The following is a 138,783-nucleotide window of genomic DNA, read 5'->3' as shown; positions in this document are numbered from 1 at the left end:
AGCGAGAAGAACGACTGCAGGAAGAACACAGATGCTTTTGTGCATCACATGACTGTGTGTACTGGGATCCGAAGTGATGTAGTTCTTGAAAGAGTCATTAAAATTAAATAAATAAAATACTAAAAGAAAATATTCCAAAACAAAATCACTTCCCTAACAAAAGAACATCAATACAACATAAATTTTATTTTTAATGCAAAAACAAAAAAAAAAAAAAAAAAAATTGTATTTTAAAGGGGTCATAGGATGCAAAATTCACTTTTACATGCTGTTTGAACTGAAACGTGCACTATCAGTGTGTGTATACCCTATAATGATAAAAATGTTTTTCTTTTTTTAAATCCCTATAAATCATAACCCCTTTCTCAGATTAAGACGTTCTCAGATTCTTGGCTCCGTGACGTCACACAGACCCAGGCCCCTCCCACAACTGTTGATTGACACTGTTGTTTTACCTTAGACCCGCCCTGAGTGAGCTGTCATCAGTCCTCCATTGTTTCGATGTGCTAGTTAGCAAGTTTCACAATGAATGCGGCTAAATTAAACAGTCTCTCAGAGAACTAGTGTCACCTCATGGAAGAGAGGGGCGGGGTGAGTGGAGCTCATTAGCATTTAAAGAGACATGCAATGAAACGGCTTGCTGTGAACAGAGCTGTTTTTGACCGGGTAAAAGGGTGTTGTTTAACCCTACCACTGAGAAATTTTAACCAAAGTATGTTGTAGACTTTTCATTAAGACCCTAAAGAAACATATCAACTTTTGGGCAAAAATGAGCATCCGATGACCCCTTTAAATACATTTTACACTTTAAAGTTTAAAATGATGAACACTTACATAAGATTCCAATCTTACATGGAATCTGTTTCTGCCATGGAAAAAAAAAAAGTTAATATCGCACACTTCTGTTTTTTTTTTACAATAATAATATATGAACTCAGAATTGCAAAATAGAAACACAAATAACATTTCACAATATTACTGTATTTTTGATCAAGTAAATGCAGCACTTTCTTCAAAAACATTCCCAAAAATCTCACCAATTCTACACTTTTCAAAAGCAACGTATACTTTTTGTATGATTGTATTAGTATAGCCTGTATAAAACTTGCCACCACAATGCTAAGATGCTCTTGGTGGTTGTTTGCACATCGCTAAGCAGTTGCTAGAGTGGTTTCTAGCATGTTCCTTAGTCGGTATGATACCCATAAGCAATATTAACCGCCTAAACAAGCCCCACTAATTAGTAAGTGCACCTGCAAGTTTGCATTTCAAAGCACAGTGGCGAGATGATACGATTAGACTCTGCCTTTAGCATTTAGCGCATTCATGCTAACCTGGAGAATGAGACACAATGACACAAAAGAGTATAAATATATTGAGCAAGAGCACGAAAAGTTATTGCAAAAGTGTGTCATCTGCTTTTCCCGCCACCAGAAAGTCCCAGCTGCCTACCAGATGGCAGAATTTGCCTGGAAAACATTTACCCTTCCTCTCATCATACTAGAACATTTGCCAAATGCCACGTGCCTGTGAACATGTTTAACAAGTGGAGCGCGGAGACAGAGACAGACAGACAGAGACCCGGAGTTCTGCTTCAGTGTGATATTGATCTGTAGCTCTGACACTTCAGTGTGAAGAATGACCCTTGGAGGGCATCCTGAAAGAGTGTGTGAGTGTGTGTTTGTTAAAGTGCTACGATCCCTTTTATGGATGGGAAACAGCTTTTAGAATCAGTCAGGCTTTATACAGTTGTGCTCGGGTCACCTCTAAGGCCAGAAAATATACTGTGCTTATTTACATAATTTATTGTTTGCGTGGGTTTTGTATTTAGACATTAAAGATTTATATAAGATCTTACTCAGCAAGGTTCCTATGCTCTGCCATAGTTGACCTGAAAGAGAAAACTGACTGTAGAAGCAGACAATTTATGTTAATGCCCACTAATACACCCCTTGCAGCCATGCAACACATACAAGCATTGTTTAATGTATTGCACTCTGCTACATTTCAGAATGCAAAGATGTTAAATCGAGCTTGCGTAGCTAGAAGCGTCTGTGTATTTGCATACAGTATGTTTCAGGCCTAACAGGTGCTGGTTTAAGGCATTGGTTCGCTAATCTAGAGCTAGTTTGGTAGGGAACACCAAAAAACTGAACAGCAACTAAATAAAACAATGAATGTCTGAGGTCTGCCATGTAACCCAAGGTTCTGCTCATCACTTTAGCAAGTTTTTTTATTAAAAGCTTCTTAGCTTGAAGTCAGTTTGTTTTCTTAATAATTTTCCCTGGTATATAACTGTGCATGATTCATCAGTGCCTGTTTTTCTAAAGGAATAACAGTGTTGTTTTTATACTCGTCCATCAAAATGAAATAACTTCCTCTGCCTCAAAGATGTTTTTTCCTTTTTTAATGACAATTCTGAATGACCGCAAGCATGATGTTTTTATGCAAGTTTAATAATCAAGAAGTCAAAATTGAGTGCCTTAGGCTACATACATTTAGAAACAAATTTGAGTGTGATTTGAGTAAAGACACTTATAAAGACAGTTACTTGTTGTAATCCTAAATGAATAGAAAACCATAAACCCTATAATACAATAAATGAAAGTGTGTTAGAACAAATGGGGTGAGTGAACAGTTTAATGATTCACTCATAACTTTCTTCATGAATGAATCAGTATTAATGAATGAACCAGTTCAGTGAATGATTCAAATGAGTCATGTCTTTGTGTTATGTATCTGTTACTTGTAGAAAGAGTCAGTAAAAATCCACAAGAGTAATCAGGGCTATTATTATTATTATTAACCAAAAAGTAATACCATATAAAAAAATAAAATAAAAAAAAAATATATAAAACACACACTTTCCTTACTTGAAATAAAATAAACTGAAAAAAAAACAAAAAAAAATTATATAAACTTATTTTATCAAGTTGCCAAGTTTTTAATTTAATTCAATTTCTTTTTAATTTAGTTTAATTTGATGTCCTAAAATAAGTAAAACTGAAACATAAGATTAAAAAAATTATAAAACTATAATATACTATTTTTAATTTTGTTAATTTGAGTCAAAATAACTAAACTGAAACATAAGATAAAAAAAAAATCATAAAACTACGTAGACATAAAATACAAAAACTAAATAATAAAACAAAGTAAAACATCTTAGTTACACTTAGGAATAGGGAACACTTATTCACTATTAACTACGACATTTCCCTCAATAGATTCCTAATTTGTTCCTTATTAATAGTAAGTAAGGTAGTTGTTAAGTTTTGGTATAAGGGATGTAAAATAAGGGTCATGTAGAATAAGGCCTTAATTTGTGCTTATTAATACTACTAAATGGCTAAAATAATAATAATGATAATATTCTAGTAATATGCCAATAATAAACAAGTAGTTAAGAAACCCTAAAATAAAGTATTAGAAAATTTGAAAATATAAACTGATTTATAAAATTAATAAAAAACAGTATCTCCATGAAATTTAAATTCTATATATATATATAATTTCGGCTAATTGCAACCTTTTTTTATTTGATGTACTAAAATAACTAAAACTGAAGTAAATAGAAAAAAATGACAAAAATGACAAACACAACAAAATTACAAAAGCTTTAACTAAATTAAATTACGATATTTATAAAATAAATATGAATAAAAATGTAAATATTAATAAAAATAAAAATTATAATATTAAAAAAGCACTGCCACTAATGCACAGACAAACAAAACAAACAACACACGTCACTCGGCCAATCAAATCTGAGGACTAGCACTAATATTATACAATGTAATATACAATGTTGCATGGTCTAATCAAATGCTGATGGACAAAATCAAGTCCCGCCCATCTGAATATTCAGCTTCACTCAGCATATGCCACATAACAGAAATTAAAAAACATTGTTGACGGCGTTTCACAACGCTTTTAAAGCTCTCAGGGCGCGATGAGACATGACTCTCAAGGAGTCACTCGCCGAGGAATCAGCTCCTCTCGAAAGCACGGCATTCACTTAAGAACAACATCAAGAGCAACTCAGAGGACACTGGGTGCAGAACATCTGCCAGTTCATTTATCTAGGGCTCAGTAAGCTCTGTTAGTGCTGAGCTGTTTGTTCATTCCTCCAGGGCTGTGCGAGTGTTTGTGTTGACCCCTGCGAGATAAATTTCTCCCCTAATTAATCTGTTTTAATTGTCGGTTCCTCATTGTCTGCGTCAGTGTTAATCCTTGAGTCTAATCCATGGACACACACGCTCATTTCCCATCTCTCCGTGGCTCGGGAACTTTTGGGGGAATGAGATAAGTGTTAGTTTCATCTCTAATGAAGCCAAAAACACTCTCCACTGTTAGCTTTACTGAGAGCCATTAAAACAAACGCAGCAGAGAGGAATGAAGTGGCCAGGACAAACCTTCCCCCCCTTGAGAAACGTGCTGCTGTATAATCACATTTCCAGGCTGTTAATTGAAAAGCAGAGTGCTAATCTTCCTTTTCTGAAGCGCTCATAATTACCGTAGCTCAGCGGCGTCTCCAAGATTAAAGTCATCTGAAAATCTCCCTCACCTTCATGAAAGGGCAGAAACAGATGTTCACTTTCTCGTAGCCTGTGTGTGGTAGTCTAGCAAAGCCAGACTGCTTATTCTGGCCAAGAACGCCCACTTAGACAGAACACAGCCAACTGACGGACACGTAAAGTGGCCAAACATAGTTTACTTTTATTTAAAAAGGCATTCCTCTTGTCATTTTATAGTTTAAAATGTCTCTCGAAAGCCCACATCAATGATACAGTCCATGCAACAAAGCAACTATCATCTTGACCTAGATGTATGTTTCGGATGGAGAAAAAATCTCAGTAATTGTTTCTTGTTTTGTTGTAATAAAACTGGTTCAAAGAAATCTATTTTTTCCTTAATCCAGTCTGCTAGGAATGGCAATTACTCATAATGAGTATTTACTGAATACTCTATGCTCATTGAAGTAAATTCCTTAAATTAAATCTTTTGTTTATTTAATTTTATTCAAAGAGAATTTTAGACTTGTTGTGGGCTTCTAAAATATTTAGAAAGGAGAGAATTATATATAGAGAATTATATATATATTTTCATATAAAGATTTTGATTTGTTTTGTTATGTGCGTACTTTGTTTTTCAGGGGTTCTTGTTAAACTGATATGGCAGCTTGATTCTGTCACACGATTAAAATAAATATAAAGGTAGTTGTGATTATTTAATCTCAATTATTATTATTTAATGATTTTTATGATATAATATCAGAATTCCAAGAAAAAAATTTAATTATGAGATATAAACTTGCAATTGCAAGAAAAAAAGTCAAAATTGTGTGATAAGTCAAAATGACATTAATTTTGTATTTTAATGGTGGAAAAAGACTATGGGCCCTATCTTAACGATCTGAGTGCATGGTCTAAAAAGCGCATGGAGCAGGTGCACTTAGGGCATTTCCAAATCCACTTTTGCTAGTATAACGGCGGGAAAAACGGTCGGTGCTCCCAGCGCGTGGTCTAAAAGGGTTGTCCCTATTCTCTTGGTGTGTTTTAGGGCATTACATGCAATAAACCAATCAGAGTCTCATCTCCCATTGCCTTTAAAGGGATACTCCATCCCAAAATGAAAATTTTGTCATTAATCACTTACCTCCATGTCGGTCCAAATCCCTAAAAGCTTCGTTCGTCTTCGGAACACAATTTAAGATTTTTTGGATGAAAACCTGGAGGCTTGAGACTGTCCCATAGACTGCCAAGTAAATAACAGTGTCAAGGTCCATAAAAGGTATGAAAGTCATCGTCAGAATAGTCCATTTTCCATAAATTATAAATGTGGCACTTGGAATTATGCAATAAAAATACCCATGTACTAGTTTTATGTTATGTTCCTTTGCTTTGTCAATAACATAACATTTGCTTGTGATAATTTAATGATATATAAAAGGGAATTTACAGAATTTGCAAATACAGCTTTTTAAAAATATTCTAGTAAATGCTGAAATTAGCATTAATTACGATTGATAAATATGCCTACTGTGGTATATTAGTGCAATTCATTGACTGTATAAAAACATGGATGTAGTGTCTGTGACGTCACCCGTAGATTCCTGAAGAGTGTTTTTGAAGTGCAAAGTGGGCGGCGGCTGTCGCCATTTTGGCAGCGCATCACCGTACGTCACTCCATGATAATCGAAAATGGACAAAAAGGTGGGAGCTGGTCGGCATTGACGCTTGATGGAGGGCGTTTCTGAAGCTTGGTGCTGACGCGACCGTCATAGTGACAATAGCCAATCATATTAGTTTTCTGTTGTTGTATGAAAGTGATTGGTTAGCGTCTGCACCAGGGTATTTGCATAAGGTGATATGACTGGCTGACGCCTGCGTTGGCGCTTGAAAAGTTGAAAAGTTTTCAACTTCTGCCATGAGCAACGGACCCTACACGATGGACCCACAATTCATTTCGGCAACGCTTGACGTCACTCCATTCAAAGTTAACGAGAGGCGTTGACGCCGACGCCCCATGTGAATGGGGCGTAAAGACGGCATACCTTAAAGTTCCGTGTCTCTCTGTCTTTTCTCCCATAAAATACTACACCTACTGTAGCTAGTATTGTTCATTGGTAGTTCATGTTATCAAATGTAGGCTATAACTAATGAATAGGGGGTAATAATCTTATTGTAAAGTGTTTCCAATATTTTTTCTTGCACTAGGTTGAGCTTTGAAAATGAAGACATCTCTTCATAAAACATTTATTAGACTTCGGCTAATTTTTTTTGTAATACTGTAATAAATGAGATGCTAATTTATGCATGCTGGGGCAACAGGGCGGTGAGTCATTGGAGAATCATGTAAACAGTAGTGTCTCCTGCCGCGCGGAGCTGCTGTCAGTCACACACCACCGAGCTGCGGATCAATATATCGCCCCGACAGAACTCCAGGGAGTTTACTGACAGAAATTATGCCTGAAACTCAACTCAAACGGAGTTCCACAACTCTCTGCATCTCATTCAACAACTCGACAGGGTTAGCCAATTCTCTCTGAAGTGGCAGGGCGGTTGGCAGGGCACTGATATGTTTTTAACTTGTTGGTTTACAAAACTCACCGGTAGGGTGTTCTGGGCGGTTGCCTACCAATAATCTACATTTTTAATATTGAAAATTATAAGTCAAAAGAGCCTACCAATAATCTACATTTTTAATATTGAAAAAATATTTCATATATAATTTCTATAAAATTAATATGAATAGAAAATACACAGCCTACCTCTTGATTTGGTGATGTCAGCATGAATGTGTTACAGGAGCATGCTGGGATTAAAGGTCTTGTTCATTGGTGATGGCTTCAAACCAGCAGTCTTTCTGTTACCAGCTTTACTCATCACACAAACCAGATGTTCTCAGTCTGAGCTGCGTTGTTTGTTTTCAGAGCAAGAACCCATGCAGAACACAGGTTTGTCCCATCTGACCTCTACACACGCTAATTTCATGTGTTAAATTACCACTCTTGCGCTTGAGTGTTTATGCTAATTAGAAAAAGAGCAAGAGATGACTTAGCATAATAATAATTACATTTAAGAGTTTTATATAAATAGGGTATGTCTATTTTTAGTGCATCAATGAAAAGAGTTCCAAAACAAAGCAGAAACAGAATTAAGGTATTTGCACACTCAATTCTCATCTGAAATTTTCGCATGTTAAAAAATATATATGACCTAACGTTGTGTCAATCATGTTTACACGGTCCTTCGAAAGTTTAGGTCGTCATAAAAAATTCGGATCAGGTTCAATTTTCTGAATTTTCGCACCCATGCATTTTGATAGGAAAGGATGAGAAATCTGAAAGAAAAAAAAAAAACGCATACGAAAATGTCAGACTCAGTGTGCAAGGACCCTTAACCGAAGCGAGCAACAGTTGTAACATTGTTAAATTAATCAATTTTGAATGAATCGTTTGAGTGAATGATTCAAATGACTCAATAATAATGACAAATACAGTCACTTAGCACCACCTATTGGTGTAATAATATAACCTGTAGAAAAATCCCCACCACTAATACGGTAACACGAACAGTAAAAAAAAAAAAAAATCAAAATGTTCATAAGAATTTCTTCAATAAACATTAAATTTATTTTAATAATAAAATATTTAATTATTGAGATTATTTAATGTAAGCCTCTCCCTTTATAGTGCTGATTAAAATAGGAACTGTATATCATCAAATAATTGCAATTAGTCTGTTATTTTTAATTAATTTATTAATTTATTTTTTAAAAATTAGCCAAGTAGGGAATTTTTCAATAACTGTGGCTTATTGATTATAGTTTTTCATCAGAAAGCCATAGGTAACATATTGATTTAGCTATTTTAAGCATATGTGTGATAGAATTACAGTATGCTGCTTGATAGTGTTATGTTGCTTGATAGTGTTATGTCTAAAAGATTGAATATCAGACAAGGTGCTGAGCTCGATTAACAGAACGGTAACAGAACATGCATGTTTTGATGAGAATCACGGCCAAAAGGCTGCCCAGCAAATTGGTGGAAATGTTTGGAGCATCTGGGATCATCTGAAGTGGAGGAACGTTTGGAGCTCTTGATTGCTGATTAGGGAGCGCGCGAGAGAGATCAGAGAGTGTGTGCCGCAGCCATGTGTCACACACTGCCGTAATTAGCAGCTGTGTCACAGAGCTCAGGTGCAGCGGAGAGGTGCCAGAACCCCCTCAACCGCACCGGCCAGAGGTCCAGCTCTGCGCTCTCACTCAGAGAGAGATACTGATCACTCCAGTAAATTATGAGCTCTAGAGCCCATCGTTAACAAATCTGACAGAACTGGATTATACACGGTAAAATATGATTTTTCAAATGTAAATGAACACAGCCCTGTGCTTTGCTCTGAAATCGCAGCCTTTGTAACTTAATTATTGTTATATAAATATTTCAGTTTTATTCTGATTTAAGAAAACTATAGGTCACAAACACACTCACATATGTCTGTCTATAATACATCAGGATGTTTTTAGCAGGCCTAAGTATGTAAGGCCACTGACTCTTACCGATCTAGTGAAGATATATGTATATTTTTTTGTGTTTCGATTTTGTCTGAGATAACAGGAAGTTCAGAGTTTTGCCGTAGGACATTAAAGGAACCTCTCCACCCCCAGACTGGCTCATGGCCCTTTTGGAGGTTACGGCAGTCATTGATTTAATAAAAAAAGGAGATGCTGCTCTCTGGAGAAACACTTGAAGCTTTTAAGCAGGAGAGAATCGGATTCTGCATTTTTTAGCTTGAGAGTTAATCGATATCTGCATTTAGATTCATCACTCAAGAGTCCAGAACTAACAGAAGACATTTGGGTCAAACAGAGAGAAAGTTTTTATTAGGGATGCATCAGATGATAATTCAAAGTCCTCTATTTCTTAGAGGGGTGTTTACACAATACAGAAAAAATGTAAAACTTTTTATGTGTTTTGGCCATTCATCTGCCTAAACATGCAAACTTTTGACAACAGGTTTCAAAGTGCAAGTTTTTAAAAACAATGATCTTATTGTCTCTATAAAAATTTGATTTTTTGAAAACGGTGACATTGTATGGATGCATATTATGTGTTCAGTCTGTAGCCATATGCACAGGCATGTAGTGTTTCTTTACAAACTTCTTGACATCACCAGCTACTGGCCTGGCATGCTTAAAACAGTGTTTTTAGTCATGTTCACAGCTGACAATGTTGTCATCTGTATGCAAAAAGGAAACACTTTTCCATTTCAAGTACACCATTGTTGTGTAAACATTTTAGCTTTTTTATAATAGGTTTATAGGTATAATAGGTTTTTTAAAATTTAAAGTTAAAAGTTAAATTAAAGTTTCCAACAACTCTTTCATGCTTCACACTCTTTCACACTTGCTTAAAAAACATTTAGGTTCTAAGTAAAAGCTTTAAAAACATCACAAGGGGGTTTTACTGATGTGTTTTATGTTGTAGAATAAAACTTGAAAATATCTTGAGCTTCTGCTAACCACAGATCTTATTTCAAAAAACTCATTGACTTCAGGGCTGTAGAACTGGAAATGCTAAAATTGTTTTTGTGTTTTGGCCTACCTGTCATACCTGCAGCACTCTATTACATGGCTTTCTGAACAGATAGGTGAGCGTTATCACATTGATGGTAAAATCATTGTGATAAAGTGGATAGAAGAAGCAGGTATTATCATGTTGACAGGGTAATCAGCCAATCATGGTGATGTGAATGCAATTTTCATCTGCTGGATGCGAAAACTCCCTCACAAGATACGCAGCCTCCCTAAGAAACTTCATATGCTACAGAATAAGAAATATTAGTGATTATATATTATTTAATGTCGTATACGAACACACCTGGAGAAAGAGCAACGCAAGTCAAGAAATCTTAAAGGGATAGTTCATCTAAAAATTAAAATTGTCCTCATTTACTCACCCTAAAGTTGTTCCAAACCTGTACAAGTTTCTTTTCTGTTGTACACAAAAGGAAATATTTTGAAGAATATGGGTATACCAAACAGTTTTTGCTAGCCACTGAATTCCGTAGTATTTTTTTATAATATGGAAGTCAAGGAAGGGCTACCAGCAACTGCTTGGTTACCAACATTCTTCAAAAAAAAAAAATTATATGTGTATATATATATGAAATGTAATATATAAATTCCATTAATGAAATGTTTTCTACAAATTAACACATTGCTATTAATCTAAACAATGACTTCTTATTTACTGCTTATGCTCTTAAATCAAGCTATTTCTACATAGCAAAGACAAAAGTACCATGAAATACAAATTTTATGTGTTTAGAAGAATATAGAGACATTATTTAGCCCTTTATGGCTCATATTGCTTGCTTTCCAGGTGGGTTCTTATAGCCTTGGATATTGAAAAAATATACATAAATCACTTATTTCTTTAAAGTAACACTGTAACAGTGACACCAGCCCATAAAGAACATTATTCAATGTCATATTATAGTATTTTATTTATTTTTGTACTCTTTTATTATTTTGTTTTTGTGGAGGCACTGCCTCTTTTTCTCCTTTGAAAAAGCCCCTGGGCTGCATATTATCAATGTTTAAGGGCACAAAATATAACATATAGTTTCATATTCTAGTCTAGAAGTCTGAATTATATCGACTTTTTCCTATAAAGCATCTTGCAGATGGTCATTGTAAATCTGGACACTAATCATGCCACTCTGCGTTCAGATTATTTAAGGTGTCTGTGTTTATTGATTAACATTCACGATGATATTGCATTTAAAGTGTGTCCAATAACAGTATTTACAGTGTTGAAGGAATAAATCTGATTGGATCGTGACCACTGACCGTAAAGAGCTCTCAGGACACAAGCTTATTGTGTGTGTGACCGTCGAGATCATTCTGGTCACGGCTGATGCTGCAGTCTTGCATGATCCGCTTGTAAATCACATGGACACTGAAAGATTAAACATGACGGTGTGTGTGCGTGCCGTTGCAATAAATGTCAAAGTGTGAGTCAGAGCCGTCGCTGTTTTAGTCTAATGGTAAAGGACGTGGAGGCTGATGGAACGGTTGCAGGTTTATTTCCAGGTGTGGATGACCCTGATCTGTTCCAGGAGTCTGGGATCGAATAGTTTAAGCACTGATTGCTCCTGCATACAGCAGTAAATGTAAGAGTGAGAGTAATATGGGAGTCACTGCAAAGGTTGTATGTTCAATTCCAGGATTTAGTGACCTGGAAACGAAATTTAGACGCTGAAGGGGCAATTCACTCAGAATGAATTGCCGCTGCTGATAGCGTAGTTTATTTGCACGGCTGTCTGTGATGTCTCAGCATCCGATTCACTAAAGGAATTATGCAAATCAAAAAACTGTTGAACTCCATTTACAAAGCGCAATTTCTCAAGCTTTGAAGCCGCACCTCTGCAAAGAACAATTTTTTTTTATCAAGAAAATGACTGGGAAAATAGAGATGAACTGATATAGCTTTTTCACAAAAGGTTCAGTACTGATTATTTTTAGGTTTAAATATCCAATAACCTATTTGGAACTGATTTTAAATGATTGTTTTATTTCTGCTTTAATAACAATAATAATAATAATTTTAAAATAATGCAACCTTTATAAGCATAATAAGTCTCACTCTAATAAGTCAAAACAAAAATACAGTAAAAAATAATACAGTTTAAAATAAATCTTTTCTATTTGGATATATTTTGAAAATATAATTTCTTCCTGTGATGCGAAGCTGAATTTTTACTCCAGTCTTCATTGCCACAGGATCCTTCAGAAATCATTCTAATATGCTGATTTGCTGCTCAAGAATCAGTTTTTATTCATTACACTTTTGAACGCTTCATATATTTGCACAAAGACCCAGAGAATAATAGTTCTTTGTGGAACTACAAAAGAACTAAAAAACCTTTTTGGGGTTAATAAGAGCCTCTATTTTTAGTAGGAAAGGTAATGTGATAATATGACAAACTTCAGAGTTTCAAGCTGTTTTTGATGAAAATTAGACTCCCCCTCTCTTCTTGTGACTGTGATAATTAAGAACTCTTTGAAGCCTGGGGATTTATACAGTATGTCATTCTGATGTAAAAGTAGCTGACAACTCTTTTATAAATGGAGACCTGAACAGAAACCTTCTTAGATCTTCAGCTACACTGTATAAAAAGGGAATTACATTTTATCCAGCGTATGGGGAGTCATGGATACTAAGAAATGTGATTTACTTTGAAGCCACATAAAACACATGTTAGACAGTTTCCCCCTGAATGTTGTCCCAACCAGCCAAACAGAGTCTGAACAAGCATTCCCATATAGCAGGATATTACTGATTTGTTATAGGAATAGTTCACACAAAAATGAAAATTTGCTGAAAATGTACTCACCCTCAGGCCATCCAAGATGTAGATGAGTTTGTTTCTTCATCAGATTTGGAGAAATCTAGCTTTACATCATTAGCTCACCAATAGATCCTCTGCAGCGAATGGGTGCCGTCAGAATGAGAGTCAAACATCTGATAAAAACATCACAATAATTCACACCACTCCAATCCATCAATTAGCATCTTGTGAAGCGAGAAGCTGCTTGTTTGTAAGAAACAAATGCATCTTTAAGGCATTTTAACTTTTACAGGATAAATTGTTACCTGATTTAAACCACAAAAATTAGTTTTGTCACCATTTACTTTTTTTTTCAGGTTTTTGAGAGCATCTGGTTCCCACAAACCTGACACACACACATACAGAGGTTTTTCTTTTTAAACAGATGTCTTTTCTGCCTTCACACACACACACTCTCACATTCCAGTGTGATATATGAGGAACAGAGCTATCATTCTGACAGGCTACGCACCCACAATTTAATTGGAAAACATGGCTCATCATTTAAACGAGACATTCGTATGGTTTCGTCCGAATGACAATAAATCACCATAACTGTCCCATTTCCAGCTCTATCCATTTTTAAAATGTGTCACGTCTGCACAGGTCTCGGCGGTCTCGGCCCCTTCAGCAATATGAAGATCCCATCACACAAAATCCATTAACCCTGAACATGCTCAGCTTTGAGCCTGACAGAATAATATCAGGAGTGATTGTGGGGGACGAGAGAGCAGAGAAGGTGTAAAGAACAGTTGAAGGGTACAGGGTTCTTAAATGATTCAACTGAATTGATTCGCAAAAATTTATACTAGAATTTTAAATAGTCAAAGGAATAGTTCACACCCCTATATATATATAGGCAAGGGAGGCAGTGTCTCCTCAAAAAACTGGTTGAGAAAATATATTACTAAAATAAAACAAGGCACATATTACTAAATATGACATTAAAAGTATAAAAGTCACTAGTTTTTATAAAGTAACACTGTCCAACAGTGTCACCTGCAGGTAGAATACTTGCAGTCTTGCCTCCCTTCAGTCCATAGACTTACAACAGAGACCCCTTGGCGTGCAGTGGGTTTAGTGGGGAGTAATTGAGAATGAATGGGGGAAAATAACGTGAGAGGAGGCAACTGGTGTGTTCGACTTAACGCAGCGCTGCGCAGATCGATAAAATTCTGAATTGAAGCAGTGCATGGCGAAAATTTTGAAATTTTTCCGGCTTGAGATGGCGCGATGTCACTTGTGGCATCAAAGTACCGTGAGAGCGATTCGAGAGCAGACGGTTGACTCAGCCGCTGCAGTTTCTCCAGAGCGACTGCAGCATAGTTTTTAATCATTGAGGGGGCATCAAACCCCCAACCCCCCTGAAATTTCTGCCTATGTCTGTGAGCGATTCGAGTAGCAGACGGTCAGTAGCGAGCTCAGCCAAATCCGCTGCAGTTTCTTGACTGCCGTAGAGTGCTTCAAGTCAAACGACTGCCTCCAGCATAGTTTTTCAAATCAAACTATTTCCATTGAGGGGGTTCCAACTCAAATAACAAAAACAGAAGGTCTAAAAGTAACAAGGAGTAAACAAGCTCAAAAACCCAGACCATTAAAAAAATTAGTTTTGTAGATGTCAGGAATTTCAATATATCTCCTCCTCTCAGGTTTACACAGGGTGGTGAAATAATCCTTTGACATGGTTAAAATAATGAATGTTTCCTGTCGCTGATTAGTTCTCATAGTAATATGACACATTGCACTCAACTTTTGTGTCCTCAAATGCTCGTTTTTTTGGGTTGACGGGTTATAAAAACATAGTTTGGGGTTTTTTAAGCTCTTTTACACATTGTTCTGTTTTTTTTCTGCTTTTAGACATTGTTCTGTTTTTTTTTTTGTTATAGGTCAGAAACTGGTTATGATAAGGAGGCAGCTTCCCGCAATACAAAGTCAATGGAGAGCATTGGATTGTCCCCCCATAAAAAAGTTACAAATGTCTTTTTTTTTTAGGTTCTGAAAAGGATCAGGTGACAGGAGAGATCAGTGTGAGGGCTACTTGTTTAAGATCTATGAGAAAGACAGAGAAGCCACATAGTTTGAGAGTAGGGAGACAAAACTGAAGAAATAAAGGATGGATTTATTGTTTATATTTCAAAATAATGTTCATAAATATTCTAAACTTTTTTTGTTTAATTTCTATTTATTTCGACAGTAAGTTTAGAAATGCAGTCAAAAGTCTTTTCAGTAAATAAGTTTAGCACTTTAAGAGAAAGATATTAATTTTGAAAGATAGTTTATATATATATATATATATATATATATATATATATATATATATATATATATATATATATATATATATATATATATATAATTTCATTTGGGGCCATCCATTTATTATGTGATTGTTAAATTATCTTTATAGATTGCATTAAAAAACTCCAAACCTGTCATACTGCCCCACTGTAGCTGTTCCTGTGAAACCAATTGTACAATTGTTTTACTACTGTAACAGACTGCACATGCTTTCATCTTTCTCTGCTGAAGTCCATACTGCCAAATCTTCATATTTCCACAACAAGATCAACAGCGCTCCAGACATAATCTCTTCAAAACATTTAATTCTCTCCTCTGTCCTCCTCCAACACTTCCCACCACTTCTATAACAGCTGTTGATTTTGCCACATTCTTCACAGACAAAACAGACTAAAAATCAGTAGTCAATTCTCAGCCCCACACACACATGACCTCAAACCAACCACACCCACCCACGCTAAAACTCCCATCTTCTCCTTCTGTTCCCTCACTGAGGCAGAAGTATCAAAACTTCTCCTCGCCAGCCATTCTACAATATGCCCTCTAGACCCAATCCCCTCACAGCTTCACCAAGCAATCTCTCCTACACTTTTACCAGCACTCATCAACACATCTCTCCTCACAGACACTTTTCCCACAGCATTCAAGCAGGCTCGGGTAACCCCACTGCTCAAAAAACCTACATTAAACACTTCTCTTATAGACAGTTACAAACCTGTCTCTCTCCTTCTATTCATAGTGAAAACCCTTGAATGAGTTGTTTTCAACCAGGTATCATTGTTTCTTTCTGGACGCTAACCAGTCAGGTTTCAGGAGTGGCCATTCAACTAAGACTGCGCTATTGTCAGTCATGGAAACCTTGTGGATTGCAAAAGCTGATTCCAAATCATGAGTTCTTATTCTGCTAGATTTATCTGCTGCTTTTGACACTGTCAATCATCAGATCCTCCTGTCCACCCTCTCATCACTCGGCATCACAGGGTAGGTAGGTCTTTCAGAGTGGCCTGGGGAGGGGAGGTATCCAAAGCACATCAACTGGTCACCGGGGTTCCTCAGGGATCAGTTCTTGGACCCCTCCTCTTCTCCATATACACTACATCACTGGGTCCCATCATACAGCCAAATGGCTTCTCCTACCATTGCTATGCTGATGACACAGCTCTATCTCTCATTTCAACCAGATGATCCAACAGTAGCTGCACGGATCTCAGGCTGCCTGGCAGACATCTCGGCATGGATGAAAGGACATCACCTGCAGCTCAACCTGGCAAAGACTGAGCTTATTGTCTTCCCTGCCACTCCAACTCTACAGCATGATTTCACCATCCAGCTAGGTTCTTCTACAATTACCCATCAACTTCGGTCAGAAATCGTGGTGTAATCTTTGATGAACAGCTGACCTTTAAAGACCACTCGATCTTGCAGGTTTGCATTGTACAACATCAGAAAGATCAGACCCTTTCTAACAGAGCATGCTGCTCAACTTCTTGTCCAGGCCCTTGTCATTTCTGGACTGGACTACTGCAATGCTCTTCTGGCTGGACTTCCATCAAGCACAATCTCTACAAGTGATTCAGAATGCAGCAGCATGACCGGTCTTCAACGAGCCCAAAAAGCCCATGTTACACCTCTCTTTATCTCCTTGCACTGGCTACTGGTTGTGGCTCGCATCAAGTTCAAGACATAGAGGCTTGCATTTAGAACAGCCACAGGCTCAGCACCCGCCTACTTCTACTCACTACTACGAATCTACATCCCCTCCAGAATTCTGAGATCCACTAGTGAGCAACACCTCGTGGTACCATCACAGAGAGGCACAAAATCACTTTCCAGAACATTCTCGTTCACCATTCCTGGCTGGTGGAATGATCTTCCCACCCCTATCCGGAATGTTGAATCCCTGACAATTTTCAAGTGACAGATGAAAACTCATCTCTTTCGACGCTACCTGACTTTATCCTAAAAAAAAAAACCAAACAAAAACTTTGTCTTTCTATTTATTTATTCCTTCCCTTTCTGGCTTGTACTTATTAGAACAAATGCCTGAAACTTGGTATTACGAGCACTTCCTGTGTCTGTTTGGTTCTTTAAGAAGAATCACTTTATGTATTTCCCAATTTTAAGTCACTTTGGATAAAAGCGTCTGCAAAATGACTAAACGTAAATGTGTGTATGTGTGTGTGTGTGTGTGTGTGTGTGTGTGTGAGTGTGTGTGTATATATATATATATATATATATATATATATATATATATTATATATACACACACCACTCTATATATATATAGATATCATATATATATACACACTACCACACACTATGTGTATATCTATATATACTATATAAAGATCTAGATTTTATATATATATATATATAAACTTACCCCCAGGCCATCCAAGATGTAGATGAGTTTGTTTCTTTATGAGAACAGATTTATAGAAATGTATTTATCAATGGATCCTCTGCAGTGAATTATTGTTGGATTGTAAATTATTGTGATGTTTTTATCAGCTGTTTGGACTCATTCTGACGGCACCCATTCACTGCAGAGGATCCATTGGTGGGCAAGTGATGTAATGCTAAATTTTTCCAAATCTGTTTTAATCAAGAAACAAACTCATCTACAGCTGTAAAAAGCATGAAAGCTGAAAAAACGTGTTGGAATTGATCAAAATTATGATCATCAAGGTGCATAAAAATTCCTATATACTTAAAGGTGTAAAAAACAGGATTCCTGTTAGGATTGAACCTATAATATCTCTTTCTATATGCCCCATATGTAAAAAAACAACAGAAAAAAAAAACTCTTATTTCCCTCTGTTGTATTTTCATCACACCCACATCTCCCAAAAAATCACCTCTTTAAATACTGAAGCAAAAATAAAATAATCAGCAGCGTGTTTACTACAGGAGAGGAGATTTAAAACCGGAGCACTGAAAATAATATCCACACACACGCTGCGTGGTAAACAATATTCAGCCGAAAATGTAAATATCAGAAGACGGCTGCTCTGATGATTGATAGTGGGGCCAAAAAATCTGAGCATACTAGAGAAAATGCCTCTGTTTTATCTCATATATATATATATATATATATATATATATATATATATAGATATATATATATCTATATATATATCCTATATATATATTATATAGAATCATGAATAAGATATGATTAAATCAATAGATAGATCATTATTAGTGCTGTCTAATTGATTAATCACGATTAATCCCATCCAATATATACATATATGATTTATGTATAACACACACACATATTATTTAAATAATGTATATTATGTAAACACAAACTTTTATTTTGGATGTGATTAATTGCAATCAATCTATTTGACAGCACTAAATTGTTAATAAAATACAGTTAAAAATAAAATTTATATATGAAGTTCAGAAATGTCATTTATATGGTCTTGTATTGTACATTTTTAGTTTTTAATGGCAGAAGAAGCTGCAAAAACATTTAATTACACATCATATTTAAAAAAAAAATTTTTTTAAATAGTTTTTAAATATCCAGTTTGTTTATTTTCAGGTCTAAATTTTAGTTTTTCAGTTTGGAACCAACTTAAATATAATAAACGCAATACAAAAATATATCATGATATCTTGATGATAATATAAAATATTTTTTCACTATCATCATGACAATATGAGTGAAAAATTGCGCTGAAAAAAGTACATGAAGCCTATTATATGTTATATTGTATTATATTGTATATAACTTTCTGCAAAATATTTAATTATACATAATATTCCTTTTTTTCTATTTATTTACAGGTTTAAATTTGATTTACTGTTTAGTCTCAGACTTTTGGACCCCAAATACAATAAAACACAATATAGTTAATTTGGAGAAATAAGGAAAGAAATGACTAATATTCCTATAAACCAGCTGTATTAGGCTATGTATCAGCTAAGAAATTTAAGAGATGACAGAACCTATTTTATAAAATCAATGTCTGTATATGCATTAGTTTGATGTTGATGCAATAAAAAATGAAGGTTTGGTGCAGCTTTAAGGACACGAGAGACACTAAACACAGCATATGTAAATGAAACTGTTTGCGCCTGACTGTTTTATTCAGATAGAAACGTTTCAGTCTGACATGCCTGACGCATGTTCTTGTTTCTTTCTCCTGGGACGGAGGTATTGAGCACATTAGCTTCTGCAAGCACGCTGAATGCGTTGTGCTTTAAACACTGCTTGTTGCTATGACTACAGGTTGCCTTCCAGCTTTTCAGACGTGCACCTTTCAACTTACTAAAACCCACTGCATAATATCAGAGATAAACTCTGTATCTATCATCGCTGAACTGATCAGCTTCTTTTAGGCCAAATGTTCTCTGACTGTAATCTCGAGAGGCTTGTTTTTCTGTCCCGCGGGTTGCGGCTCAGGACTGCTGCCCTCTACGGGCCAAAACAATACTCACTGGGTTTGTGCTGCTTCCGTGAGAGTATCTAAGGACATCATGAGGAACAGCTGAGCTCAGGTTTCTTAAAAAAAGAACGTGAGCCTTAAATAAAGCAGCTGAATTTTACAGAAGCCACTCAGATGTGTTTCTGCTGAGATGCAATGAATGACCAACTGGCCCTAAAGTAACCACAACACTTTACTCCTTTTACTTGGGTTTGTGGCAGACTGGATAAAGGACAATTTTAAGATCAATACAAGTTACACTCAATGTTGTTTACTAAAGAAATAATTTTGGTCATTCTTTGTTTTATTTACATTAACAAAATTGCGGAGTTCACTTTCAATGAATTTTTGGCATTATGTTCATATCAGAATGACTTCTGCATTTGCATTTAATACAAAACATATTTATAACATACTTATACTAACATATATCATATACTGCATTTTTTGATCATTTAAATGCAGAAATATGAAGCTCATTATTAAATAAAAGCATTTAAATTTTCTTTCTCTTTTTTTTGCGTATTATTTGAGCTACATATTCATTTTTTTTATTTGCTTTTTTTATTTTTGAAGTGAATAGGGCCAATTTTTGGAACATTTCAATGCAGAAATATGAAGTTCATTTTTTTATACAAATATTTATATAAATTCTTCTGTTAAAATGTTTGCATTATTTGAGCTTTGAAGTAAATATTTTTTTTAAATATATCTAAATATAATGTATTTTCTGGAAAACAAATTGAATTGGGCCCATTTTCAGAGCATTTAAATTAAGAAACATGAAGTTAATTATTTAAAAAAAAATTTTTTTAATTATTCTTTTAAAATGTTTGGATTATTTGAGCTTTGAAGTACATATTTATTTTTCATTCCATTTGGTATCAAATATATGTAAATATACTGTTTTTAAGTGAATGAGGCCAATTTTTGTAACATTTCAATGCAGAAATATTAAGTTTGTTGTTTTATACAAATATTTACATTAATTATTCTGTTAATTTTTTAAAAAAAAATGTCTAAATACAGTATACTGTATTTTCTGGAAAAAAGTGAACAAGGCCAATTTTAGGAGTATTTAAATGCAGAAATATGTAAGTCCAATATGTAAGTTCAGAAATATGCAAGCTAATAATTTTATAAAATTATTTACAATATTTATTCCTATTAAAATTAGTGTATTATTTGAGCTTCGAATTACATATTTTGATTCATTGTTTCATTGTGTTTCATTCAAAATATCTAAATACTGCATTTTCCAGAGAAATTTAACATTTAAATACAGAAACATGAAATTTATTATTCTTCTGTTAAAATGTGTATATTATTTGAGCTTTGAAATTGTTCTCATCAATTTCACATTTGTTACATTCATTTTTTTTCATCGCAATATCATGGTAACAAAGTTGGCATTGGATAAAGTTACACAGAAAATGAAAAAGTGTATTTTCATTCTAAAATCATGTAAACATGGATATTATTCACATCTTGTGACTATACTATTAAAACTGAGTATTTTAATGTGTAGTCATTGGCTTCATTTACTTCAATTATACGTAACCCAGATTTCTGCTTTTCTTAAACATAACGAGGAACAAGTGGAAATTATTTTTTGTGGTAACCAACATTATGATTTTTAACTTAAACCCAGAATAAGATGTGAGCTGAAGGTTGTAGGTTGAAAAGCCTCAAGGGGCAATGAACTTCACCAATTGGTAGGCAATTACTATTGCGGATTGCGACAGATAATAAACCCCGGGGTACTTGTACGATAAGTTGGTTCAGAGACACAAATGTCCGCTAATGGAGTAATAACTAAGCCAAACATATCCTCCAGCATCAAGGCTCCCCATGACAGTTTTCTTGCTAGCGCTTGCATGTAACAGCAGTGCTCTGTCTGAGTGAACAAATACTCATCTAATGTAACGAGCATCTGAAGAACAGTCTGAAACACACCCCAGAGAGCAGAAAACACATCTGAGCACTAGTATTACTCATACGCTCAGAGACACTACAGCACTTTAAAAAAAGAACAGGACAATCTAAATTTGAATCAGGCTAATAAAGCAGAGCAGTTATTGATGTTCGCCTTCTGAAGCCCAAACACAATTTGCAAATACTCACAAATCCTTCTCCGTGAAGGGATTCGAGACAGACAATGAGACTGAACAGCAGGACTGAGCAAAATTTGGAATTTAATAACTGGCTGTATTTTAATTAATGCATTTGATGTGAAAAAGCCACGCCCCACAGGAAGCTGAATTAGACCTTGAATGAAAGGATAAAGGAAATCAAATAAGACTTTTATTAAATCCAAAAAAAAAATCACATCATTAATTCATGTGATTTTGTGTGAACAATTATTCCCTAATAAGTGAAATAAATGTTGTTTTTGCAATACAGCATTGCAAAATAATATAATATAATAAAATATAATATAATATAATATAATATAATCTGTCAGAGAAGTTATAGATAAAATATATTTATATGCAAAATATATCTATAAACATAGTTTTTAATTAGTAAATACATTTCCAATCTTTTCTCTTTAATACATTTTGGAAAATACATATATATTTACTCTGAAATTATATTAAAAAATTATCAATTAAAAATATTTCAATTTAATGTTTAAATGGCACTATGTCTGAGTGACAAAGAATATGCTATGTGTTCAAAAAAGACATGAAATATTCTCTATGCCATAACTGTCATTAGCATTAGCAAAAAAAAGCAGACAGAAATAACAGCTAAATAATAATAATAATAATAATAATAATAATAAACAGCTGACATGACAATAATAATAAACATGCTTAAGATTGCTAATATAAATTAAACTAATTAAGTGTTTTTCTGGCTAAATATATATATAAGGGGTCTTATGACGTTGCTAAAAAGAACATTATTTTGTGTATTTGGTGTAATGAAATGTGTTTATGTGGTTTAAGGTTCAAAAAACACATTATTTTCCACATACTGTACATTATTCTTTCTCCTCTCTGCCTTGCGTCGTTTTTTACAAAACTCATCAGTCTGAAAAGCGAGGTGTGCTCTGATTGGCCAGCTATCCAGTGCGTTTTGATTGGGTGAATGCTTCAAGCCCCTGGCAATACTGTGATGTGTGTCCCAGTCAGAACACCGGCACCACAAGACAAAAACAATAAACCCATTAAAAACGAGCCATTTGTTGCATCAAATGTGGGGACATGATTACGGATTATAATGATTTATACTGTGTTTTTATGTGTTGCGTTGTATCACGCCATGTAAACATAAAACCATGTCTGCATTTGTGATCTGAGAAACGACAAACAATAAGCGCTACTCTACCCCAAAAGTTCTCAATTCCAGTCCTCATGCCCCCCAGCTCTGCATATTTTGCATGTCTCTCTTTGTTAACACACCTGATTCAGATAATTGCTCGTTAGAAGTGAGCTCCGTGGATGAACTGTGTTCCCGATGACATGGTCCCTACACAGTGTTCATTACTCCCTACTCCCTGAGCAGTGGAAACCTGTTGAAGTTTACCTCACTTCAGAACATTCATTCACGGATTTGTACTGCGCAACGTCTTCACATACGGACAAGTGTGACATCATATACCTCTGTAAATAAATACAATTTAAATTCATGTCTCGCACACTTCAATGCACTCTGAATGGAACATATATGTTCACTTCGAACTGGAATCATGGCGGAATATCCTGTGATGTCCACTTCACAGGGCACTTACGTTCGAATAGAACAAACCTCTGAAGCCATAAGAGAGACATACAAAATGAGCAGAGCAGGGGGGCGTGAGGACTGGAATTGATAATCGCTGCTCTACACTGCTCAGAACTTGCGTTTGAATAATCAGTGGCAAACCTTTTCATATATAAACGTACTTACAGACTGTGAGTCAGAAGTGCTGGCATTGTAGTCTTCTCTCCCAGGATCAGGAAACAGTCCTCCATAAAATGTGCTGCACACATCTGAATGTTTGGGTTGAACTGTTCTGGAACAGTGTTGTAAATACATCTTAACCACTGATTTCTAATTGTGTTCTCTTTTGGAAGGACAAACAAACAAAACTAAACATCACAACCAAAAAAACTTCACCACAACAAACAAGGCCAGAATAAAAAGCTACAAATTCTTTCTTTGCCAGAACATCTGGGCGGCGTTATGCTAATCGTTTATTACTAATCTTCCCACATCGTGACGTTAGACATGCGTGGGGTGTGTTTGAACGAGCCTCTGTTTAGGTGAGGAGTGTTTCTGTTGACTTGAAATCTCCTAACACCTTTTTATAAAGAAAATATATCTCTTTGGATTGCTGAGACGTTTGGAGTCTTTGCCAAACTTACAGATCTTGTTGGTTAGCTTATGCCGGCGCTGTGGTGGGGACCACCCCAAGAGCTGTAAAAAAAAACCCTTTTAGGTTATTATGTTAATATTGAACTACAAAGGGAGGGGAAAGGAAAAATTGAAATCGCCGATTGTAAATAATATAAAATAATATACAACCCTTTAATTATATATGATAACAATACAATTGTATTTTGTATAATATAATATATAAAACTATATTTTATTAATTATTATAAAATACATAATACTTTTTATGTTAAATAAGTTTTAATATTATGCTCCATGCACTGTTGTCCCTTACTGGACATTTTCTCAGTCACCTGCTTCTCTGTGTGATGATGTCAAACTGTTGAGAAAAAAAAAAAAGCATTTTCAAGTCTATATTCGAAAACACTTGTCTGATGATGGTTAGCTGCTTAGAAATTGCAACATGAAAAATATCAGCTATCATAGTACTTTTACTAAGCCTTATATTATATGAAACATACAGACTATTGCACAAATAAATACAAGGACAAAACTATTGCACAAATAAATACAAGGACAAATGAGCACTGAACTCTGTGTTACTGATAACACAAATAAATGAATCATAGTTCTTCTGTGAAAGTGACTCTAGAGCATCAACTAATGAACTGAAAATGCGAGGGAAAGTTATACACAAATAACCTAAGCTCCGCCAGCGTCTCTAGTTGAGGTAAAACTGTATTAAGTGCATGTATAATCTCTGTATCCATGACAATTCGGCTCCAAATCCTGAATAATAGGTCTGTACAGGAGCTATAATGCACTGCGTCTCAGAGCAAACCAAATCCTGAATAATAGGTCTGTACAGGAGCTTTAGGGATAAGAACGTAATGCACTGCGTCTCAGAGCAAACCCTCCACTAGCCCGCCACCATTTAGGGTTTAGGCTAAAGTTACACAAAAATATAAAGCAACAAAAAAAGCATAAACCAAACATAAACTATTCCCAAAACAGAACCCTCAAATATAACAACACATACCTCTCAAAAAAAAAGAAAGTCTGAAGACAAAAGAAAGTGCATTAATACTGAATACATGGACACTGTCAACTCAGAGCAACTCCACCACAGGCCACAGTGACCATCCTGCGGGATTCGGGATAGTATGATATCTGATATTTACTCCTAAAATATTCTGCTTTATCTGAGGGAACAGTCACCAGGCCGACGGTGGTGCAGAAAGACGAGAGTTTGTGCTGAGATTTGGGACTGTGATGCACTCGAGAAGCGTACAGGCTTTATCTCAGCGTGTGTCATTGATTATATCCCGTGCATCAATGGGTCTGATGAATGACAGATATACAGAAAATATTCTTATTGAGTTTTCTAGGCCACTTCAGGGGAATCTTGGCCAAAAAGAGAATAAGAACTAGAGCTCTGTCCCAAATCCTAGTCTGGTTTTAAAGGGCACTACAGACATGAAGCCTTTTCACCACCAAGATTTTTTTTTTTTTTTTTTTTAAACCAGAGGCAACATTGCATCCCATACAGAAAAAACAAACAAACAAAAACAAACAAACAAAAAAAAAAAAAACAGATAGATAGATAGATAGATAGATAGATAGATAGATAGATAGCTATATTACAAAAGTATATATACTAACATGAATATATACATATAAATAAAACTGTATATATTTGTTCAATATATATATATTGCAAATATATGCTACATTTTCAAATACATTTTCAAAAATATAGCACAAAATGTGCAAGAAAATAAATTTTAAATCTTAGTATATATATGTTTATATATGAGTATACATTTATATGTAAAGCAACCATATGCAGAAATACACATAACTAATTTTTAAATGTTTTTTTTAATGTTTAATGGCTTTTATAGCTCAAATGTTTTATATTTAGTACATTTAGTTTTACATATATATCGTTATATATATATATATATATATATATATATATATATATATATATATATATATATATATACACTAATTTAAAAAGATTGGAAATGTATTTTCTTGGCCCTTGAAGTACATGTTGTACTATAGATAGATAGATAGATAGATAGATAGATAGATAGATAGATAGATAGACTGAAATTATAAAAAAATTGGATAATTATTTTTATAATTAATGATATTTGTATAAATATCAGTGTTATTATTTTTGTGTCATGTGGACATGCTCTCTATGTAGAAAAGCTGCATGATAGTTTGGATGCTTTCTAGAATTCAGCTGTCTATGTAGCTAGTAGGCAGTAAGGCAGCTCAATAGGTTTGAAAACACAGCTAGTTTTAATAAAAGATTGTGGAGCACTTGAGGAATCCTTCTAAGGGAAAAACTGTCCAAAAAAGTCTCTTAATGCTCTTCCCACACGACTGGAACAGAAGCTAATGAATATTGATTATTTCTACACAAAAGTATGGGATAAGAGATGCATTTCCCGTAGGTGTATGCGCTCCGAGCATCAGCTGTGCGTCTGTTGTGAAATGCTGTTTAAAAATCAGCGTAAACTCCATCGCTCTGACCGTCAGCCGCTGGCCTGCAGCCCGCAGTGCGCAAAAGATGTGAAGCGGCCAGCAAATATTGCCAAACAATAAACAGCACGAATCTAATGTGATTTCAAATGCCACGTTTGTCCCTTACAGCTGAACTGATCCGTGAAAATGCTTTTTGTCACGGCACAAAGACAATTTGACAGTACTGATAGAGCGCTTTATGAGGATAATCATAATCTGGTTCCTATTTTTGAAAGCCAATCCATGAGGTATTTTGCTCTACTTAGATGACAGCAGATAACAAGTGTGAGATTTTATAATATAATCTCCTGCAGTAATCAATAACAGGCCCGTACAAAGACCTTTGGAGGGGCAGGTGACAGACTCAATAACTTGTGCAGGAAGTCCCTAATATGAACAAGAGCTGAATAAAAAGCAGAAAAGTTTTTACTGATGAAATGTGAAGACAATAAACACACGATTCCGAAAATATATGGTTCATGTGTGTTTTTCAAGTTATCTCCAGGTAATAAATAAATCAACTATATGAAAAATGCAGTAATGAAAAAAATAAAAAAAAGTATAGAAACTATAAAATATATTTCCTGCCATAAAATAAGGTAAAAATAGTAAAAATTATATACCATAATAAAATATAAACAATCATAAAAAAAACATTAAAAAAAAATATAAAAAAACAAAAGTAGCCCCTTGCTGCAGCTAACCTTACTTCCACAGGGTAAACACAGCAATATAAACAACAGCTGTGCATGCTCTCTTCACGCCGTTCTTGTAAAATAATAATAATTCAATAATCCATGCATCCTTCAAATTCAGCTGAATGAAGGACGCAAAACGAAGGCTGCCTTCCACATGCCTGGTCAATAACCATAAACAGAGTGCATGTAAAATGAGCTAAAAGCATCACTAAAAGGAAAAGTTTGCCTAAAAATGAAATGAAATTACCATTGCTTTAAATGTGGTGGTCAGTCACAAACATGTCCAGGTGAGCAGGATTCCTCAGAGAGCAGGTGTCTGCTCTGAATCTGATCATTTCAGAGAGCAAACACTTCCGAAACCAAACTGTGACCTTGAATTCACTGCCATTTAAAACAAAGACACGACTCTGACCAACAGGAATCGGCCAGCAAAAAGCAGGTGAAGCCTCTTACCTCTCGGCAGGGTTTGTGATGTTCAGTGTTTTGAGAACGGCAGGTGTTCATCATCTGCGCAGGTGTTGTGGCCTCTTTCTCTGACAGCAGCATCTCTCGGCGTTAAATACTGACATCTGGACTGTGAGCTCAGCTGATCTGATGTCATTTGTGAACACCACCAGTTTTTACACTCTTTTTAGAATGTTAACAGTTTCTTTTCGGTCAAGTCTGCTTTGGAATAACTGTCATTAGCAAAAATGTAGCAAGCTAAGCTGACAGCTGCTTCACAGAACAATGAACAGCAGATAGAAAATAATAGCTAAATAATGCTTAAAGATAGATAATATAAATTAAATGTAGTAGATTTTTATTCTGGCAAAAAATGTATTTAAAATATAACATTATAAATATGCTATAATCTAATATTATGTTAAATATGCTATTCAAATGCAAAAATATAGTGCAAAATGTACTTCAAGGGCAAGAAAATATATTTTGGGAAAATGCTGCATTTTCAATAAATTTTTTTTACATTGAAAATAGATTGATAGATATATTTTAAAATAGATTTTCGCTATATATAATACTATTTTAGCTATATATAGTGTATATATATATACACATATATATAGATAACTACATTGATATATATATATATATATATATATATATATATATATATATTTAACTAGTTACTTAAGTTATAATTTATTAAAAATGCTAAATAATTTGGATGATAATGCCAATTAATAATGCACATTATGAGGTCATGTGACAATTTAGCATATGACCATTTAAAGTGTGTTTGTTGCATTTTCACATACCAATTTGTCAAATTGTAAGCTATACAATCCATATGCAATTATGATGCTTATTCATTTTGTAATCATATTTTTTGACTTATGAAAAATTTATTTTATGTACACATCTCTCTCTCTCTCTCTCTCTCTAAACACTGAAATATTGCTGTCTTTGTGTGTGTGTGTGTGTGTGTACACACACACACACACACACACACACACACACACACACACACACATACACACACATATGTATGTATACTTGGCCAAACCAAATATATTTTGCTAAATGACATTTTAATAGATTAGATACTATGTAAAGATTTAAATAGATATATAAAATGTAAATCACCTTAATTAAATTTCTTTAAAGCAAACTCTGTTTTGTAATTAAATGAAATTGTCTACTTTAATACAGCCGTTAAAATGGCTGCCTTGATGTTAGCTTTTCAGTTCTCAGGAGGGTTTCTTTCTCTTCTTGTGTGTTAATCTCAGATTACTTCATACAAAGAGACATTCATTAGCAGGTCAGACCAAAGGAAAATGAAGCCTCTTTAGAGCTCAACGAAACAGATCAGTAAAAAGGTGCAGTGTGAATTCATCTCATGTCTCATAGCGATCCGAAAGACCTATCAGAATCACGGCAAACGCTAAAGCACTTTCAGATGAATGAGAACAGAAATATTGCTATCATGAAAAATGTACCTCGATTCAATGGAGTTATTACACTCTTTAAAACATGTCTCAAAAGTACTTAAGCAAATGAATTAGCTTGTGTTAATATTCCCAAAAAAGTCTAGAATGTTCTCAAAGTTCCGCAAACCGCTTCCAGGATGGTTGTAGTTTGACCTGAGGTTTATAGTTGGCTTTAAAGGTAATAAATGTGTCATTTTATAAAGTTAAACACCTACGCTGGTTTAAAATGCACACTGCAGATTTAATTGAACCTCTGTCCCGGTCTCCTCCATCAGATCTGGCCTTGTTACACCCGTTCATTCATCATCTAGTCACACATTAACATAATATTAACATAATTAACATGCGTGTGTCACTGACCAGAGGGCTGTTAAACATTGTTCACACATCTCCTCTGGCATGTTTGACATTTTAAAGTGCTGAGCGTGTAGCTTACAGCGCAGGTAGACCTACACACGGTCAGTAATTATACAACATGCTAGCCTCGGGTACAGGAACTTTGGAGATAGTTATTATATTTAAACTGCACTCCCATCCTCTCCACTACACCCAAATGATTAGAAAAGAGAATTAAAAGATGAAATGCAGTGTGATTCCCCTTTAAGTACATTCATGAGGACAAAAATTGCAGCTCATGTTAGCAACAGCATGCTAACATGCTACTTGTACTATTTCTGCAGGATGAACAATGGGTATATTGAATTTTAGTATGCACTGAATGCACAGATGACTTTCTATATTTGATAAAACGTGTAGTATACAACGGAGCACGGAGTACTGTGCAACTTCCTTTTAGAATGTTAGAAGTAATATGAGCTATAATAGCTATAGCAAGTGTTTCTGTTGCATGTTCACATACTAATTTCTCAAGGTAAAAGTAATCTCAGTCTAAAAGTAATCTAAAAAGTAATCAGAATATATTACCTAAAATAAGTAATCTAGATTGTTACTTCATCATGTTATCTGTAATCAGTAATGGACTACAATTTGTAAGTAATCTACTCAGCTCTGTATAACACCAGATTGTTGGATTTGCATTTCTAAAAAAAATGCATTTTAAAGTAAGTGAAGCTTTGATTCCGAGTCGTCTTTGTATTGACAGATGGTGGGTGTTAAAAAATTCCTGCTGTTTCTGTCTGTGATATTAAAAATCTGTGAGAATAAGCAGGTGAGAGTGTGTTACTGACAGAACGTCTGTATGCATTTCTGATTTCGTTGAGACTTCTGAAGCAAAAACAACCTGCAGGAAATATCTTTCCTGTCAAGAGGCCATCTTTAAATCTTGTTCATATGCCTATGATGATAAAATAAAAGCTTTTACGATTTTAAAGTGCTCTATTCCGGTGTCTTTTGAAGGGAAATGAGCACCCTTCAAATGGATAATTACACCTTAATCTTCAGTTCTATAATGAAATCGTGAAACACGCCTGTCAGAGGAAATCAGAAATGAAAACAACATTGAGAGAGCGAATCTGAGATGTCTCTGTTTGTATGCGTCAGTCAGCATCCAATAAACCCAAAACAGTTATTTTCTATTCATTAGATAAATTAGTCGGAGTGCCTCATTCTTGGAGTTTCCGGATGATTCTGCATCTCTAAAGAAAACCATCATTTTCTCTGCCTGTCTCTTTTTTCTCTTTAGATAAGTGATTACAGAATTATTTCCAGTACTACAAGGAGATGAATTTATTTTTATGCTCTCAAAGCTCTATAAAGTTCTCTAGAAAATTCCTACAGAATGCATAATATAATTTCAGTGGCACCTGGTTTTCTGTGTGTTCCCGGGTTAAGATCCTGCAGGCATCTATCTGGTCATCAGTTCCAGTTATGATCAGACAATTACCACTCTTAAAACCAGCATAAGTATTAGGCTCTTTTCTCCTTTAAGCTTCTAATGATAATAAATCGGCTTATTTTTAGTCATTTTCTTAAGCCCCCTTCACACATACTATGATTTTATCATGAAGGTCATGAGGTTTTTGTACTGTTGGTTGCTAAAAGGCGCTGGCTGAGAGTGAATGGAAGCTTCACAACTATTGAAAACAGGATCAAAAATATGATAAAAATAAGATGTTCTATTTTGATAAGAAGCAACCAATGGCTTTCAGTCATTTTGTTGCTGCAAATTACTGTATGTGTGAACCCTATTATTCAAAGAAAATAAAAAATGTTCTTGCTCAGCTCTTACATAGAACTTTCAGAAGGTCCTGCATTACCATAATGACACCGACAGGGACACAGGAAACCCATTATCATAAAATGACACAGTTTTCTTACCTGCTGGTTAATATTATTTCACATTAACTGCGCAACTGCCAAAGTTTCCCCTGCAGAGCAAAATAAACAGGCACATTTTTGGTAAAAAATCTCCATAGATTGTTTAATACAACATACCATATTTTCAACAATTCAACATCAATAAAATTGTGTTAATTAAAAAAAGAAAGAAAACAAAATGCATATTACCTTTATTGCACAGAACAATTTAAACATTTTTCATACTAGACTTTTTCACCTTTTTAGGTTTCCGTTTTTTTCTTTAGTATAAAAGAATATAATGGACCACATTAATGCACATTATCGTCCTGGGCTGAATGTCGGAGAGGGCAGAGGTCATATAAAGTTTTATTTGACGTAATAGGATGAAAACAGCAGGTAGACCACAGAGGCAGAGGATCAGAGAAAGATTCAGGTGTGTGTGTGTGCATGTGTCAGATTAATGCTAAAGTGGATCAGTAAGGGTTAAACCATCTGTGCAGCTTCTCCATCTGCAGCCCCAGTCAGCAGTACAAACCACTTAGCGAGACGAAACCCATCTACACCGAGCAAAATCCAGTGCATAAACACAGCTCAGTGTCCTTCCACGGAAATCACCTGCCCTGCTTGGCCCAGATTAAACACACACTTAAAACACAGCTGGACTGTGGAGTGAATTCATTTAACCGTTGCATTTCAGCACAAAAACCTGCTTCATACACACTAACCAGTCCATTTTAACCGGTCTCTATCCAGCAATGTGCAACTGTGCTCTCTTTTCAGCGTAAAACATGCCTACTTTCAGTTTACTCCAACTTTTTTATTCACAAACACTGTGCTATTACCTCCTGTGGAAATAGAAGTGAAACGACGTTATCCTAGAGCACTCATTCTTAGTGAATTCCCCTCTTGCATGTAGACATCTGTCATCGTAACAAACCAGCACCGTTTGAGTCCTTAGATGAGCTGGGTAACATTTAAAATGGTTTCTGTGGGCACTGACGCTTCATATAATGTAAAGAAAAATTGATCTGAGACCATAAGACAGGTCTAAGACTAAGAACATTAGACAGGTGCGAGACTGAAAGACAGGTGTAAGACCCATGAGATAGATCTGAGAGCATGAGACAGGTGTGAGACCCAACGGCAGCCACATGTGAAGGTGATTGAATGCTGTCGAGCATATTAACACTCTCACCTTTTGATGAAATGATTGATTCTGTTAGGAACTTGCTCGCTTTCGCACATACACACTCTGAGATAGAGCTATACATTCTCGGTGTAGCTTCTCAGGCGAATAAAACTTGGAATGGGTTTGTTATATAAAAGTGTGATGCTGCAGTGCTGTTAAATGGGTGTAAACCTGACCAGGCACTACAGAAATGTTCACTGCAGGCTACAGTGATCATTTCTACATAAAGCAAAACAGACAACAAAAGTCACATAATTACCGCTGCTTTCACTTGCCAAGCCATTAATCCAACAATAAACAACCTGTACTTGTTTATCAAGATGCTTGAGTCATAAAATTCCCTCGGCTTATCCAACAAATGCATTAAAATACGGATCTGAAAGCAAAATGAGAACCAAACAGCAGAGTACAGATACAAAGAAAGAAATGTGCTGTGAAAGTTGCACTATACTCATAATTCTCTATGGCAGGAATAGAAATGCAATCTATTATATTCCACATTCTGTTGTTAGACGAATTTGGGCAGCTGTTAGGTTTGTTAAATGTGCTTTTCACCCCTGATTTATCTGCTGTTATTCTGTCATAAAACTATTCATGCAAGTAGAAAACAAGAAAAGAATGGGTTAAACAAATAAACAAAAAGGATGCGGGCAGCAGGACAGCAGGGAGAAGGATGCTCTGCCTTTGCATTCTGGAGGTCGACACAAAACATTTTGGAGGTTCGGTTTTTCCTTTTTTTTCCATGTTTTTTTGACCATAAAAATCCACAGGAACTGAAGTGTTTTAAAACAAAATCCTCTCTCAAAGATATTGGTCCCTGTAGGCTGAATTTAAGCGGCCATCACAGAGGAGTGCGCATGAGGACATTTTCCCCCTCCCATGTTCAATATTGAACAAAAGCACGACCCCTGTGCCGCACATCCATCTTTAGAAAGGGGGAAAAACACCCCTCCTCTATGGGGAGCTCGTCAGAGCCAGAGGTTGTTCAGGCAGGGAATCTCTTGTTTTTGTTTTTACAAGTCTGTTTTTGAAAGGGTCTTTTGAGCTCCCTGGCTGGATTATATCATTTTCATGTTAAATTTCCGAGGGGCATCGGCGCCGCTGCTGCTCATCCCAGCATCTGATTTACGTGGGACATACTCTATCTCAATGTTGTGTTTGCTGTTGCCTTTGCCTCTGCTCCAAAGAAAGAGCAGAACAAGGCAGAACAGAACCACACCCAAAAAGGAGATGAAGCCCATGGTGGTGGCGATGATTAGCGTCTTTATATCAAATGGGAATGGGACTGTTGCTCTTGTCCCATTGGCTCCATTGTCATTGGGTTGGTTGGAGATAAACGCCAAGGTTTTGTTGGGTTGGTTGGGCCAGTCTGGCGAGTAACTGTGGACGTGTAGGTGGGCCAAAGCGGTGTCATTTCCACCAGCATTGCTAGCAATGCACACATATGTCCCATTGTCCTGAATCTGAGCGTATCGCACCTCCAAGGTGCCATCTGGGAAAACAGTGAGCCGTCCTATCGTTTTCGTGGTGATGAACTGTTTTTGTGGGGAAAGCCACATGATGACGGGTGTCGGGTCTCCATCTGCTTGGCAGACAAAGTGGACGGTGGTGCCTTCATCAACGAACTTCTGCTGGGGTTTCCGGTCTCGAATCCTAGACTTGCGACACGTGAAGTAATTGGGTTGCAGCACGTCAGGGAAGTCCTTGAACTCTTTTCCCTGAACGAACTCAGGTGAGGAGCAAGTCGGTTGCTGGCGGTTGAAGTTGAGCCTCCAGCGGCGTCGGAAAACCCAAAGCAGACGGCAGTCACAAGCCAGCGGGTTGTCGTACAATGCGAGGGTCTCCAGGTTCCCCACCGAATGGAACACAGACTCCTCCAGGGTGCTAAGGGAGTTGCTGGACACATTGAGGACTTTTAGGTAGTTCAGTCCTCTAAAGGAATAGGGTTCAATCATTGTCAGTCGACCGCCCACCAGGTGGAACTCTTGCAGTCTGAGCAGGTCATGGAGCCGGTTGCCTTCGATCATCTGGATGGGATTGTAGGACATGTTAAGGAAACGAAGATAAACCAGGTGCCGCAAGGCCAAATACGGAATTGATGTCAAGTTTGCATTAGTGATCGTTAGGGAGGTAAGATTCAATCCGTACAAGCAGTTGGTGGTCATGGTATCCAGGTAGGGCCAGTTGGCGATCTCCAGCACTTTGAGACGGTAGAGTCGCTTGAAGCTGTAGTCTCTGATGCTGTTGATGTTGAGGTTTCGCAAGCGCAGCATGACCAAGCTGTGCAGGTGCGTGAAGGCTTCTGTCGGGACAGAGGTCAGGTTGCACTTTTCGAGCGTGAGCTGCTCCAGGCTGCTGAGGCCGTGAAACGCCCTGTGGGATATGAAAACAAGGTCATTATCCCCAACCTCCAGAGAGCGTAAGTTGTAGAGGTCCTGGAACATGTAGTCCAGCAGAATTACGATCTTATTTTCACTGATGTCCAGCTTTGTTAGGTTACTGAGGCCCGTGAACACTCCCAGCTGGATGAGCTTCAGCTTGTTACTGCGCAGTCCCAGAGTCTGCAGGCCATAGAGATTGTTAAAGGCCCCTGGCTCAATGGTTGAGATAGTGTTTTCATTGAGCTCCAGTTCTTCCAGCTGCGGGAAGGCAGAGAACTCATCTGGGTTGATGGTTTTGATTCGATTCTTGCTGAGGTCTAGGTGTCGTGTTTCAGATGGGATTCCCTCTGGAACGGACATCAGCTTCTTGCGGTGGCACAAGACAGAACGCTCCTGAGCATTGCACTCGCAACGTGATGGGCAGCCCGTGGCAGAGCCAGACAGCACTGTGCCCAGCATTAAGATTAGAATGGGCTGCCAGCATGCCACCAGGAAGCTGTGCCCACTCACTTCCCCTGCTACCATCCTACCGGTTACCTGCACAGAGGGAGAAAAAGAGTGCTGAGTAATAAAATATGAAATTCAAGGCATCCAAATCAATAAACAATTATACCACACAGTATTGACTGAACTTCTGTTGGGTTATTTTCTTTGGTGAGCAGGATATGGCTCTAAAACATGAGTGAATTGTGTATTCATTGAATACTATTCAATGTAAGAGTTTTACTTATATAGCAGTAATCATTTTCCATTTCCAAAGTGTCAACTGCATGTTTCATTACATTAAAGGCTCATACAACTACTGTACTAAGGATTGTTGGATTATTCAGAATTCTGAAAAGGAAGAGCCAATGGCATTTACTTGCATAACCGTGCGAATCAGAACTTTTGGATTCTATATCCTTTGTTTTGACCCCAGCTAGTTCAACTTCAAAGGCTTTTAACACACAGTAGCATTCGTGCTAACTGAGCTCAGGGACTTGACTTGGAATCCATTGCAAAGGTTACATCACCTTCATAAGATATTTATGAATCCTCTAAACCTCTGGTGCACCTAACACAGCTGAGCAGTGAGTTAGAGGTCTGTTTCTGTTTCCCAACCCGTATTTTCACTCTAAAATCACTTTAAAACACTCTAAAGTAACACTGAACTGAACACTGAAAAAGTGTTCACACTTCCATGTCTAGGATCCATATGAAACGATGGCACAGAGGCATATGTGTGAATTTATCCACAATTTTCAAGGAGAAATCCACTTCACAGGAAGTCAACAGGTGCATGCATAAAATACCATATGCCATCTGTGAGAGACTAAAAGATGAGGAATTGGTTTAAGACCGATCTGAAACACTCTCGCTCTCTGATGAATTACTAAAAGACATGCTGACCATTGAAATCTATACACAGAGATTCTAATGCTCCCTGAATAAGCGAAAAAACACTATTCATGCATAACTGCCCTTATTGTGAGGTTTAGCTTCTTAGCTTTGAGTCTTCCATGCACCTAGACCATGATAAAAGTCTTCGAAATAACAGCAGAAACATAACTACAAGATAAAACAGACTTGCTATACAATCTTCAGAAATTCATCTTTAAGTGGAAACTGTTCCAAAACTTAGTTAGCCACCTTGCCTACATAGACATCATCTGAGTAGAACCTCACAAGGGACTTATTCTGAATGCTACATGGGCAGCAACTTCACATGTTAACATGTTACTAAGCATTGCTGTTAGCATGTTGCTAAGCTAATGATGCCATACTATCTACTTTACTCCTCAACGCAGAAGTAGGCCTATGGGCGATACTTCTGGTTCATTAGCCGCTTTACGGAAATAACGAGAAGAATAACGACATGCAGTAAATGGTAAAACTGTTTGTACTACAAACCAGTGTGTTTGTAATCAAGATAATACATTAAAATAATAGAGTAAGACACACCAATTTGCAATATCAAGGAGCTAAATGAGCTGTTTTGCAAAGCTAAAAAAAGCTAGATGCAGATGACACTGGAAGCTAGTCCCATGAAAATTACAAATGGCCGTACCTGCTCTTACTGGAAAAATTAGGTGGATAACAAACATAACAAACATAGAACACACAAAAACAGTGTAAAACGGTCAATTTTAGCTATTTCTTTGGTATCTCTTGACTGATCGACCATCTTTGGGATTTTCCACAGAGTTTCTTGCAATACATTCTGGGATTTTCTTATCTGCCACTGATACATATTGAATATAGATAAAATGCATCTAATAAAGATGAATTTTAATAATTCATAAAAGTTTTTGCATAAATAGCACATATACATTGCCTTAAAATGCTAAGTAGGCAGCTCACCTGGGTTTTGGAACAGAGCTTGCATATCTCAGGTTTTACTTTTTTTTTTTTTTTGCTGTCACACTATTCTCTGTCGTGTCTCTGATTATGGTTTCATAACCACCTACACAGCACTGGAATACTTCTATTGAGAATGTTCATTTCCTGTTCGTGTAACACAACATCGCTGTCAAATGATCATAAAAAAGATGTACAACTTGCATTAGGAAGCCTGACGCCATTGATGATTGCTTCTGCCCTGAAAGACTGGTAAATATTATGCATTGTGATACTGATATCAGAGACCCCCCACAAGCAAAGGACTTTTCAGTTCGAAGAACTTGTAGAGCTTTTGAGAGCCTTAAAACGGTTCTTTAGGGAATCGCAAATCTTGAAGCACAATGACCATTAAACAGAGTCATTGGTGTGCAGAAGAACTCGACCCACCCACACAAACACAAAATACATTACATATATCTCCAAGATGAGCCTGTTACAAGAAGCTAAAATCAGAAAAGATCTTGTTAGCAAATTCCCAGTGCAAATTTAAAGCAAAATATTCTCTGATTAATTGGCATATATACAATCTACTCTGTTTCACAAAATAATTCACAATTATGTGAATAAATATTTATATGGATTTATAAGGAACTTACTGTATATGGAAATTACATATCTGCATACATTCAGGTAGTCAACAAGACTATTTCCAGTTCTAAAGGAATTAAGCGATTCACAAACATTTCAGGAGAGGCCAATTTGGATTTTTTTTTTTTGTAATTTGTTGATTTTAATGAATAAACTGCAGTGATCTAACTGTGAGCCCCAGTTGTTCATCAGGATCAATAATGAAGCCACTGAAGGGTTGAGTTTGGCTGGAAGCATTCAGCATGTGGCCCAGAGGCCCCGTGTTAAACCGTTAGCGCTGTTGAGGGGAGGCTGGGTTCTGTTCAAAGCAAATTAAGCAGCCTACAGTGTGTGCTGCCAAAACCTGAGAACATGTGTAAATGTTCTTCATATGTATCTGACATGAAAGAACTATCAATGCTGTCTGGTCATCAGGCTAGCAACAAGCTGAAACATTATTCAGCTAATGATCTATCTTTGGAAATCTTATCAAATAATAGCATTATGTATTATTTCTCAGTGAAAACAGATAAGAAATGCCAGACTGCTAAGCCCTCCTAACTGAAAATCCCTTTTAAAATTTTAATCCCCTGTAAAATATTAGAATGGTAGCATGTAAAGTAATGACGTAAATGCACAAAGTAATGTAATGTGGTAGTTTGTACAGTAATGTGGTGAATTAATCTATAAAGTAATGCAGTTTGTTTGTGTGTAAAGTGATGCAGCAAACTAGTATGTAAAGTAAAAGAGGCAGAATTTAAAATATGCAGTAAGGTGGTGTGTAAATTAAAGCAATGAGATAATGTGTATTGTAATACAGTAAGGTAGTATGTAAAGTAAAGCAGCAAACAAACATGTAAAGTAACAGAAGTAACACATACTGTAAATTAAAATATTGCGTTTAGGTAACGTATAATAACAGTGCATTAGTGTGTACTTGTTAGTGTAATTATTACACTGTGGTAGTTAAAGTAGTAATAAAGCCAACTAGTATGTAAAGTAGCATGTAATTTTAAGCAGTGAGGTGGTGTGTAAAATAACGCTACGAGTAACAGGTAACAACTACTTTAAATTAAAATGAAGTAGCATGTAGTTTTATGCAGTGAGGTGGTATGTAAAGTAACGCTACGAGTAACAGGTAACAAGTACTGTAAATTAAAATGAAGTAGAATGTATTTTTATGCAGTGAGATGGTGTGTAAAGTAACGCTACGAGTAACAGGTAACAAGTACTGTAAATGAAAATGAAGTAGCATGCAGTTTTATGTAGTGAGGTGGTGTGTAAAGTAACGCTACAAGTAACAGGGACTAGTTTTATGCAGTGAGGTAGTGTGTAAAGTAACAATACAGGTAACAGGTACTAGTTTTATGCAGTGAGGTAGTGTGTAAAGTAACGTTACAAGTAACAGGGACTAGTTTTATGCAGTGAGGTAGTGTGTAAAGTAACGTTACAAGTAACAGTAACCAGTTATATACAGTGTAAGAAATAACAAAAAATAAAAAAACAACTAACATTAACCAGTTATATAGTGTGTAAAGTAACAATATAAGTAACAGGTAACAAGTACTATAAATTAAAATGAAGTAAAGTAACGCTCACAAGAACACAGGTAGTAAAAGTGAAGTAGCATCTAGTTTTATGCAGTGAGGTAATTTGTAAAGTAACAATATAAGTAACAGGTAACATTAAATTAAATGTTACTGTAAATTAAAATAATGCAGTTTTTGTAATGCATATAAAAACTTGCTGCATTAATTTGTAAAGTATAAAAAGTAACAAACTATCAATTAGAGTAGAGAGTGTGAAAAGTAATGCCCCAAACTATCAATTAGAGTAACAGGTAACAAGTATAGTAAATTAAAATAACACAGTTTGGTAATGCATATAAAAAGTTGCTGCATTAGTAGTAAAGTGTGAAAAGTAATGCACCAACTTTTCACACTGAGAGTGTGAAAAGTAACACACCAAACTATTAATTAAAGTAACAGGTAACAAATACTGTGAACTGAAATAATGTTTGGTAACATATATAATTTGCTGCATTAGTGTGTAAAGTAACACTGTGATAATATGTATAGTAAAAACATATGTAGCACATAAGATAATGCAGGAACTTAATGCAGAACACCAGAGGGTAAACTAATGTGATGGCAAAGGATGTTAAGTACTGCAATATGGTTAGTGTATCAAGTAATGCAGTTAGGTAGCATATAAGTAACATGGTAATTTAGTATGAGACATAATGCTGGAAGGTATTTTGTAAAGCAATGCGGTGAGAGAGGTCCTAATGAACATGACATAGTTGCATCTTGTCTATTCTGACGTGATCATATATTCCACCTGTTGCATCATTTACTATTATATATTTATGATACATCTGAAAATATCACAGTAAGACTACTGCAGTCTGGAGCAGGACATTGTTTCCCAGCGGCACCAATCCCACTAAAAGACAGCAGCTAAATACCTGAGCAGCAGAATCCTCCTCACATCTGTCACTGCTAAAGGAACAGCACGCTAAGAGTCTAATCTATTTCAGAATCAGCCTGTTCACTAATCCTGCATACACACACACGCGCAAGGCGCACTAACACATATAGGCGGACTTATTTCTCCTCAGCCTCATGTAGGTCAGTTCTGCACACAGACACCTCACAGGACAAACAAAGTTAAACACACACTTGGACAAGAATAACACAACTCCGGCTCATCCGTAAATCAATCTGATTAATTGACTTAACGAAGCTCTGCTGCCACTATTTAGAAGACTTTGAGTCCTCCAAGTGACTTAAATCTCCTGAATCCGTTCACCAAAACATCAAGTACAGATTGTTTGCCAATTGATAGAATGAAAATTGCTTACAATTATGCATTAATTAGTATTAGTATAAAAAAAGATAAATCAAGAAACAAAAATCAAAAAAAAATCACACATTAAAATCACAATTGAAAGTATAAATAAATGGAGAAACAAACTGCTAAGTAATATCACACATTTCTCCTCAAGAAATTCAGAAAAGATCAACAATGTCTCAAAATGTTCCCAGATTTGACAAGATACCAAGCCTGCATTTAAAAATCAGAGATCTGAAAATAAACTCAAATGTTTCTCATTAATTTCCAAATTTCAGAAATGTTATGAGTCGCCATCTATTCATTTTAAAGCATTGCACTTCTAATGTATATGAATAATTATCTCATTAGAGTGGATTTTACTTTCTCTTTATGATTTTTGAAGGTGGGGTAGGCGATTTCAGAAAGGCTAGCAATAGCAAGCTAGCTTTCAAAGCATAAGATCCCACCCTCCCTGCATGCAAATCACTCTCCAGAGCCACCGCCACCTCCTCCAAAACACATGACCACGCAAAGCCAGACCTGAGGATAACCAGTGGCACGATGAGAGTCATGAATGAAATGCTGTCAAATTATCTCATGTTTTATTCACCAGTGAGAAAACATTACAGTAAAAAACGCTAAATATTACAATAATAACGCCTTTTATTCTAGCGTAATGGAATGTGCTGATTACTTGGTGTGTCTGCGTGAACAGGGTGCACAGAGTTATGCAAATACAAACGTTGACAGGCAGATAGGACAGCTTATCGTAGCCCTTGAACCAAGAGATATGATTATGCAAGAATTTTATGGTCCCACGCCTTCCACAGATCTAATAAAGACATATAAATACATTTAGACCACAGTGATTGCTATCGGGATCTGAAGAGTAGGGATGCAAAGAAGTGAAAATTTCTGGTACATTTTGGAAACATTCCAGAAATTTTGTAAACTTTCCAGGTTTTTTTGAAAAATTTCAGAAATTTTTGAAAAGTTTCCGGACCAACCAACTTACGAGGCTCCATTTCTGTTAGGTTGCTGCCCCAGAAGCTAGCTTCCTTCGTATACGATAGACAGTGAGGCTAGGGCTTGCAGTCCAGCTAAGGTTTGTGTGTAAATCCTTTTTTTAAAACCCTCATCTCAAACTCATCGAGAAAACCTGCCCTGTCTCAATCAATGGCATGAGATTGGAGTGGGGCTATCAATTAATCTGACCAATGGAAGTCAAGGTGAGTGTTCAGGAAATGTGTTGCATTATTTTTACGATTCTATTTGGTGACGATAGTGGCATGGAATTTACAATTCACCTACACGACAACAATGCACTAAAACTGGAAAAGATTTTGCTTTGTGTTTCGTGTACAGAAAACAAGGTTGTCAAAACATTCCCCATTCACACGGATCCGCAAAAACCACTAAAAACACTGTATTATGCATGCCAGGCCAGTAGTTGGTGATGTAACTTTGTACAGAAATACTACATGCCTGCGCACATACCTATAGACTAAACAAATAATACACATACACGAGACGTTACAGTTTTCACAAATTTTCATTTTTGCAGTTTACACCGAGGTGATAATGGTATTGTTTTCAAAAACTTGAAATTTTAAACCCATTGGTGGCATTGTTGTGTAAATGAGCAGCCAAAACAGACGAACAGTGTTCTGTTTTATTTGAAAATGGTGGTGTGTAAACGCCCCTTAAGTCTTCTGAGGTGTAAAAGAGCAACATCTGTGCGACAAAATGTTCCTCTGGGTTCCTCTTTAAAGTCAGCCTTAGAAGTTAAAAACAACCAACAAACCAGTCACAACACTTGTAAAACAAAACCTCCACATCAAAACAAAAAAAAAGTCACAAAAAAGATATCATATCTCACATATACAACCTACCCGTCCAATTAATGAATCAAACTGACTGACTAACGAGCAGTTTAGGTGTGCAATTATTTTCTGGGAAACGCACGGCGAATGTAGTTCCAGGCAGCTCTCTTGACTGCATTACAGTTCCATAACACTTCGCATAGTAAACTAAAATAACGGTCACGCAGTTTGCACAGAAAGGTGTAACGGCCACACCACTTCGATCACCACCTTGGTTGTGCATTATTTTTCTAATAATTCAACGGCCCGCTGTCAATTATTCCTTACGTAAAACACTTGTGCACAGGCCGCAGTGTTCAAGATCACAACACGTCTAGAACTAAGACACATTCACACTCCATTTCTCATGGTCCGTGGCTGAATCCGCTCATTTATTTGTTGCACTTGCTGCAGAATCAGCAGAGTGTGACTGAGTGTTCCCTCATTAGAGACCCTCTACTTGCCTCTCCGCTATTATTGCGTCTGTAAAGTAACTGGCTCAGGGAGTGCAAACAGTACACTAGGTTTCTATTCAGAGCTTCAGATCTGCTGCTGACCTTCTAAAACATCTCCTCCCTGAAAAACTAGCTCCATCCTACAGCCCTAACAGCTCCTCAGAGCTCAAATGTCTCCGATTTCCACTCTCTCCGCTCTGTCACTCTCTGTTTTTCTCTCTCTGAGGGGAGGGAGACACATTGACCCTGAAGCTGCAGGAAAAGAAGCATCAACACGAGTCCACAATGGCAGCTGGAATCTGGAATAACGAGGTCCAACACACAAGACGTCTGAGTGCTGAGGAATCAATCACACAGGGCAGGTTTTCTCGCTGAGTGTGAGATGGGGGTTTTAAAAGCAGGATTTACACACAAACATAGGCTAGACTGCAGACCCTAGCCTCACTGTCTATCGTATACGAAGTAAGCTAGCTTCTGGGGCAGCAGCCTAACAGAAATGGAGCCTCGTAAGTAATTGATCTGATACACTCTTAATGGGCAGAAACTCCATTAACGATCCCTTTCTGGCCATTAAGTGAACTGACTTGCCTTAAAGGGACACTCATCGCTGATTCCACTAGAGTTTGACGTTAACATGTCGCTCAGCTAATGACTTGAAACTCTGATACACAAAACTCAATTTTTTAATTTTTTAAAAACACTTTTCACTTATAATTTGAGGTATTGTTAATTCTGTATAGGGCTCTGTGATTTCTACGAAAACAAAGAATCCAGTCAAAAAATCTAACTTTACAAAAAGAGCGGAATACCATAGATTTAGATTAATGAATAAATTACAACACACAGATACTCACAGAAACTCAAAATAAAATTTATGGCAAAAATATATAATTGAGAATGTAATTCTCAATAATACAGTTTAATAAAATATTTAAATTACCTGTTTTATTTTTTACTCTAAGACAAAAACGGGCTTCCTTACCCTCACTTAAACGATTTAATTTCTTTCATGGAACATAAAGCTTTATTTTCCATATAACAAAGCTAGTTCAGAGGCTGTCAGGCTCCAAAATGTAAATGATTACAGCATTTTAATTTATGGGTGAACTGTGCCTTTTACATTGTCTAAGACATACCTTGTTTTAGCTATGAATTTATTCTCAAACTTTTGTGAAATTGTTACAGTTTGTTGGAGAAAATATCTTTTAGATTCATAGAGACAGAGCCAATAGCTACAGAAACCTCAAATTACAACTGATCAAGTCTATACAGGGATGAAATTGCATTTTGAACTGGTAATCATGCTCTGCATGCAGGAGGAGGAGGCCTGGAGATGTGATGCAGAAATGCATGCTGGGAAATTGATTGTTTGCATTGCATCTGCCGAACAGAGACATTTAGAGATAAGTGCTGTCAGTCTGATGCATCATGGGCAAATTCACATGCACATGACCAGCAGGTTTCCCTCTTTAACCGGAGCATACAGAGACCCCCTGACTGACTCCACTTGACCTCTCCAGACCTCTCGATCAGCAGTCATGCAGCTTTCACGACAAATCTTTTTGGCAATTTGTTTAACATGAAGAAAGGAAAGCATATGTGTTGAAGCCTATTGTTTAACTATGATCAACAATAAATACAGTAAAATTGTGAAATATAACCATTTAAAATGGTCTGTTTGGATATATTTTAAAATCTAATTTATTCCTGTGATGCAAAACTAAATTTTGAGCATCATTACTCCAGTCTTCGGTGTCACATGATCCTTCAGAAATCATCATAATGATTGTAATGATCAGATTTTTAATTATTATTTTTTTTTAAACATCGTCACACACAAACTAATCTGGTATGACCCCCAAAGACACAAAATGATGAATAATGTTGTATAATACATAATATGCACTAGGAAACCATCCTATAGCATCTCTGTGTGTGTGTGTGTGTTTCTGAGTGTGTGGGTTTCTCGGTTCAGTCTATCTCATGACTCATTCACTGTTCCCCAAAGCGTCTCCCTTTTCATTTATTCCGAGTGCGAGAGAAATTTATTTAGCTAAACAGGAAGGAGCGCATATATTTTCACAGACAGGTGTTACTTTAATGCAGAACCTAAAACGAGGTGATCGCTCATGTCCTTTTACACTGCTGCTGTTTTTCAGAATATGCTTCAACAGACGTCATTCTTTCTTTATGTGCGTGTTATGTAACTTCAGTACATAACCTGTAAAAGTTGACTGAGTCATTTTCAGTCCCTGCTGAGAGTTTATTCCCTGCTGGAAATTCCAGGTAGATGTTCTGGAACATGCTAGCTGGTAATTAGCTTGTCCAGCTACCAGTTCATGCTGTTTTTTAACACAGTGGCTAACGTCTAGCTACCTACCGTGTTTCAAAACAATGCTAGCATGTTAAGTTGTCAGAATTAGCTGGATGTGAACACGTTCACCCAGGATAAGGCATTGTAAAGTAATGCACTCTTTGACTATTAGCTATAATTAGGCAAACAATCACTATTATTATTGCTTGTACTTCAAATTTTCACCCAAAACTTGCTTAATTTGTGCCACACATAGGGCCCTATTGAACCCCCAACAAATTGTGTTTTTATGTTGTTGTTTTTTTTTATTTTAGTAGTAATAAAAATTATGTCTAATCAATTGAATTAAACTGTTAACTTTAACTATCTAGCTACACTGCATATATAGAATAGAATAGAAAAGCATAGCATATAAATAATAGAAAATAACTGAGCTGTCCCTTTAAATATGGTCAAGTGGATTGACTAAAAAAATGTATTCACAAACTATCTGTACTCTATTATATATTACACAATGATTCTCATTCATTCATAAACCACATTTCTGTGCAAATCATTCCTAAAGTATTTTAAATAGGAATCATTTAAAATGCAATAGAATGGGTTCACAAACAATTTGCACACCAATTTGCTCATGAATTAGGTCTATTGTAAGGTTTTGTATCTTGTACATTGTCTATTATATAATGCATAATGTAGTACATTTATAGCTGTATCCAAAAGGCATTTAGCTTTAAAGATCTATTCTATTATATTGTATTCTGTTGTAATGATGGCTGCAGATAAACTCTGACAGGGTCCATATAAAATATAGATACAGATATTGATTTAGTTTGTGCAAGGCTCTTCAATCCACACCCACATGCAATTTTCTTTAATAACTGTGTGTTTCTTGTCAGAGGGACTCATTGCAGAGTGTCATTTTAAAGAGTTGTTTAAAATTCACGCCGTACCACCTGATTCACTCTCAGCTCTGATTTAGATGAAATACAGTCAGACCTGCATCACTAATGACAGGGATGGACTCAGGCACGTCCGAAACACCAACACAAATGTGCGAAATGACACATTCGGTGTGAGGCGTTTAGATTTGACACTCTTTCAACAGCTCTGGAAAAGCTCCTCTTTTTCACCACCGGTTCAAGCGTTTTAGTCAGAACATGTTAATGCCTTGATGCCCATCAACAGTATTGACCGGCTTTGACCAACATTCCCTGAAACACAGCTGAAACCAGCCTGAAGTGGCTGCTGGTTTTACATGGTTTCCAGTTGGTCATTTATGGTATATATCTAGAATACGAGCCAGTGGTTCACCGTTACTCTTAAAAATAAAGGTTCTTTATTGCCATCAATGGTTCTATGAAGAACCTTGAACATTCATGGAACCTTTTTAAATGCAGAAAAGTCTTAAGAGTCAAAAGAGGTCATTTAGATTTTTAAAATGTTCTTCAAAAAGGTTCTTTTAGGAACTGTTCACTGAAAGGTAACAAAAATGGTTCTTCTGTGGCATCACTGCAAAAACACCCTTTTGTAATCTTTATTTTTAAGAGCACTTGCAAATGACAGACCCAACTGGCACGCAGCAATTAAAAATGGCCGCAGGGTTTCTCAGGAGGCCTACAAATCATTTCTGGAAGAGAGACGCTCAAAATGGGAAGCAGTTCATTGTACTCAACATGAACGGCCATAGTAGCAGTAGTAGTAGTATGGCCATAAAATTTTTAGGTAGACTATTCCAAATGCTGTGGACTGAACTTTCCTCGTACTGAACCCAGAATATTCCTTTAAAGGAATGTTCATGGTTCAAATACAAGCTGAAATGACAGCTTTTGGACTAAAAATTATTTTCTCTCAGCAAAATAGGCAGTGACACACTTGAAATGGAAGTAAACAGAGCAAATGCTTTGCATAAATGTGAAGCTTGAATTTTTGTTAAAGCACTTACATGAATTATTCAGTAAGAACCGGTTATTATTTGATCTGTGAAGTTCTCTAAATTGTCTTGGAGGTGGAGGACTACTTTTCTAGACGGATGAACTTCTGTCTTCATTTTTTATGAGTTTGAGCCAACTGAACACGCCTTTCTTTGGAAGTTGAAATATTGGATATAACATTATATAAGCAGTTCTACCACAGCAGTTTCATGGTAATACGTAAAAATGTAATGAAAGGTTTTTGTGAGTTCACTGACTAAATGGAGACAGAACAGACAGATCTACAGTTTTAGTCTGACAGAAAAAACACATTTCATTTTTGAGTCAAAGTGCCTTTCTGAACCGTTACAGCTTGAACCTAGAACATTCCTTTAAGCTGGTGTGACCCAGGTTTGTTCCAGCAGGGATGCGATTCATAGAGCCGATCGTCTTCCTGCGAATCCATCAGGGAGTTTGTGTAGTGGAAATCGAACTATGCATTCATCTATGATATGGAAAGACTCTTGATATCAATCCATCATCCATCAACAAGCTTCCTGTCTGTGCTGTTAGCTGTGTCATCCTCTCTCTATCTATCTGGAAATGGAGCACAACCACACCCCTCCTTTCTCTTTCCTCTTTAACACTGGCTTCCAGGGATCTCTCTCACACACACACACACACACACACACACACACACACACACACACACACACACACACACACACACACAAACACACATACGCACACTTAGCTCAGTTTTCACCAACAGTTTTCTGTCTCTCTCACTCAGGCTCATGAATCGCGTTCTGTCTCCAGGCGTCTGCTGAACGCCGCACACTCATCGTCTCCTGAAACACAAACCCTTGGCTGAGATCACATGACCTCTGTAACTCCACCGCCTCTACAATGCTCTTTTCCTCTCTTCAGAACACAAACCTCAGCTCGCTTTCTATTTTAGTCACTGCCGATTGATCTGAATGATTCAGAGAGGAGATTCAACGACGTAAATCAATCCTACAGAACAACAAAACACACACTTACACACTTCATAGGCTTCTACTTGGTTAACATTACACCGTCCCACAATGCAATGGGCCTGTTTTACCATTATAATATATGCTCTATGTAGACCACATTCCTAAAAACTATTTTACTGACAAAAATATATTTTTTATTTAATTTATGTCAACGATAATAAAGTTGAGGCGAAAATTGCAAATTAAATGGTTTTAATTGAAACATTATGGAGCACTAATAATTGACGTTTAAATAATAATAAAATATTAATCCAGCCTATTAATTTTATAGTAATTAATATATAAAATATCTGAATATTTGGTTTAATTTTCTCAATGACAAAAATTATGAATATGATGAAATTTTGTCTAAATATTGATTATTTTGATTAAATTATTTTATTATAAGGCAAAAACTATGATTAAAACAAAAGTTTTATAAAAGTTAACACTTAAAAGTGAACAGTTAATACTCTTCTTCAGCAATGATGCATTAAACTACAAAATTTACATTACAATGTTGTATATTTGTACCACTGTATATACTACAAATAAATGCTATTATTTTAACTTTACATTCATAAAAGGATCCTCAAAAATGTAATAATGAGGAAACATTAATAATAAAAAAATGTTTCTTGAGCAGCAAATCAACATATTAGAATGATTTCTTAAGGATCATGTGACACTGACGGTTGGAGTAATGATTCTGAAAATTCAGCTTTGCATCACAGGAATAAATTACATTTTTAAAATATATTTAAATAGAAAATAGTTATTTTGAATGGTAAAAATATTTACTCTTTTTACTGCATTTTTGATCAAATAAATGCAGCCTTGGTCAGCATAAAAGACTTCTTTCAAAAACATGAAATAAATCTCAGTGACCCTAAACTTTTGAAAAGTATGCTAGAATGTGTCAGCAACATTTTTAAGGTGGGGCTTAGTGAAAGTGACTACAAAAAAATAAAAAAATAAAATACGGCCCCTTTAAGACAGCTCTGACACACCTCCTCATCTGATGTTCTCTTGGAAACATGAATTATCTGAACTGATGCTCTTGTGCGGATCTAGGCTAACTGCTGGTGCTATCAGCATATTTACCTCACACAGTAAATCCAGAAGGACTGCTGATGAATAAACAAATCCAATTAAAGAAAGCGTTAGCCTGGGAATGCTTACCTCAGCCTCTTTAACACAACACACCTTAATTGGTGCTTTAAGCAGCATCACCATTGAGCATCACTGCACGACTTCACTGTCCTGAAGAAATTATAACCACTCTGAACTCAGATCACTAAGGCCAATCAACTCGAAGATATGCACACAAACACATGTAGACATACCCATTACATTGTACACTCAAACACGTACATGTACACACACAAACCTGATGGGTGTTGCCATCTCATTCAGCAAGCAAAACCAGCTGCTGAGCTTCCATCGATCTACTGGCCTGAGAAGAATACTGATTACACACACACACACACACAAACACACACACTGCAATCTGGTTTCCAACACAAGGACACACACACACACACACACACACACACACACTTGAAAATACATTAACAGGCTATGGCTGTTTGAGAAGTACTCACACTCTCTGCCTCAGATATGCAGGTTAACAGAAGCCCCGCCCACAGCCATAATACAAGCACCGCCCACCTTTACAATTCAAAACTTCCTGCAGTGAGAAAATAAGCACTGCCATATTACAATACAAGCTCTGCTAACATTCAAAATTCATTCGCACAATTCGGAATGTGACAACAGTGGCAGTTTATGCAAAATATATCACATAAACAAACAAAATGATAACCATGAACCCACAGAACCAATGGCACATCCAAATAGTTCTATAATAATTTTGGGAAGACATTTTAGTAAAAATGCATTAGGCTACATGTACATGGAAATTTAAAGTCTGTATTTAACCATGAAATGTATAATACTAAAAACATTTCAATAAAAAAAAATCAATAAAATAATAATAATAATAATAATAATAATAATAATAATAATAATAATAATAATAATAATAATATAATATTGTATTTAGAGAAATAATATTAATAGATTATTTAAAAAATAATAATAATAAATTAATATTCTTATTATTGTATTCTATTTTTTTTAAAATCAAAATTTTAAAATCAAACTTCAATGTTGATATTTTTAAAATAATAATAATAAATTAATATTCTTATTATTGTATTCTATTTTGATTATTATTTTGACCATTTATTCATTACAATACATTTTCATTTTTAATAAATGTACATCTTTAATAATATAAATTCAGAAACCAAATTTAGATTTGCTATTTTTGAAATAATAATAATAATAATATTTTATTTTATTTTGATTACTGTTTGGATTATTTATATATTAAAATAAATTATAATATATAATAAAAAATTTTTTAATCAGAATTACAATGTAATTTATACATTTTGACGAAGTGCTTTTAATGAAATTATTTTCACTCTCATCATGTCGTCTGAGGCAGGTTTTTTATTGCCTATGATATCTAAAGCTAAAATTCTGGTATTGACTCAATTGCCCAGTGACAATACAGGCACCGCCCACAGACAGACAAAAAAACCCAAACACAACACGAGCGCCACCCACAACCCAGGCCCCGCCGCACGACTACCTGACATTTCCAACTTGTTCCCATAGAGTCTTCCATTGTGATTAACATTTACTCAGCAGGCCTATAGAGCATCTTCTCCCTGCAAGACTAATGAGCTCTGCTGGCTCGTTACTGCCAATTCATTTCCAGAACATCCTCAGAGTCATCATAAAAACATGAATCCAGCGTTCATGTATCATACATAAATGCAGTTTCATGTCGCTTTATGGTAACGTCTTGAACTGCACGTAATGTCTTTTTAAAGTGTAATATGATACTGCGGCATTAAACATCTGCTGGAGAATATCACTAATATAACAACTAAGAGAGGAGTATTCCTTTGACAAACGCAGAGGCAAAAATCCTGATTTTGAAAATAATTTAATTTGGATGCACCGTGCCTGACTATTCGCTAAACAGACAGCGATTTAAATTTCAGGAAACTAATGCAAAACTAATGGGTAAAATAATAGTTATTCAGTAGGGCTTTTCTCCTGGGCAAAACGCATTTCATTTAAAGATTAGCGGTAAGCTGCTCTATTTCTTTCTCTCGTTCTGACAATGAGACTGTAAGTGATTTGACTTTAAAGAGCTAGGGGTAAGTGAGCATGTGTGTGTGCGACACAGGAAGTCATTAGCAATAAGACACACTTGGACAAACTCCTCCCCTTCGCAAGCCCCTCCCTCTCATCTGCATAACCGCAGACCATTACATAAGTCTTGTGCTACACAACAAGCCAGTGAATCCACCTACAGACCACAGATCCCTGATGTTTGGAAAGCTTTAGCATAATTTCCATACTGAAAAGTTGTGTAAAAACATATTTGGATTTTTTATATTCTACGTACACTTACTTAAAAGAGACAGTTCACCCCAAAATTTGACAATTTTGTCGTCATTTACTCTAAACCTGCATGCTTTTCTTTCTTCTGTGCAACACCAAAGGGAAAAATAACACACAAAGTAGTCCAAACAACTTGTGCAATATATTACAATGAATCTTTTCGGTCCATAAGAGAAGTAGCATTGATTCATTGAGTCTGATTCATCATGAATCATTCATTTTTATTTTAAACAAATATTTTGTCATTTGAAATTGTTTATATTAATTTCTTTATCTACCCAAAATGATTTAATAATTAACTATAAAAGTAGTACATATGACTTTATGAGAGTTTATGAGAAGTAGAGTCTGATTCATGAATGATTTTAAAATCATTTAGTTTGTTATTTAGGATTATTTTAATTTCTTTCCCAGAAATTATTTTATATTTATTCATCCAAAAATATAGTATTTTTGACTTTAGTACATACAACTTGTGCACTATATTACAATCTTTCTAGTTTATGAGAAGTAGCACTGGGTCTGATTCATGAAAGATTCATTCTTTAGAACAAATCTTTTATTTATATTTATTTTTCACAAACTGGACACAAAGTTGACTCACTGAATCACTGATCCAATAGCAGTGGCTCACTGTAGGCGAAGATGGTTAGTGAATATTAATTATAATTTTAAGCATTCTTTTTCGAAGATTAAAGGCTTCAGTTCTTTCGTATTCTATTGAAAAAATAAACACTTCATTAAACTACTTTTCGAAGATTAAAGGCTTCAGTTCTTTCGTATTCTATTGAAGAAAGTCACATGTGTTTAAACGACATTGGGGTGAGTAAACTGACAGATTTTACATTTACTGGTAAAGTATTACATGTAAATGACCCTTTACTCCCTAAGGAACGGTGTACCCAGTCAGATAAAAAAAACACACGGACACAAAAAAAAAAACACACGGTCACCTTGTTGGCTATATATTGAAATGACCTCACACTGTGCTGCAAACGCGTTCATCAAGAAGCCCATTCTCACAGCTTGAGTGTAAAGCCAGATATCATCGCTACTATCAAATAAAATATCCGAATCAGAGATTCATCCAGGCCCTGTCGAGATGACATCAGTCTGACCTATTTGTACATCATATTATTTGCACACTGGAGTAATGAAAGTGATTTCTGTTGACACAAAGTGAATTCATTCTCCACCGGTGCCTTTATTGCACCACGAGTGCCGTCGATCACGCTGATTACATTTGTAAAACCAGCGATCACAATGAAACGCACATGATTTTTTCCGCCACTGGAGACATTAAATGCACCGGGTCAAACGTTTGCACGACGGCAAGCACATTGTCAAGTCTGCTTTTTAGAAATGCCCACGTGGGCGTAACAAATGGTGAGCGTGCTCTTCTGAGCCCGGCGTTCCAAGTTTTATGTGTAAGCGAGGTTTATTCACGAGGGCCCTGAATTCATAGCTCACACCGAGGAAGTGATATTTGGACCAGTATTTCTGTGGGAAATCTTTTAGCTCCTGTGAGATTTATATGAAGAACTAATCCAACAGCAGCAGACATAACTGATAACCCACACACACACAACCCAATATAGTCCGAGCCAGCTGGGCTGAAATTGCCCAGACTGATTTAATATTCTGTGTGGACAGAGATACCACAGCACCTGGCATCAAAGCCTCAATTCTAAATCAGATCAATTCAGAAATCAACTTCACTGAATGGCACAGCACTTATTAAAGACAGCTTCTCATTCTAGAGCTGATTCCACAGCTTTGTCCAACCATTCTAAAGCCTTTCTGCATGGATCTTCACTAGACTGTACCAAACAATTACATTTTTCCATTGATTTGATTTTCAAGGACATTTTTTGGACATTTCACGAGTTCACACTTACATGTAATAAACAGAGTTAAGGTTATGTGTAGTATTTGGCATGCTGTCTGTGCTCGGAATTTTGGCCTGGACCCAGAGTACCCCCCTAAAAGTTAGGACAGAAATAGTTGTAAGTGCGGAGAAGGGGTGGCGGTGGGATTCTGGAAAAACTGTCAAGGAACAGAGGTAAGTCTGCTGTGTATATATAAACACCTCTTATCTTGTTAATTGGGTTGATTACTGATTGTGCTCCTCTCGTGTTAATTAGGTTAATTATCTGAACGTGCCCCCCCCCCCCCCCCCCCAAAAAAAAACTTTGTCAATAAAACATCATTTTATGAAGGGAGTAATTTTCTAAAAATGATTTTCATCCTTCTATGTCAAATATTGCACTTTCATTTGATCAATTCATGCACTCTTAAAAACAAGGTTTTCTGTAGTGAAGAATCTTTTTTTGGGTTCCCCAAAGCACATTTCAGTGAACAGTTCTTAAAACAGCCATTTTCTTTCTTACTCTCAATAATATTTTAATGACCTAAAGAACCGTTTGTGCGATGGAAAGGTTCCAGGTGTTAAAGGTACTTAATTGAACCATCAATGCCGATATGAAGGCCTTAATGGGACTTATATCAAACTATATCACAAATCAGGTTACAGAGAAGAAAAAAAAAAAAAAAACCTTACAGGGGCATTTTTTTTTTTTTTTTGCCCTGAGCACCTAACCATGTCTGATTTCTCCCTGTGTGTTTGTCGTTTTTTCAATAACTACAAGACAAAATCATTAATCCAGAAGAAAGCTTCACAGACAACACCGACTGACCCAAATGCCTGTGAATTGTCTTGGATCTTGACAGTAAGAAGTCTGCCAAAGGTTTAACAGTAAAATGAGATAATAAGACAATATATTAAAGTTATAGATAGATGAAACGCATATATTTTATATATTTATTGATTACTTTCATTTTGAAACACACACACACACAGCATTTACTCTTAAATAGCCTACAATATGCTCTCTCTCTCTCTCTCTCTCTCACACACACACACACACACAACACACCTTAAAATCCGAATCGTTGTGAACTTACAGCATCATTCTGTATCGCTGCAATAACACAAAGGCGCATATGTGCATCTTATAAAACGCGATGATCCGTCCACAAACACCGCTGAAAGTGTTTATATCCGTGTCTGATGAACCCTTCATACGATCACAGACGATCCCTCAAAGGAACATAGGCTACATATAAAATCTCTTCATATGATCACAGACACCATAATCATCTTCATCAACATCATCTCTAGGCTGACGGACGAGTTCAAGGAGTCGCACGGATATTCTGCAATCCTCCGTCTGTCCTATTAAAATCACAGCAGTGCTTGGGTTGCTCTCCCGTCTGCAGTCTGGACTCACCCAGCGCGAACGAGAGCACCTCACTCACGCGCACATGAGCGCGCGCGCATACACACACACACACACACACACACACACACACACACACACACACACACATAAAACACGCGCGTGCGTCTCAAAGTAGCGTTCATCAGTCTCAGAAATGTCTGAACAAATAATCTGCACCGAAACGTGCGTTTAAGAGAGATTTTCACACAAATACTGAGAGCAATAAGGTATGTCTCTTCCTCACTACAGTTTACCGCGAGAACCATATTTCCCGCCAAAATATCAGTAAGTACTGCTCTAGAATCAATCGATATTAAATGTATTAGGTACCTTTCTGACTGTTATTTTTAAGACTAACACCAAGTTACCTCAGTTTAATTTTAGTAGCAGGGTATGTGGGGGGAATTTTACATGTTCCCATGGTAAATGTTTTAAAGGGGAACTATATGATCAAACTGACACAGCTACATTAAATGTTTAATCTTACAGAAAAGACCATGGTGGTAATAGCACAGTACACTTTGAAATAGGCTATCACAATCCAAACCTATAAATATACATTTATCCAAAGAAACTCGAGAATAATACAACCATACGCCATGGTAATCGAACAGTGGGCTATCCTACCATTAAAAAATACAATATTCACAGCCGCCATATTTATAACCAAAAAGCAATAGCGGACCAAAAAAAAAAAGGCCTACAGATATGTAGTCAGCACAGACATTGCCAAATCTGACACATTCCAATGTTCACATATACTTGATCCATAATTTATCTCTTCACAGCGTGAGGGAAAATTTACTGAATAATGACAATTTGGTCATCATTTCAAGGCTACATGATCAAAATAATGATAGCGTCAAGTGACATCAAGGTAAAATCTTCTAAACAAATGAGTGACTTCATATTTCCACATGATCAATATCAAAGTACTATTACCTTCTAACATCCTCATGGTACAACCTACACCATTTTTTTCTAAGGAAAACATCCAGAAGAATTATTTTCTTGCTGTTGTTGACTGCAGTACTGCAAATGAGGTCCTGGGGGCGCTGTTGCTCTCACTCAGATTGCTGTTGCCTAAAAAAAAAAATCACTTTCTGGGCACCTTAAGCATCTGCCTGAAGAAGCTGTTTAAACACAATAGCTGTGAGCAGCGTAAACAAACGGCCTCCCATGACATAAAAGCTGTCTGTTTACATTCATAGGGGTCAGTGCACATCACACGCACCCATAACTGCATTCAGTAAATGGGCGGCCTAGGATTTTCAGCTCCTTTCCGCGTGATAAATCAGATTAAAGCTGCATTCAGGAGATTTTCCAGACAGACGTATACGCCTGAATCGATGGTCTTACTCCGACTGGGCTGCATTAACAGGTGAGTTATGAAAGATTTCTGCAGACGCTCTGGCTATGCAGAGACTAAACCTGCAGGATCGGAGACACTTAACACCTGAGTGTGTGTATGTGTGTGTGTGTCACAGCTAACAAGCCCCAAGTTCTCAAGCTGAACTTCCTGTCACAAGATGTTGGCATCTAAGATGGTGACATCTGTATCATTTGAGAGGCTGACAAATGTCATACGGTAATACATTACCTGTTAAATTCCATTAAAATAGCCTTTTCGACATCATTCATAAATCAGCAAAATGCCATTAAAGATTTGTGATGTAATTTGAAGGAAGCCAATCATGATGTTTGTTCGTAATATATTCAGTTTAGTGGCAAAAATCCTGGATAAACTTCTGATGGCAAATTTACACGGATGTAAAAGTAGATGTGACAGATGCTGTGAACGGTTTCTGTCTTCCAAAAGCCTCACATCACTCAGAGAGGGTTAAACTTTCATTCTTAAAAAAATCAACTGGCCGTTGGGTTTTATTTACTCGCTGAAGCCAATTTCTACTCTCATTTGGTGCTGGATGTCTGCATTGGTTTCTCTGGCTGATTCTTTGTGACTGGGGAAAATGAGACCGACAGGAATAGAGCCATCAGCGAGGAGAAAACAAACATCAGAATGGCATCTTCCAAGCCACATGATTTATTTCACAGTTAATGTTGGAACAGCATGACAAATCTGAGTAGTTTGTAAGGCGCAGGACGTCGTGATGAGGGCAGACGTATATTAGGCCTAATCTGATGTTTGAGCAACACTTGATATGATCTACAATTCCAGTGTGACACAAACTCTGTCTGTACACACAACGGCGTTCAGTTTAGAATAATCCTGCTCTTTTGCTGTCTCTCCATCTCCGTCTCGCCTCTTTCCAGGGCTAGAAAGGTCAAAGTGACGTGCACATTCCAACACAATACTCTCTAGTGAAGAAGCTAATGGCTTGTACTGACAAAAAAAGACAGATTTTTGATTATTGCCCATATTGTGTCTTATTCTGGCCTGGTCTAGTATAGCCAGACTTTGACTAGCAGCATAAATTATTTTGGCCAAGAGTCACCCATCTGACCAACCAACATGTCAAGAAATCATCCACAGTTTGTTGTACATGCAACTATTCTAAATAGTTGAGTAGGCAGTCAAGGAAATAAAATATGTTTAAATAATAAAATGATAATTAAAACAATACTAAAACTAATGGCACAACAGTGTCCATATGCTAGTAATGTTGAAATAATAAAATAAAATAAAATATATTTAATGACAGCAGCGTCAGTATGCTGTAGTGCATAAATAAAAAAAATATTTAAAACACATAATAAAAATTAATTCACATGCAGTGTCAGTATAAATAAAGTATACAAATATTTCATATAATATCAGTGTTGGTTTATAAAAACATGCATGCAAAAAATAATGTGTAAACTGTAGAACTTCTGTCCATTAACAATTAAAAAGTACAACAGTAAAAAAAAAAAGGCTTTGAAACTAGTTTCACTTACTAATAAACTTTATATACTAGTAAATTTCACAAATAATTACAAAGAAATGTTGTTACACTTTTTAAAGATGAAATTTCTAAGTAGAACAACTATTTTTTTTGTTGTTTTTGTAAAACATACTTACACTGTTATTTTATGTACAACTTCGAAAATCTTTATTTATTTTTACACTATAGGCATTTAGAAAACAAAGTACAATGTATAATGTGAATAATTATGGTTACTAGCTACTAAGCATCTCCGTTTAAATTCTGGTTATCTTTTAAAGATTTAATGCAGCTAACCTAACAAATTTGAAAAAAAACAAACAAAAAAAAACATATGGGACGTTTTTAATAGTTCTCATTTTATCAACCTTGTACTGCCAAAATGACATGACTTTGTTTCCAGACGGACTATTACAAAAACCTGCACACACCGACTCTGAGAGGTTTCGTGAAGCTGCCAATCAGATTTGAGCTTGTCAGATCAAAGCAGCGAAGGAAGGGTGTGGAGAGAAATGGCTCGGCTCACTTTAGCTGGGCTCACACACAATACACTATGTTGAGATATTTCTCTTTGTATTACTGATGGCATTTCCCAGCCTCAGGCTGCAGTGCAGAGACAGCAATAGCTACTTTAAAAGATGTTTCCAGCACAGCACTCATCTCATCTGGAACCAACAAAATCTCATTCTCTTGTTCTGTATTCTCTTGCTATGCTGGTAACAATCATATCTACCCACACTGACTCAGATCACACGCACACACAGTGAGTCAAGGGCTGTCAGGATTACCAGCATCTAATTTTACAATCACCGGTTCATAGTTGGAGAAAACGTAAAGATATACTAGAAAAAAAGAGTCTTAATTGTCCTTTAAGGTGAATACACATTTCAGAACTGTATTTTTTAGTAAAAAAAATAAATAAATTCTTTCATAGTGAGTGATACAAGTACATCCAACCACATCTAAAAATGTTCATTTTACATGTTCATATTAAGCAAGAATGTGCTTTAGTGTAAATTAAACACCATAAATTAATACAAAATAGCACTGATAACACTAAACAGAACTGTAAACCCAAATATAACCCTTGAAAACTGCCAACTATTAATAACCTTACAAGTTCCCATTCCTTCTCAGAACCTACTTAATTATGTATGCAGTTAAAAGAACCAATAGCCACACCCCAAACACAGTGGCCACTCCTCCAAAACACAATGCACAGACATGACCAGATCATCTGACATATTAACTTAAATTCATTAATTTTAGCTAGTAAAAAACACAGATAAAATATTATTTTGTAAAATTGAATAGGAAAGAGGGCACATGTTAAAAATGTTTTATAAATGTAGTCACTGAATGAAAAAAACCCTGAAAAACAAAAACAAAAAAAAAAACCCTGAACCAATTTTGGAGTGACCTGTTTTTCCCCTGTCTCTATGGGCACAGGTCAGGCTATATAACATAATATATAGAGTTTTGTGTCCAGAAAATCCAGTTCAAATCCTGCCTCCAGAACTTTCAATGATTAAAACTATCCACATAAAAGAAATTACATGCTCTTCCACATTAGGTCTCAAAACCAGAGATTTCTCAGTCTTACAACACATGCTGTCAAACTCTAAGCCTCAACAGTACAGTGAATTATTTTGGTATATCCGACAGAAGAACACAAGCCTTGTAACCTTTGACTGAGGGTCATGAGGTCATTGTTAGGGTTTACATAATCAGTACTCACTGCCTGCCCACGTACAGGCATAATATTCAGATTCTCTCTCAGAAGAGATTTTACACTTCATGAAACACATTTTCACCCAAACATCAAAGCCAGCAATTCTTTGAGGAATAAGCCCTGCATTCAGACCTTACAATAATGAATCCCTACAGCAAAAAAGACTAAAGTCATACATTATTAAACCCTGCTGCACTGATCTTTTACAGTATTAAAAGCATAAAGGAATGAAATCTTACGTCACTGAACCCCTACAGTGCTCATGTATTACATTTGGACTGTAAAGTACCGAAATATTACAGTAATAAAAAAATAAATAAATCACAGTACTGAAATCATACAAAACTAAAACTGTACAGAACTGACATTTTATCTTTTGACTGTAGTGACCTGAAATATTATAGTTATTAAAACACAACAGTACTTAAGTCGTTTAATATTTAAAAGACTTATATTTTACAGTATTAAGAGTGTAAAGTACTGAAATCTTCCTTCATCAAAACACTACAATACTGAAATTTTACCGTACATAATTTTACTGTATTGGGACTGTGAAATACTTAAATATTACAGAAATAAAAAGACACAGTACTGAAATCATACAATACTAAAATAGTATAGTACTGACATTTTCCAGCATTAAGAATGTAAAATACTGAAATATTACAGTAATAATCACAGTGCTGAAATTACACAAAACTAAAACTGTATTAAACTGACATTTTATAGTTTGACTGTACTTAAATATTTCAGTTATTAAAACATGACAGTAATTAAGTCATTTAATATTTAAATCTGCTGCACTGATGTTTTACAGTATTAAGAGTGTACAGTACTGAAATCTTCATAGACACCCAACAGTACAGAAATTTTACAGTACATAAGAAATATTATAGTAATAAAAAGCCACAGTATGAAATCATACAATAAGAAATCAGCATAGTACTGAAATTTTCCAGCATTAAGAACTGAAATATTACAATATTAAAAACTAGGGTACTAAAATCATACAGCACCAAAACTCTGACACGGATTTTTACAGAATTAAACTGTATAATACTGATATTTTACAGTGTTAAAATTCTGCACTACTGATATTTTACAGTACTGAAACTGTAAAGTAGTAAAATATCAGAGCATTAAAACACTACAATATTGAAATAATACAGCAACAAAACTCTACAATACTGAAACTCTACAGACCTAAAATTTAAGGTACTGAAATTTTACAGTGCTAAAAATCTACTCTACTGACATTTTACAGTACTCAGACTGTATTTTTAAAGTAATAAACACAACTGTACTAAACTTTTACAAAATTTCATAAACTACAGAAATGCATCCCTACAATACTGAAATCTAAAGCAATAAAGCTTTACAAAACTGAAACCTTAGGTTACTGAAATGTTACAGTAAATCCTACAGTACTGAAATCTTACAGCACTGCATCACCAATATGAAATCCTTTTCAGTTTTAGTGTTGGGATGAGAATTGATCATGCAGCATCTATGTGGAAAACCAATAGTTTATTTTTATCCTGCATCTCAATTACGACTTCAGTAAACAGAATTTCCCAGATGAATGCTCAAAGTGAGATCAATTAAAAACACTTAGCTTATGAACAAGGCAAATTAAGGAAATTTATGGCAGAAGAATATGGATGGACAGCAGAATTTGGATGCAGATCAGCTTGCTGCTTGGCTGAATATTTGGCATCTGTTTGTGCCAGTATGGCTCACGACCATCAAACCACTCTAAGAGAATCTTAGGCGGAGTTTCACTCTTATGCTTGGGGGGGCACCCACTAGCAAATGAGCCACGAACATTTTTAAATATATTCTACATTTCATATATTTACATAACACACACACATATATATATATATATATACATATATATATATATATATATATATATATATATATATATATATAATATATATATATATATATATATATATATAACATACCTAACGCAGAAAAGCCGCCTCTTTTTCCGAATTGCGTAGATCAGTGGTTCCCAATCCTGGTCCTGGAGAACCCCCAACACTGCATGCTTTTGGTGTCTATCTTATCTGACACACACATTTGAGGTCTTGGAGTTTACACTAATGAGCTGATGAGTTGAATCAGGTGTGTTTGAATAGGGAGACATCTAAAATGTGCAGTGTTGGGGGTTCTCCAGGACCAGGATTTGGAATTACTGGCATAGATGACCAGGGGCGCCTGCAGGATTTCTTCCCAAGGTATGCACAGAATTTTTTTTTTTTATTTATTTTTTTTTTTATGGGGGACCAAATCAAAAGTGAGATCAGAGACAAAAGAACAAACAAGTCACAAACTCAAAAAAACAACAAAATACAAAAATACATATATCAAGAGCATGCTCAAAGATGAAAACAGAGAACAAAACAGCACTGGATGAAGTGGATTAGTGGATAGAGCCCTGTTATAGGCTCAATTATAGGCCCTATCGAGTCTTTTTTCCCCTTTTCCCAAAAAAAGCTTTTACTGCTGTTTCAGCTATTAAAGTAGTTCAGTTTTGTATGTAATGGAAAAGTGATTATATTTCGTTTTGATTCTTTATAAAGTTAATTTAGAACAACGTTAGGAACATTTTTTTGTTCATTAAATGTAAGCCTCAGTTTTTAAATTTTTATTTATTTTTTACCAAGCGGCCAGCAGCATAGTGAATTGATCATATATGTTTGATAAGTTTAGCCTTCTAAAATCATCATGACTTGCCTAAAATAAAATCTGTATATAAAAAAGTTCACAATGTTTGTTTAAATGTTTAACCTATATAAATGTGCGCTGTTAGACGCATATCCAGTCATTTGTGTGGAGAGTGGAAGCTGAATCGTGCTCTGCAGGACATGGAGGCACCAGTGCGATTACTTGCAGTTTTTTCTAACACTGGAAACAACTTAAAACATGGAGTCATTTTTGTTCATAAAGGTAAGAGTAATACATCATTCTAAACTATAAAGGGTCTAGTTTTATTTGTGCGCACTCATAATATCAACAAAACGTTGTGCTTTTTTAAAATAAAGAAAACATACGCTTTCTGGCATCTCGGTCTTTAACAGGAGCGCTTCACAATGATGAACCTAAACTCAGCGAATTGCCTCACAGACATGATAAAAATATATAGAAAGCTTTAAATTACTATTTTAAAACGACAAATAAGTCAAATCAAAAATAGAAACTCTTTCATTATGTAATCGGTGCATTTCTCTCTAAAGGCACATCCATAATTGATGGATATTTTAAATATAAAAATAAGGAAAAGCCTGAAACAGGCCCAATTATGATTTGTGTTTTATTTTAAATTCTGTACAATTAACAAATAAAACACAAATTATAATGGCATATGTAAAACTTTGTCCTATAAGCTGCTTATATTTTCAGATTTTTATGTTGCTCTGTTCGGAATACCTTTAAAAAGTTAAAGAGCAGGTCATATGGTATTTTAAAGTGTCCTAATATTGTGTTGGAGTGCCCTACAACAGGTTTAAATGCATCTAAGGTCAGGAAACATTGTAATTTTCTCAGAATATACATTTAATATTCAAGTCATTTGCCAATGATTAGGAAATGATTCATTCCAAGCAAGTTTGGTGCAAACCCCTCCCTTCCACAAGCCTAGTCTGCTCTGATTGGTCAGCTGGACAAGCCTGTTGTGATTGGCACAGAGAGGAGTCCTTGAGCCAGTTAGCCAGCGCTACCATTGACAAACCACCTTTACATAAACCAATATAGTGCTCCAATCCGTTCTTATGACATAAAATACAAAAACACTTATGCAAGCGAATCGTGTCCACAGCTAAAGTTTAACTGCTAAACTGTGAACACTTGGTGAAAACGTTAGCCGAGTGCTATCGTGACTAACTGATGAAACAATACAGTTTGTAAACCAAAATATGTCTACTGTAATGTTTGAAAAACGACAGACAAAAGACGCTGTCTTAACTTTTAATCAGAACACAGAACAGCTGTATCACAGCTGTATCTCCCACATTAACCCTATAACTGCCGGTGCAGCAAATTAAACAGCAATTTCACTATGATTATAAAGTCTGTGTGCTACACTACATTCTTTATTATTAAACGAAGTCATTAGAACAACATCAGTCTACGCATTCTTAGGAAATAGTAGGTTCACAGCGAATTATCAGAACTAGCTTTAAAAATTACTTTATTGCATTCCAGATGCTTTTAAAGTACTTTTCACTTAAAATTTTACAGGTAGCTTGAATGTAAAACATTGTCATGAATTCATTGTATTCCCATTTGTAAAACAGCCAACAAATTAATTGTTGTAGACTAACCCGATCTCATGAAAGAGTGTATAGCACGATTTTCTGCTTCTATTTGGCGTAATATTTATATGCATAAATTGACTTTGGCATGCAAAAGACTGATAAATTCATAATTAATGCCATGGCTGGTTTAGTCGACAGAAACACATGCCTATAATAACTGCTGAAATGTTTGCGGAGCAAATCTCAGGTCAGTCTGAGCGCTCATGGTGCGCACAGTGCGTACAGTACAGCCGTACACCTGCAGGCACCATTGTACTGTAGATGACCACTGTCTTTCTCTTCTCTTCTGATAGTTGTGCCCCCCCCCCAGCCCCCCCTAAACTCCGCCTATGAAGAGAATAAACCAGCACAGGCTATTTTACAGATCAATGACGTTACATTATTGCAAAGTGTAAGTGTATGCATGCATGTGTGCATCCTCCTGAACCTCCTAAGTGGCTTCATAAATATCTTACGCTGGTACAATGATCCTGCTGTAAATGGGAGGATAGATGGATTTTTTTCTCAAAATCTCTCCTCATATCTCTCAGACAGATACATAATGCTGTGTACACAAATCAGATGCAGAATGTAGCTGAAAACATCCGCTGTTTCTCAGGAACAGATCAACACCATTGAGTAGAGCTCTCAAATGATCAAACAGATCTGTTTTAGCACTTGGAATTTTAACTGTATACATTTATTGGCATAGTTATTGATGCATGGACAGACCTTTTCAGAGTTGAGCGCCTCATCTCACCCTCATACCCACACTGCTCTGCATGTTTAGTGGACTAATGATGCCTGCAATGAACTGTAATTTGCTCCTTGAAGATCAGGCAGGTAGCGGTCCTATTAAGAGACCAGAAACATCACAAGCCGGCTTTGATGAAATGGTCAGGTATTTAAATTCATAAGGATGGGCATTCATCATCTGAAGGAGCATGCCTAAACTTGCTCAGCCAGTGTCGACGGCTCTACTTATTATTAATGGTAGCCACCTAGTATTGTTGCACCACATACAATGTAATGCATATGCAATGTATCCAAAATTGCTTCTCTGCATGCACTACTTGACGTTTGCTATATAGGGAATAGTAAATGAGTGCTTGTTTGTTGTTGTCCCTTAGATCAAGGGGAATTTGCAAATAATAATGAATTTACTTGTACTTAAAATGTACAACTTGATAAAACATAATACTGTAATATTATAAAGATCTGCATATAATTTGATGGAAAAAATATTGAAAAAAAAATATTTTTTTAAATATAAAGTCATATTTAAAAACATACTGTCAGTTGGCATTTAAAAAATAAAATGTAAAAAAAAAAGACAGGGAACACATTAAAGTCCAAAGCAAATCTTAGAAAATGATAATTGATTTGTGGGCTGGATTTAAGGATACATTACTAACACCTGAGGGGCTGTATGAGACTATCTCATAGTTTGAGAACCTTGCCATTGGGGAAACTACACTGGTAAACACTGGTGTGAAAATAACCAGAAAATCTTTACCAACAGGGTGTTTCACACAAGGACAGGGAACAGCTGCAGGTCAGGAGGAAAAAAACAAAGCTCTCAAAAAAGTGTTTCAAAGGGATCATGGGGTTATTCGATTGATTTCCTTTAGGTAGATCACATATCATCCCAATAGACAAACTCAGTCTAAAGACAATTTAATTAAGAGGCAGATGGCAGCAGGGGAGATAATCCTGCAGAGTTTGATGTAATTCAGAGATGATTAAAAACCCATCGCTGCACTCCCCAAATGAAGCGACGGCCTCACTTTGACCACACCGAGGGTGGGAATCACAGATTTACCCACAGGCCCCTCCTGGGGCTGCACTAATCAGCTGGACTCATCTGGAGTTACCACTTGAATTTTCCATAAGAAAGATGGAGTCAGTGTTCCCTTGTGACCCGAGGAGGTAACTGGGAATTCTGCTCCTACATGATAGAGCCATTTTAGGCACATGTAATCACGTATCTGCTTGAATAATGGTGTGTCTTTGCTTTGGCTTCATTTACACTCATCCATATAACGTCCGTATGATTAGCAACATCTCACGTAGGGGCTATTTTCAGGCAGGATATTTATAAAGCCTGGATATTTAAAGCCGTCACAGGATGGTTTGGATCCATTCCAGATTTGTAATTATAATTTCTGGAAGTCTAGAACCTACAAATTACAAACTGTTTGTCAGCATATTATTGTTGAATTACTGACAGCGGTGATTTGTAACCTAATTCAATTCAGAATGAATTTTAGCATTTAAGTGCTTCATGATGAAAACCAACAAGAGTGTTTTGCATTTTACATCAACAAAAATTATGCATATTTTGGCACATTAAATCAGCAAGTGAGTTTGAATGTGGCACATCAGGGAAGAAAAATCACAGTATTAATTAATATCTCAATTGTTTCACCTATAAATCAGTGAGTTTAAATGAAGAGCAAACAAAGCTACACCTAAAAAAAAAATTTCTCAGAAAAATTATATGTTTTGTTTTGTTATGTTGTATATCTATTATGTTTGAGAAGAGATATCAACAATGTCTCAGGCAGCTCAGATTTGCCAAAACTCAGAGATCTCTCCTCAGTTACCTTCAAGACCAAATTATGTGCTATCCATGAAATTATCCATGATTATGTGCTACACATGAAATGCTGGCAAAAATGTATTTATCATGACACAAATTAAGAATTTGTTCCAATGACTAAGGATTTTTTTTTTTTTTCATTATATTAATTTGTTTCCTCATTTTAGTTAAATTGTGGCCACAATTTATTATTTATTCTCTTGTTTTAGTTACTTCAACTTCGTGGCCATGATTTATTAAAATGAGGGAAATAATTTTTAATTCGTGGCCATGTTTTACTAAAAAGAGCGAACAAATTCTTAATTCGTGGCCATGATTTACTAAAACGGGGGAACTAAAACTAAATTCATGGCCACGATTTACTAAAACGAGGGAAAAAATTCTTCATTTGTGGCCACGATTTACTAAATCAAGAAAATGAATTCTTAATTTGTGGCCACAATGTACTAAATCATAGGACATTAATTCCTTATTTGTGACCAACGATTTATTAAAACGAGAGAACAAATTCTTAACTTGTGGCCACGATTTACTAAATCGAAGGTATGAATTCTTAATTTGTGACCACAATTTACTAAAACGATGGAACAAACTCTAAATTCATGGCCAGTATTGAACTAATATGAGGGAACACATTGTGAATTCGTGGCCACAGTTTACTGAAACGAAGGAACAAATTTTAAGTTCATGGCGACGACTTAACTAAAATGTGGGAACAAATTCTTAATTTGTGGCTTCCATAGTGATGTATATTTCTAAGGAATAAGGAGAAACAGTTGACACTTCAATGAAACAAATGATAACTCAAAGTCTCCCAAGCTCCAAAAGAGCATTTTAATTTTGTTTTTCAAAATTACTTCAGCAAACATGGTTGTGTGGTGCATTCTCTGAGAGGTCTGGTCACCGGTTTCCCATTCCAGCTCACATCACCGCCCTCCAGATTCATGCATGTGTGGCATAATTTCCAAACTCTTTCCGTTCCCCTCACCACCGGCTACAAATCTCCTTCCCAGCAGCCCCCTCACCACCCGAGAAATGTCTTCACACTGCCGCCTCTCAGAGGGAAAAGACTGACCTTGACGACAAGTCCCTCTCTTAAACGCAGATTACACCAAATCTTTCTCCAGCACACATGCTTCCAGAAATCCATTTTTCCACCTCTGATGGTTTTATATCTCAGCGGCAGCTATTCAACAACACAGGACACTCAGATTAGAGTCAAATTTACTGTGAGGCAGCATAAACACTTCTTTATCTCATTAAGCATGCATGGATTCATGAACATGAATATTCAAACGTTCATATGAATATTCACAAAGTACCGCTCAGTTTCTCAACCTTTACTCTTTTCTTCTTTCTTCAGTCGCACACACACTAATCACATGCATAAACACAGGCGAGCGGGGTGTCTTTTTCTTGAGTTTTCTAACAATTACAATCAGCTCGTTCAGCAGAGATCTGCAACTGTTCCCAGCATGCATCAGCACATTGAATTTTCAACTCTGTATGTGTTAGGTGTTGAAATTATACTGTTCATCAATGCTGTTCTGATCTCATTTTGCTCTGATTGTAGGCGAGCACCGAAGTTCAGCTGTTAGAAAAAGCAGATATTTTAATAAATCACAGAAGAGCCACTGCACAGAAACCATCTGCCTGTGTATTAATATTACCAGTTGATCCTGACAAGGCTATACACACATTACTGACAGTAACATTAGCCCTAGTCTCACATGAAATCTGGTCTGCTTATTTCCCCCAAGAACCACCCACTTGACTGACACCTAATACGACCAATCACAGAATGTTTTTGCAGTATATACAATGTCTATAGATAGGTAAATCTGAATCTGGACATAACTCTGAGAAAATGGGATATACAGGTGTTCAAGTCAATTCTATAAACCTCAAACACGGTGATTTGGTTGGTTGGATGGATGGGTGGTTGTTTGGAAGGATGATTTGATGTGTGGTTAGATGGATGGATGTTTGGTTGGTTTGTTGGATGGATGGTTGGATGTTTGGTTGGTTAGATAAGTGGTTGGATGGAAGGGATGATGGAGGGATGGATGGATGGATGGTTGGTTGATTGATTGAATGGATGAATGGAAGATGGATGAATGGTTGGTTAATTGCATAGATTGATGTTGGGAAGGATGGATGGTTGGATGGTTAAAAAGGACAGTTTTTTTGCATCAACAATTTTAATAATTTAATAATTTGGTAACACTGTTTTGATGGTCCCTTTTAAACATTCTGTTGGTAATAAGTAACATTGCACCTACATGTCAACTAACTCTCATTAGAATATTAGTATACTGCCTGCTTATTTTCTGTTAACTTTTTATTGTGCAATGCTACTTTACAGACAACAGAATGTTTTAAAGGGACCATCAAAATAAAGAGAAACCAATAATTGTACTGTATTCATGCTGTAAAAAGTATAACCTGTTTTATTTTTTCCAATATTTTACTATGAAACACACATATGTTTTGCTCAGTATAATTTCTTCCATAAATCAGTCAACATTTAAATATAAATCACTAGTTAATATTTTTTACAGTACTGCACCATCAAATTATTACTAAAACATATAATAAATAATTCAAATGATTTTTTCAAGAGAAAAAGTGTTTAGTTTTTCCTCCTGTTTAGTTCATATGGCAAAGTAGCAATCACATATGATTTTTTTTTTACTTCAAGATGCTTCATATTATTTTTGTCATATTTCTTTAACCTGAAGTGGCAGTGTTTAACGTAAATTTAACTGGATGTTTTTATGGTGTGTGATCTGACAGAGTCAAGAGAAAATAAAGCTCCTTAGAACATCCACAAGACTCTCAGCACCAAAAACCATCTTTCAAAAGAGGAGAGAGAGAGAGAGAGAGAGAGAGAGAGAGAGAGAGAGAGAGAGAGAGAGAGAGAGAGAGAGAGAATAGGCCCAGCCATCTCATCTCACTCTCAGACAGAAATTGAGCTCCTATCTTTTTCCCTGTTTTTTTGAGGAAGAGATTCATACATGCAGATTCTAGCGTGTCGTTTGTCTTCAGTCATGCGAAATGCCGTCCGTCAGCTTTACTGCAGCCTGGTTTCCTCTCTGCACAGTCACGATAAATGATGGAGAACAGAAGCAAGACGAGGAAAAGAGAGAGAGAGAGAGGCAGGGCTGTAATGTTTCTGCACAGATATGGCTTTCAAATACTGGCTTATGGGTTGGAATTCATACGCTATCATTCAAAATGACAAACCAAAATAATACAAGGTTCATTTATCCTGCTGTTTTGGACGGATCCTTTTTACTTCATGGTTTCTACCAGCTACGGAGGTGCAAAAACAGCCCAGCGTAAAGCAAACTATTTTAAAACCAATTACATGGAAATAGCCATTACAGCATGTTGGGCCTAAAAGACTCAGAGTCCATCAAATAAAACTCAAACAGCCTTGGATAGCCAGACTTTTGACTATCAGCATAAATACTAGTCCACAAGCTCCAAAGTCACTCATGTTGTTTTCTGTCATATGAGTACACACTTTCCATAAGTAATCGCAAAATATGAACTGCAATTACAAGGCTAATCTCCTCCGTGTCTACAGGTACAATGCCAAAATTAATTCTCACACAAACTCACTTACATTAAAACTTTTCACAGTCTACCAACAAACTACGAGGTGTGTCTCATTCTATGTTTCTCACAATTGTTTATTTTTTTTTGGCTGTTGCTCATTGCTGCTCACTAACCGCTAATCAAAATAGTACACACAGTTGTCTAGTCTAGTCATCTATGCTACAATTTAGGGTGTTTTGTCTTAAAACATTAATGTACAACAAATGTAGTCTTATAATAAAATCTTTGTTTTCTCAAAAAGAGAATTAACATATAAAGCGATTATTATTACATCCGATTAGTAATTACATCCAGTTTGAAATGCGTCATAGCATCTACAATAAAATTTGGTTTTGTCGCAATCTTAAAACGAGATGCACACTTTCTGTACTGGAAGGTACGCAAATTTACAATAAAATATACACTTTCCACAATTAATCACAAAGTATGAATGTGATTACAAGGTCATTCTCCTCTTTGACTGCAGGTTGAAATTGAAAATATGTTGTAGCTTCTACACTACAATTTGGAGCATTTCTTTGCATAATTAAAACATTAACGTACAGATAAATGTAGTATAACATTTACATTTACATTTAATCATTTAGCAGACGCTTTTATCCAAAGCGACTTACAAATGAGAACAGTAGAAACAATCAGATCAACGAGAACAACAACGGTATACAAGTGCTATGACAAGTCTCAGTTAGTGTAGTACAGAACACGTAGCCAGGGGTTTTTTTTTTTTTTTTTTTGGGAATATGATAGAAAAGAAAAAAGGTAAGTACTAGTATTAGTTGGTTAAGTGCAGGTGAAAAAGATGAGTCTTTAGATGTTTTTTGAAAATGAGTAAAGACTCAGCTGTTCGAATTGAGATCGGGAGGTCATTCCACCAGCTTGGAGCAGTCCAGGAAAAAGTCCGTGAGAGTGATTTTGAACCTCTTTGGGATGGCAACACAAGGCGTCGTTCACTTGCAGAGCGCAAACTTCTGGAGGGTGCATAAGATTGAACTAGTGAGTTTAGGTAAGTTGGCGCCGTGCCAGTGGTCGTTTTGTAGGCAAGCATCAGTACCTTGAATTTGGTGCGAGCTGCTACTGGTAGCCAGTGTAACCTGAACTACCATATATCAACACAAGTATAATGCTTGTGTTGGTTTAGACAGCAAGAACAACATGTAAAGCGAAATTCATTCTCTCACAAACTCACAATACAAGTTCATTCTTGACAATCTATCAAACTACATGATACATGGAGACTGAGTTTGCATTCAGTTTTGTATATCGCAGTTGGCTAGTAGGATTGTACACAAATTAAATGTGGTTAAATCCAGTTTAAAATGTGCTTTGGAATCTATGCTACATTTTGAGTTGTTTCATTTCATACTTAAAGCATTAATGGATGAGAAATTTTATTCTATAACATGTTTAGTTTTAGACTAGAAAAGAAACATGGAAAGCGATTAGCAGTTAACAGAAATATGTTTTTCAATGGCTGACAATATCAGGTTGGCCGATATAATGTTGATACATGTATACCACAATTTAATGATAGACTCTTTGAACTGAGCAGAACACACAAATTCACAACAAAATTGACTTCTTATCCATCAACAAAGCTGTCTAGAATTTAAAACTGAAAAAAAAAGCCCTCAAACTTTCTCTAAACCCTCAAAAGTCATTTTAGGCACCCAGTAACTTATAAACAGGACAACCCAATAAAACCGTGAACCATGAATTACATAAAGCCAGCCAATCAGATTACAGCTCGACAGGCAGTGCACGAACGACCCGTGGGCATGTCATCCGAAGCTGATACGTGTCAGTGGGAGTGTTTGTTCTGCTCCGGCTGGGTTTGTGGGTTGCGGACACATTTGGACGTCTTCTGGTGGCCCTGAACGCTTAAGTTGAACCCCTGTAAACTCCTAAAGAAGCTGCTGTCTGTCAGATATGCTGACATCACTCACCTCTCTCACAGACTGTCAACGCGGCACCTCTTTTATTTTGAAATCAACTCTATTTCTTTTCTGGCACATTGGCTTTAATATGATTTAAAGTGTAGCTGCAGGAGACGGCAGTATACTGAGGAAAAATACCATGCCAGCACTTACATAACATCACAGAAACACAAATCACTCGCACTGTAGGAGAGGCTGAGCTGTACTCACGGGCAGTAAATGCTTCTCTGCTCTTTAGGATGGAGGCTGCTGGTTCACAGGGAATTGTGCAGGAGACGGAGACACGTTCTCTCCCGCGTCCACATTCCCCTGTCTTAATATCTCCTCAGTTGAAAATCCCAGAACAGATGAAACTGCAATGAGAAAAACAAAGCAGAAGAGAATATTTCAGGACTAATGCTACAATATGTCGTCATTTAGGTGCATACCATTGGACTGAATTATCTTAGAATATATATTTAATCTATTAGCCACTTTTGCTAATAAACATCACTATTGGTGCTATTAATCAAGTGAGGGTTAAGGATTTGAAGAAACGCCAATAGTTACTATTGAAATTTGAAACATATCTTACCCTGCATGCTACTAAAATTAATGATATATCAATTAAAGGTGTGCTATTACTTTCCTAAGTTCTGTCATGACAACTCTTGGAGGGATTTGCATGGTAATTTACATGACAATGTTAATGTATTTGGTCTTGGCGGAATAGATCTGCTATGCTGCTGCTGCGGCAGCTCAAGTACCGAGACTTGCTACTGCCAATACATCCACAACATGCTGCTGTGAGCATGTAAGAAATATTGCTGCTGCAAATATAACATGCATGAAATAACCCCCATGTAGCATACATGAATCACCTCATAGCAGATCTATACAGGTGGAGCTGGGGAAGGTGGAGGGTTTCTGAAGCAAGCTGCAACTGCTACGGCAAGCACTAGTCATATACATGAATGCTGAGCAGTGAGCTCATTGGCTACCAATAGAGGAGAGAAACAATCAGCTGTGCCATGTGATGATGTCATTAGGTCAGACTGAGTTAGACCTATCGGACTATGCCATCTAGAGTTTCATGTCAGAACTCCGTATTTATTGGACTTGGGTTTTTCTTCAACTTTGGAAACTTTTGTTTCCGTTGGACTTTTAAGACAAAGTCTTAAAAATGTAATTTCACCACAGTGTTATTTCAAACAAATCTCAAATTACATGTATTTTTTAAAAGCATTTTGTGGTGTCAATGCATTTTAAACATTTTTGGAACAAAACGGCTGTCGTCTTTGCCTATTTCATAGCATTAAATAATATTTTGGACAAAATTACAGCTTGACTGGAAATGAAACAATTAACATTGTTCACAAGTGATATTTACCCTGGTTTTGTGATATTTACCTCGATTTTACTTTGTTTTCTTCTCATTTCAAATTTCATCTCAAGCTTAATATGGGGCAAAATTGTTGGTTGTTGTGAAAATGAAAAATGAGGGACATTCGTGAGGATTGTTTTATTTAGATGTATCAAAGTTCTAATTTAGAAATTCATATTTTAATCGGTTTTATTGTAAAAATACAAATGATTACATTCAAGATCTAATATTAAGAGTAAAGAGTAAAACAACACAAAACAAAATCTGTTTTTTTTTCTTTTTAATAAAAATCAGGCCCCAAGTTGAAGAAACACCCACATAATGACTTGCACCTAATGATAAAACGTGACAATCCCATAGACTTACAAGCAAATACTCAAACCGTATCTAGTGAGCAGAATGTCACAGACTTTAATGCCTTAGTAACCACACAGACCACCCTAGCAACTGTGTGAAAAACCCCTTAGAGAAAATTAGCAACCTCATGGTGACCCAAAACAATCTTTTTTGCTGTCGAGAAAGCAGTCATAATAGAGTCCCCCAAGAAATATTTCAGCATCAAGCCTTTATTAACGCATCCACTACATATATTTTAAATTAAGCTCCATTACATTTATCCTCACATGGCTGCAGAAGATGTGACCGTTTCTCAAGGTTTAACAGCACTCAGTCTATTTTAAATGAGACCTGCGGTATTAGAACTCATAACCCTTCCATTTGATTGGCTCTGATGTGAGCGTCCACTGTTACTGATTGCCTCCACTGGGAGGGTCGCTTTGTCTCCTCTCGGCCACACAATTAGAGTTTTCCCCTCTCTGATTGGTCGCGAGGTGTGTAATACAAAAGTCGCACACACGCTGCGAGACCATCTCGGCCACCCTTCATCTTCCAAGCGAATTTCCCACTGCGACTTCATCTCCACCTGAATCCCACCACCAGCACACATCATCAAAGCCACTTCCTGTATTGCAGCTCCCTGCACGGTGGGTATTTTTAATAGCCCTGAATGTGCAGAATTTATATAATGCCAAGACTTGTTTATTACAAATTGTCGAGATATCATTAGGTTCTCCACTAACTTCACAGGACAAAAATGGATTAGCAACTATCTAGAGTTACACAAGGATTACGGCTCTCCCAAATGACAATTTAATGTTTAAATTAGGTTTTTGTGAAAATAAAACACCCATTTAGCTTTACAAGTTCCTAGGTCATCCAGCAATAATGTGCGCTGGGAAATTCATACTAAGTTCAACAGGGTATCAATATCTCACTCTCAGCTACGTGAATGAAAGAAAATCTCATTGTAATGCTGAGAAGTATGGCTTTTTTCTTAGTAAATAAAAAGCTTTTGCACAAAACACTCTATAACAGAAGACTGTGGTAGCAAGCCAGAGACTACAACTAAATCATCTATGAAAATAGCCTGAATGGAGAACAAAAGCAGGACTGGACTGACCATATGGGCATTTGGGCACATACCCATTGGCACCATGTTTAAGGGGGCAACATGGGATGCCAAAAAGATGAAAAAAATTGATAAATGATGGATAAACGCAGCTTGGAGGAAACATTATGGCTCATATTTTGCTCTTTAAGAATATGAGTTTTCAGTTATAAACTTGCTGAGCTACAAAATTAATATGAGCACAGTTTGAGATCTCTTCTGAAACCCCAAAAGCCAGATTATTAGGTGAAATTATTAAGGTCTTCAGAAAGATTTTTTTTTTCCCTGGCCAAAATATATTTCAAATACATGCTTAATGTGGGTTTAATTGTAAAAACAGCTCGAATTTGAGTCCAAATAAAACAAAAGCTTTTGCTTTGCCATCAACCCTTGGAGTCTGACAAAACACTTTCTTTTTAAAGAAACAATTCTGCACAAAGCAATTTACAACAGAAGTTCTGGCCAGAAAATATCCTGTTCTCCATATCCTGATGCGGAAATGAACCTGTGACCCGCAATAAGATCAAAGAAGCAATTACGGACTCTTAAATTTACTTGTTTGCTGTGTCGAAAAGTCGAGTGGCATGCTAAGAGCCAAACCATGATCTCTGGATATTGGAAAGGCAATCAAACGGAAGACTAATTAATGAGCTTTTGAGTTATTGCTCAACTTGACACGAATCCTCACGGGAAAGGAGTTTAATCTAATGCTGAGATAAGTCATAAACATTCTTACAGACCGAAGAAGCTCTCTGATCAGTCGGCACAGAGACGATTAAACGCATCAGGATATCAGATGTTTTAGGAGATGGAAATTAAAGCTCTTGAGTTCTTGTTTGTCAGAATGCATGTGTGGCCCAATAACTTTGAGTTACGACATCCAAAGGTCATGCCATAGAACAAATGTCAAGATTTTTTGTGAACAAGCTAAATTATAGTTTGTTCCTCACACAAAACAACTGTATGACTTCAGAAGACTGTAAGAAATATTTCACCCCAAAATTAAAATTAGCTGAAAATCTACTTACCATTAGGCCATCCGAGATGTAGACTGAGTTTGTTTCTTTATTTTTTACAGATTTGGATAAATGTAGCATTACATCACTCACCAATGGATGCTCTGCAGTGAATGGGTGCCGTTAGAATGATAGTCAAACAGCTGATAAAAACACCACAAGAACGCACACCACTCCAGTTCATCAGTTAACATCTTGTGAAGCAAAAGCTGCATGTTTGTAATAAACAAATCCATCAAGACATTTTCAACTTTAAACCATTGCTTTCAGCTAAATATGCATCCTTTGAAAACATGCAGCTTTTTGTTACATAAGATGTTAATTGATGGACTGAAGTCAGGTGGATTACTTGTGGATTCTTGTGATGTTTTTATCAGCTGTTTGGACTCTCATTCTGACAGCACCCATTCACTGCAGAGGATCCATTGGTGAGCAAGTGATGCAGTGCTACACTTCTCCAAATCTGTTCCGATGCAGTGAGTAGATTTTCAGCAAATGTTCATTTTTAGGTAATTTCTTTAAATATAATACATGAAACATATTAGATTACTTTTATGATGCTTCTGCATCATTTTTGAAGCTTAAAAGTCTCTTTTGGTTTTCTGAAGAAAGAAGGTCATACATGAAACAGTAAGTAAATGACAGAATACTCATTCTTATGGTAAACTGTCCCCTTAAACAGACACACACCCAGTGTAAACACACCACATCCTCATTGATCTATTTGACTGGACCTCTTTTAATTACTCAACAGCCTTAGCATGTCTGATCTCCTAGCTGTCCCCTGTGTCACGCACAGGAGAGTGATTACCACCCACCGAATGCCATTCAAAGGCCGCTGAAATCAAATGACGCAATTGAGAGGTACGCCACAATATTTCAGCTTTCCGCTGCAAATGAGATCCTGTTAAAATACTGCAGAGAATTTAATTCCCCATCATTCCAGTTAATGGCCGCCGGCATTTTGCGGTAGGGCACATATGAGAATTACTCCATTCTTCTGCCGCAGTTACGGCCATCTATCAGTCCAAGCATAATTATTCCCTGGGTGCCAGAAAGCTGACAGACCTATTGCCGGCTCATTCTCCATACAATAGGGTCTAATCTTGCCAGTGAGCTGTGTGGGGAGGCGGCCTTCAGAGCCTGGCACACATGAATGGAATGGGGCGGGGCTGGAGGCAGGGCTTACAGACAAGCAGGGGAGTGTTGATTGGGCTGTCAGACTGTGGGGGTGGAAGCTTACTATTAGATTCTCATTCATCTTAATGGCTCGGCTATTACCTGAGCTGTAAATATGACTAACCAGTCTGGAGCCACAGGAAATTATGTCTTATCTTGATGAAATTTATCTTGGCTTCTAACTGTAAAAGTACAAAATAAATTAAAGGGATACTCCACCCCAAAATGAAAACTTTGTCATTAATCACTTACCCCCATGTCATTCCGAACCTGTAAAAGCTTTGTTCATTTTCGGAACACAATTTAAAATATTTTGGATGAAAACAGGGAGGCTTGTCCCATAGACTGCCAAGTAAAATACACTGTTATGGTCCAGAAAAGTATGAAAAGCATAGTCAGAATAGTCCATCTGCCATCAGTGATTCAACCGTAACGTTATGAAGCGACGACAATACTTTTTGTATGCGAATAAACAAAAATAACTTTATTCAACAATTTGTCTCCTCTGTGTCACTCCACATCAGCATAGTGCCATTTTGGCAAATCTGAGAAGTATGCAGGCGGCTTATGCTCTTCTGTGTCAGCCGCAACACAAGTATGCGCTGTTTTCATACAAATCAAAGCATAAATATCGGTATAAAACGTATGCTTGTGGCGCGGCTGACACAAAAGCGCGTAAGCTGCCTGCGTACAGCTCAGTTTCGCCAAAATTGTGTTCCGAAGATGAACGAAGCTTGGGTTTGGAACGACATGGGGGTAAGTGATTAATGACAAAATTTTCATTTTGAGGTGGAGTATCCCTTTAAAACTAAACAAAGATTTAATGTAAAGTAAAAAGAAATTACAAAAGCACACAAAATTTCTAAAATAATAGTATATAAAATAGTAAAATAACACTTATTCATATATACATATTAGTGCTGTCAAATTATTAATTGTTTTTGTTTACATAATATGTGTGTATACTGTGTATATTTATTTTGTATATATAAAGACAAACACATGCATGTATATATTCATGAAAAATATGTTATGTTTATGTTAAATATTTATATATAATATAAAAGAAGAATATAAATATATGCATGTAAATACATACATAATATTTACTGAATGTGTGTATTTATATATAATAAATATACACAGTACACATACACATATTATGTTAACGAAACCTTTTATTTTGGATGTGATTAATTGCAATTAGTCGTTTGACAGCATTAATACATATACTTTATATATATACTGTATATATATATATATATATATATATATATATTATATATATATATATATATATATGAATCAAACAATTAATCGCCAAACATATTATATTATAATATTGTTATTGATGTGATACAACACACTAGCAACCATCTATAAAAACACTCTATACCTACCAGAACACAATAGAAACTGCATCCTTCCATCCATCCATCTATCTCTAGTCTCAGTCTAACCATCCATCTATTGTTTAAACTTCAAGCTTTTAAAAAATACTTCAAACTTAAAGCTACTTAGCTTAAAACCTTCAAACTTTTAATAAGATTTTAAAATTTCAGACTATGTGTTGTAAAGTCAACCTCAAAAGTTTGTATACAAACTTTACTTTCTAGTATGTTCTTTAATTAACGTGTGATTTATTGCAGCCATCTGAATGGTTAAAACAAGCAGAAGCAAGGTGTTGGAAACAGGCAGGAAGGGATGAGATGACTGGGGTGGAGCAAGGGGCAGGGCTTAAAGCTAGAGCAGGGGATGGTGGGCGGGGTTAAGAGTCAAGGAAGGGTGAGTAACAACAGCAGCGTGTCTGAAGCCAGAACCCACTGGCCTCTTGCCCTCCTCCTCCAGGCAGAAACATTTCTATTCACAACTGACTTCAACTCCCTCTGAACACCTGCCTTAGTGTGGCCGTGTTCAGGGGAAAAAAATGACATCCTCTACTGTTACCTAAAAACTTTGAAATCTTTCTCTCTGACAGGAGCCGTGCTGTGCTCTAAGCTCTGATGCTCGTCTGTTTGAAGCTCCACATTTTACATTCTCAAAGGGCATTTATTGTGTGTGACACCTTTCCAAAGATTCTGTCAAAGCATTTTACATGAAATATATTTCTATAAGACTTGATCAAACTCACCACTGCAATGACGCTGCTGATGAATCTATTAAGGAGAAGACAGATGACTCAGAAAGTCTGTTTTTCACCATTTCTTTACTAAAGAAGGGAGCTTTCATACAAGAGCTTTATTTGTGGACCATGTGTCATCTATGAAAACCATGTTGTTATAGATAAATAGATAGATAGATAGATAGATAGATAGATAGATAGATACTTAAAACTTAAAATTACGAGGAAAAAAACTGAATTGTGAGATGTAAACTAAAAATTCAGAGGAAAAAAATGTCAGAATTGCGAGATATAAACTAAAGAATTCTGACTTTTCCCCCTTGCATTTCTGAGTTTATCTCACAATTCTGTTTTCAATTCTGTTCTGCCTTCATTTGCAACTGCAAGTTTATATCTCACAATTCTGTTTATATCTTGCAATCCTGAGTTTACTGTATATGAGAACTGAGGTTTAAAAGTCACAATTGTGAGAAAAAAAGTTGTAATTACCTTATTTATTTATTTTTTTATATCACACGATCGAAACAAGCTTCCATATTCCATATTCCATGTTGCCTGATTAATTCAAGTGAACTAGTTCGTTCAGGTACAATATGTAACATTTCAAAGTTTGATTTATTTTAGTGAATCAATCTGTTCAGGTTTAAACACAAATGATTCACTGTTTGGATTTAATTTGATCATTGATTGATTGATTAAAGCAGCTTTTTCAACAGTCACATTTAATTAATTTTCTCTCCCAATGTTCAGATGAAAAACACATCTGAATACTCACATCCACAAAACCACATCTGTCCATTCTTACAGTAATCATACTTCAGGTTTATACCTGAATGGAAGTGATTTCTGGTAATTTTAATGTACAAAGAGTCGGAATTCGACCACGTATACTAACACAGGAGATGGAAGATGGAGTTCTGCTCTAGAGCTGCACACAATAGACACAATGTTTCCTGACGCTGTAGTGGTAAAGCAGCGGTAATGAGTTCTAATGTGATGGAGACATGAATCGAAACCCCCCTCTAGCCCACCCAAAACACATCCTTAACAGCAGGCAGAGAAATAACCATTACTTGCACTCCAACCACCAGTGATGAGTGATGATTTAATTTAGTTTGTTCTGGGTTTTTTAATTTGGAAAGAATGTGATGCGTCACTTTGGACTCTATATGGCTGTTTATATCAGTTAAACAGAGGCCTTCAAAAGCTCAATTGTATCTGTGTGCAACTGTAATAAAGCTCACTTTTCTAAATGAAAACTGCAATGTAGGAGGCGGAAATAGGATTTGAGTGGCTTCATGATGTCATTTTTAATACAGTATTAGATTCTGCCAAATTCAGAACGAGATTTGATATACCTTCAAACAAATCTTCTGTCAGCTCATTTCTATCTATCTATCTATCTATCTATCTATCTATCTATCTATCTATAGTTCTATCTATCTATCTATCTATCCATCCATCCATCCATCCATCATCCATCCATCCATCCATCCATCCATCCATCCCACACACACATAGTGGTGGCTGGTGAAGAATTTTGGCCACCACTGTATAGTTTCAGTGGTCATGAAAATTTTTGTGAAAGTTACAATCCTGTACACGACCAGATTTAAAACGTTTGCTATGACACACTTGTAGGCATCCGCTGAGAACTGAGAACTGCAGACAGATGGATACAATCAATTGTGCTCTCAGAAATCCAATTCACTGAATTCCTTAGGTTCAACCTGACCTGGCTCTTTTCACAGCATTTCAAGCGAATCTTATGATTTTCTATCCATCAAATGCTCTATCAATGCTTTCTTTGGCATATAAATGGCCTTTTTCAACCAGCAGCAATCAAATACTCAGCTGGGCTTCTGCTTGAGCTTGTATTGTAAGTTGTTGAGATGTTTTATCAAACCTGTAGACATGCATCAGTAAACCAGACACCAACTGTCTGGGTCCATGACACCTCTGGACTAAATTTAGCAGGATATTCAGGTAGAATATCACGACACCTGATGACAGCCAGCCTTACACAACATTAATTTCCAACTTATAATTCAGAATTCTTGTGATATAGAGCATAAAAAGTATCTGTTTTTCAGTGGCAACTGGCCTTGATGACTTATTCATTAAAGCCAACGATGGCAGAACAGACGGAAGCGCCTGAATACCCGAAAACTTTACAAAGTGCTTGTAATCTGATGATCTCAGATTTTGAAATGGTAAAATCTCCTCTACACTTCCACTGTGAATAAAAAACCCCTACAGCAGACGTCTGGATAACAAGATCTTCGATTAAAGTGTACAATCAGGGTGTGAGAAATCTGTTACTTCAAGCCATGGGGCAAAAGGGGAAACAAACAGCATATCAGTGCACTGTGTGTAGTAGTACTTTTGGTTCACAGCATGTTGATGTAGAAAGTTTTATTTAACCGGACCTGCATGACAAAGCTGTCTAGTCCAGTTCAGTGTCCAGTCACACGCTCTTAATTATTTTAGAGTGTGTGTGGCTTGGTGTGTGTATTGAGTCATCATAAATCTGGATGTGTAGATGATACAACTTTCACTGCTGACCGCAGATGAGCAGAACATTTAAGCTGATCGGGACAAAACTAAGATTCAAGGCCGAGGCTACTGCTGCTGGTCTAGACAGTTCAGGTGCTAGAGTAAAGTTGCATTTTTTTTAGGAACATGACCTGAATTGTGAACAAAATTTAACATATCTTCCCAACCCTAAAATATGGCACAATTGAGTTTGGAAGCTACAATTTCTCAAACGACCGACTCTACATCTGTTCTCAACCCTTTACTCAAACGATTGAGTCTGGATACTCTATGAACTCCACAATTTCTTAAACGACTGAATACATCTGTTCTGAACCTTAGAAGACTCAAACAACTGGGCCTGCATTTATTCTGAACTCTTCAATTTATCAAATGCTTAAGTCTACATCTGTTCTGTATCTCAGAATGATCAAACTATATGTTTCCAAACAACTGACTCTACATCTGTTCTGAATCCTGCACTTAAACCAATGAGACTGTATTCACTTTGAATGCTACAATTTATTAAACGACCGACTATACATCTGTTCTGAATCTTAGAATACTTATATGATTGAGTCTGGATTCTTTTTAAGCACCACGATTTCTCAAACAATTGATTCTTCATATTTTCTGAAACCTATACTCTAACAATTAAGTCTGGATTCAATTTGAACTCCACAGATTCTCAAACGACTCAATACATCTGTTCTGAACCTTAGAATACTGAAACGATTGAGTCTGGATTCATTCTGAACTCTTCAATTTATCAAACGCTTAAGTCTACATCTGTTCTGAAACTTAGAATACTCAATCTTCAATTTTTCAAACGACTGACTCTACATCTGTTATGAACTTTTGAATACTCATATGATTGAATCTGGATTTATTAGAAATTCTTAAATTTCTCAAACGATTCATTCTAAACTCTAAAATTTTCCAAATGGTTGACTCTACTTCTGTGTTGAATCTTATACTTAAACGACTGAGTCTGTATTCACTTTGAACTCTACAGATTCACAAATGATTGACTCCACATCTGTTTTGAACCTAGAATACTTATATGATTGAGTCTGGATACATTCTAAGCACTACAATTTCTCAAATGCTAAAGTCTACATCTGTTCTGAATCTCAGAATACTCAAACAGCAGTTTTCCAAACGATTGGGTATACATCTGTTTTGAATCCTGTACTTAACCAATTGAGTCTGGATTCACTTTGAACTCTTCAATTTATAAAGTGATTGCCTCTACATCTGTTCTGAAGCATAGAATACCCATGTTTGAGCCTGGATTCATTCTAAACACTTCAATTTCTCAAACAATTGAGTCTACATCTGTTCTGGACTTTAGAATTTTAACTTTGAACTCTTCATTTTATAAAACGAATGACTCTGAAATCTGGCATGAACCCTGTACCCAAATGATTAAAGTCTGGATTCATTTTAAACCCTACAATTTCTCAAATTATTCACTTTACATCTGTTCTGAACACTATACTCAAACAATTAAGTATGGGTTCACTCTGAACTCTAAAATTTCTCAAACGATTAACTCTACCTTTGTTCTGAATTCTAGAATATGTAAACAATAGTCTGGATTCACTCTGAACCCTACAGTTTCTCAAATGATTGACTCTACAACTGAATCTAACCTCAACAATTTATCAGACAAAACTCTTAAATACTGACATGATTCTGAACTCCAGAACTACAAAATTATCAGACAACTGGCTCTTGGTTAGTTATTAACTCAATTCTCAAATGATAACTCAAATGATTGAGTATAGGTTCTTTTAGAATGGTTGAATTTTCAAGACAGTTGTCTCTATATTAATTATGAAATCTCAGAGTAAATTCAGTTATGATCTAATTAGAACACAAAAATTCTCAGGCATTTAACTTAAGGTTCATTTTTAACTCTAGAGTTCACAAACATATGCTGTTTGGAGTATTAGATGAACCCACATTCCCACACACACAAACACAGAGAGAGAGAGAGAGAAATGACTTCAGATCGCCTCTGAACACTAATAAAATTCTTAAATTCATCCCATCTGAATGATTAATAAGGCCAGCAAATATTTTATCACAAATGCAGGGGATTCTAAGGACTTGCGAGTTGTGCTCAGCAGCAGATGGCACGAGCTGCTGAAGGTTATTTTATCATGAATATAAAGAATAAAAATGCTTGTGGAAGGACTTTAACTCGGCTCACCAGCAGAACGCGCTGAAAGTGCAGTGAAGTGGCTTTCTCCTCTTACCTTCAGATGAATGAGCAGTTAGAATGAAACGACTCATCGGGCTAATCGAGAATAAGAGAGAAAAATGAGAGGAGAATGGAAGCCTTTAGAAGCTCCTTCATCAAAGTCCAGTTTGCACCATGAGCCCATGCAAATGGTAGCTAAGCTTATACAGACTTTCTAAAAAACTGAACAAGCCATACCTAAAATAAATCTACAATATCATGTTTGGATAAATGAAAGTTAAATGTGTTTATTAAAAATACGCATCACATGTTATGCACTCCATGACTGTCGTTTAATTCTTAGGTCTCTTAGTTGAAAATGAAATGATAGTTGAGGTCAGACCAGCAGGAATCTCATAACTCATCACACATGATCATGATATGATTTGAATCTGTGTTTGAGCAGAAGCTCAGGAGTCAATCCTCGCTGTTTGAATACCCTTATCAATGCCCTGGAAGTGAAGAAAGAGGATTGTGGGCCGTAAAGGGCCAGCGGCGCTGACAGCGGGCAAATAACGGCTCAGTCCAGCCATCATCCCCCGAGATAAGAGCTGCCATTCAGAGAGACTGACACACCAAAGACTGTGAATTCAGCCATTCTAGTACCCTCGAACATACAAAAGACTTCATTTATCATTCTTAACACTCTTAACAACCTCAGACCAGTGGATCAGGACATTCCTGGAGGACGTTCCACTAAGAACCACCTAATGAAAGCATGTCACTTAAGTCATTATATTTCTGTAATTATTAAAATAATTATATAATAATAATAAGGATGCACAATATTGGATTTTTGCCGATATCCGATATGCCGATATTCTTCAACTCATTTTGGCCGATAGTCGATGCAGATACCAAATATTTCCTTTTGTTTGGAAACAACACCAAGGCTCTCCTGTGCAGAAATTCTAAGCAAATAATTTTTAATTTTGGTTAGTTTTTAACAAGAACTTATTTGTTAGAATTAAATAAACAATAATGAAGTTCTTTTATAATGACAATACACTGAACATTTGAAAATAACTATATATAAACTATATTCAAATGCTGCATTTTTTTTTTCTCAGAAAGATGCAGTGGTAACCAACCTTAACATTTTATTTTAAGATCTAACATTTGTAAATGGTCTAAAGCAAGAGTTGTAACAAGAGCTAATAATTTGCTTAAAAAAAACAACATATTTCACATTAATGAATTAATCAGTATATATAAAATTATTTAATTTAAGTGTCATGTTTGTGATTTTTTTTTCATGTAAGCCTCTGACCCTTAAATCAAAACATACTCATGATTTTATGTCATCAATTACGGTTTTATTTAATCAGAAACAGAGTCTAATTATTATTTGTATATTTTGCTTTCATTTTATTAGAAGTAGGCCAATGGGGCCCCCTACGGAATTAAAATTTCCGACAGAATGGGCATTAGGACCCGGGGGAGGCTTCCGCTGCGGCGCGTACTATTACTGTTTACTCTATTATACACCGAACGTGTCATTCTGTACTTGCATTCTCAGTTTAAATGCAGCGATCCAAAGCAGTGAATCTAATCATCATTCAGGCAAAACTTTGCTTCAAGAATGAGACACGCTGCTGTCCTGATCTAATTGCTAGCACACCCTGAGCACATGTGAGTTAATGTATTCCTATTATCTGGAAGACATATCAAATAATTTTTCATATTGTGCCAATGCCGATATTCAGATTTAAAGCCATTATCGGCTGATTCCGATATTAGTCCGAAAATATTGTATAAAATATAAATAATATAAAAATATAAATAATGACAATATTAAAATACAAATCTAAAAAAGTTAACCGATTTAATAATTTTGAAAACAATTATGTCATGAACATATACAACAATTTAATTCAATCAAGCATGCCATTTTTTGGAAGTTGCATTGAAATGTCTATAGATGCCAATTTAACAAAAATTATTATTATTATTATTATTATTATTATTATTATTATTATTATTATTTATAATTATTTTAAAATTAAATAAATACAAATCAATTAAATATATATACATGTACAATGTAAATAAAAACAATTAATATTTTCAAAATAAAAATCTAAAAATGTTAACTAATAAACACATTTAAATACAAAAAATACAAATGATATATAATAGAATATAATACTTGTTTAATTTGATAAATGTGAAGAAAAACGAAATGGCATATGTTATGTCAGCCCTAAAAATCTGAAGTGGCCTGTGCACAATGCTTTTTGTGTGTTTGTAATGGTGTACAGTATATAAGTGTTTTAAAAACTGTAATTCAGAGCAGAGTTTGATTTGAGACTCTCGTTTTGTGCTGGATGGCTGTTAGCTGGAAAATAGCTCTAAAATGCTTTTTAAATATGCTGCATGAACATGTATGAGCCACACACCATGTTTTTCAAGCACGCAGACAAATGAAGGGCTGAAGAGCCGAGAGAACAGCTGGGAAATATTCTTTTTTTCACCTGAATGTCCTTCAGAACACAGCGGATTTCAACACTACCGCAGCAGGAAAGCGATTGCAGAGTCTGCGTCAAATCAGAGCATCCATTCATCACAAGCCGCGATGTTGAACACACCGCTCTGCTCTTAACGTCCAGAAAGACACAGAGAGCTGCAAGCAGCACCTCCACAAACACACACAAGAGAAGTGAAAAGCATATTTATATCCTCTGCTGAGTAATTGTGCTTATTACTGTACAAACAAATTCATGTATACCAAAATGCTGTTTCAAACCTGCAATATGAAACACAAAAGAGGAATATTTAAAGAGATCCTCGTCACTCTTTAACCACCAAATTGTTTCACCACCAATTTATACAACTTTTAGTATCACTAGAACAGATTTCATTTGTTAATAAATCTGACTTAATAAATCTCAAGACTTCTGAGGTAATATGATGATTTAAGTCATAATTCATGAAAAACCCTGAGATCTGCCATGGCTCTTTGTGAGAGAAGTAGTGATGTCTGATTTGTGAAAGAATTACTCTTCTGATTCGGATCTTTTAAATAAATCATTCGATTCAGAAAATGGCATCACTGACTCAAAGTATTCAGTTCTTAAGTTCAACCTGCTGTCTCAATGATTCATTCTCTGGTTGAATGAATCAAAGTAATCAGTTGTAGAATTCAATCTGCTGAAACAATGATTCACTCATTTTGGAGTTCAACCTGCTGACTCAATGATTCACTCACTGGTTGAATGAATCAAACTAATTAGTTCTTAAATTCAACTTACTGACACAATAATTCACTTACTTGTTGACTGAATCAAAGTAATCAGCTCTTAAGTTCAACGTATTGACTCAATGATTCACTCATTGGTTCACTGAATCAAAGTAATCGGTTGAGGAGTTCAACCTACTGACTCAGGGATTCACTTATTGGTTGAATGAATCAAACTAATCGGTTCTTAAATGGATACTCCGCCCCAAAATGAAAAGTTTTGTCGTTAATCACTCACCCCCATGTTGTTCCAAACCCGTAAAAGCTCAATTCATTCCAAACCCTTAAAAGCTCAATTCGGAACACAATTTAAGATATTTTGGATGAAAACCTGGAGGCTTGTGACTGTCCCATAGACTGCCAAGTAAATAACAGTGTCAAGGTCATCCTTGTGGCGCGGATGATACAGAAGAGCATACGCAGCATACAGTGATATGGAGAGGAGACTGTTGACAAAGGAATTGTTGAATAAAGTCGTTATTTTTGTTTTCTTCACTTACAAAAAATGTTCTCGTCACTTCATATAACCCAGATTGAATGTCTGATGGCAGTTGGAGTATTCTGATGATGACTTTTATACCTTTTATGGACTTTGACACTGTTATTTACTCTATGTCATTGTCTATGGGACAGTCACAGGCCTCCTGGTTTTCATCCAAAATATCTTAAATTGTGTTCTGTAGACGAACGGAGCTTTTATGGGTTTGGAACGACTTGGGGGTAAGTGATTAATGACAAAATTTTCATTTTGGGGTGGAGTATCCCTTTAAGTTCAACACACTGACTCTGTGGTTCACAAATTGTTTGATTGAATCTCTTTAATCTGTTCTTAAATTCAACTTACTGACTCAATGATTCACTTATTGGTTGATTGAATCAAAGTAATCTGTTCTTGAGTTCAGCTCACTGACTTAATGATTCCCTCATTGCTTCAGTGATCAGTGAATAAATGATGGTCTGTCGTCACACAAATCTATCATATGACTTCAAAAGACTTATAATAAATTCATACGGATAACTTTTATAGTGCTTTATGGTGTTATTTATTGGTTTCTCCTATACATCTCTGTACATATTCTCCAAAATTCTCCTTTCGTTTGATGGAAAAACGAACAGCACACAGGTTTGTAACAACATGAGGGTAAGTAAATAACAACACAATTCTCATTTCATTTGTTTTAACTCATTCTGTCACCTCAGGCACTCAATAAACATGAAAATCAATGGAATCGCCAACCGCAGCACAAACTATTGAGTGGCTTGAACAAACAACAATGTTCAGGTGGCGTCTCACTATCTGCCTCAAAACAACTAGATGTTGGTCTGTTTTTGTCTGTCACACTAACAGATGAAGAATGGACGACTAAAGGTTGCCTCTGACATAATAAATATAATGCAACATAAAATATTTTCAACGCAGTATTATAGAAATGTGGTGGCTTGTCATTTTTAAGCACTGCCGGGATACAAAGAAGAATTTATTTTAGCCTTTTGAGCATCAATAACACTGAACAAGACGTTATCTGTAATGAATTCCCCTGATGGAACATTATCTTCCTTAATTACAGCAAACAGAACCTGTTCGTCAACAGAGCATTTTTTCCTTATGCTACAACGGAAATTAGCAGCGGATTTCCTACAGTAGAGCTCTATTTATAGACTAAAAATAATTTTTGCCCTCAAAATGATTCATCCCAGTTGACCCAGTGGAGGTCAAGTGTGTATCAAGTGCGTTTGTGCAAAATAATCACATCCATCATTCATTTTCTGGCCTCTAAATGTGGTGGGTGTGGATCTAAATCAAGCCCCCGGGCCGTAGAAAGCTCTCAGGACCAAACGCCACAGATCCTGGTCATTTCCATAAGCCTGATATCCAAAAATAGACATTACAAGCCAAGGTCAGTTATACTAATAGATCAGCGACTGATGGAGGAACGCTGCTTTATGAAGACAGAGTATGTGTCCTGTACACGTGTTTTCTCTTTCAAAATGCGCAGGAGTTTTTGTTTATTCTGATCAGCAAATCCCAGTATATCAGAGAGCGGAGTGTAATCTGCGCATCATGAAGTCAGCAGTCGTGTTTGACCTTCATACATACTCTGAGCATCAATTATCCAGGCTGCTATTGATTTTTCTGCTGCGCTGCTCTGCTCTCTAATGCTGTCAGGACCATCTGAAGAAATCATCTGTGCAGGCTGCTCCGCTCTCAGCAAACCGCCTCAGTTCTGCACTAAATTATCATAAAACCAACAGAACTAGACCTTATCATACTTAGATTGATCACATTTAATTAAATGATTATAAACCCTACAGATTTCAACAGTATTAGACTTTAAATATAATCAATAAGCATGATTAAAATTCTTAGAAACCATAGAACTAAAAAAAACTTCACTGATGATAATTAAAACCTATTTAAACAGAATTACACATGCAATATAATTTACCAAGTATAAAATATATTTGTAATTCTTAGAAAAGTACATAGAATTAAACTGAAATTGACTTAATTGCACATAATTGATCAAATTTAATGGAAATAATTATAAACCCTGCAGGCGTCAGGAGAATTATACTTTAAATGTAATCTATAATTAAAATGCTCACAAAAATGAACTTACTGTAATCATACTTAATTGATCCCAATTAAATTTGCTGTGAAATTATAGATTTAAACTGAATCACTCTACACTTGAAATATAATCACTCAAATATAAAAAATAATTATAATTCTTAGAAAACACAGAATTGAAAAAAATTGACGAACTATACTTGACTGGACATATTTAATGAAAATGATTATAAACCCTTCAGATTTGAACAGAATTAGCTTTAAATATAACCAGTCAAGTATAAACAAAATTAGAATTCAAAAGAAATTGACCTGATTGATCATGTATAATGAAAATTATTCTAAACTCTACATATTTAAACAGGATTAGACTTTAAATATAATCAGTCAGAAAATTACAATCTCTGATTTAAAAAAATAAATTTCTTCTGAAATATACAGAACTCAACAAAAATTTACGTAATCATACTTAATTGATCGTATTTTAATAAAATTACTTGAAACTGAAAGATTTCTACAGAATTAGAGTTTAAATATAACCAAGTACAATTACAATTCTTCGGAAAATAGTCATAATTCAACCAAAAGTGGACTTAATCATCCTTAATTGATCATATTTGAATAAGATTATTACAAAAACTGCATATTTCAACAGAATAAGACTTTAAATCGAATCAATTAAGAATACATACAGTATAATTCTTGGAAAATATACAGAAATTGACAAAAATTGATAGGATTATTGATTGTATTTAATGAAAATAACTATAAAATGAACACTCATACCTGATCATATATATATATATATATATATATATATTTTTAAATCTCGTAGGATTTCAACAAAATTAGTAAATATAATCAAGTCCGACTTAACCTCGAACATATACTGATTTATTGATTAAAATTATTACAAAGTCTGAAGAATTTACTTTTATAGTTACTATTACTATTATATATTTTTTTTTATTGATGAAAATTTAATAAAATTGGGTTATGAATTAAATCATTATCATTTCAATTTAAATATTAGTATTATTATTATAAATTGGCATCACATCTACAGAAATCAACAGAATTGGATTTAATATTATCTAATTTATATCTTGTTGTTCTTGCATGTGTTTGGATCTTCAGTGAGCAGCACAAAACCTTCCTTGGTTTTACATCAACATGAAAGCAACCCATTTTACTTCAGTAATCTGGCATGAAAAAGGATTTTCATTGAAAAAAATACACGAAGAAGAATTTGATTTTATCTTCAATCTGGAACTGACTGAATTGTAAAAAAAAAAAGAAAAAAGTGTTGCATACCAGCATGAAGTCAGGTGATTGAATGCAAGAGGCTGAAAGCAAGAGGGATTTGTGACATCATCCGAAAAGGAAATCTGTTTCAGAGGATGAGCAAGTTATTACATTCTGATGAAAAACATTACAAAGATAAACATTCTCTTCTCTGGAAAAACACCTACTGACGGGTCGCGCACAATGACACAGAGAACGTACGTTACAAAAGTAAACGGGGTCAGTTTTGATTTGTTGCCGTCAACATATAATTTTCTGTCACCAACATACTTCTTTTATTCCATTATTGGGTTTTGAATGCGTTAAGGAGACAGAATGTTTACCCAGCAGGCAGCGAAGCCCATACAAATCACTCTATATTCCTTAGAGCTCATTGTTTTGAAGGTAGACATGCTGTTGTGTTACACTCTGATATTTACGCTCCAGAGGTTTATATTTATCTCAATATTTCATGTTTCTCACCGCATGGAAGCCACCATTTTAAACCAGAGCCTCATATGTGACTCCACAGACACATGTGAGCAAGAAATGTCTCCTGTCTAAAATGTCTTCTGTTTGTGGTGTAAACCGCTCGGCTGTCAGGTAAATCATCTCAGACGCTGTATGAAGACAGCTGAAAAACATTTCCCACATTAGAAAAACCAAATCTCTCATCTCAGGACAGTTTTCTTTGATGTTACTGGCCTCACTTAAAGTACAATGACAAAGTGCCATGACAGCGCCAGATGGGTGTGTATCATAGTTTACATATTATGCATAGATACAGTAATTCAAAGACTACCATTGTATTTCAATTGTAAAGACATAATACTTGTAGTAAAAAAGACTTTTTTTGTCAATGAGCATGTGTGTGTTTTTGTTACTACCTCAAGAATCTTCTTTACTTCACCTCAACATAATACATCAAATACAATACACCGCCTCTCCCCTCTCTTCCCTTGCCGTGGAAACCAGGCGAGAACAGGATGGGAGACATGGGAAAGGATCACTAACTGATCCGCTGCTCAGATCGGAATTAAACTCTCACTGCACATAAAGGGCGCCGTGGATCAGAGAGAGAGATGAGAAAGAAATGAGACAAAACAAGCATGCACATATTGTATATCCTGTCGGAGATGTCTTTAATATCTCAATTGTTTCTCTTAGACGGCGATGACATTAAATAGAGAGCAAATGGAGGCTGGAGTCTCCTGAATGTTCTCCTAGTGATCTTGAATGTCTCCTTCAGTTTTTCCAAAACACTACTGTCTGCAATTTTAAAGTCAAAGATTTTAATATAAGCATTTCTCATCAAATCGAATAATTGGTAAATTATTCAAAAAAAAAAAAATAATTGCCTTCTGATTGTTTGTGTTTCAGACATGAAGGATACTTCAAATCGTGCGGCTTTGTTGTGTGCTTTAACTTTCCTAAGCAATCAAAGTTGCAACTTTTGTCTGGCAAGCAATACAACAAGAAAAAAATTATAGACTATCACAGAGATGTGGGAGTAAACTCTTTGGACTTGGTAACGCTGTAGAACACCTTAGCAACTGTATACAGTATCAACACAATAACATGATAATGGAATAGTAACACCCTAGCAACTGCCTTCAACACCTTAGCAACATCCATTCGGAATACTTTATCAATAGAATAGTAACAGTAGAATAGTAACAGCCTAGCAACCGCTTTGAGCATCTTAGCAACTCTATAACAACATCCACTCACAATACTTCATCAATAGAACAGTAACACCTTTGAAACAGCCAGAACACCGTAGCAACCAAATACAGTATCAGCGCAATAACACGATAATGGAATAGTAACAGCTTAGCAACCACTTTGAGCATCTTAGCAACTCTATAACAACATCCACTCAGAATACTTTATCAATGGAATAGTAACACCTTGACAACCAACCAGAACACCATATATGTAGTAGAACACTAAATATGACTCAGTACACTTTATGAATAGAACAGTAACACCCTGGCAACCAAATAGCCATACACTTATAATGACTTAATGTTTTAGCAGCAGGATAGCAACACCCTAGTGACCACTCTGAACACCTTAGCAACTGTATAGCAGTGCACTAACAACCACTCAGAACACTTTAGCAACGGCACATTAACACCCTAGTAACCACTCAGAATTTAGAACCAAATTTTGTTCACCCAAAATTGAAAATTCTGTAAACATTTACTTACCCTCAATAGTTCCAAACCTGTATGAGTTGCTTTTTTCTCAAAGAAAATATTTAGAAGAATATGGGTACCAAACAGTTGCCAGTAGCCATTGACTTCCATTAATTTTATTCCATACTATGTAAGTCAATGGCTACTGTTAACTGTTTGGTCATCAACATTCTTCAAAATATATTTTTGGTGTTCAACAGAAGAAAGCGACTCATACAGGTTTGGAACACCTTTAGATTGAGTAAATGATGACAGAATTATTATTATTTTTTTTGGGTATACTACCCCTTTAAATAAAGGCAACTGAACTCCTAATATGTTCTAAGCAAGGTTCTTCTGAAGCTGCAGAGAACATCAGGGTGTGTCAGAAACTATTGATCACTCATATGGACCGGAGTAACCAGTAAAACCGCTCGGCTTCATGATCCGATGTTGCACTTAACCAGATCCATCCGCTCTAATTTTATTGATACTCATGTGCTGGACAAACAGGATGTAGAAAAAAATATAAACCCGGGGATGACTGTAGCTGATCAATGTAGAACAAGATCATTATCGCCGTATTCCACAACCTTGAGAGCCACAAGACCGTGGCACACTAAAGCAATCCTCGTTAATTGTTAATGCTTCCTACCTCTATAATACACAAACATCTGAATGACATCAGAGATGAAGGAAAGGAAATAGGATGAGGATGAGTGTGTGTATCCTGTAGACATAAGTCTTGCGACTCTTTCCTGTGAGGTCGTGCCTTAAACAGGCCAATTAAACGTGGTGCCCACACTCTTGAGCTTTTCTATTCAGATGGGTTCGGTATTAATCACCAAGCTAACAAATCTACTCCTACCCTTTCTGCTCCGACGCCCCCTCTTAAAGACACACCGCACCAACAACAACAGCAGCCCCACATCTTTTAATCCCATTTAATCCCACCAATCACAGCGCTGATGATAACATTTGTTGACAGTGCTTCCGGCACCTCAACTTCGACTTTATGTGTTATAATTAATAAAAATTAACAAAAACATTACTGAGAAAGCAAGAAAACCTGTTAAATCCTCTCAGAGATGATGTAAACATGTGAACACTGTTGACAAATTAGAAGTCATTATTTGTTAATTCTTCAAAGTATAGTGTTAATATCATCATTGATTTTTCAAGGTTAACAAAGACAAGATGAAAAATGTGGAACATGGCAATAAATAAATAGTTTTAATTAAAAATACTATTGATGAAAATACTAAAAAACAAAAAAAAACACACACACACACACAAAACACACACACACAAAAAAAAAAAAAAAAAAAACACACACACACACACACATATATATATATACACTAATATACATATATTAAATTAATACATTTTTTTTATAAAATTAATTATTCAGAATGAATTGAAATGCAAATACAAAATATCAAATATTTTATTTAACTTTAGGAAAATTAAACAATTAAATCAGGCTAAAATTAATGAAAATGACATGATAAAATATTGACTGATTTTAAAAAGGTGAAGTTAAAAAAAACTGTAAAAATCAACACTCAAAACAACATGAGCACTAAATCTACATGTAAAACTCTTAAAGCTAACCTAAATCCTGAAGATAAAATCTAACGCTAAACCCATGGCTACTTAATTTTAAACCTTAAATCCTCATTTCTAAACTCCAGTATAACCTAAAACTGAAACTTCAAAACCTTCCATATAAATCCTTATAAGACTAAAACTAATTCTAAAACTTAACTCCAAAGCCTACAACCAAAGACACAATCTAACCATAAACCTTTAATCTTTAACTCTAAAACCTAAAATGGAATTCTAAAACTGCAGTATTGTTGGCTCTTGTATGAGATATCGCTTGCAATGTTCTTCATTTCTCACTTTGGACAAAAGCATCTACTAAATGACTAAATTTAAATCCTACATCCTAAAGAATAAATCAAATACTAAACCCTTAAGATTTAACCCTGAACACTAAACTCTAACAAAAACAACCGAAACCCTTAAAACTAAATTAGTATTCTAATTCTATGCCTAAACTAAGTCATAAAATAAACCCATAACTCTTTAAGGCCAAAGCCTATAAATAATATACTGTACCTTTGACAAAAACCAAACTTTAAACTTTATAAATCCTTTTAAAAATCCTAAATACACCAAATAAATAAAAAAAAACAAAAAAAATCAACTCAACACAAAAAAATAAACTAAAAACAAAAATAAATAAAAAACTAAAAAATGATAAAACTGTGGTATTGTTGGCTCTCATATGAGAGATGGATAAAAAAACATCTAATCAGTAAATGTAAAACCTAAACTATAAATCCTACAACCTACACTCTGAATATTACATTTAAATCCCAAACCTGTAATATTTAACTTTAATTTCTAAACTCCAACAGCAACCTAAACCCTAAAAACTCAATTAACATCTAACACTAAACTAAGTTATAAACAAAGCAATTTTAACACCAAACTCTAAACCCCAGTGCCTAAAAAATCCCCTGGACCATATCCAATCCCTGAACTATTTAACTCTAAGTCCTAAACACATTTAAATCTCAAAACTTGAATATAAACCCTTAAAACTAAAACTAATTTAAAGTTTTAACTCTAAACCACTAACTCTAAATCTAAACAGTAAAGACTAAATGTAATGCTAAACCCTAAAACCAATCCTAAAATCGTGGTATTGATGGCTCTTCTGAGAGAGATTGCTTGTGATGTTGGTCATTTATAAGTCACTTTCAATAAAAGAACCTACAAAATGACTAAATCTAAACCCCAAACACTTACTACCTTACTTTAAACCAGAAACTCCATCAGTAACAACCCAAACCCTTAAAACTACATTTAAATCCTAAAACTTGAACAAACCCTTAAAACAAAAACCATAAACTAAAATCTAAAAACCAAAACAAGGGGGGAACTAAAACAAAAAAACTCAATTGAAAAAAAAACAAAAACGCTGAAGACTAAACTCCAAAACAAAACAAAAACCAAAACAAGGGGGGAACTAAATCCTTCAGAAAAAAAAAAAATTCTAACTAAGCCAATAAACAAACTCAATTTTTACACCCTAAAACTTGAACATAAACCATTAAAACAAAAGCTAATTAAATGTCTAAATTCCAAAGCCTTTACCCTAAACTCAAAAGCCAAAAAACAAAACAAAACAAAAATGAATTAAATGTTTAAAATTCCAAAGCCTCAACCCTAAATTCCAAAGCCAAAAAAACAACAACCCTTAAAACAAAACAAAACAAAACAAAACAAAACAAAAAAACAAAACAACCCTTAAAACAAAAAAAACAAATCCTGGGCCCTTTCACTAAGTCTTAAACACATTTAAAACCTATATCGTGAACATAAACCCTTAACACTTAAAACAAAAAATGAAACAAATACCAAAAACAAAAACCCATACAAATCCTGGGCCCTTTCACTAAGTCTTAAACACATTTAAAACCTATATCGTGAACATAAACCCTTAAAACAAAAAATGACTCAATGTCTAAACTCCATAGTTCAACCCTAAACCTTTAACCTAAAGTCTACAATCCAAGAGTACACCTAACCCTTTTTGACCTTTACTGTTTCTAAGTCACGTAAAACCATTTACCAAATCACTAAATTTTGAAACTTAAACTATAAAGTCTACAACCTTGAAGGCTAAATCTAATCCTAAACCCTTAGCTCTTTAACCCTAAAGTACCACATCTAAAGCCTATGACATAAACACCTTAAATCCACAGTATCCTTCTTACAGTCCAATAGATCAGAGACACTACAGACAGGCAAGAAGCCGATGACACTGAGACCTCCGTCAGACGTGGAAGTGATCCCTTAGAATGAAACATAGGCTCATTACGGCCCATCGGCGGGGTCTGAAGAAAGACATTCACAGGCCGTCATCTGAATGTTTCAGTGGTGTCTCGCTCCCCCTCCAGTTCCATTGCATCATTTGATCTGTCATGACACTCAGCGATCCCTCTGGACCGTGTCCGACGGCACATCATGGTGATACACACCCGCTGGAACCCCCTGAGTGGGGTGCCGGCCTGCTGCGGGAACTGTCTAGATTAATATTTGATGGCCTGGTGTGTCCCCTGGCAGCTTTCTGACTTTAATTAAGAGCCAGGATGGTCACTAATCTCTGTTTACGCAACGTCGAGTCAACCTGAAGAGCGCTGTCAACATCCCAGCAGACCTTCAGAGCCAAACACACACGCCCAGATGAGACCAGAAGAGCAGAGCTGCAGCAACTGACGTGAGAGAGATGAGCAAAGGCAGATGCAGATCGAAGGAAATTGAAGTTTTCCACTCTTCGAAGGTGTTTATGAAATGTTGCTCCTTTCCAACGGGAGCTTTTCGGATGTGGAAGAAAACAGAGGAAATTAAATTTCTGGGAGACATTATGAGAGATGCGTGTGATTTGTGACCGGTGACTTATCATATCGAACGATCACTGATTCTGCTTTAATAATAAATTAATATTAATTAGCGTTGGAACTGCATTCTTTAAAAGGCAACATGAAATGATAACCATCTAATAATTAGACTATGATATTATTAGCAAATGTAATTTGAGATGTGGTGAAAGTTATTACATTTTGATTATGAAAACCATTATTTTTCTTTAGAATAATGTACTGATGGATTGTGCGCATAAGACCAGGCACATTTATTAAGACAGTAAATGTGAGTGATTTTTATATTAAGTTGCTTTTAATAAAAATCTTTGTTTATTCCACTCACACATATTCTACACTGTTCCAGTTTGTTGCTTGAGAAAAAAAATAAATAAATAAAATGCAAGGCACTCAATATTAACTTCTTGAACATTAAACTTATATATATGTATATACATAAACAAATACTGATATTCAAAACAACAACTCTGTGTGACTGTGAATAAAATGAAAGAGGTGGAACTACAAACTATATTTTAAACTAAATTCACAAACCCCCAGATTAAAATACTTGTGCCTGGTTAAAAATTAAAAATTGACTCTAACTGGCCATGAATCAAACAAGACTTGACATGTTTTAAGACTAACATACACTATATGATTTTGCCATCCTAGATTAATTTGGGAAATATTAAGATCATAAGATTTATTTAAGAGTGTGACATGCTCACCATTTTCCATCTTTGTAATGAATTTCGGATGTAGATGTTCTGACTGAAATTTTGGGTCACAGGCCTGCAGTGTGACTGTTGCTATGACAACCATCTAATGAAAACCAATAGGAGCACATAAATTAAAAAGAGTAAAACATTTATATTAGATATGATATGCTATGGAAGCTTATTTTCTGCCACATGATAAATAATAATAATAAAATATATAAATAAATTAATAAATTTAGCATAGTTCTGAGTTTATATCTCACAATCTGGAATTATTATTTTAATCTCAAAATATCTCAGAATTATGAGATATAAAGTTGCAATTAACTTTTTTATTTATTGGTTGACACTAAAGTCAGAATTTTCCATTATGTTGTATTACACTACATTAAAGAGGTCATATGATGCAATTAAAATTTTTCCTTTCTCTTTGGAGTGTCACAAGCTCTTGGTGCATAAAGAAGATCTGTAAAGTTGCAAAGACTAAAGTCTCAAATCCAAAGAGATATTCTTTATGAAAGTTAAGAGTCAACCACTCCTACCTAAAGCGTAAAAAGACAGTATAACTCATTTTAATCAGTAGAGATGTTACGATTAACCACAAGCCAGTTTAAAATCAATTAAAATATATGAAGATTCAAATCGGTTGAGATGCTAAACAAATCATGATTATTTAGGGGTAGGAGTTTATATGAATGCATGTCTGAGGGGAACTTACTGTCTTTAGAAAAGGTCAGATGGTATTTTTTCTTTTCATCTTGCCTCTGTAAAATGCATATTAAAATTCATTCAGTGCAGCGCTGCTTTGTTTACAGCAGAAACCAAGGAAACACTTTAAGTGCCACCTGCTGGCAGAGAGTGAATCTACATCTCATACAGCTTGTCTGCTGTTTCATGCAGATATTTTTATGTATAGTTTCACAAAACTGAAGTCAAACCATTCTGTTTCTGCTTCAAAATTTCGAAATTATACAATATAATTTAGATTAAAAACTGCTCATGTTGCATGTATGCAGCATCTTTGTTTGGATCATAATTAAAATGCAGTAGTTGCCTCTCTTTTTTTTAAACGGAAAGAGCATAGACAAAGCCTTATTTTGTTTATATGAAGAGATTTATTTTATTTGTGTTATTTATTTGATTTGGGGCTTGTTTTAAATTTTCAATTTAGTTTTGTTTAAATTTAAATTTACATTTAAATAAATTTACATTATGTTAAAATTTTGTCATTTAGCAGACGCTTTTATCCAAAGCGACTTCCAAATGAGGACAATAGAAGCAATCAAAACTAATAAATCAAGCAATCATAAAAGGACAAATTAAATTTTTAATTCTTTAATTCTTTAATGTCAAAAAACAAAAAAAAAACAAATCAAAAATCAAATCTTTAATTCTTTAATGTCTTAAATCAAAAAATAAATAAATCGTAAATCGAATCGTGAAATCAAAATCGTTACTCGAATCGAATCATGAGTTGAGTGAATCGTTACATCCCAAATAATCAGTAATTATGTCCCCACTGGATGCAACAAATGCCTCGTTTGTAATGGGTTTTATTGTTTTTGTCTGGTCGAGCCGGGACACACAGCATCACAGCATGTTAAGGGGCGTAACTTTTCTGTCACACGCTTGAGGCATTCGGCCAATCACAATGCGCTGGATAGCTGGCCAATCAGAGGACACCTCGCTTTTCAGACCGATGAGCTTTGTAAAGATCGACGCGTTTCAGAAGGCGGGGCATAGAGGAGAAACAATAATGTACAGTATGTGGATAATAATGTGTTTTTGAATCTTAAACTGCATAAACACATTGCATTACACCAAATACACAAAATAATGTTCTTTTTAGCAACGTCATATGTTCAATTTAAAGCACTTAAAGTGATACCATAAATATCTTTAAAAGTCTTCATTCTTTTACATTATGATCGTACTTTCAAAATTACCTCAAGTTTGTTTACTCGTTCACCCAACCACGACAGACTCCAGATGCTATGCTTATTTCCTTTTCTGTGTAGAACACTGAGTGATAAAAGATGCTACACAGTCTATCTTGGCTTTTCCCCAAAATCTCACCGCATAATGTGAAAAAGTGCACCAGGCTTAAGGGTTTCCTCTGTCATCCCCGTCGGGCTTCAGATATCCCATAATGTGCTACAGCTGTTTGGCGAAGCAGCCTGTAATGACACGAGGTGGCCGCTCGTTTCTGGTGTTAATGACGCGCATTCTGCTGTTTACAAGGTTCTGGCCCATTACCTCAAGAGATTCCTCAGATCGGCTTTATTATTGTGCAGAAAAGCAACAATGACCTTTGTTTTTTTCTTCCGGAGATGCCACCATCAAAGGTTCATGTGACCAAATAAACAGGGAAACCTCAGTGTAATTATTACAATCACCTTCATTCAGACTCATAATGAAGTGTGACTAATTAGCTTCCAGACAGAGTTTGAACCGGTGTCTGTATTTGACACGCTGACTCTGTCCAACATCACGACTGCTGCGCTACAGCTTCGTCTGCACTTCCTCTGCGTTATATAATCACAAAGGGATGAACCATATAAAGTTAAAAGGGAGGTTTTCTACACTTTTGTTGAAGTACACAGATCACACTAGGTTTCCTCAACCAAAATGTAGTTTAACGTGACCATTTTCTATCTTCTCTATGACTCTCATAGTTAAACTGTGGTCTACTGTACCTTTAAGACATGAAAATGATGACTGTAACCTCCATATATGTACTGTTATTGATCTGAACAGACCAAATCCCTGAAAATTCAACGTGATACTTGTTGTTTGTGAAATTTACTGGAAAACTGGAAAATAGTTTCAAAGGAAATCATACAATTCTTTTCCAGTGTTAATGACCTCATGGTTGCAACATCCAATGAGTGTTCAGTGAGGGCGGAGCTTTGCTGAAACAATGCTGCAAAAAAAAAAAACTGAAACAAACAGATGGGAAAATCATTTGTCACTGGTTAGAACAAGTTGTTAGTCCACCTACACTGAAATACAAATTATTTTTTGAAGTTGTAAACAAAAAGATTATTGGAGTAAGTCTTACAAGAAAATACAACTTCAAATGTCTTTCTACTTCAAAATCTAAGATTTGATTCAATGTGTTTAGTTGCTCTTTCTTCGTAATTAATTGTGAAATTTACTAGCAACGTTTGCGTGGAAATCGTTTCAAAGTCAGTCCAACACCATTATATTTATTTATTTATTTATTCAGTGTGTTAATGACCTCATGGTTGCAATGTCCAATGAGTTTTCAGTGAGGGCGGAGCTTCCCATAAACAACAGAAAGGAAGAGTAATGCTGTTTAGGATACATCTGTGAAAGAAAAAAAAAAGTTGGAAATAAAACAAAGAATAATTTACAAGAAAATACTATTTCACTACTTCGTAAAAAAAAATCATATTTAATTAAATGTGTTATTTGCCACTTTTTGTAATAATTTCTTTCTAGTTTCTACACCCATTTTTTTCAGTGTGGAATGAATGGTTTTATTTTAAATAAGCAATAACAATTTTATTTCTATTTAGTCCGAAAGTGTATTATGCTATTAAAAAATAACAAAAACTTTCCAATAGCAACATTTTTTGGTGTATTCTTTACTAAAATAAAACAAACTGTCAAAAATGGCCCAAAGACAACAGAACAGTTACGTAAAAACATCTAATTTTTAAATGCATTGAACTCAAGCATGTGTGATTATTTGATGCTCATGTAGTTTGGATGTTTAAGCAGATTTTGCTGTGGGGATGTGTAATGTGTGAGGTCAGACTGAGGTTGTTATGGATTATGTCACAGGCAGTTTATGGGGCTTTTTGCCCTTTTAGGTTACTATTAATATTCAAAAGGGCATTTTTTAAAAATATTAATTCATGAAATGACTGTCGTGAACAGATGTCAGGGATTTTAACCTGTGACGAGTTACTCTATTTAATTAACATTGAGTTGGAAAATTGCTCTTGAACCGTGAGCTCAGTGAAGATTAATGGAGGGTGATTTTGTCCAGATGGAGGGTTTAGTTGAGACATAGATCAGTCTGAGAGGTGGTTTCTAACATAACCCTGAATCAGTTGTACTCAGCAGATACTCACGCTGTAATGTTAGCACGGTAGAGCGCGGTTTGACGCGAGTTAATAGAGCATTACAGGAGGCTGCTTAAGCTCATTGCTCCTGGCTCCACACCAAATCAATGCACACACACCTGAGCAAAATACAAAATGGAAAACTGTTTAGAAATTAATAATACTAACATCAGTTGGAAATATAAATGTCTTTAAGATACATATAAAATATGCTTATATTTGTCATCGACATTTCCCTTACTTGATATATTGATTGGAAAGTTTGATTGTCCTGGCAATGCATTCTGCAACTTCTTATGATGATAACAGCTAGAAAGCTAGATACTTATGTATTTTACATTATATTTACTCAAAATCACTGGGGAATAAAAGCGTTAAGTGTCATATTATAGTTTTTATTAATATTTTGAATATTAATATTAATTTTATTTGAGATTTTTGTCATTATATATATTTTTTTCAGTTTTAAGTATTTTAATTAAGTTAAACAAAAATCAAAACAATATTTTATTTTATTTCATTGTTTATTTTATTCAATTTTATTTTCAAGTAACTTTTTTTTAATGTTTTTAGTTAACTATAATAACCAAAAATGTAAAAAAAGTGTCACCGAATTTGACAACCATTTCTGTTGTATAGAAAAGCAGCTTATCCTTCTTAGGGTAAAAAAGTATAGTTATACAAGTAAAACAAAGCAAAAGAAAAGAAAAGAAAAGAAAAGAAAAGAGAAATATAGTTGCATTGTGAGATAAAAATTCATCATATGTAATATATATGTTATCATATATAATGTATATGTAATGTATATGTAATAAAAGTAATACATATAAAGCTCATTCTGACATAATAAATATATACATTATATAAACATACACTTTAATTTGGGAATTTATATTTATATGTAAAATCTGCAATTCAAATAAATCAAATTAAAATAAATTTTTTTATATATATATATATATATATATATACACAACACATAAGAAATCATAAAAATAAATCATTTTATTTTTTTCCTCTTGGAAACCAGCTTCTACAGATTTGAAACTTAGTTCCATAATTGAGGTTGGGTTGATGGAAGAATTTTCAATTTAAGGCAAAAGATCTGCTAAAGTTGACAGGACTGATCAAACGAATGGGTGATTTCAGCCACGAAAACTTCTTCACCTACCCTAATTGCGCAACTTAATATTCAAAGACTGCATCTAAAATCCACCTGGCTCCAAAATCTGAGCAGTCCATTATGCCTACAGAGGCCAATAATCTTAAAATATATCAAAATGAATCGCCACGACTAGCATTACTGACCCAATGCTCATGCAACTCAATCAAAACGAGGCATTTTATAAATCAGGATAACAGCCTTCATGTCAAGAGCGAGTCTGCCATGTCTAAAAATCCGATCTATACAAGCGGCTCACTAGGATCTGGAACAGCGTCTGTCTTTGCTCAGGCTGTTAATGAGCTGAATTCAATCACCTCTTTCTGATTGCAGAGGGCTGGAGGTGAGACAGGAAGACGTGCGACAGCATTTCTTATTCTTACCAGAAACTCCACAACCATTTCATTACCAAAGCACTTCAAAAGCAATCAGCTCTGACGGCAGAGATTTCAAAGGTGCGTTCACCCAAGGATACGCTCGCTTCTGTAGAGCTTCATGCAAAACATCAACCGAAAAACAAAAAGACGTGAAAAACAAAAGAAGAGCTGAACATGACGGCTCACTGAATGGGTCAGGATAGAAACAGCATTAAAATAAACATGATTTTACTTGTTTCATACTTTGTGTTTATGAGTGAAAGAAGATATTTAATGGGAATGTTGGTTGGAGTTTGATTTCAACTAATGAGAATTGACTGGATGATGAAAATGTACAAAGAATGAGGCCGAATCAATCAATTCAGATGGGAAAGCAATTTATTACATTTTAATAAAAGATAACAACATGCATGAAAAAAGTAAATAGGGTCAATTTTGATGTCATGTCGACTTTAACTATTCCCATTGCTTTAATAATCAGTCCCTCATTTATTTGTTTACTCATTTGTTTCTTTTAGTCATTAAATGACTGATTATGTTAAATTTGTCTGTTTCTTTCTCTCACTCATTAGACCGAAATCCCATATTAATTCAGACAGAGAAAATGGAGCGGGGAAATTTTTTTTAATCACCAAGGTAATTAAAATAATACAGTTCAAAAAGTGTGTGTGTGTGTGTGTGAGAGAGAGAGAGAGAGAGAAGACGAGATGACAAGATTGTGTTCATAGATTGTCATGATTTTCATGAGTGCATTAGTTTGAATATTGTGCATTAGTAGTGAAATATAATTGTGAGGCAATTACGACGAATCAAATTACTTTCGTTTCAGAAAAGAAGTCAATCATTAAGGTAGTTTATGTGGGTGTTTAAAATGTTAAGTGCTGAATGCTAAAAAAAATGTTTAAACAAACAAATAATTAATTAATAAATATATAATAAATACTGTATATACATTTTGTTTTTTATTGAAAAACAAGGCAACATACTCATTAAGTACTAATTATTTTTATAATATTAATATTTAATTTGTTAAATGCATTCATTTAATTAATAATTCAATGAATAATACAATACACTTTAATATTTAATTCATATATTAATATTGATATTTTATATGTTAATATATTAATGTATTATTAATTACATTAATTCATTACTTGTAAGATACAAAGATACATTTACTATTTTTTTCAAGCATCAATCTAGCAAAACTTGGTGAGATTTAATCTTAAAGAGAGAGAGAAAAAAACAAAAATAAAGATATATTATCTTCAGTTGAGCCTTAAAAAACAGTTTACCCAAAATGAATTATTTTATTGCACAAGTCAAATTTGCATTTACATTCAAATCACTTCACTTCACATCACTTCACTTCACTTCACTTCACTTCACGGAAAAAATATGTTTATCAACATTTCTCTTTAGGTGTTCCACAGTTAACACATAAAATAAAATAATATAAAATATATATTTTTCAACTTTTCCTTTAATATGTTATTTCTTTTATAAATGATTATTATTTTAAGGATATTTTACTAGAAAGCAAGCTGAAGATACTGTTTAAGAAAATGCTTTTAGAGTTCATAATTTAACGACTCATCCTTGTTGAACTCCCTTAAAGCTTTTTTCAACTACACACAATGTCCTCTGACTCCTTTAAAAGCTTTTATTGTGACTGATGTCATTGTCCTCTCCGGCATGAATAACAGCAGGGCTCTGTTCGCACACCTCTGGTTCGGGGAATCGTCTGTTCACACACACCGTTCTCACCCCAATTTAGCTGCAAATTAAATGTCAGAGTCTGGCAAGGAATTCTGATCAGGAAACGCTCAGATGAGAGCAATTTGTCTTTGATAAAAGGCGGCGAACAGACTTTTTCTTTTTATTAAAAGCATTTAAAGAACAGATGTACGAGAGATGGATTCTATCTGTCAGGGGTTTGACGGTTATCAACCCAAAGCAACACCATCCAGAACAATCAGATCTGCTGTGAGGAGAGCGCAGAACATCCAACATGACACAGATGGATCTGGGAATATAAGGTCATGCTCTCGCCGCGTCGCTCTGTCTGTCTCTTTTGCTCTTTGGTACGTGAAAATCTATCCTGATCTTCATGTCGGGTTGGAGGCAGAGCTGAGAGTGATGGCCTGAAGCTTGATGTGCGTCAAACATCACAGGCTCCTCTCGGTTCCTGAACGAAGCTGATTCCTAACAGGCTTCCGAACCAATGCCCTACAGGAGGAAGGTCACGTGTGAGGCATTGTTGGCTGAGAAGTACTGTACCTTAACCATCTTCAACAATGAGATCCTGGAAAAATCCACTTCATGTTCCCTCGGGAAGCGCCTTTTCTTTGCCAAAAGAAAGATTAGTCTTCCTCTATGAAGCTGCCAGGGGCTGCGAGGCATTCTTTCTGTGAAGTGCTGATGTCCACCTGGAGCTTCTTCAGTTCATCAAGAGCAAGGCCTTCTGTGTGAGCACATCCTCTGGGTAAATGAAAACCTCATCCATTTTTGTTGAATGTGCGTAAAATGGACAATGAGAACATATGAGAGCAGGACTATGGATTTTCATGGCTACGAAATTCACACAATACTCATTTTAGGCCACTTTTTAGGAGGAAAAGTAGGGAAATGGGATCAGGAAATGGCAATAGATCGATTCAAACTCCTGTTAGCCAAATGTGCGCCAAGGCTCATCGTGTTGGCGCTGAAAATTGACCAATAACTGAGGGAGATGAAGTATATGGTGGCTATGGTTCTACCACTAGGATGCGGTTCCAACAGAAAAAAGCTTTTATCCAAAGAAACAGGCAAAGACAGTCATGAGGAATTATGCAAATCACCAAATTACTCCTGAATTCAGTTTGCACGCAACAATTCTCAAACTTGTGGAAAATACCACCACTGAAATCCAATTGCCATTTTAAAATTTTGAAAAATGTCTTTAAAATTGAAAAATCATTACTGATGCCATGACAAGAATGATTAAATAATTAAAATAACTTTAATTTAATTACTTAAAAAAAGTTTAATTACAATTGTTAAATTAATTGTAAATGTAAATAATTACAATAAAATAAGTATTCAAATAAAAATACTTTAAAACTGTTTTTTTTTATAAAATAAAATAAAACATTAAATATTAAGAATTATATTAATTGAATTAAAAAACTAAACAAAATAAGTAGAAAATTTAAAATAAAATTGAAAAATAAACTGAAAATTTACTTCATAAAAAAATTCAATAAAAATACATGAATTATGTTACTGTTTGTAATACAGTATATTAAAAAAGTAAATTAAAATTAAACACAACAAGAAGGCAAATTACAAGCATAAAAACCCCAAAAATGTTCATTTATAAAAATTTAAATCAATGCCCAAGTAAATGATTAAATAAAAAAATCCAATTACAAACATAAAAAACAAACAAAAAATTAAAAAGGTAAAAATAGATAAATATTAAAGTAAATAATAAATAAAAAATTTCAATTAAGCATCCACAAAAAAAAGTAATTGAAAAAATCTGAAAATAAACAATTGCAAAATAATACAAATCAAATCTTAAAGTATTAAAAGTATAACATTGAAAATTATATTTAACAAATAATAATTAATGCATTTAAAACCTGTTTACTGCATTGTTGGTGATTGGTGAACGTTAATAATACTGTGAATTTGCCACTCAGACTCATGTTAGGTTGCTCCATGCAGAACCTGATGTGGTAAATAAAAACAAAAATAGCCAAACGAATTGATGAACAGATGCTTTAGTACATAATGAGTCTTTGCAGCACCATTAGCACCAACTAGCTGAACCTCCCCCAAAGTCATCAAACTTTGCACCAAAAACTCTGCTGAGCTCACAGCAAAAGCAGGAAACGAGCGTATGTCCCAATCTGTTTTACCTCCAGCCTGATCAATCACTAATACAGTCCCAAAGAACTCTGGGAATCCGGACATATCAAGATTTCACTCAGGTAATAATTCATAAATGAATTAACTTCCCAGCAGCAGACGTGATTAGACAGAATATCTAAGAGGACAGGAAATGCTCCTGTTTCTGATCACATGACACTGGCCACAGTAATCGGTAATTGTTTAATAAAAATAAAAAAAAGACGTGGTCAGTCACTATATCCTCATCTAAAATACGATATGCTGTGAAAATGTCATGTTTTGGGCTTTAGCAATGCATCTTATACCTACTGATAAGGCTCATTAATATTCAAAGGCCAGCTAAAATATGTTTCTTTCATTCCCTCAGGACCTTTTTTAGCTTCATATCTGGAGGGAAGAGAAGTGGAAACTGCTATTCCGCCCATGACGCCTAATCACATTTCTCTCTTATTAGTTTCCAATCGCACCGAGAGAAATTAAGGCTGAAGTGACCGAATCTAATAAATATTGATGTTCATTACAGTCTCTCAGAGCATTCTCTACCTGTCTCTCTCTCTAGATGTGTCGGCTGTACCCACAACGCCCCTCCCCTCCTGCTCTTTAAATGATCCGCCTGTCCTGTGGAAACAGAAGAGGCAGAGAAACTGGCTGCTATCCGAACATACCAGCATATTTCTGGACTAAATATAGACGTCGCACGCTTTGAAGTCTGAAATCTTAACGGATATCTCACGCAAACGCGCCCCAAAAAAATCTAAGCTGCTTCATTTGATGCCAAGCCAGTGTGCACCTGCCAAAAAGCGCAAACTGAGGGGAAAAAACCTCCAAGAAGAGTGCAAAAACACCTCTCTTACCGGATGTTTAACGACAGTCGTCCTAATGTGTGTCTGTATCCACAGGGGCAGAATTATATCCAGAATGCTCCAGACTCACAAAACTCAGGCTTGATGAAGAGCTTGCAGACGCATCCGTGATCCGTGATCCACCTGCTTCCAACACGCATGAACACACAAGCACACTCCAACCGCACCGACACACACTCGAGCAGAGGGCGTACCTACAGTCAGCCAACGGAGAGGGAGAGAGAGAGCGTTAGGACTGCACAAGGTGGAGGGAGGAAGTGGAGTGTGGGAAACCGAGAGAGAGAGAGAGAGAGAGAGACAAAGATGCACCAATCACATTTGTTCTCTTCATTGCCATCACAATAGCTGTTTTCTGATGGAACAAACTGTCCCATGGGGAAGGAAAACTACAAATGAGATCTCTGGAATATCTCAATGGTTTCAAGAGATTGAATGGGGGAATCCTTATTTTCTTCATCAGTATTTTTTATATCGTTTCCCACTGAATACATCAAGAACAAGATGATTTAGTTAGATTTATGCTTTTGTTTAAAGGTTTGCTTTATCGGTTTCAAATCTGCAGAGCAAGTAGAGGTGCAGCGTGCTGGAAAAACTCATTTAGTCAAGGTGTTTTCCTTTAGACGTTACATCAATGGGATTCGATACTACAGTCAATTACAGAATATACTTCCTATTATTCAAGTTTAATTTTAGCAATTATACTTCTTTGTATTCAACCATGTTGACACTGATGTTGCTTATTTTCACCTATAACAATACTATATTTGTAATCATTTTATTATTTCAGTACTGTATGTGCTACTGTTCACCTGTATTTTATTATCATTATTATTATTTGTTATTATTATTGTTACTATTTTCATTTTTCGTTAATAACAGCAGGGTCCACATATGAAAATTAGCCTTTTGGCTAACTAGGGTATGTTTACATTTATTTAAATGTTGATTAATGTACCGTTCCTCTTGAAATAAATACATAAAAGTAGAAAAATGTTAAATGTCAATAGAGTAAAAAAAAAAAACAAGATATATTCAAGATATATTTTCTGAAAAGAGGTCTTTTCATTTTAAATAACGCAAAAGCACCATAAAAATATCCATAAAAATGGATAAAAAGTATAACATAACATGAAAGTCAATTTGTGCACTAAACAAGATTTTTTTTAGCTGACAAATCTGTTTTCAAAGAATATAGCTGTGATGTTTTTTCTTGCATCAGATATAACTATTTTGGTATGGAGATTTGTTTAGAAATGTAAATGAATTTTAATACATTACATTATTTACATTCAATTTTAATATATTAAATTATTGTATGTAATTAAGTTCCCTTTCAGTCGGTCACTCTCGACGCCAAGTCGGTGACCAACGAAAATGGGATTTCACTTCGATAGACCAATCTACTTCGAGTGTAAACTAAACGAGCCAATGCACATTGGCATGCAATTATTGCATCCAGCTGCCACTGATCACAGCGTGAATATGATACGGCAGCAGGTGCAATGCATACCAGCTTTTCACGTTGAAGCCGAGCGAGAGTATCGTTCTGCTTACCTCAACTGTCGACGGTGAACTGCGACTTCAGCACGCTCTGGGAAGCTTTCTGTGTTGACGAGACGGCGTTTCAGCGGCGGTTGTTCCAGCGTCGAGTGGATTGCACACTTCAGGCTGCACTACCCCCTGTCGTGTTGCAAGCAGCCATCTCCCCTGTGCGCCTTAGCACTAAAAGAGCATTTCCTGAGAGCGAATTTCCTCTAAAAGAGCTCCATGGGTGCGTCTTTATAAAGACAACAGATCGTCCTTATAAGGACGCCGTTTTACCTGTGCGTTTCTGGATGCGGTCGTTACCTGGTGATGGTCACGATCGCTGCCTCACGTGTCTGGGCGTCAAGCATGCTGAGGTGGCTTTCATGGATGAGTCATGTTCTCACTGCGGGAAGATGACCATCTTGGAGCTGCGAACCAGGCTCCGCTACCTTCAGGGGGGCGGAGTCCCGCTGCCGCTGCCGCGATTTGGGGCTCGTTCTGGCGGCCGACACCGAACCAACCACTTCCTGCAGTAGCATGGGCGGTTTTTGAGGGTTACAGTGGTGGCAAACCCCGCAGGGAACCAACCCTCTGGGGACCACCACTCCTCTTGCACCTCTGGTCCAGTGGAGCAACCCACGGAACGCACTGGGACCTCTTCAAGGAGTGTACCAGCGGTATCCAGTGGGCCTCCCCTCAACCGGATGTCGATCTCAGCATCGGAGGGAGAGCTGTCGGATGAAGATTCGGATGGCACCTTTTACTGCCAGAAACTGGCCGGTGGGCTCCTCCTCCCTACATCAACCGACAAGGTGGTCTGCGCTCCCGTCGCATGTCACAACTCGCCCGCCACCTCCTCCTTTGGAGTCGGAAGGTTCTGAGTTCACTTCGTGCCATTCACATTCCGGGCCTGCTCAACCGTTCAGCCGACGAGCTGTCTCGAGCAATGCTCCCGGGAGAATGGCGACTCCATCCCCTGATGGTCCAGCTGATTTGGAGACGGTTCGGAGCCGCTCAGGTAGACCTGTTCTGCTTCTCCAGAGACCGCTCACTGCCAGTTGTTCTACTCCCTGACCGAGGAAACTCTCGGCACAGACGCACTGGCACACAAGTATGCATTTCCCCCAGTGAGCCTTCTCGCACAGACACTGTGCAAAGTCCGGGAGGACAAGGAGCAAGTCTTGCTAGTGGCGCCGTATTGGCCCACTCGGACCTGGATCCCCGAACTAGTGCTCCTCGCGACAGCCCCTCCTTGGCCGATTCCTCTGAGGAAGGATCTACAGACTCAGAGACGGGGCACCATTTGGCACCCGCGTCCAGACCTTTGGAAACTCCATGTCTGGTCCCTGGACAGGATGCGGAGGTTCTAGGTGACCTGCCCCAGGAGGTAGTGAACACCATCACTTCGGCAAGAGCACCGTCTACGAGACATGCTTACGCCTTGAAGTGGAACCTCGCCGAGAAGACCCCCGAAGATGCCCGATTGCGGTCGTGCTTTCCTTTCTGCAGCAAGGTCTCCCTCCACCCTCAAAGTCCAGGTTGCCGCTATTGCTGCGTACCATGACCCCGTGAATGGGAAGTCTTTAGGTAAGCATTACCTCATCATCAGGTTCCTTAGAGGGGCCAGGAGGTTAAATCCTTCCCGGCCCCCCTCCATACCCTCTTGGGACCTGACTCTGGTGCTGAAATCACTACAGCAGGGCCCATTCGAGCCTTTGCATTCAGTCGAGCCAAAGTTTCTTTAATTGAAAACTCAACAAGAAGTGTTGCATCCTCCTGGGCGCTGGCTCGTGGCGCCTCGCTGGCAGATATTTGTAGAGCTGCGGGCTGGGCGACCCCTAACACGTTCGCTAGGTTCTATAGCCTTCGTGTAGAGCTGGTATCCTCCCGTGTTCTAACCTCAAACGGATAGTGGCACCGAGAGGCCCCGGTTAGTGTCGGCTTGCTAAAACTGCTCCAAAGTGTCCGTACTGTAGACCCTGTTGAGATCCTCCATCACCCTAGGCAGCTGGACGTGGCGGAACGTCCGGCGCCAGGCCTTCATGATGAATCTGTGAGAACCATGGAAGGCTGGGTTCCATACTGAGACCTAAGCAGTACTCGTACAGTATGTGTATAGTCCACGGTATAGCCTTAGAGCCCATGTTTCCCCGGCAGACTTCTGCCTTCCCAAGAGGGTTTTAATCACCTCAAATTTCTCCATATACACCTAAACGGATGCTCTATGTGTATTTGCTTCCGAGACCTCCTTCAGGAAGGATGGGGCTTCCACAGCATCCCTGTTCCAAGGGGAACGGGTACGTTTTCCCACTGGTATCCAATCTCACCCAGTGAGGTAGTGCTTTGACAATGGTGAGTGGAACTACTTGTTCCGAGCCCCGGCCTACACCTAATAGGGGCGCAGGCGGCTCGCACAGGGCACTGGAAGGGGCAGCACCCATGGTGCTTTGGTAGGGATCCCATTTTCGTCGGTCACCGACGTGGCATCTCCGTTCCCTCCTTCAGGGAACGAGGGTTACCATATGTAACCGAGACGTTACTTATGGTAACCCTCGTTCCCTGAAGGAGGGAACAGAGACGCCACGTCCCGTCGCCATGGTTGCTGTACCACCGCTGAGCCGCCAGGTCTCTGGCTTGGCTCCTCAGCGAAAACCTAGTATGCATTGCACCTGCTGCCTTATTATACTCACGCTGTGAACAGCGGCAACTGGATGCAATAATTGCATGCCAATGTGCATTGGCTCATTTAGTGTACACTCGAAGTAGATTGGTCTATCGAAGTGATATCCCATTTTCGTCGGTCACCGACGTGGCATCTCCGTTCCCTCCTTCAGGGAACGAGGGTTACCATATGTAACCGAGACGTTACTTATTAAATTATCAAAACTATCTTAATAGATTCTGAGTCTCTTATGCTCACCAAGGCTGCATTATTAATATTATTATTATAATAATTTAAAATAAACTTTTTGTACTGTAATTATATTTTCAAACGTAATTTATTCCTGTGATGCAAACCTGAATTCTCAGCATTCGGTGTCACTGATAATATGCTGATTTTTCTTATTATTATCAATGTTGAAAAACGGCTGCCTAGTATTTTTGTGGAAACCTTTTTTTTTTCTTCTCAGGATTCTTTGATGTATAGAAAGTTCAAAAGAACTGCATGTATTTCAAATAGAAATCTATAAAACATTACAAATATTTTTTACTGTCACTTTTAATCAGTTTAATGCATCCTTGCTGACTGAAAACATTAATTTACTGTAGTTTTGTTTCCAAGAAAATGTATCATGTTTTAAAGCATGTTTATGTTTGGAAAACAAGACAAAAATAATGATTACGTAATGATTTTCCAGTGTAAGCTGTTTGTCCCTCAATCATTGTTCTACACACGTATGACAGTGATGGATCCTCTATGTTCCTGTGCAATATGTTCACTGAGGACTCAACAGCTGGAGTCTGATATAGAGAGAATGAGGGGACAGTGTCTATGATGCTGTGGAGTAGACCAGACAACAGGGGAAAAAAAGAGAGGGAGACAGAGATGGCAAATTGGAGAAGAAGAAAGAGGAAGAGGATTCTGTAGAACAGAAAGCTCAGGATCAAAGCCCAGGATCAGTGTGACTTTAGAAAGTTTCTGCACAGGAGATAAAAGCCTCCAGGAGAGTCTTCAGATATCCTCGTTCAGTACAGGCAACAAAGGTTCTTGTTTATTTGCTCAGATTCTTTGTCTTGGGCTCAAACTGATCATGGATTGAACTGGATTGACCTTTTATGTAAATTGACCCTTCGCTAAGCCCCACTTTAAAAACATTACTGACCAATCCGACCATGGCAACTGTTGCCGTCCACAGTTTTCCTCACAAGCTTTTGATCTTTTCTAATGTAAGTCTATGGAGGTCTATGTGTTTGTGTGTGATTGTTTAAAAATCATTTTTATTTACTTAGTTTTAGTTAAAAAATTTTTTATAAATGTCCTGTAATCATTTTATGAGAATCATTTCATTTTACGAGTTTTAATCATGTTAAAATGTAAATTTAAATTGTGAGTATTTAATTTGATTTTTTTTTTTTTTTGTCATGACTTTTTGAGCACATTTACCAAAAAAAAAAAAAAAAAAAAAAAAAAAAAAAAAAAAAATATAATAATATATATATATAAATATTATAATATATAAATATTTTATATATATTATATATATTGTGAAATGGTCTGTGGTCAGTAAGATTTTTTTATTATTATTATTATTTTTTGAAAGAAGTTCATTCTTTTTCTCAGCAAAGATGCATTAAACCGACCAAAAATGACCTAAAAACATTTATAATGTTATAAAATATTCTATTTAAAAAAAAAAATGCTGTCCTTACTACACATCTAAGAATCCTGAAGAAGAAGAAAAAAACACTAAAAACACTACAGTTTGCACAAAAATATTAAGCAGCACAACGGTTTTCAACATTGATATTAATAAGAAATATTTCTTGAACAGCAAATCAGCAGATTAGAATGATTTCTGAAGGACCATGCGACACTGAAGACTGGAGTAATGATGCTAAAAAATAAATTATATTTTAAATCAATTTAATTATATTATAATTATATGCCATTAATAATTTAAAGATAAAATAATTTTCAATTGTAATAATATTTCACAATATTACTGTTTTACAGTATTTTTTATCCAATAAATGCAGACATTAAAAACTGATATGCTTTAATTTGTATTTGAATGCTTATTGTTTGGTATAAAAAAAATACCAAAATGAAAATAATATGAAAATAATAAATAACTGAAACTGCAATGCAAAGTGAAAAAAAAAAAAAAAAAATACAGCCAATCAAAACATATTTGATGTTTAATATACAGCAGTGATGCATGATTTTGAACCAATGAGATTGTGTTATGGGAGGAGCCACCTCACATGATTGGGCAAAAATATAGAAACTCGAATGTTCATCTTTGGACAAAAAGTTTAACATGGAAGAGCTGGAATTGTTGACTAATTTTACCTGGACGAATCTGGTCTTCTGCTTGGTCCAAAAATTCAGATACAATATTCAGATCCTGTCTAACATATGATGGGAAACTGGAGGTCTTGACTGGCAGGTGGAGGGAAAGTTTCTAGAGAAGCAAGAGGGAGAGAACGACTAGAGGAGTGCAACAGAGAGAGGGAGAGAATTGCTCCCAGCAAATCGTATAAAGCCATGAATAATTTACCACCTCCTCCCAGCAAACCCTGGATCTTTTTGTCCGTTGACTCAGGAGACCGAGGCTTTATTGGAAAAAACTCTCTCTGTCCTAATTTAGCATTTGCTGCCGTATCCCAGAGTGAGAGAGACGCTGCAGTGTTGCCTGACCTTAGAGAGTCTTGTGAAAGCGGCTCCCGGGAGGAACCTGGCCGGCTGTGAAACGTGTGTGTGCCTGTTTGGAACGAGCAGGAGAATTGATGTGAACTCAGCGCTGAAATGCTTTAACCCCTCTGAAGATGGCTGGTACATAACAGAGCGATATCATTTTCTTTGAACCCCTGATGGTCCTGCGATGGCTAAATAACTCACTTCACCGGACAGCAGATGGGGGACTAGCTGGGAGCTCAAGCGGGAATAGGAGTTCATTTAAAGTGAACATTCCTTCCTGCTTTTGCGGCGTCCCACCATCAATCTATGCCATTTCAGTCCAATACCATTACACCAAATGTCTTGTAATGATATTGAAAAAGTAATGCTGCCCTGTCCATTTTGTTTATGATGGATAAAAGACTTGACAGGCCATATTCTATGCTTGCTTGCATTATTTTCCTTGTTGGGCTTTTTGCCATATGTAAAGTACAGAAAATGGGATTGGAAATAACTTTCTGGAATCGCTGGAATCGAACATCTACACGAGCACCAAGATCTATCTGCACTAACTAAAATATTATTTCAATAATTGAATAAGCATTTTTGTGATAAACAAACAAATAAACATGAATAAAATAGTAATGAATAAATATGTATTAATAATAATAATAATAATAATAATACATTTTATTTAAAGGCGCCTTTCATGGCACTCAAGGACACCTTACACAATTCATTAAAAAAAAAGACATTACTCAATCAAACCAGTACAACAACAAACATTAAATCACATAAAAGCCTGCCTAAACAGATATGTTTTAAGACGAGATTTAAAAAAACTGAGAGACTAGAACTGTTGCGAACTTCTACAGGAAGAGAGTTCCATAAATGGGGGCAGCAGCAAAGCCAAAAAGCTCGTGACCCCCAGAGAAGTTGTCCCGAGTTGTGTGTGGCTGAACAAGTGTAAGTGCAGAAGCAGATCTTAGAGTGCGAGAAGGAGTGTGTATATGAAGAAGATCATGGAGATATATGAAGGAGCCAAATTGTTAAGTGCTTTGTATAAGTTAAAAGTAAAATTTTAAAAATTCACACGGAATTTAACCGGGAGCCAATGCAGCTTCTGTAAAACAGGGAGAAATGTGTTCAAAAGTGGAAGGTTTGGTAATGACTCGAGACTGCAGCACATTCTGTACTAACTGTAATTATGAAGAGATTTGGAAGGAAGCCCATAAAACAAAGCATTACAATAGTCGATTCTTGATGTTACAAGAGCATGCACAAGCGTAGCAGTACTACACTCCTGAGTGAAAGGGACAGGGGCGCAGACGACTTATACTGCGAATATGGCGAAATGGAAAAATGCAGACGGGTAACACTATTTATGTGAGATTCAACAGACAAAGTTGTGTCAAAAAATGACACCTAAACTTTTGACCTGATTCGATAGAGGAACAGAACAATTATTTATTTCCAGGAGAAGAATATTCTCGACTACTTATTGTATTTTTTGAACCAACAAGAAGAATTTCTGTTTTACTGCTGTTTATTACTTGAAAACCAATCTTTTAATTCACTTAGGCACTCACCAAGAGCAGAAGAGGGAAACTTAGAAGAAGGTTTAGAAGACAGGTAAAGGTATTAATGTAATATAAAAATGTATTTATATAAACAATGAATGCATTTAATGCATTTAATATACAGTACAGACCAAAAGTTTGGAAACATTACTATTTTTAATGTTTTTGAAAGAAGTTTCTTCTGCTCATCAAGCCTGCATTTATTTGATCAAAAATACAGAAAAAAAACAGTAATATTGTGAAATATTATTACAACTTAAAAATAAGTTTTGAATATTGAATATACTTAAAAAAAAACAAAAAGTATTCCTGTGATAAAGTCTGAATTTTCAGCATCATTACTCCAGCCTTCAGTGTCACATGTAACATCCAGTCCTCTCACATGAATTTAGAAATCATTCTAATATTCTGAATTTATTATGAGTGTTGGAAACAGTTCTGCCTGTCTAATATTGATGAATATAAAGGTTAAAAAGAACCTGCATTATTCAAAAATAAAAAAAAATTCTAATAAATATATATTCTATAATATATTTTCTTTACCTATCACGGTTTTATCACATTTAAACACATCCTTGCTGAAATAAAAGTATTGATTTAGTTTTTTTAAACAAAGAAAGAAAAAAAAGGTTACTGACCCCAAATTACTGACCAGTAGTGTAATTGTTATACAAATATTTATATTTTAAAAACATAGATTCTTTTTTTTCTTTTTTTTTTTTACTTGTCGTATTCATCAACAGTATCCTAACAAAAAGTCCACTCCACATGTTCTGAAAAAATATAAGAGCAGCAGAACTGTTTCCAACTTTGATAATGAATCATCATATTAGGTAATGATTTCTAAACATCGATCAGGTGATAATATCCTAAAAAGTGATTTGCATCACTAGAAAAATGAATGGTATGTTTAAAGTATAAGAAATTTAAAAACAATGAGTTTTAAATTGTAATAATATATCAACATATTACATTGTTTCTGTTATTTTGATCAAATAAACAGGCTTGAGAGCAGAAAAACTTGCTTTCAAAAACATTCAAAAATAGACTTTTGGTCTGTACTGTACATATTTATTATTTTCAGGTAAATATTATGAATGAATAAAATGTGTATTTATTTACTATAACTATGTAATATTTTAAAATCTAAAAAACATAAAAAAAAAAAAAAATAAAATAGATAAAATAGAAAAAAATAGATAAACATATAAATAATGTTCAGATTAATAAATTAAAAATTAAGAATTTATGAATAACTGAATTTTGTATGTATTTATTTACTATAAATATTTAATATTTAAATATGAATAAGTATAAATAAATATAATTATAGAACAACAACGACAGACAGACAGACAGACAGACAGACAGACAGACAGACAGACAGACAGATAGATAGATAGATAGATAGATAGGAAAATAACTATAGAATGAATGATAGATAGAAAAAACAATGAATGTTAGAACAAATAAGATACATAAATATAATTTTAATAATTAAAAATTAATAAAAAATATAATAAAAAAAATAAAAATATATATATTTAATTTAGTTAAATTAAATTATATACAAATTTATATTTAATATTTTGAGATAAAAAATATAAATCAATAAAAATATGAATTTTTGAAATTTAATTATATATTAATATTAAATATATATATACAATATATATATATTATACAAATATAAATTTAATAATTTCAAAAAAAAAATATAAATAAATAAAAAAAATAAAAATCAAAAAAAAAAAAAATATAAAAAAAAAAAAAAAAAATATTATAAATATTGAATGGCTAAACTGTAGTATAAATATTTTATATTTTGATATAAATATTATTTCATATTAACTTGCAAATGCTCTGAAATGTGGTTTCAAATGCTCAATGTGGGCATTCAGAGTTTGAATCCGGTTTATGTTGCACTTTAAAATTTAATAGGCATTTGAAAATGCACATATTTAGTTATTTAGACATATTACATAAACATTTCTATTAACTATATTAAAGTATTAAATGTTTATATTAAATACAAATGTAAATTTATTACATTTATTTATTTATTTTTATTCATTAAAGTGCAGCGGGAAGTCGAGTGATGTTGAGTATTCTGGGAATTGGTCTGCAAAATGATGTTGCAGATTATTCCAAAAAAAAAATATAAATAAATAAATAAATAAAGATAAAGAAACTTCAAGAGATATGTACTCTGCATGTAGAGAGCATAAAAACCTTTAAACGAAGCACAGAATCTGACAACATCACCATACAGTTGACCATTGAATTCCTCCAACCGGACCTCAGAAAACTCCTCGACTCTCGCTGTCTTGAACTTTGACCCTTGTGGTTTAATAATACTTTTAATAGAGGCTTTCCTCTCTGACCTCTGCATATTTTCCAGGCTCATTATACAGTCACTCATGCTAATGATCATCCGGGGGCTCGTTAGCTCCCAGTTTTGGCACGGAGCTCAATGCACGCGGCACTAGAGCAGGAGCTGTCAGAGGCCTGCTTTTCTGCTGAACAATTTTAAAGCCAAATCACTCACAGAAGAGGCTGACTTTATTACATGATGAATAAATGAATAGTTCTGTGGAGCAGAACCCTGCTTTAAAAGGAATGAACAGTTTGGCACTTCCTTAATGCTTGTGCAATTCCATAACGCAACAACCACGTCTCCGTAAATGCATTTTCTGCTATACAATCACGTCTTATTTCAGTGGAAACGAAGATATGTGGGAAACTCAAGAGCAGCTGCCACAATCTGAACTTTCACTATAATCTCTGCTGTACTTACTGTATATTCACTGCATTTAGAAGATGCTTATTGATAGAATGACAGGTAGAATGATACCTGAACTTTAGGGGAGTGCTGAAGACAAATGTGCTGAGACTGCAGTGAGGCTGTGGTAGATGATGAGTGCTGAAAATTTGTCTTGCACACCAGGACTCGAACACTAGAACAGAAGTAGGAAGCAGGTTAATTAGGGCTGTGAACTACTTAGAACTACACTGAAAACTTCATGTAGATTCCAATCTAGATTTCTAAATTTAAATTAATAAACAAGATGCAAAACAGCAATCAGAAATGAAAGAACAAAAGAAAGAAAAACAAAAAAAAAAAAAAAAAAATAGAAATAAAATAGAATGAATGAATGAACGAATGAACAACAGACAGACAGACAGACATTAGATAGATAGATAGATAGATAGATAGATAGATAGATAGATAGATAGATAGATAGATAGATAGATAGATAGATAGATAGATAGATAGATGGACAAAATGATAGAATGACTGAACTAACTATCTAACTAACGATAGATGAATAGATAGATAGATAGATAGATAGATAGATAGATAGATAGATAGATAGATAGATAGATAGATAGATAGACTGACTGATAGACAAAATGATGCAATGACAAAACTGACTAATGATAGACAAAACAATAGAATGACAGAACTAACTAACTAACTAACTAACTAACCATAGATAGATAGATAAATAGATAGAATGACATGACTAACTAACTAACTAACAATAGATAAATAGATAGATAGAACTAGCTAAGTAACTAAGTAAATAACTAACTAACTAACTAACTAACGATAGATAGATAGATAGATTGATAGACAGATATGATGATAGAAAGGAAACTGAACTAACTAACTAACTAACGATAGATAGATAGATAGATTGATAGACAGATAGATAGATATAGATAGATAGATAGATAGATAGATAGATAGATAGACAAAACAATAGAATGACAGAACTAACTAACTAACGATAGAATGACAGAACTAACTAACTAACTAACGATAGATAGATAGATAGATAGATAGATAGATAGATAGATAGATAGATAGATAGATAGATAGATAGATAGACAGACAAAACGATAGAATGACAGAACTAACTAACTATCTAACTAACTAACTAGCAAAAAAAAAAAAAAAAAATAAAAAATAGATATAGTGGAGATAGAACAAATAAACGATAGACACAAATAAAAAATAAAAAAAAAAAACAAACAATAAAAAAAAGAACAATAAAAAAAATATAACAAATAACAAATGATCAATAAACCAAAGAACAAAAGAAAAAAAAAATAATACTAGAACAAACGATAGATACACATGATTGAACGAATGACAGATAGAAAAAAGAACAATAAAACAAATGATGGATAGAGCAATGAGCGACAGAACAAATGACAGATCAAATGATAGATAGAACAAACAAACAATAAATGACAGAAAAACAATAGATAGAAAAAGTGAACAATAGAACAAGCGATAGACAGAACAAACTAATGATGGATAGATTTCCCAAAATGGATTGTCTGTTAAATTTCTTTGCATTCCTATTTCTATCATTCCAATTCCTGTAGGATGTAGCCAATTCAATTCAAATTCACATTAATGAATTGAGAGGGAGCCATGTTTTTTCAATTCAAAATATATTTGAGTTATTATATTTGTGATCTCCTAGATGACTAGGGTGTTAACAGGGCAGGAAAGTCAGGGCTAGTATACCAGATCCTCATCCCGTGTAATGCCAAGGTTCTTGGCTTTAAGTGAGGGAGAGATGATTGAGCTGTCTGTAGAGATGGCGAGATCTTGGCGAGGATTGCTTTTGGACTGAAGAACAGCTCGGTTTTCAGCTTCAAATGAAGGGTGGTCATCCAAGGTGAACTGTCTGCCAAATATCCAGAGATCTGAGATATACCTGAGTGTAAAAAGATTGAAAATGAAGAATTAACCATGTGTCATGTGCATAAGGGACATTTTATACATATTGTGACCTAATAAAGCTGAAAATGAAATAATAAGGCCTATGTATATCTATAAAATTCATGATTTCTCAAAAAATCATGTTGAAAAAAATGTTCTTCACTGTGTATTCTTGGAAAAACATATAACTAAGTTAAATGTCATCTGATTGGTTGTGAAATCAACTTCTGATTGATGTCAATAACACAAATAGATAAGTCTAATACTCCAAGACTTGCATGAGAAAGAGACAGGACTTTTGCACAAGCTTGATAAGCCATGCTCTTCGTGCCGCCTCTCTGCCACTGAAAATAAACTGGGAACATGCAGTTAAGGCATTAGGAAGAGAGGTTATGCTTGACTGAGTCATTTAGTTATTTTTAACTAGTCAAGGCAAACTTTGAAGGAGAACCTTGTCTGAAGTTTCAAGTCAACTTTTAGTTGGGCATGGTTAATTTAATTCAAATTTAGACTCGTGAAGTGAAAACCAATTCTTCAGTTTTGAATTTTCTGCTATCGTTGCTGTTGCTTTGACATATGGTATTATGAAAGGTTTGCTCACAGAGCAACTCTTTGTTATTCAACCCTTAAGGCCTCATATAGTCATTTCAAGGGCCTACCCTCAATTAAAAGACACATAATCCAGGTATTACTTCAACTACTGAACAAAAGGTAGCCAGTGAGTCAGCTAATTAACTGTTCACGTACAGCAGTTAGCAGTAAGAATGTTAATGACTTGCACTGTCAGAACCTGGTTTAACAGAAACTTCATTAACAGAACTGACATGAAAATCAACATAGCTACTCATTGTACTTGCGTAAAATGACATTTCCAAATAAAAAAGGATATTCAATGATAAAAAACAGGTCAGGACATTATTTTATTCATGATTAGGTTTTGAAAATGGGCGTTTACTATTAATTGTGAAGAACCAACCCCCTAATGAAACATCAAGGGCACCTGTTGGTTGAAATTAATGCAGCCTTGAGGATGTCAACTGAAAGGAAAGTATTTTAAAACAAACAAACAAAAAAAAATGATTTGGAATAACATGATGAATAATTCATATCAGGATCAGGCATATGTATTAAGAAAGAAAAGGACATAAATTATTATTTAATGTTGATTTCATGAGTGCTGAAGGGTCTGTTTAAGACAGCAAAAATACGGCTGTTAAAAATGGACATTTATAATTATTTATAAAGAACCTCCCCAGTCCTGAAACATCGAGGGCACCTATTGGTATAAATTTAAGCAGTCTTGATGATGTCAGCTGAAAGACAAGTCATTACAAATACATTAAGAAAGAAAAAGACAAATGATAATTTAAGCATGACTTCATAAGCACAGCAAAAACAGGCCTTGTGAAAATGGTTGTGAAAATAGGTATTCACCAATAATTGTGAAGAACCACCCACCTACTTAAAGCAGCGAGGGCACCTATTTGTTGAAATTTAAAAAGCCTTGATTATGTCACCTAAAAGTATTATTATTTTTTTTTACTTTACAATAAAGTGATTTCTATCATGAAAACTCTCAGAAGATTTTAGCATGGTAATGGATACGACAATGTTAATGTATTTGGTCTTGGTGGAATAGATCTGCTACGCTGCTGCTGCTGTTGGTTTAATGCTGTAGTTCTAGATTATTGTTGCTGCTGCTGCTGCAAGCAAGAACAAGAACTTGCTACTTCCAATATATACAGCGATAAAGAGCTGTGAGTATTTAAGACATACTGCTGCTGCACGAATAGCATATAAAATAACCCGTAGCAGATCTATAAAGGTGGAGCTGGGGAAGGTGGAGGGTTTCAGAGAAACTCTGAAAGCTCGCTGCAAAATGCTAAAGTGGGTGCTAACCAGCCATTTAAATGTAAAGCTGCAAGCTCATCATTTTATGTTAGACTTCACAAGCATTTACATTTCTGTTAAAGACAAATGCAAAAATAGACCTGATAAAAACAGTTATCAAAATGGAAATTTAGCATTAATTATGAGGAACAACTCCACTCCTGGATCATAATGGGCACCTCCTGGCTGAAATATAAGCGGCCTTGATGATGCCATCTAAAAGGAAAGTAGTTTGAAGTATTATAAAAGCTTTTTTTTTTCTTTTGGAACATTATGATGAATCATTCATAAGCAACCATATAAATTAAGAAATAAAAAGCCATACATGTTGATGTAATGTTGACTTCCTGAGCATTGACAGTGATAATAGGCCTAGTCAAAACACTGGCAATGCAAGCTGGGGATCTGCATCCAAAACAACATCTGCTGGTGACCAGCTATGCTTCTGGGTGCTGTGACCAGCACTGCTGCGTCCTTTGATAGCTATACACAATCTCACCGGGTGGCGGGCTGACGCTGTCGGCCTTCACCGGGGAAATCATAATAACATACGACAAAGATGCTGCTTTTGAAAGCTGCTTTGAAATAAGGGGGCGTTTAGACAGAGAGAGAGATTCACGCACCTTCAGAAGCCAGCGCCGTGCACTGCAGCTTCAGCCAGAGCAGCACACCATCCATCAACCGCAGACACTGCAGCACAACAGAGCTTAATAAAAGAGAGCCAGGGCCGAGGTTGAGGCTTTGTGTCTCAAACCTGCACAAAACAGTGCAGGCTATTATCGTAAACATAAGACAAAAAAAACTGCAGTGAAAAATACTGTGAAAAATACTGGAGAAAGAAATGGGAGTTTATAATAGAATATATATATATATATATATATATATAGCAATTGTTATATCTGGTTAATTCAATTCAATCAATAAATAAAAAAAAATCAAATTATAATCTCAAAATTCAACTCAATTAATTAATATGATGTAAAATGAAAGTAAAATAAAATAAACAGACCGCCCCGTAGACCTTTGGGGGCCCTTCAAGCAATAATTTGGTTGAGGCCCTAACCGTTTTAAGTAAGGCCTTTAAAGATAAAACTACCTTTATAACTATACTGTACATATTTAATCTCACGATGTTATTTTTACCTTTTTAACTAATCTCTGTATTGAAAGTTAATTCGTTCTACAGAATGTGTTAACAGTTAAAAGCCTTTATGTTATATGTTTTTAACAGTTATTCGCTGACTCAAAAAGATGAGCTATAATGATAGTCTTTCACTGACCATCAAAAAAAAACCTTTTTCAATTAAGGCACAAACAATAAACTTAAATAAAATATGATATAAAAATAAATAATAAATCGGAACATTTAAATGTTGATTTTTCAAATAAACCAAAAGTACAATAACATCTAAAAACCAACCACACCCACTGATTGAACTGCCTGATAATAAATATTAGCATGCTCAAACTGCGACCATAAATATTAATTTGCGAGATGGAGGTCGTAAGAGCACAAATTAGCCTAATTTTTATCAGGAAGAAATAAAAAATGAATGATAAGAATAATAATAGCAGGCTTTAATGTAAAATTTTTAAATAAACCTAACAAAACATACACCGAAAACCTGCCGCATGTGTACAAATAGCTTTCAGGCCGTATCGGCCCCATAGAGCGACAATAACCAAATTATTATTCAAACCGAGACGCAAACGACAGAGACGCATTTCACCAGAAAAAATTGCTATCTGGTACTCATTTTAGCAGCGCCCCCGTCTGTGGATAACAAAAATTAATGCCTTTTTCCTAAAATCAACTCGAGTTTGTTAGCCACGTACAATTCAAAGTTCTTAGAGTTTTTAAAGAGTAGGTTTCAGCCTTCTTCATCTGCCGCATATCAGTTAACACCCATTTGATCCCACGCCCGGGTCCTGCCGCTTGTTTATTTATGAACCGGAGTAAGACGGACATTCAGAAAGAAGGAAAGTCGCAGTGAAAATTACAGCGTCTATTTCGTGCAAAAAACATATTAATGTAATGGCTTCTTCTAAACACAATCTTGTCTGTGCCTTTAATGCGTGAACTGCATTATTATGAAGGCATGTCCATTAATCTGAGTATTTTGAGAAAAAGTACCAGCTTTTAATCCGATTTCATAACGAAATTCAAACAATACAGTAACTGACTGACCCAGCACTGACCAAATGTCGAAAGAGTGGACATGCATAGTGCGCGAGGGGTCAAGATTCGCGGGGGGGGAAAATCGCAAATAATAAAGAAACTCCAATTGAAAAAGAGCGCGGTAGGACGCCATCTCCTTTTTTAGTATTTATTTTATGTTACTTTTGTGTCATGGCTTTTTTTTTTCAAAAGCAATTGATGGCACCAGTCTTTTTAATGCGTGGATTCCTTCATATTTGAATTGCAATTGCAAAAAAGCTACATTATCACTTTTGATAAAAAAGCATTCAGAAAAAAAAAACGAATCAAAACATAAACAGAGTACTGTCACTGACAGACACTGACCAGGTGACTAGATCACTTGTTTAGGGTTTGACCCAACGGTGCTTATCATTGATGCTTGAAAAAGAGCGCTGTAGGCCTTATTTAACAAACTTTTATGTACTTTTGATGTATTTTTTTTTTTTCACCCACTAGCCTTGATTATATTTGTAAAATGAAACTAAATTAAATATGCTAGTCTGATACTTTGCAATCTTTTTTTTTAGATGAAATACAAGTGAATTAAAAATGAAATAAGTATTTACATATGTAAAAAACCTAAAAACTACAATTAACAAGGGACAAAAGTCATTGGATGCAAACTGACAAAAAATGAAAGATATAAAAAATTAGTAGCGAAATCAATCCTTCTATGCTGCTTGAAAAAGTCAGTAATAAAAATAATACCCCAGGCGCATCATTTGTAAATGAGCGGGAAAAAAAAAGAAATACCAGTGCAATTTCACCGCTCACGTGTTTATTTGAGCCCTCAACAAATTAATATTTAAACTTTGACGCGCTGCTGACTTTTGCAATCTTTGGAGAAGAAGGGGCATTGGAGGCTTCATGATAAAGTATGTGCATCATAAATGGGTCAGCTTATGGCAACAGTGTTTGTTGAATTCAAAAACTAATAAAATACTTCAACCAAATGAAAATAAAAAAAAATAAAAACTAAAAATAAGAAAACAAAGAACACAAATCAAACAAAAAAAAAAAAAAAAATAAATAAAAACTTTGTATGCATCACCAAAACTAAACTGAAATTGACCACCAAACAAAGGCAAATAAAAACTATAATAGTTTTTATTTTTTTTTAATAACCCTGAGTGTTCGTGCAGACGCATGTGTTGTAAAGAGTGCTGTGGTATTTGGGCTGGAGAATGATGCTTGATTAAGCTTTTGTTGGTCTCTGTTTGAGAAGCCTCTCAACACCCAGAGGGGTTTGGCCCACTCATGCTCTCCCATCGAGAGCCTCTATTCATCCACACAGACCTTGGAAAAACCCAACAAGGCTGTTTCAGAATAAATAAACAAGTTCCATAAAAAAAAAAAAAAAAAAAAAAAAAAAATGGGAATAATGATTAACCCACCCCTGGTCAGAGCTGAGAGTCTCAGCGTGGTCTTTTCAAAATTAAAGGAACAGTTCAAACAAAAATGACAATTCTGGCAGTATTTATTCACCCTCAGGTTGTTTCTAATCCACTAAAAGAGATATTTTGGGAACTGCTTTTCATGCAATTACAATGAATGGAGAATGAATCTTTCAAAGTATCCAAGCTTCTTAAAAGTATCATTAAGTATTACAGTCCATATGCCTTAAAGATTATATTTCATGTCTTCTGAAGTCATACGATAAAGTGTTACAATTCAGTGTCATTCTGTGTGAGATTGAACAGAATGAAATTGAAGTAATTATTTATGTCTCACACATTAATGAGAGAAGTAGCAACATTCAATTGGTAAACAAATCTTCTAAATCGATCTTTTCAACTAATCAGCTGATTCAATTCACCAAATTGGTCTCAATGATTCTTTCGCAAATCTGACCAATTTGGTTCTAAAACTGACTCAATGATCTGGTCACAATAGTAACAGTCAAGTAAGTGAGTTTGAGAATCTAACGAGTCAAATTCATGAACAAATCATTCTTTCTGATTCAATCTTTTCAAGAAATCTGTTGATTCGATTCACAAAACCTTGTAAAATGATTCAGACCGATTTGGCTCTTGAACTAATGATCTGGCCACAGTCAAGTCAGCAAGTTTGATAACCAAATTAATCTAATTTGTGAACAAATCTTTTGAGTCATTCTTTTCCATGAAAATTTTGATTTGATATGCAAAACCTGCCTGAATGATTCATTCATGAATCTGGTGACAATGGTTAACAGTCAAATCAAGTAAATAAATCCGATTTGTGAACAGTTTATTCTTTTGAGTCAATCTTTTCAATGAATCTGTCGATTCTGTTTACAAAACCCAATCAGGAGTGCGTTTCCCAAAAGCAACTATGGTCACAAGTTCCGGCATTACCAATAGAGTTCAATGGAACTTACCACCATAGTTAGCTAACAGTATTTTTGGGAAAAGCACCCCTGAATAATTCATGATGTTCACAAATCAGATTGATTCGATTTTCAAAACAGTTAACTAAATGATCTTGTAACAATGGTTCAGAGTCGAGTCAGCAAGTTTGATAACCTGATTTGTGAACAAATCATTCATTGAGTGAAGATTTTCCAAGAAAATTCTGATTTGAAACATAAAATTGGCCTAATTGATTTGCTAATGAATCTAACTAATTGGGCCAGCGGTTGACAGTTGAGTATGATGACCAACTGAGAACCGAATTTGTGAACAAATCATTCTTTTAAGTCAAGCTGTTCAATAAATCTATTAATTCGGTTCACAAAACCAGCTTGAATGATTCATAAAATGAATTAGACTGATTTGGTGACTCAAAGATCTGGTCAAAGTGGTTCAAAGTCGAGTTTGAGAACCGAATTAATCAGATTTTTGACAGTTCATCAATCAAGTTAAACTAATCAATCTGACTGAAAATTTTATAAGTCATATGGACAATGCTTATGAAGTCTTCGAGTCCTTTTGGCATAAACAAAGCCAGAATGAGCATTTTTGGGTGAACTATCCCTTTAAATTTTACCTGCCATGCGTTTTTTACCATGGGAAGAGCTTTCAGTCTTTACATTTGCTCAGTTTTCTCATTTAGACAGTAAAATGGTGTGTGTACTGATAACACAAGCATCTTTATTAAATATTACAATAGTCTTTTGTTTCGTGGTTCCTCGTGAAGGACAGTAAACAGGCCGCACTCGTGTAAATGAATATCAGATGTCACATTAACTTGAGATTACCTGTAAACATTTGTACATGTTCAGGGTAATGATGTGGGTCAGCCGCGCTCGCGTTCGGGTCTGTTTTTCTCAGATAATACACAAAAGCAGGTTAATGCCACAACGGGAATGAGCCGGGTATTAATCCATATAAACTCCACATCAGTGTCAGTGCTTAAAATGTCAGGCAAAGAGACAAATGAATGGAACTGAAATTAATTACCTCTCAGACGGAGAGCAATACAATCCCTCTCCCCTCAAATGAGTCCTCACTGGAAAAGCCTCGGCTCCACATGAGCGGGATTATTGTACGCTGAGTGAATCAGAAATAGACTTTTATTTGTTTTAGAAACAGCACGGGCCAGGAATAAGCAGCGTAGGTGGGCAATTTCTAGCTGAACTACGCCTCCTTTCCGAACTCTCCCTACATCAGACCATAATATTGATTCCTGCGCTAAAGGCAGAATATGCAGACAAACTGTAGCTTAGTGGTGAGCTCTCGGGAGCTATGCCATATGAACAAAAATGTACAGTAGTTTGGTGAAAATAAATAAATAATCAATCTGCAGACTACTCCCCTTAAAAAATAAATAAATAAAATAAATAAATAAATAAATAAATAAATGCTTTTTTTCAATTAGTTCAATTGTTCAATAGTAACAATAAATGAAAGAATAAATGAATAAATAAATAAACTAATAGTCTGACTAAAACTAACTGACTCAATGTTCTGGTCACAGATGTTCATAGTTGAGTCACTGAGATTGAGAACCAAATGAATATGTTTCCTGAATAAATCATTTTGATGAATCACAAATCCAGCATTTCTTTGAATTTCTTCACAAAACCAGTCTGAATTATTTGTTTATAAGCTTCCCATTAGAATCAGATTGAATCAGTGAGTTGAACTTAAAAGCCATATCAGTATGAATCATTCACTCACTGATTCATCAAAAAGAACCAACTCAAAACAGATTCGTTCATGAGTTCCGCTCTATTCCTCAAACACAACTACTGAATGACTTCAGAAAATTTTGAATAGTCATATGGACAACTTTTATGATATTTTTTTGGTGCTTGACAGGCCAACTTCTCATTCACTCTCATTTTACTGAAAAGAAAGGCTACAACGTTCTTTATAAATTCACTTTTGTCAACTGGATTAAGCCAGTGAGTTGAACTGATTAACCATATAAGTACATTTTATGACAGAATCACTCAGTAACATGATTCATTAAAAAGATATAACTCAAAACAACGATTCATGAGTTTTGGTCAATAATTTTATGATTCTTTTTCCATAAAAGTGACTTTTTTGGTTGTTATTTCTCATTAAAAAGAATGCTATGTGCTTCAAACATTCACCTTTTGTGCTCCACAGAAAGTTTAAAATCAATTTTGGTACAACACGAGGGTAAGTAAATGAACTTTCAGTTTGGGGTGAACTCTTCAAAGTCCCTAACGAACTCACGCTGTCATATAGACGGGCAGTGAAAAGATAAAGAGAGCTCATACGCAGAAGTGAAGGTTAGCTGATGAATAGAAGCGCAATGATAATTGACATTTACCGTTGAAATGGCCGTAAATGCAGAGACATGCAGAGACTAATCACTGGCTTCAGTACCATCTGTGTCGTCATCCGCTGGAAATGTCAGTGGCACTCAGGAGCGAGCCGGAGCGACCGTATATTCCACTGCCATTCTCATTTCATTTAGTGCAACAAAACGTCACTTTGGTCTCCTATTTGCTCCCTCAAAGACATCTGACAGGAGAGAATGGCTCCGTTCCAAACCCAACTGAGCTGCCTACCTACACAGCATTTTTAAGCACCACAGGCGCGCTCCAGACACGAGGCCGTTCCAAATACTTGGCAGCAAAATTATGCTGCCTTATAAGATCAATCGTTTTGGCCGATATCTAACAGTGCCGGATGTGTGTGTTTCTATTTTTAACAGCCTCTTTATATTTCTTGTCTGCCTGAAATAAAACTAGTTAATTTAGAAATGTCAAAATTTGTCTCCCGAGATGCCCGACTCAGTGATACAACAGAAAAATATTTATCAGAAATACATATTATTTAGTACTGAAATCCCTTGACAGGAAAATAGTATATAAAGAAAAAGAAAAAGAACAAAAAAATGAAAATGATAAAAAATAATCTATTTCACTCCATTTTCCCCATTTGTGTAAGCTATTCATTTTCTACGCTCTATTATTATAGATGCCAAAATCACATTTGAATTCATACGGTTCCTCAAAAGTGTCATTTACTTTTGATTAATATTAAATTCAATATAACATATTTTTTAATCATATATAATAAATATTCTATGTGGCTACATTAATATAAAATTAATTAACATTTGTATAATATTATCTTTTATAAGTATTTCAAATAATAAATAGAACATTTATTTCATTTCTGTAATATATATATATAAATATATATGTGTGTGTGTGTGTGTGTGTGTGTGTGTGTGTGTGTGTGTGTGTGTGTGTGTGTGTGTGTATGTATGCATGTACACACGCATTTGTTATTAATATATTTTTTACATATAAATATATTTATTTCTAAGTTTATATATTCAATTAAAATATTTGTAATATAATAAACTGTAATATTTCCAATTTGGGTAATATTTTTTTTTTTAAATATAAGCAATATTTAAATAGATTTATTGTTAATATTAATAACAAACATTAATAATATGAATTTATTAATAATGTTTATTATTAATATAAATATAATGTATTTATCTAATTTATATTAATATAATTGTGTAGTATATTGTTACATTGAGATTCTGTGACATTAAATTTGTAGCAATATTTAATAATTGCCATCATATGAATATATATTATAGAAGATTTTATTAAAATTTAATGGGACAGAAACTCAGTATACCAAATATCCTACACAGCTATGTTAAGACAAAATTAACACAAAAATTAAATATTTTCTATAAATACTTATAATTACAAATAGTACATTTATTTATATTATTGAAAATATTGTACATTTGTATACATTTATAATATTTAAATATTATAATAAAAATGATAAATATATGTACTATTTCTAACTTCTAGGCCATGCAACTATTTGCTATATTATTATTATTATTATTTTTTTTACTTTAACGTCACTGAAACACATAATCTACAGTTTTGCTTTACAGAGCATCATATAATAAATACTTTAAGATTGATCTGTGTTTTAAAATTCAGTCAGCCTCATTTCTGTTAAGAAGGTAGCTGCCTATATACTCCGCAAACAGCAAGGCAGTACACCAGGTTTTATCTGTAGGACTAGAAACTGTTGTGCCATCCAGTGTCAGAGTCACAGGACAAAGCACCACGAATGGAAATATTCAGGGCGTAACAAAAATGGACTCCCCACAGCATTATGAAAAGAAAAAAAAAACCCCGAACCACAGAGCTGTAACAGAAAATGACTAACAACAATGACCCTTAACAGTCACCTGATCTCTGTGTGTCATATTCTCTCAGTATTCAAACACACACACACACACACACACACACACACACACACACACACACACACACAGCAGTCTGTGGACTCTCTAGTGTAGTGTACTAATGTACAGAGGAGTTTAATGCATGAACGCATTCAGACACTTTGTTACGTCCAGCATCATGACACACTGAACACACGAGCCTCAGCAAACGCTCTAATGCCGAAAGTTCAAGAACCGGGCAGAAAGTAAACACTAACTGAAACGCTTCAGCAAATGTCATGACAAACAATGTCCCTTCATGAAAAAATGAGAAAATCACCAGCATTATATAAAATAGATGAACAATGAGTGCGTTTACATGCACAATCTTTTTTAGAAACTATAGGTAAAGGTCATGAAAGGTCAAAAATCAAAGCCTGATTGGCAAACCTGGCATTAACATGAGTTTTATATCCAGATCAGTGTTATTTTAGTATCACTGGTATATTATTAATATTCTGAATTAGTTTTTATCTTTATATTCAATGTTTTTATTTAATTTAATAAAGTGTTAAAAAAAAGCATAACGCATGTATATGCAAAATGTATATTTTAGTTAATATGTCTACATGGTTTTTATTCAGATTTTTCGGGTTAGTTTCAGTTATTTTAGCGCATAAACTAAATGAAAATGAGAAGTTTTTATGCATTGTAAAAAAGATTTTTCAAAGTTGTAAACAAAACATTACATTTTCTTGAGTATATTTTACAAGGAAATGAACTCATTTTTTTTCCAATTCAAAATTTCATGTTTAATTCATTGTTACTTGTAGTTTTCTTGAGTGAGTTTATTTACAGTGTACTTCATTTACAGTATTTTATTCTTTAACCAATTTAAATAACCTTTACAAATTAGTCAAAATGCTTTCTGTCTGGTTTTATTCTTTTGTTCTTTTAAAAACCCCTCAGTAAAGGATGTTAATGGGGTTCAAAGTGAAGAAAAGTTTTTGCAAATGCCCTCATTAGGGAGAGCAAATAGAGAAATAAATCATAAATCAAATTTTGTTGATTAAATTGGTAATAAAAAAACTCACAGATGAAACCCAGCTCATGTATTTTACAGCAGTATGGAGGCCAAATGCTTGCCATCATATATTTCATTTATTATGCTGACTTCCACAGGCGCGCTGGACACAGTACATTCTTTCATCTCTAATGCAATAAGCATTTAAGCAGTTTGGTACTACAATGCGCCAACTGAAGAATACAAGATCAGCAGTGGCATGTCACCAAAACAGGCCACTTACAAGGCAAATGGAGCCTATTTTCTCTCCAACTGTAACTAAATGTAGCAGACAACTATTTAAAAGTTCACTGCATCTGACAACTAATATACAGAATGTACCAAAATATAGACTTCTCTTGCCTTTATCAATGACCAGAATGTCCTTTTCATAACAGTCTGATTCTTGGTAAATGTTGAGGAAATTCTGTTGAGGAAAAAATACAGTATGAAAGAGTTTCAGCTTTGTATTGAAATACAACATAAAATAAAATCCAGTAGCTCAAACAGCAGAACATGGTGCTATCAACACGAAGGTCATATGTTCGAATCCCAGGGCAAGTAGCTGCTACTGTAAGTAGTTTTAGATAAATGCATCTGCCAAATGCATTAAATGTAAAACAAAATAAAATTCTATAGCTCATACAGCAGAGCAACACAAAAGGTCATAGGTTCAAATCCCAGGGCAACTGATAATTGATCAAATTTATTTCAATGCTAAGTTGCTTTGGATAAAAGCTTTTTCCAAATGCACACATGAAAAATAAAATCAGCTCAAACAGCAGAGCATAGCGCTAACAACACCAAGGTCATAGGTTTGAATCCCAGGGCAAGCAAGAACTAATAAAATGAATTTGAATGCTGATGTAAGTAGCTTAGGATAAATGCATCTTCTTAATGTACTTTGTATTGCAGTAAGAAGATAAAGATGATAAATGAAAACTGAATGTAACAAAAAATAATGACTATATATATATATATAAAAAATTATATAATTATACTATATATATATATATATATATTATATATACGATTATATATATATAATATTATATTTATTGAATAAAATATTTGACAATATAATGTTCCATAACTTTTCAATACTTTTTATTTTTTCCTATTAGTATTCAACACTTGTAGGCCCCTCAGTGCCCTTCCACTAAGACACTTAAGTTCAGGTCACAAACCTGAAGAAGAATAGAATCTTCTCTTGAGGGTCGGCTAAATTTATTTCCATGACTTTCACTTGTTCTCACTGTAGAGCAGTGCCATGAACTTATTACAAGGACAATCCCCTCGGCGTAACCTGGGGTTAAGAGCCTTGCTCAAAGGCACAATGGTAATGTCTCATGGTTTGCTTCTCGTGGAGAACAACATATCAATCATCAAGTTACCAGTTTATTTTATTATTTTTTTTACCACTAAAAATATTAATAATTTAAGAACAGTTGTCCTTTTATTTAATTTCATTAGTCTTATCAAATGATAAAAACTTGGTAAAATATAATACATGACCAATACAAAATAACCTACAGACAGTAAAACATAAACCTAACAAAAAGTTTGTGGAATCGCTTCCAAGTTCAGTTCATAGTAATTTTCACACCAAAATAAATTAAATTAAAAATAAAATAAAATAAAACATGCCAAGAATCTTAGATGCAAAATAGCAATACCAAATTCATAGGTTCAAATCCCAGGGCAAGCAAGAACTGATAAAATGTTTCAAAGCTAAGTTGCTTCAGATAAAAGCATCTTCCAAATGCATTCATACAAAATCAAATAAATTTCTGTAGCTAAGCAAACAGCATAGCATAGCGCTAACAACACCAAGGCAACAGGTTCGAATCCCAGGACGAGCACGAACTGATAAAAATTGTTTCAGTGCTAAGTGGCTTTGGATAAAAGCATCTATCAAATGCATACATATAAAATAAATCTCAATCTCAACAGCAGAACATGACACTAGCAATGCCAAGGTCATAGGTTCGAATCCCAGGCAAGGAAGAACTGAAAAAATGTGTTTAAATTCCAAGTCAGTTTGATAAAATCTTCTTCCAAATGCACAAAGGTAAGATCAAATAAAATTCTGTAGCTCAAACAGCAGAGCTAACAACACCAAGGTAACAGGTTTGAATCCCAAGGCAAGCAAAAACTGATAAAATAAGTGGATAAAAGCATCTACCAAATGCATAAATTTAATAAAATATTTAAAAATAAATCTCAATCTCAAACAGCAAGAACATGGCACTAGCAATGTGAAGGTCATAAGTTGGAATCCCAGGTCAAGGATAAAAGCATCTTCATAAAATAAAATAAAATAAAATAAAATAATAAAATCAGCTTTTATGGATAGAAACTCTAGCCATTGGGATAGATAGGAATCCTTATAGATCGATTTATCCTAATATATCAGAACTCTATTTTGCAAAATCCATTATACTAGTACATCCAGGACAACATTATAATGTAAACCTGTTAACTGCTACTCTCACTATCAAATACCCTTACATATTAAAATTCAGCGCTCAACTCATTTAACGTTGGGTAATTGAGAAAAATGTATTCAACAGCACGAAAGCAGGGTTCCTGCACCCCACTCCAGAAGCGGATATGTGAGCGTCGGGCCACAGTGTCAAACTACATTACACCACTTGATACACATAACAGTCGCTGTAGAGCGGATACATATCACTGATCAGCCCACAGATGTGCAGATGTGTCAACGGGATTAAATACATGACTGATTTGGAAGGAAACTAAATCTCAGCTATCTACACCATACACTGTTACAGGAAAAATGTGCACTCGATTCACAGATTCACAGTCATTTCAGTCTTATATCATAGCACCTGTCTTCAGTTTCTACAAGCCCCACCCACTGTGAAACCTCATTGGTCTAAAATCCTGCTCCACAAAACCTTATTTAAAATGTTGAAATTTAAACACCATTTCAAAATTTAAATTTAAAGTCTCCAGTTGATTAAAAGTGTAAAGAAAATGTAATATGTATATATATATATATATGTATGTATATGTATATATATATATATATATATATATATATATATATATATATAAATATATATATATATATATAATATATATCTCATATATGGTATAGATATATATATTATATATATATATATATATATATCTATATATATATATATATATATATATTATATATATATGTATCTGTGTATTATATATATATAGATATATATATATATCATGTGTATATAATTAAGCAGAACAACTGTTTTCGACATTGAATAGCAAATGTTTCTTCAGCAGCAAAGTTAAACTGATCATGTTACACTGGAGACTGTAGTAATGATGCTAAAATTCAGCACTGCATCGCAAGAATACATTTCATTTTAAAATATATTCAATTGCAAAACAGTCATTTTAAATTGTAATAATATTTCACACTTTTACTGTATTTTCAATTAAATGAATGCAGCCTTGATGAGCATAATACACATAGTTGAAAATCATAAAAATATTACAGACCCCAAACTTTGAATGGTACAGTAGGTTGTATTTTATAAAATATTATATAAACTCTTTAATATTTTAAAGCAAAATATATGTTTTAATCCAATATTATATATATATATATATATATATATATATATATATATCTATATATATAATATTATGTCATATTTACATGATACCAGTCACAACAGACAATTAAAGAAATTTTTGCTATAAATTTTTTTTTTTGCTGATTATTTTCATGTTGCATGTTAAAACTCCGTTTAGAATAACAATTAGTTGCTTGTAATGTTGTGTATCAGGATTTTTCCCTCCAGCTCTGTGAAACTGTTAATGAAAGAACTTGGTGAATTTTCTATTTTCAGATACGTATTTTGACATGTTCACAGAGAAAGTGAAAGATTCACTGCAGCACATACACAGCAGAGGAGAGTCTGTATTATTTTTTTTCGGTGGGTAGCTGAGCAGTCAAAAGCAGCAGTCTAGTCCTGCAGAACATATACTGTACATGTGTGTGTCTTCATTCACCAACAGTTCTTTGTCTGTAGTACAACAGGAGCTCTCGAAGCCACGTGAGAACATGATCAGATAAATACAGAGCCACTTATCAGTCAACAGAGAGAAAATATGTGCCTTATTTGCCGCTCGAACAGAGATGGCCGATCCTGAATGATGACAGAACTCAAGAAGGGAGCCAAACGCAGGCAACGTTTTGTGTTCAGCATTTGCATAACAATTCCTGACCTTTCGCTGACATTTAATCGTGACCTCAAATTTCTAATCAGCCCTTAATAATGAGAGCGACGATGAGGCACTCTGACAGACCTGCCGTTCCCAGCATGCACCGTTCCAATCCGCCTGGATTTCAGGGATATGAACACAAAGGTTATCCTGCGAAAATACCACTAGAAAATTCTCAACAGAGACGGAGTTATGATCCACGCGCTCACTGCTAAAATTAAAAAGCTGCCCATGACTCATTAAAGAGTGAAGTTATCACACTTTAGTAGCGAGTATAAAATATCATATAAATTATTTAATATTTTAGATTTATCAGAAAAAAATATTTTTAAAAGCTTTCAAAATAATGACATAGGCCAGTATTATGTGTGTAATATTATGTAATGTTTATATGACTACTAGTCATTCAAGACATCATTCAAGATATCACTTTGCTGAATATTTCTGTTGGATGTTATAACTAAGTAAGTAATGTAATTTACTTAAATTTTACATTAATACAATTCCATTAAAATATTTTCAAATAGAAAACAGTTTAATTTTATATTGTAATGATATTCCACAATTTAACTGTTTTACTGACAATTTAACAATATTGGCAGTATTAAGTAACATTTCTATGCTTATTAAAAAACTCAGTTTATGATATTTTCTCTAAATATGTTATTTTGCAGATTATTTTCATGT

General features: G+C 35.3%; 1 protein-coding gene across 4 annotated transcripts; it reads right to left on the bottom strand.

Annotated features, from left to right (window-relative positions):
* Window positions 1-31,498: 31,498 nt before the first annotated feature.
* On the bottom strand, window positions 31,499-115,542 carry LOC109082378 (leucine-rich repeat and immunoglobulin-like domain-containing nogo receptor-interacting protein 1). 4 transcript variants are annotated; one of them, XM_042752594.1, is made up of 4 exons: window positions 115,436-115,542; window positions 108,886-109,088; window positions 72,364-72,506; window positions 31,499-35,498 (listed from the first exon to the last, which is right to left on the bottom strand). In XM_042752594.1, the coding sequence occupies exon 4, from the start codon at window positions 35,484-35,486 to the stop codon at window positions 33,639-33,641; it is 1,848 nt and encodes a 615-aa protein (XP_042608528.1). In that variant the 5' UTR covers window positions 35,487-35,498; window positions 72,364-72,506; window positions 108,886-109,088; window positions 115,436-115,542; the 3' UTR covers window positions 31,499-33,638. The 4 variants fall into 4 exon arrangements, with proteins under 4 accessions (XP_042608528.1, XP_018952811.1, XP_042608529.1 ...); XM_019097266.2 differs by lacking the exon at window positions 115,436-115,542 and having other exon boundaries at window positions 108,886-109,179; XM_042752595.1 differs by lacking the exons at window positions 72,364-72,506; window positions 108,886-109,088; window positions 115,436-115,542 and adding an exon at window positions 54,728-55,113.
* Between the last annotated feature and the right edge of the window lie 23,241 nt (window positions 115,543-138,783).

Source organism: Cyprinus carpio, chromosome B25, assembly GCF_018340385.1.
Source record: "Cyprinus carpio isolate SPL01 chromosome B25, ASM1834038v1, whole genome shotgun sequence".
NCBI classification, from domain to species: domain Eukaryota; kingdom Metazoa; phylum Chordata; class Actinopteri; order Cypriniformes; family Cyprinidae; genus Cyprinus; species Cyprinus carpio.
This window is presented reverse-complemented; position numbering and strand designations above follow the sequence as displayed.

Bases quoted from the DNA above. Each gene is read 5' to 3' on its own strand.
- LOC109082378 (XM_019097265.2), bottom strand. From the start codon at position 54,794: ATGCGCCTTTGTGTTATTGCAGCGATACAGAATGATGCT. The intron at 35,499-54,755 runs GTAAGTTCACAA...CCCTCTGTGCAG, and splicing joins CAGCGATACAGAATGATGCT to GTAACCGGTAGGATGGTAGC.